The 144,179-nt window shown below is 41.5% G+C and overlaps 1 protein-coding gene and 1 long non-coding RNA gene across 6 annotated transcripts; one reads left to right on the forward strand and one right to left on the reverse strand.

Annotated features, from left to right (window-relative positions):
• The first annotated feature begins 24,874 nt into the window (after positions 1-24,874).
• zeb2b (zinc finger E-box binding homeobox 2b) lies at positions 24,875-92,992 on the forward strand. Of its 5 annotated transcripts, none has more exons than XM_058050524.1 (10): positions 24,875-25,340; positions 26,027-26,165; positions 70,917-71,171; positions 77,683-77,751; positions 78,596-78,784; positions 80,387-80,601; positions 84,466-84,574; positions 84,666-86,674; positions 89,659-89,839; positions 90,563-92,992. In XM_058050524.1, the coding sequence occupies exons 2-10, from the start codon at positions 26,093-26,095 to the stop codon at positions 91,132-91,134; spliced, it is 3,672 nt and encodes a 1,223-aa protein (XP_057906507.1). In that variant the 5' UTR covers positions 24,875-25,340; positions 26,027-26,092; the 3' UTR covers positions 91,135-92,992. The 5 variants fall into 5 exon arrangements, with proteins under 5 accessions (XP_057906507.1, XP_057906506.1, XP_057906509.1 ...); XM_058050523.1 differs by having other exon boundaries at positions 24,876-25,340; positions 26,022-26,165; XM_058050526.1 differs by having other exon boundaries at positions 24,876-25,340; positions 26,022-26,165; positions 89,659-89,761; positions 90,563-92,991.
• On the reverse strand, positions 59,951-92,948 carry LOC131103953 (uncharacterized). The gene is made up of 4 exons (XR_009119717.1): positions 92,851-92,948; positions 83,009-83,145; positions 60,533-60,582; positions 59,951-60,403 (listed from the first exon to the last, which is right to left on the reverse strand). It is a non-coding gene; the product is annotated as an uncharacterized LOC131103953 (long non-coding RNA).
• Positions 92,993-144,179: the final 51,187 nt, after the last annotated feature.

Below are 144,179 nucleotides of genomic sequence, written 5' to 3' on the forward strand. Positions count from 1 at the left end.
AGATCCCGGGTGGATTACATGGGAATGTTCGGGGCTGATCCGCCGGTCTGGCATCAAACTGCCGGCGGTAGGACAAGGTGGTAGAGCAGGTGTTCAACATGTGCAGATGTTAGCTCCGTCTGGGGAATAAAAAGACGGGGAAAAAAAAAAAAAAACGTGATGCTAAAACACTATTGGAATTTCCGACATCTCCCCCAACGCTTGTCACGACGACAACGCCATTACTGTCGGACACAGACCTCGGCCATATTTGTCACATGCTTGACATAATGGCTCCGGATCCTGTCTTGCATAAATCCAAACCTTGGCGCTGTTAACCCTTCAAGAAAGCGGCAAAAGCGTGTGAGCGCGGCGCTCCTAATTAGCTGGAAGTGGATCTCTTTGAAGCGATGGTGTCGCGGCAAAACGTGAAACATTTTCGGCCTCATTATAAGTTATCTAAAAGGCGAGCGCTCGTGATAATGAGGGCCATCCAGCGGGATGCAATGCGGTGGGAAGAGTGCGTCTAATTGTGTCAAATGGCTGCGAGTATTTCACATTGAATTATAAGGGAGGGGGAGGGGCATAAGGCAGAGACAGACGACATACGCCGCGTGCTACAATAGTGTCAGATAAATGAGCTTCCGTGGCAAGTAACGTTCAAGTGTCTAATTTAGTGAGTTTTCCCACGTCACAACCAAATCATAGTAATTGTCGCCAGACCGGTGGTGCATTTCTAGCTTAGCTTTGCGGTTACTGAATGTTGTTTTGTGGTATGGTTTTTCAGGAACCGTGGGTTGGAGAAAACAACATTTCAGAAATTAATTTAATACAAATCCCCACAGAGACTTTGTCCGGTTCTTATAATGCGTATTTGAACACATTCGCAACCCATGACAATTTGGGTATAAAGTCTAAAAACTGAATCATACGATTCAAAGACAACCTGTTTATATTTTATATTAAAAAGGGAGATTTACATCCATTGTCCCACCTCCCTGACCGAAATCATAATGGAGAACGGGACAAGGGTTTGTCTTCAGAGACTGATTGAACGTCACTAAAGCTTTGTTGGTCGGTAATCGCTCTCTCCAGCTCTGGAATTACAATTGCTTAGCTACTCCCGTTTGACTTCAATTGTAAACCGTCCTTGAGACTTGAGGCTCATTTCACAGGTGTTCAAATAAATAAAGGGACTTAGACCGGGTCCCAACACGACACACCAGTTGAGAATACGTCCAACGAAATCACACCTTGCGTTTTTCAGAAGACCGTTTTGGTCCTTCCAACAACAACGTCAGGTCGAGCACGAGGAAAACGGACACAGTACCGGAAGAACCAGCCCACAAGGTCACACAAGACCTCGGAAATGCAAATTTTGATTAATGTCCAGTCCTTTTCCAGGTACGAACATGTTGGACGGTAATCGCTCTCTCCAGCTCTGGAATTACAATTGCTTAGCTACTCCCGTTTGACTTCAATTGTAAACCGTCCTTGAGACTTCTAGGCTCATTTCACAGGTGTTCAAATAAATAAAGGGACTTTTGCCGGTCCCAACATGACACACCAGTTGGTGAGGGCCATGTTTTCATCCGCCTTTCGTTTTTCAGAAGACCGTTTTGGTCCATCCAACAACAACGTCAGGTCAAGCACGAAAAAAAACGGACACTGTAGCAAAAGAAAGAGCCCACAAGCTAACACAAGACCTCGGAAATGCAAATTTTGATTTATGTCCAGCCCTCTTCCAGGTACGAACATTTTGGTCGGTAATCGCTCTCTCCAGCTCTGGAATTACAATTGCTTTGCTACTCCCGTTTGACTTCAATTGTAAACCGTCCTTGAGACTTCTAGGCTCATTTCACAGGTGTTCAAATAAATAAAGGGACTTTCGCCGGGTCCCAACACGACGCACCAGTTGAGAATGACTGGTCTGCACTTCCAGTATGATGGCCAAGAGATTGCCATGTTTGCGTCCAACGAAAGCTGAATAAAGTGGAATATAGCAACCTACATTGAATCCGTTATTAAATACTGGTTCAAATCTCTTTTGAAACAGTTTGGATGCCAGTGGTTTTACGTCTAATTGTGACAAATATCGATATTTATTTGGAAAAGAAATTCCCTCAAAGCGAATGAATGAATAATTCCGAATGAATAACATATGCTACCCTGTGGGTTTCGGGTGACCACATTTTCAGTACCAGTACCTTTGTACGGATCGAAGGACAGCCAGGACTGGGGGCAAAAAACCTTGGTCACCCAAGTGGTCTTTTTGCTTGAAAAAATATGTTCAATTATGTTGTGTGAAAGGCTGCACGGCGGTCTAGTGGTTAGCACAGACCTCACAGCTAGGAGACGCGAGTTCAATTCCACCCTCAGCCATCTCTGTGTGGAGTTTGCATGTTCTCCCCGTGCATGCGTGGGTTTTCTCCGGGTACTCCGGTTTCCTCCCACATTCCAAAAACATGCTAGGTTAATTAGCCACTCCAAATTGTCCATAGGTATGAATGTGAGTGTGAATGGTTGTTTGTCTATATGTGCCCTGTGATTGGCTGGCCACCAGTCCAGGGTGTACCTTACCTTACCTTTTGCCCGAAGACAGCTGGGATAGGCTCCAGCATAACGTTGAATGAATGAATGTTGTGTAAAAATCTTGTATTGCATGTGATGCATACATTTTTGATTTGTTTGAAAAATAATTTTCCACATTTTTTTTTAGTTTTGAGAGTCAGTAGAAAGCGAGGCACAAGGTGATTTATGTTTTCGAGGGAGGCGCTCCCTGTCCCATACTTACAAAACCACTGGCATGTTGAATATCACTTTTGGTAGTTGCATGACAACAAGTGTTTTTTTTTTTTCTCCCGTTCAATTCCACCGAAGGAGGTATTTATTTGCATGTTCCGTCGCATGAAAAACTAAAATAAAACATCCCTATTGCTAGTCTCACCACGGGAATGTTAGCTAAGCTCGCATTCAGCGTCCTGATGTCTTGCACCTCGCCATCAAGTCGTCCTCCGTTTCTGCTTTAATCACCGCCGTTTGAGCGTTTGGCTGCCGGAACGCTTGACTTGTTCAAATAAATCATCACAATGCGGTTACTTCACCTTCGCACGGCACCGTAGTGAGTGATCTCTGTCCCGCCTCCTTGAAGTTTGACATGTGCGCAGCTTTTGTGTAAATATTCATTAAGTTAACCACTTTTTTTTGTGCCGCTGGAATTCATTTATTTTGGAGCCGGCTATCAGCCCTCGTAACCTGCGTTAAATCTCACCAAGCCCTTCGGGCCAAGCCAAACACATTTGGTCATGGCTCTGAAAAACATTACCTCTCGTAGATATATAATACGGGACGCCAGCGGGGAATATGGGTCAACATTGTAGCGCTGACAAGAGATTGGTGGGCGAGCGATGTTCTGCCGTGTTGCCGTCGTGCAAAGCGGCTCCTCGAGCTGAGCCGCTCGACCGGGCGTGTGGCGCCGTGAAGTCAAGCGGCGCATCATTTTGGTATGTTTTGTGGTTGCCGTTAGCGACATCACAATGTTCAACGACTGGGTTTCGTCTTTGCGGCGCCCGTTTGATCGACAACGGCGGGGCTGGCTGAGACCTGACGAGTGATGAGACCTGGCGCTTCAGTTGGTCCTCGCTCTGCGGCGTGGTGGTGATGTCACAAGTCCTTACGACGGAAAAAAAAACACATATTCCGACATCACAAATCGAGAAATTTGGTTTTGGTTGTCCACTTGCCATAAAACCAACAGTTTTTGTGAGCTAATATATCCTTTCTTCACCAATCGACCTGAAATAAATCAGAAACTTCCAGAAACCTCACGTTTTGGCAGTGGTTGCGGTGATGAGGAAAGTCCGAGAAAACGCCCAGGGACTTCGCTCATGTTGCAAACCTGACAGCAATTTTGAAAAAATTCTTTAGAGGAGCCAGAATTCAGCATTTGGATGGAGAGTGGACTCATGGGTCCTTTGTCCATTTTCCACCTGCAACGTGACGCCAACACACACGTTTTTTATGGTTGAACCCGAAGGTCATTCAGGACTTTTTTACTGTTGTTGATACGACTGTTGTTGTACCCATTGTTCTCTTTCTGGTCACCCCAAAGAACTGAGATGTTCTTACATCTTCTTCAAAGTATGAGGACGGAGGTTCTAAGCAAACTCCCTGGAGATAACTTCTGTTGTGAATTGGAATTGGACAATTGACATTCCGAGCATCAGTGAGAAGAACTCCCAGCGAATCAAATGAATTTCCCTATGTGTTTAAAATAGGCAAAGAATATATTTTGAATACAGGAAGTGTACAAATGTAATGCAATTGATGTTGCTTCTTTCTATTCCTTTTTTTGGACATGTGATGCATTCTAATATAACTTGTATATGCATGTTCACAATAAATACTACCAAAATACTACCGTTACCCCCCAACCCCTGGAATCTGCCAGTCAGGAATCAGAATCAGAAATGGTTTTATTGCCAGGTATGATCAAACACATACTAGGAATTAGTTTTGGTGAAGTAGGTGCAGACACATGTATTAAAAAATGAAAATACAAAATATACAGAATACAGTATAAATATACTACATATGTACACAGTCTGACACAACCCAGAACCCACCGCCAGATCCGCCTTGTATCTGCGACTGATTCACATCAGCGCATGAAAATGAGACCAGGTGACTTTTGCCAGAGCGGCGTTCCAGTGGGAAGGGTCGGGATAATGCGGGCACGGCTTACTGGCAGCAGCTGGAATGTCAGAGCGAGTTAAAGCCTAACAAACGCTTCATAAGTGACCGTACACTCCAGTGGCATTAGAGGAGCCCCCAGGACATTCCGGCAACCGTCCCATTTTCTCACCTTGGTGGTACCCTGGAAATTGATGACATGGAGGAGGACACCGGTGGAAGTGTAATCTACCTGACATGACTTTTGAGGGGCTCTTAATCCCAACTCTCTGGACCGGATTGCGGTGTGTTATTCCACAATATTCCACATTATTGTTTGTTTTGCAAATTTAGTCCGCACATTGATGGCATCATGAAATCTTAATACAACGCGGTCAAATCGTGGAAATGTAATCCCAGTCAGCGGTCTTCTGGGATTCAAAGGAAAACACCAAACTGATTGAAACTTGGCAGGTTTACACGTTCCAGTTGAGACACCGCAGAGCATCCTTATCGCTTCCTCGTTGTGATTAGGCAGTTTCCTGATGGCGGCGTCACACGTTGAAGTGCATCCACAGCAGTGCACGGTTCTTCCGCCTGCTTGTTTCCGAGGAGAAAACCCGCTGCCTTCGACTCTGCAGCTGTTTTCCTTGTCTTTCTCCGCGTTCCCAAATGTGTGCAGCATTTATCTACAGGCTGCAGGTTTGGGCTTTGCTGCCAAAACCACGTTTTGCTGAGTTCATCAACGGTGATGCAAGTTAGCAGTTAGCCCATTTAGATTGATTAGTGTCGCCCATTTTTTTTTTGTGCAGGAAATACGCTAGCACAGTTTTTTTTTGTGCATGTCTGAGGATCTGTGACAACACCCCCCCACCCCCCAATGATGAGCGCCTATCAGGCTACAGCAGGTCAGGACCAGGCGCCCATGCACGCCCCCGTCAGTCGTCACAACTGCCATTTTTCCTCCGCCCGTTTATCATAAAATGTGCTCTTCTGACAAAGCTGCCATATACAGTAAACCTCGGATATATCGGATTCAATTGTTCCCACTGGTTTTGTCCGATATAAGCGAAATCCGTTATATGCGTATACCGGAAAATGTCCGTTTTACACATATATCGGATTTATATGCGGTATATGCGTAAATCGGATTTTATCCGTTATAAAAAGGCACTTCCTTGACTATGTTTCCAATGTACCTGGACGCGCAGACAACGCTGCAAATGACGTCGTATAGCGGCCTGTCACGATTCGGATTCGAATCGGAGCGCCACGATGCGGCCATCCGATATATGCGAGGGAAATTTCATGGAAATGCATTGGAACGGGACTGGAGATTTTGTCCGAAATTGGCGAAATCCGTTATAAAAAATCCGATATATGCAATGAATTTTTATTGGAAATGCATTACGGAAAAATCGCTTCTTTTTTATCTGTCCGAATTTCCGATATATCCGAGTCCGATATATCCGAGGTTTACTGTATTGTGAATAACTTTTATTTATTATAAATTTTCATTTTCACATAAGTTGATTTTTAAGATTCTAATTTCTTACAGTTCAAATCTAATTTTTCACATTTTCCCCCACTTTTTATTTTATTTTCACTCCCACACCTATGGCCCATATTTTGCCATATGGAACAGGAGGGGTGGGGGGATGGGGGGGGGGGGGGTGTAGCCTTCACGGAAGAAACAATTCAACTCTAAAACAATTCAACTCCACATTTTATGTAGACTACATGTTGTTAAAATGATTAGTTTTAACTTGTGATTGTGCATGGTGTGTTGACTAACCACATGAAATAGCCTGAAAGTGAAAAAAAAATTTGGAACTGTAAAAAAAACTTCCAAACGATGTGTGCATCAGCCAGCGAGTGAAGTAAGAAGTAAATTGAATATAATATTTTTTTTGCTCTCTATATGACGTAGACTACATGATGTTGAAATGATTAGTTTTAACTTGTGATTGTGCATGGTGTGTTGACTAACCACATGAAATAGCCTGAAAGTGAAAAAAAAAAAATTGGAACTGTAAAAAAAACTTTCAAACAATATGTGCATCTGCCAGCGAGTGAAGTAAAAAGTAAATTGAATAAAATATTTTTTTGCTCTCTATATGACGTAGACTACATGATGTTGAAATGATTAGTTTTAACTTGTGATTGTGCATGGTGTGTTGACTAACCACATGAAATAGCCTTAAAGTGAAAAAAAAAATTGGAACTGTAAAAAAAACTTTCAAACGATATGTGCATCAGCCAGCGAGTGAAGTAAAATGTAAATTGAATATAATATTTTTTTGCACTCTATATGACATACTCTATATTGTCCATAGGTATGAATGTGAGTGTGAATGGTTGTTTGCCTATATGTGCCCTGTGATTGTCTGGGTCTCGGCTGCAGCACACATAAAAAACATAAACATACAGTCCAGTTTTAGTGTCGGAAAGTCGGAAAGTCGGAGGAAGTTCCGGCTGTGCCAAACTTTTCACCAACAGGTGCAACAACCATTTTTTTTCCCCTTCTGCAATCCTCCAAACCACGCCCCCCTGCTTCCTGCTTCTCAAATGAATACCAGCGTGAGCGGCTTTAGTGGCGGCGTTTCTGACGTGTGTGTGTGTGTGTGTAGGGGGGTCTGAGCCCGGGATGGGGATGGGGGTGGGATTCACTAATAACCAGGCAAGGTACACTAATCTCCCCTGGCAACATTTGGTTTACCTTAAGCTGGAGGGACAGCTGTATTAAAAGCAGGAATTATCATAATCAGTCGCAACTGCCTCCTCCCCGCTTCACCTCTCTGCATATAAAACTTCCACATTAGGCTTAAGAGTACAACGGCTTAGCGGCTGCTCGCCCTACATCTGTCTTCCCGCCGCCACCACCAATCAGGAAGGTGCACTGAGGGGGGGCGGGGGGGGGGGGGGGGGGGTCCGACATGATGGAGGATGGCTGAGAATTACATAGAAGAATGGAGAACATGGTGCAAGTGAATGAGAGAGAGGGACATACATAAATATGATGATGCGGCGCCCGTGGTGCTTACACGCCGTTCCATATAAGGTCGACTTCTGCAGACATCTTTTATTATTATGAATGATGATCCGCTTCTTTAGATAATAATGCATATTTTGAGTAAACTTGAATATCTGGCTGAATATTGTGCTTTTTTTTTAGTAGCATCATTTTAGCATCTGTCCTCTTTCTGACTTTAAATTTATTTGTCATTTCACTGTACTTTTTACTTTCACTTTCATTTTCTTTGATGCTGAGCCTGGGAGACATAATGAAATAACATCACATTTTTAGAGTTTATCGAATGGATGCTTCTAATCATGCAGCCAATGTTGATCAACATTTCGCCACTTTTTTAATTTTTCACTTTCACTTTCCTTTTTTGACGTAGTATCTGGGAGACATACTGAAAAAAGGAATTTTGAATGTTTGAATGTCCCTTCTTTCGGCTGCCACCCATTTTATCACATTGTACTTCGGTACGAGGTAACTTATTTAAAAAAAAAACCCAAAAAAACCCTTAAACTGTATTTTGGAAAGCAGGAAGTGAACAAATGTAACAGTTACTGATTGTAAAAGTTCCAGATGGACATGTGGAACTGGGAACTGATTATGGGATGCACTCAATTGTAATCTGATGCATGTTCAAATGAAATAAAACCATTACCGTTACCATTTCATGGGGGCTGCAGGGCTGGCCACCAGACACTCAGCCCCATCTCCAGGCCTGGCTCAAGAGGGGGCTCAGGTGACCCGCGTCTGGGCAAGAGAAACTTGGGAAAGTTGAGCGGCTTGGACTGGGAATGTAGACAATGTTTACAGACATTTCTCCACTCTAAATTTTCTTTTCACTTTCACTTTGCTTTTTCTTGAAACAGAGCCTGGGAGACATAATGAAATAACATTAAATTTTACAAAATAACATTAAATCATGCAGCCAATGTTGATCTACATATCGCCACTTTTCACAAAACTTTTCACTTTCACTTTCCTTTTTTGACGTAGTATCTGGGAGACATACTGAAAAAAGTAATTTTGAATGTCCCTTCTTTCGGCTGCCACCCATTTCATCGGGGGGCTGCCGGGCTGGCCACCAGACGCTCATCTCCAGGCCTGACTCAAGAGGGGGCTCGGGTGACCCGCATCCGGGCAAAGAAACTTGGGAAAGTTGAGCGGCTTGCACTGGGAATGTAGACAATGTTCACTTTCACTTTGCTTTTTCTTGAAACAGAGTCTGGGAGACATCATGAAGAGAAAAAAATTGCAGTTGTTTACATCCGGGATTCTCAACAGGTGGGTAGCAACCCACTTTTGGGTCATGGAACCAATTTCCGGGGAAAAATAAAAACATTATGTAATGTCCCGATGTCCATCAAATGTTATTCTGACACACAGCTGTAGATATCTGCTGGACAAGAGACAGCATCTCACCAATGCAGCTACCATAATTATGCTAATAGTCCCTTTAGATGAAATATTTGAGAAGTTTGAGTTGAAACATTTTGGTAATTTGGGTCACCGTTTGTCAATGAGAACCACTGCTTTACGGAGTTTGCGCAATTGTGTAATTACTCACACGGGGCGGACCCCGTTCTTGGTGGATGTTCACCAACGTACCTGGTGGCAACAGAACATGACTTCCACTAGAACCAGCACTAGAACATAGGAGACCTGAAAGCGTATTCTAGCTGCATTGCATGCACACAGCTTCTATCCAGCTTTTTTTTTTTTTGCCTCCCTCCGAGGCCCTCGGCACCATAAATCCGACTGATTACTCCGCAGCCCTTTTGCTTGACTGCACCTTCACAATCAGCCGTGGCCGCCAACAATGAGGCCCTGATGAATCAAACATCCATGGCATTAGTTTCACCTTGCTGCCCCTTTCCCATGCGCCACCGCCTCTTTGTCAGGCCCGGTTTGATGGCAAGGACTACTGACACTGGCTGCACCTATTGACAGACGGCTCTGTAAAGACACTGCCTGAAAGTCCAGGCTCCTCCCTGTTTTTTCCATCACTTGGCGCACAAAAGTAGGCAACAAAACCTGTTTGGACCGCTACAGTGGGACGCCCTGCTGCTGGATGCTTTAGTCCAGTTTAGGTGAGTTAGATTGTGCTGATATGCCACGGAGATTTCTTCAACAAACATATTCAGAGAAGAATGAACATTGAAAAAGTTAGCATACCACAATATGAAGGTGGACTGAAAGGTTCAAGACCATGATCCGATGGTTGAATTTATAGAGCGGCGTTTGGATTCTTGTCCTTACTCGTCCTTGACATGACCTCCTTACCAGTCTTACAATATACAGACAAGTGTTTTTTTTTTTTGGGTGGTGCCAAGTCCGGAGTAAATCTCAAGTCACCAACCACTTCAAAAAGCCAGAGCGTTGTGTGCAAGAACATTGGTGGAACACAGAAGCACCCACAGAGAAGAAACCTGACAGTTTGTTCAGAATCTTCTCTACCTGGAAGATGCCAGTCAAATGTCGGTGATTCATCACCATCCGGTGAACGCGGTCGATGTCATCGTGAAGGTTCTCTACCTCACTTCTGCACGGTTCATAACGCTAAAGTTGGTTGCTAACTCCTTATTCTGCACATTTTTGATAAGCATATGACTGTGAAAATATGTTTATATAACATGTATAATGCTTTGCAGCCTTGTCGCTATCATGGAATAGTGTTTATTTTATTACGTAGAGGTCTTTTTTCCATGTATACTGGAGGATAGCATCTTTTTCTAAATGCGTTTCTTTCAAGCTAAGTGCTTCTTTTGAAGGTGTTCCTTTGAAGTCATCATCGGGAAAATTTTCGCTACAAAGAACAAAACTTGAGGTAGAAATCGTTTATCTGTCATTCTCTGCACTTAGTTTGTCGATTGTTGTCTTAAATCTTCCTCTTTTGGAAAACATGCTGCGAACATCCAGCAGCAACACGACATTTTAGCATGACTACTATTTTGATGAAAAATATAATAAACCAAGTCGACGATATATCTGTGGAAGCGTTTGTTTACTTTTATTTTCGCTGAGAAGCATCACCCCGATAACGTAATTTGGTTCGGAAATGCATGCTAGTTTATTAATTTTATCATCAACTAACTATAAATGTCATTTTTGGGTTCCTTTCAAAATTCCAACCATGTAAAATAATAATAATAATAATACATTTTATTTGTATATCGCTTTTCAAAATACTCAAAAACACTTTACAGAAGAAAGGAGTTGAATAAAAGCAAGTACACAGAGTAAAAAATACATTAAAATACAACATTCATTGGTTAATACACAGTTTAAACATGAGTAAAAGCGGGGCGAGGTATAAAAAGTTAGCAGTGCAATTACAAGCAATATACAACATATTTAATTAAAGTCGGTCAGTCACGTCAGGGACCCTTTAATGTATACATTTCCATTGCTGTGGCCTACCTCCTTCTTAGTCATCCTATTAACTTTCCAGCCCACACTCGCAGGTTAGACTTTTGCTGACTAGTTTGGCTGCCACTGCAAAGTCTTTGAAAACTTTCACCTAATTGGGTCCGGTTGAATGTGACATGTCCGCCGGGGTCAAAATAGTATGGAATATGGACAGCAGATTGCCTTCCCGCGGCACTCTGAGTGGCGTTGCGTCGTCCTCCGCTCAGACAGCATGGGGTGGTGGCGAGCAGTTGGGCCGCACGGCGCCATTATACCTCTAACTGGAGATCAAACTGTGAAAGTGTCGGGAGGCACTAATAGCCTGTATGGCACCCTGTGTGCATGAAGGACAATGTTGCGGTGACGTCGGAGGCTGCTCGTAATGAGAGCGAATAGAGAGCGAAGTGCAAAAAATACAATGGACAAACAGTTTTGGCTCAAATAGAGATCTTTGTTTTGTTTCTTTCTTTGCTTCTTTGCTGCCAAAGAAGCCGCAAAAAACAAAAACAAAGCACAACACACAGGGCTAATCCTTTGTTGCTCAAAGTTATAGAATTCAAAACAGCAGTTTAAACTGGTTGTTTTTGTGTGTGTTTCATGACCATTGCGGTCCAATTGGTGTTTCAAGAGTGATCAATTTCAGAAGTTCAGAGGTAGATCTAGCACAGGGGTGGGCAAACTTTTTGACTCGCGGGCCGCATTGATATGACAAAATTTACGGGGGGGCAGACTATATATTTTACACGTAACAGTCCACCTGGTATTATTGTATCTGTAAAATTGTCATGCAATCTGCTATTATTATTTATTATTTTATATTTATATTTAAATATTTTAAAAATAATAAAATATTATAATAATTACAATAAAATTAAAATAATAATTATTATATTATTATTGTGTAAAATATGCAAATATAACAATAATATTATATATAATTAATATAATAATTAGCATTAATATAATAATTATAATAATCATAATAGTTCTAATAATAATTATAATAATCTAACAATAATAATAATAATAATTATTATTATTATTATGTGCTTGTGTCCCTTTTTTCAGGAGCACTTTGTAAACAACAGACCATATCAACAAACGAAATACTTTGGAAAGATTGGGCGGGCCGTATTCAAACACTTGGCGGGCCGGATGTGGCCCCCGGGCCGTAGTTTGCCCACCCCTGATCTAGCAGATGAGCATCACCACGACCTTCATCATATCTGTTGCTTCTGTGTTTTGTTTATTTAACTACTTAGAACAGGTGCTGTAGGTGTTAGGGCCCCAGTCCCCAATCCATGGGGCCCCCATTCAGAGTAATGAGGATGCACCTCCACTGTTTTGAAGCAAAGAGCACCAAGTCAGCTCGCGGGCAGGAGAGAGAAAGAGATGTGGTGTAAAGGTACAGCTGCTGCCTTGTAAGGCAAAGGGGTGAGCTCTGTTTTTTTTGTGTGTGTGGTTTTTTTTTTTTGGGCTGAAGAAAAACAAAATGAAAACTTTGGAGTCGCCTCCTGACCTGAAGTCCCATGGAGATGCTGTAGCATGACCTTAAAAAGGCGCTTCATATCGGAAAAGCCTCCAATGTAGCTGAATGACAACAATTCTGCAAACATGAGTGGTCCAAAATTCCACATCTACTGTTTTGGAGCAAAGAGCACCAAGTCAGCTTGCGGGCAGGAGAGAGAAAGAGATGTGGTGTAAAGGTACAGCTGCTGCCTTGTAAGGCAAAGGGGTGAGCTCTGTTTTTTGTGTGTGTTTTTTTTTTGGCTGAAGAAAAACAAAATGAAGACTTTGGAGTGGCCTCTTGACCTGAAGTCCCATGGAGATGCTGTAGCATGACCTTAAAAAGGCGCTTCATATCAGAAAAACCTCCAATGTAGCCGAATGACAACAATTCTGCAAAGATGAGTGTTTTAAAATTCCACCTCTACTGTTTTGAAGCAAAGAGCACCAAGTCAGCTTGCGGGCAGGGGAGAGAAAGAGATGTGGTGTAATGGTACAGCTGCTGCCTTGTAAGGCAACGGGGTGAGCTCATTTCAGGCCTTCTGTAGTCATATTACAATGGGTAATCCAGGTTGAACTGGTATTAAAATAGCTTTTAATGTGGTGTGAACAACCATCCTTTTTTCCCAGGACTGTTTTCATCCCGGACATTTTTTTTTTGTGGGTTTTTTTTTTGGCTGAAGAAAAACAAAATGAAGACTTTGGAGTGGCCTCCTGACCTGAAGTCCCATGGAGATGCTGTGGCATGACCTTAAAAAGGCGCTTCATATCGGAAAAGCCTCCAATGTAGCTGAATGACAACAATTCTGCAAAGATGAGTGGTAGAAAAAGGTGTGGTGTAATGGTACAGCTGCTGCCTTGTAAGTCAAAGGAGTGAGCTAATTTCTGTCGTCATATTACACCAGGTAATATCCAGTTAATCCAGGTTGAACTGGTATTAAAATAGCTTTTAATTCGGTGTGAACAACCATCCTGTTTTCATCCTGGCCATTCTGGTTTTTTGAGTGTTTTTTTGTTGTTGTTTTTTTTGGGCTGAAGAAAAACAAAATTAAGACTTTGGAGTGGCCTTGTCAAAGTCCTTACCTGAATCCTATGGAGATGCTGTGTCATGACCTTAAAAAGGCGCTTCATATTGGAAAATCCTCCAATGTAGCTGAATGACAACAATTCTGCAAAGATGAGTGGTCGAAAAAGGTGTGGTGTAATGGTACAGCTGCTGCCTTGTAAGTCAAAGGAGTGAGCTCATTTCTGTCGTCATATTACACCAGGTAATATCCAGTTAATCCTGGTTGAACTGGTATTAAAGTAGCTTTTAATGCGGTGTGAACAACCATGCTCTTTTCATCCCGGCTATTCTGTTTTTTTGAGTGTTTTTTTTTGGGCCGAAGAAAAACAAAATGAAGACTTTGGAGTGGCCTCGTCAAAGTCCTTAAAAATGCGCTTCATATTGGAAAAGCGTCCAAATTTAGCTGAATGACAACAATTCTGCAAAGATGAGTGGTAGAAAAAGGTGTGATGTAATGGTACAGCTGCTGCCTTGTAAGTCAAAGGAGCGAGCTAATATCTGTCGTCATATTACACCAGGTAATATCCAGTTAATCCAGGTTGAACTGGCATTAAAATAGCTTTTAATTCAGTGTGAACAACCATCCTGTTTTCATCCTGGCCATTCTGGTTTTTTTGAGTTTTTTTTTTTGGCTGAAGAAAAACAAAATGAAGACTTTGGAGTGGCCTTGTCAAAGTCCTTACCTGAATCCTATGGAGATGCTGTGTCATGACCTTAAAAAGGCGCTTCATATTGGAAAATCCTCCAATGTAGCTGAATGACAACAATTCTGCAAAGATGAGTGGTCGAAAAAGGTGTGGTGTAATGGTACAGCTGCTGCCTTGTACGTCAAAGGAGTGAGCTCATTTCTGTCGTCATATTACACCAGGTAATATCCAGTTAATCCAGGTTGAACTGGTATTAAAATAGCTTTTAATGCGGTGTGAACAACCATGCTCTTTTCATCCCGGCTATTCTGGTTTTTTGAGTGTTTTTTTTGGGCCGAAGAAAAACAAAATGAAGACTTTGGAGTGGCCTCGTCAAAGTCCTTAAAAGTCCTTCATATCGGAAAAGCCATCATTGCAGCTGAATGACAACAATTCTGCAAAGACGAGTGGTCCAAAATTCCTCAAAATCAGGAACTGAGAAAACACTTTTTCACACAACTTTATTTATCTGTTGGATTTGTACACAACCTCGAGTTAATTTCCGTCACCAGACGGCGGCGTGTAATCTTTTTCCTGAAAAATGAAGTCCAGGATCTTAATGGTGGATCTTACATCACTGCAATGGACACACATTCTAGTTTTCAACCTGTTGCTAGTCTTGGGATCCCTCTCTGGAATCTAAATCTAAGGATTTATGGTTTATGGATTCTTATCGATCCAGGAGGCTTCTACCGGTGCAGCCGTACCTTTTACTTGTCAAATATCCAGTCGCATCGGTTTATCGTTAATCAATAATGGCGGCGTGCTCGCCATGGCTCGTGTTAGCGGGACTTTGTGTGACGTTTCAAGACGAGTGCAACCAACAGAGGTGACGTGAAAGGAAAAAAAACACGGTTTTAGTTTCAACGCAGCCTCGCCATATTAACAGAAATATGATGAACCGATTCTTCATGGACCATTGAAATTTTTATTGTGGGAACACGCACACACACACACACACATTTGGAGTGTATCCATGGAAAAAAGCCTCTTTGTTCGGGATGACGGCTCATAGTCCCAACATGTGTCCAAGAGGGGAGGTTTAAATCTGCCCACCTGTCCACGCGCTAATCCGGCCTGTCTCATGCTACACAATTAATTAAAAACTCTGATTAGTAACCTACATTCACACTGACGTTTGCCACACCAAAATGTTGGAAAATATGCCCGGGATATGGAAAATGCGTACAAAATGTGTGGCGCCGAGAAGGATCACAAGCAGCATTCTTAACGCTTACAGCGGAATTATCGAGATTAAGAATTATCGAGATTATATGTGTTGTATGTTTGCGGCAGAATGGAATATAATGAGCGGCAAATCTGGATTAGGTCATTCGCATCACAAGGGGTGTATTCAAATGATTATTGTGAACCTCTTTGCATGCTCGAGTAAAGCCACCTTTACACACACGCGTATTCACATGCAGGATGAGCCCAATCCGTGCAGCCAAAAGGTGTGTGTGCGTACACGCCCGTTACCAACACAGGTTACACAAACGACACAGCGCAACAGATGATGGGCATTATCCCATCAGCCTGCTGTTTCTCCATACACTCTGTGTTCCCTTTGAAAGGACAGCCGGTGTGTGTCCATGTGTGTGTGTGTAGCGTGGATGAAATAGGGAGGGGCCGGGGGGGCTCCTTTCACACACACACACACACACACACACACACACTGCACCTGTCACAAACAGCCTCTCAGAACAAGAGAAACTTGAGCCAGCTGTCGAGCTTGTTTCACACTTTTTCCTCATATTTACACAAAGCGTACGTGTGTGTTGCACACCTTCACATGAGCAATGTGTAAACATGCATGTGCATATCGCACTTTAGGTTCACCCCGCCCGATTCTTAGTAAAAAGAAAACATTCTGCTTTGTCACATACGCTGAAAACAATCAGCTGAAAGATTGCAATAATTTACATTTTGCGCTGTTGGACCTTAAGGAGGTTCCAAGTCGAACAAAAAAGGAAGCAATTTATTGCAATTAAAGGAAAACTGCACTTTGGGGGGAAGTCAAGTCAAGCCAAGTCAAGTCAAGTCAAGTCAAGTCAAGTCAAGTCAGTGTCAAGTCTGTGTCAAGTCTGTGTCAAGTCTGTGTCAAGTCTGTGTCAAGTCAAGTCTGTGTCAAGTCAAGTCTGTGTCAAGTCAGTGTCAAGTCAGTGTCAAGTCAGTGTCAAGTCAGTGTCAAGTCAGTGTCAAGTCAAATTAGTGTCAAGTCAAGTCTGTGTCAACTCAAGTCACGTCAAGTCAGTGTCAAGTCAGTGTCAAGTCAGTGTCAAGTCAGTGTCAAGTCAGTGTCAAGTCAGTGTCAAGTCAGTATCAAGTCACTGTCAAGTCAGTGTCAAGTCAGTGTCAAGTCAAGTCAGTGTCAAGTCAATGTCAAGTCAAGTCAAGTCAAGTCAAGTCAAGTCAATGTCAAGCCAAGTCAGTGTCAAGTTAACTCAAGTCAGTGTCAAGTCAACTCAAGTCAAATCAAGTGAAGGCAAGCCAAGTCAAATCAGTGTCAAGTCAGTGTCAAGTCAGTGTCAAGTCAGTGTCAAGTCAGTATCAAGTCACTGTCAAGTCAGTGTCAAGTCAGTGTCAAGTCAAGTCAGTGTCAAGTCAATGTCAAGTCAAGTCAAGTCAAGTCAAGTCAAGTCAATGTCAAGCCAAGTCAGTGTCAAGTTAACTCAAGTCAGTGTCAAGTCAACTCAAGTCAAATCAAGTGAAGGCAAGCCAAGTCAAATCAGTGTCAGTCAAATCAGTGTCAAGTCAAGTCAGTGTCAAGTCAAGTCAGTGTCATGTCAGGTCAAGCCAAGTCAGTGTCAAGTCAACTCAAGTCAAGCCAAGTCAAGTCAAGTGAAGTGAAGTCAAGTGAAGTCAAGCCAAGTCAAGCCAAATCAAGTCAAGTCAAGTTTATTTTCAAGTTTAATTACATAACCCTTGATCAGAAAATAATTTCAAAAGGCTTTTCAAGCTGGCAACAATCGACGACATCCCCTGATGTGTATTTTTGTAATGCAAATGTATTACTCTTTTGAACACATATTGTTTTCAGAAACCAAACTCATTCTTCATCACCAAAATCTCAAATGCCGTTTGACGCCCCTGCACAGCCTGATGCTCCATTGTTCCATGGAAGGCTCATCGTGGCGCCCCTCCCATTCATTGTGCTCAGGTGGGATCACCTTGTCAGAGAATGTTTGGTGCTCTACTAAGAACCGCCTTAAGACTCAACACTAACATTTTGATCAAGACTGTTGAGCTACCTGATCCCAACTCCCAAGGAAGCCGCTTTTCCACAGCTTGCCACAGTATGCTTTGGAACATCTGGCTTGTGTTTGCGCCGTGTGGCGTGTAGGCGGGATGAGAGCTGTGTCAGCGTCAGTCAAAAAAAAAAAAAAAAAAGTCGCATCATAGCAGTGCGACAACTCAACAAGAAAGTGATGAAGAAAGATTAAAAAATGGTGTCTTTCTTCGGTTATGACCACATCGATGCAGATATTTTCAAAAAAACATATTAACTGGATATCATGGCCATTTTGGCCAATCAGAAGCCTGAAAAATCATCTACAGCTGATTATGATGCATCTCTTCACCAATATAGTGACATATTATGTGTTTTTAAAATACAGTGGAAAGCCTATGCAACGATTAACGTGATTTTTGAGTTACACCCAAAAAAATACAAAAAATAAAAATCAATTGCATGCTTTTTTATTACCATTTCTTTCAAATGTTGTTCACAAATCTATCTAAAAATGTGATAGTGAGCACTTCTGAGGTAATCCATCCCACCTCACTGGTGTGCCACATCAAGATGCTGATCTGACGCCATGATTAGTGCACAGGTGTACCTTAGACTGGCCACAATAAAAGGCCAACGTGAAATGTGTATTTTTGTCTCACAGCAAAATTCCACAGATGGGAGCGTGCAATTGGCATGCTGTCAGCGGGAATGCCAACCTGATCTGTTTTGCTCGTGCATTAAATGTTCATTTCTCCACCATAAGCCAAATCTCCAAAGACATTTCAGAGAATATGGCAGTACAGTAAACCTCGGATATATCGGATTCAATTGTTCCCACTGGTTATGTCCGATATAAGCGAAATCTGTTATATGCGTATACCGGAAAATGTCCGTTTTACGCATATATCGGATTTATATCCGGTATATGCGTAAATCGGATTTTATTCGTTATAAAAAGGCACTTCCTTGACTATTTTTCCAATGTACCTGGACACGCAGGCAACGCTGCAAACGCTGCAAATGACGTTGTATAGCGGCCTGTCACGATTCGGCGAATCGGAGCGCCGCGATGCGGCCATCCGATATATGCGAGGGAAATTTAATGGAAATGCATTGGAGATTTTGTCCGAAATAGGCGAAATCCGTTATAAAAAATCCGATATATGCAACGAATTTTTATTGGAAATGCATTACAGAAAAATCGCTTCTTTTTTATCTGTCCGTTGTGAGCGAATTTCCGATATATCCGAGTCCGATATATCCGAGGTTTACTGTACATCCAACTGGCCTCACAACTGCAGACCATGTGTATCCACACCGGCCCAGGATCTCCACATCCAGCCACTCAGACAGCTGCTAAGACAATTGTTTTGCATCCGCAAAGAATTTGTCCACAAACTGTCAGAAACCGTCTTAGGGAAGCTCAACTGCATGATTGTCATCCTCAACGAAGTCTTAACCTGACTCCCGATTGTCATCGTATTTAGTTTTGTGTTAACATTTTTGGGTGTCTGGAATGATATCATTGGGTTTGAGTCGGACCTTAAAACCCAGTTTCTGCGGTGTCTGTATTTGTATGGATGTTGCCTTACTGGTGTCTGATTGTGTCTTTTTCTTGACGACACGATTTTGTTGGGGTTTCACAAAAGGGATTATTGTCTTTCTACCAGTCAGGAGACTATAGCGTATTTGTACCACCGACCCCCCACTGAGGTTTGGTACCCCAACAGTTGGGGTTTCAAAAAAGTAATTTTTTTTATCTCTTCCCAGTTTCGGACAACAGAAACAACCAAATAAACTGAACTGTACGGTGTCAACCCCGCTTAATAATGTGCTTGGCAAAAGACCAGAACATCAGAAAACAGCAGAAGACGTACGTGCCTAATGGGTGTATAACGCACCTCGCCAGAAGGTTAACTTCCCTGCCTGTAAATTGCTACGGTGCCCCCCCCTTCCGCCCCCAACTTCACCGTCAACAATAGGCTCAGCGGTGCCCTGGTGATTGCCTCTTTTCACATGGAAATGGCAGCTGCCTCTCGTCGGCCAGGTTCCCCTGAGCGGTGTACAAATGACAGTTTACAAGGAGAGCTGGGATGGATTGGAGACAGTCGCAAAGGTTGGAGGGATTGAGCAGGATATTTTTCTTGTTTTTTTGTTTTTTTTTTTACACGCAGTGACATGTAAATTAGCTTTAAGAGCGCCACTCGGGACGCTGATGGCGCCCTAATTGTTACAGTCAATGGTGGCCAACAATCTCTTCAGCCGGAGCAGCCTTTTGACAACAAGCGCCGCCATCAAAAGACGTGTCATCGGCTCACCTCTGTCAAGCGCACGGCCTTGTTTGCCGCCCCGAGAGCAATAGCTTCACTCAGCGGGAAGTGGTCAACCCGCCCCCCTATCAACATTCCCCCAAATCCTTTAAGTGTCAGGATAACAAACCAGCAACCAGTCAGTCGACCGTGACTTTCCCCGAGTCGGAAACTTTAGCTGCAGATGAGACAAGTGAAGCGCTGCAGAAAAATAGTAAGAAGAAAGAAAAAGAAATCTAACATCTGAATGCACAAAACTCTGGAGGCTCGTCAGAGAGGCCACAAGTTCAAAGTCGCAGAGTTCATGAAAAGACGTTTGTCTGCTGCTTGTTTAGTTCGTAGTTAGCGGGCTGCTCGCCACACACACACACACACACACACAAACTTGCTTGCTGACTGAACTTTGCTCTGCTACTCTCTGCTTGTGAATTAAAAACAAAATGTTAAGCATCGTTCTGCAATAAGCAATCCATCAGTAATTTCCATATTGATATACAGTCGAGGTCTCTGCTACTGCATAGTCATACACACGGCACAGCGAGTCTCTTAGAAGTGGGCTTGACTGGCGACCAGTCCAAGGTATGGTTTGCCTTTCAGCCACCGACGACTGGGATAAGCGTTCTCTGACCGGGATAATAATTATAATAATAATAATAACAGGTAGAAAAGAATGAATGAATGGATGGGTGATACGTAATCTATGCAATAATTGTCTGAGGATACCAACAATTGGTGGATTATGGGAGCTGTTATCACTCGGTCATGGGTGTTAAGGTTATGCGGTTCAAATACGAAGGGATATGGGTTTCTAACCCTGGGTTTATGGTTAAGGGTAGGGTTAAGGGCTTCGAACCCTAGTGTTTGGGTAAAGGTTGAGATTTCAAACCCTTGCGCTTAGGGTTCGAACCCTTAGGAGGTTCCAACCCTAGTGTTTGGGTTAAGGGTTGGGATTTCAAAGCCCAGGGTTAGGATGTTCTAACCCTAGTGTTTGGGTTAAGAGTTGGCATTTCAAAACCTAGTGTTTGGGTTAAGGGTTGGGATTTCGAACCCCTGGGTTAGGATCTTGTAACCATGGTGTTTGGGTTAAGGGTTGGGATTTCGAACCCCAAGGTTAGGATGTTCTAAGCCTAGTGTTTGGGTTAAGGGTTGGGATTTTGAACCCTAGGGTTGGGAGGTTCTAACCCTAGCATTTGGGTTAAGGGTTGGGGTTTCGTACCCTAGGGTTGGGATGTTCTAACCCTAGCGTGTGGTTTAAGGGTTGGGATTTCGAACCCTTGGGTTAGGATATTCTAACCCTGGTGTTTGGGTTAAGGGTTGGGATTTCGAACCCTAGGGTTAGGATCTTCTAACCCTGGTGTTTGGGTTAAGGGTTGGGATTTCGAACCATAGGGTTAGGATTTTTGAACCCTAGGGTTAGGATATTCTAACCCTAGTGTTTGGGTTAAGGGTTGGGATTTCGAACCCTAGGGTTAGTATGTTCTAACCCTAGTGTTTTGGTTAAGGGTTGGGATTTCGAACCCTAGGGTTAGTATGTTCTAACCCTAGTGTTTGGGTTAAGGGTTGGGATTTCAAAGCCTCGGGTTCGGATGTTCTAACCCTAGGGTTAGGGTTAGGGTTAGGGTTAGTGCTTGGGTTAAGGGTGGGCATTTCGAACCCTGCGGTTAGGATGTTCTAACCCTAGTGTTGGGTTAAGGGTTGGGATTTCAAACCCTGGGGTTAGGTTGTACTAACCCTAACCCTGCCTGGGCCCCCCAAAAAACTCTAACAATTTTATATCCGTGAATGCCCCTCGTGTTCTTGTCCGTGCTTACACTTGTTACATTCCGGCAGCCACATACGTAACTGATGCAGAGTCCCTTTTAAATGGAAGATGTGGGCTGAAATATTTCAGTAGTTTGGGTCTCGGCTTGTTGGCCAATCCCGCAGCCAAACCAGTCAAGAACCAGTGCTGTATACAAACAATCAGGGCTGTAACTGGGGATTATTTTTCTTGCGGTCGATGAATCTGAACCTTGTTGTTTTCATAAATGAATCGAGTCATCGGTTAGGCCCGAGATTACTCAAATCCATCCGTCCGTCTATCCATCCATCTTCTATACCGCTTATCCTCATTTTCCCTTCTTTCCTGGCATCCTCTCTTTCCTGTTTTCTTTGATTTCTGGCAGCCAGAACAGCACAGCTTCCGGTCCACTCGGCCTCGGCCACCCTCGATCTGTGACAGGCCCGGCGAACTGCAAGGGATGTTCCTTCATATTCCAGTGAAATTCCAAACGTCGACAGGTACGCCACTGAGTGATATCAAAGTCAAAAGCTACCGCTGAATATCTGAGGTCTCACTCTGTGTTATATTTGGAAGCCCGGGCCTGCTCCTTATCGTCTCATCTGCGCCAAACGTGTTTTTTGAGGCCGCCGAGTGGAAATGTGGGACAAGGTTCTCGCAAATGCACACTGGCTCTCTTCGTGGCGTCTTTGTGTCCTGAGAGGATGTGCACTCGTATTAAGAGCACGGCAATATGCTAATGAATGTTGAGATGAGAGCTACAACAATTATTCAAATGTTTGATAAATTATTCAGCGGAGACACTGTCAATTATTCATTTGGGCGAGCGATAAAGTTGTGCTTTTTTTTCTATTCTTTCTTTGCGGGTAAAAAGTTTCCTTGTGGGATTCGGGCATCCTTTTATTTGTCAGGCGTCGTCTCTTTGTGGCGTCACTAAGTGTACCTGAGCATCCACCTGAAGGCCTGCAGTGTGAACACTCCTGTTTAATTGTTTATGTGCACACATGCAGGATTTTATATATCGGTGTGTGTGTGTGTGTGTGTGTGAGAGTCAAAATCAATACTTCTCAGTGCAAACATTTGTTTGTGCCAAAGCGAGCTTGTTCTCCTTCTTGTCGGAGCAAGAGAGAGATCAAAAACAAACGCAAACTCTTTATTTTACATGTCGGAGGAGTCCTTACGTGTTACTCGCCGCCGGCGTCGCCTCACGCTCTTTAATTGTCCGTCAGCTTCTGCGGCGGTTTGATGTAAGAGATGCGGTGGGCAAGCTCAGGGAGGAGAGGAGATTGCGGGATGCCGGAGCCTCACGGCGGTGTGTTCAATTGCCTGTCACTCTGTTTTTGCTGTTAACGCGGCCTGGAGTTTCGGGTGACCATAACATCCAATCTGTTATGTGTTCCTACGATCGCTAATTCGAGATTCCCACATTTTTTTGAATTAGGCCAATAATCGGCTGAGCTGCACGCCGCGCCATCTTGAGGCTGCGGGTGCTGCAGCGTCTTTATTTAGACACAACACAACCCCGTGACTGTATGCATGTCATTTCATCGTTTTAGACGTTACTCAGTACAGTGCAGCGTTTGACAAAACAAAGCACACAGCAAGAATAATAACTTCTGTATTTATGACCTTAAATCTGGGCCTGCATATATACAGTACATGTGCATGGAAAACCCCAGCTAAATTATAAATAATTTAAAAAAATATTTAAAAAAATCATGAATATAACAATATTTTTTAAATAATATATGATTAACATAATAAAAAAAATAATTGCATGCTGCAATGTTTTATTTAAACAGCCAATAAGAGACAAACAATTCATCTTGCAATCACACTTTTATTAGCAACTTTCACATGCCGAATAATATGAACCCAGTAACGTCCTGCTCAATTAACAACATATACGCATTAAACACCCCCCCTTAAAGGTCAAATACACACTTAATCCGTTTACACGGTGAATATGCGGCCCCACGCAGGCGACGGAGAGGTACCACTTCATGCCCGCCCCGGATGAATGGATCCGCAGCCGCGGTGCGTTCAAGTGTGTTGCGTGAGAGCGCGTAAACCACACTCTTTTGGCATGCAAACAAATTACCCGTCACGGGTTCCTCGACTTCCACCGTCACTTCCAGAAAAACTTGACTGAAACGGAATCCAACTTACCATCAAGTGTTCGATTCCACCTGGCCGAGTCCATGCAGCTGCCAATTTTGGGAATAATACTAATAATACATGAAGTCAACTAACTGCCAGGGAAGCCATTTTTCCTGTAAAAAAATACACTTGGTGTTTTTTGCCTGTATCTTGTTTAGGGGGTGTAAAAACGAGCAAGGGGAGGGGGGCTGATTGATGATTTAATTAGCCATCCAGTGGCGACCTGCAGAAGGAAGGGACACCAAATAACCCTTTATTTGCATAGCCAATGGACGCGCCGAGGGGGCGGGGCTTGCTCCACCGTTTCTCTCTCTCCTTACCCCCGCCCTCTCTCTCTCTTTCTCTCTCTCTCGGTAGCACCCTGCGTGCACGCGCGCGGGAGAGAGAGGCAGTTGACGTCTTTAATAAATGTGGGATTCATCCTCTTAAGTGGCCTCCAGAAGCGAGAATCACTCCAATAAAAGCCAAGAAAATGTCCATGTTATTCCCATAATATTCCTGCAGGGACTCGTACACCTCTTGCAGTCACTTTATGTCATTTTGTGTCCTTTTTGAACAAAAATAAATATCAATGTATTTTAGTCTCGCTGTGCTCGTGGTTTCATTTGAAAAAATCTATTTCCGGTTTTACTCCAAGTAGCATAAATATACATTTCTTTAAATAAAGAATACATAATAATTGAAATTACATGAAAAATAAAAAATGAAATTAAAAAAATGACATTATTTAGCAATCAAGTTAATTTTATCACCAGTAAAACAAATACAATTGCAGAGTTAACACTTTTCGTTTTGCTTAATTTACGCAAAAATAACCACTCCACTCTGCTTTTACTCGTAAAACTACATTCTTTTGCGCACATTACTAAGCGGTTTGCGGTCAATGAAGTACTCGAACATTATGCGCATTTCTATATTAAAAAAAAAAAAAGAAAGAAAATGAAAAATAAGAAATAAGAATCCTTACGTGATTGTGATTGTGGCTGGCGTGGACGCACTACAAGACCCCCACCCCACACCCCCGCACACACACACACACACACACTCTCTCTGGTTTCGTACAAAAGAGAAGGATGGAGAAAGCGAGAGGAGCGGGAGGGGGCAGCAAGCAGCAGAGTGTTGGGATGGGAGGGAGGAATTTCAACAAAAAAAAATAAAAAAAAAATAATAAGTTGAAGCCAGAAGATGCTCACGTTTGACTCCCCTCAATTATCCCCTCCCGTGAAGATAGGTGGCGTGCGTTTCAGGGGGCTTCTCCTCCGTGCGCACGGCAAAGAAAAGGAGGTGGAAAGAAAAAAAATGTCATTAGAAGAGGCGGAACACGTCAGTCCCGACCCAGGTTTGTTTCCTGGAGTGGGTGTAAGACATCAGTTGTAAACCTGCCCGAGCAGGACGCGCGCTCCCTCCCTCCTCCCAACCACTAGCAGGCTTTATTTCTAAGGCTTTATTATCACCGCTGGACCGGGGATCCGCTCACCGCCGCTCTGCAGTGTGTCACCGGACCGTCGCCGCTGCAAGCAGGTACGTGCCTTGCACTTAAAAAAAAAACAACTAAATATTTATCCACATTCTTACTGGTATCGGAACTCACCTGCACAGGTGGATATGGCTTACGTTTAAAAAAAACAAAAAAACAAACAACAACAAGAAAACATAACGGAGTGCCTCCCCCTTGCACTGCACCCGGGGACAGGCGCTGCTTAGCCGGCGTGTGTCCCCGCGCAGCCCCGCTCTGCTCCGAGAGAACCAGGCTTGCTCCGCCTGATCCGCGCACTTTACTATACAGGGGCTCACTTTGTGCCCACTTTGCGCCACGCTTGTAAACTTATTCACAACTTATTCACAACCCACGGAGATATTTTCAACTACTTTTTTTTTTTTTTTTACACTTTACTTTTTTTTTTTTACACGCCGAATTGCATCTTGAAACCATTTGAGTGTAGCGATGCAAGTTCCGTTACTTTGGCGCACGGCTCAACACGAAAAGCGGCGAAAATGTGATTTATTCTACTCTTAATTGTTAAGTTTAAAGCTGTATGGTGATGTAAATTAACAAGTAAAAATATTTCATAACTTTCCATAATTAATTGTAAAGTTAGATACCATGTCGATGTATAAATGGTTCTCTTTCGGGTGTCGCTAACAGTCTCTTCGATGTGCGTGTGCGTGCGTGCATATGCGTGCGTGCGTGTGTGTGTCCAGTGCAGAGGACGAGCAGACATCAAGGGTTCGAGTCCATGCGAGCCGTCTGAGCCCACACACACGCTTTCCCGATGAGGCAGGAGATGATGGCGGAGGGGCCACGGTGCAAGCGGCGAAAACAGGCCAACCCGAGACGGAAAAACGGTAAGAGACTCGAATCCTCCGTGTCTGAGTCCGTGGCGTGTGTTCTCAGTCCTGGGCGAACTTTGGCGCAATGCCTCGGTGGGGTGTGTGGTGTCGCAAACTTGTCGGGGAAAGTTGTCGAACCCGCCGTGGGGTTGAAAGAGTGCGTGCGTAACGGATCCGGACATTCGTTTTTGCGTTTTTTTGTGCTTGTATTAGTATTTTAGTGAACCGTAAGAAATAAACATGATATCGGCTGAAGTCCGGACACTAATTGGCGCTCTTGGTGGTGCAACATTTGCGTTTCTTTTCTGTGACATGCAGTGCGTATTTCTCGCACTATATCCATTTTTGCGTTTTGCTTTCAATGCACCCACAAAGAGTTGTTTTCATTTCATTTTGTTTATTTATCAGGGTAGGATTTCGTGTATTGATTTGCTGGGTCGATGGCAGACAAGCAGCAACAGCTGGGCTGGGAATATATATTTATAAAAATGTTGAGAGCTTGTTTAGCAGTGGCCACCTGTTTTAGTAAAACACACACACACACATTTGGCGTTTATTCCAAATGTCCAATAATGTAAAAAAAAAAAAAAAAAATCACCTCTATGAGTATTTAAACACACAGCGAAAATAAGCTCAATTTGCGGCACTTTTATATTAAAATATGAAGCGTAAATTCCCTCCTCCTGTTATGTTTCCATACTCCCCCAACACCCCCCCACGGGAATGTGAGGCTTATTGAGGCATGGTCCGCCTCGGAGAGGACACTAACCGGACCAGGCTCCTCCCTGACCCAAACCGGACTATGATATCCGGAGCAGTATAGTCATTATTTAAAAGATACTTTTATAAGGGAGGCCTTTACTCGGTAACTTGCAATGATATTCTTGTACAGGTGACTCTTGCAGGGGGGGGGGGGGGGGGGGGGGGGGGGTATAACACTTTTATATGATTTTTCATCACATTTCATCACTTCCTGTCGTAATATTCCATGCAGTTCGGCCCACGCCAGGTGTGGCTTGTCACATCCACAAATGCGGCGGGACTCTTGTACTGATCTGATTTTAAGGCAATTTTAACGCAATTTCAACTTATAATTTCCCCCCTTCCCAAACATTCCTCATCAAGTCATCGGAATCATTCCTGACCTTTAAGTGTCAGGATGTTTCCTCGGAACTGTACTCCGATTACATAAGAGCAACCCCGTTCGTTATGTCCAAACAATGCTATCATTTTGGAGCCTTTTTAAAGTTCTGTGGGAGAGAACACTGAGAGGGGGGGGGGGTACATTGTGTGTCCCCACACATACCCCCCCCACCCCCTTTTCTCAAGGTACAGAAGAAGGGAGCAAGGGAAGGCGGTGGTTTCGCAGGGCGCTTGCGGACAATTGATTGTCAGCGGTAATGTGTTTCATTTACATGTTTATACCGTCAATAATGGCGGAGGAGGCGTAGGTGGGTGAGGGGGGCAGGGGGGTGGGCGGTTGTCCACCACGCCATTCACCCGCCACCATTCCCATACGGGTCGCCAATTGTGCGCACCCCTCCGCTCCTGATGGCTTCTTCTTCTGATTCTTCTTCTTCTTATGTGCGGAGGACTATTTCACGGCGCGTCCGCGTTGAAGGGATTATTCTGTTTGAGCAAGTGAAATAATTACGAGCGGGATGTTGAAGGGGTTGCAAAGGGGGGGGTCCGTGAAACATGGCGAGGCGCGTTCTCACACCTCAGTCTTGTGCGTGGGTGCACCAGAGTTGATGCTAAAAAAAAAATATATTGATGTATTTAAAAAGTGCACACAAGCAATGGACATTTTTTTTTTATGAATTTGTCATTTTTTTGCAATATGTCCTAGTTCAGTATATGTGTGTGTTTACACACTGATGAAGCACATAAAATCAAATAGGGATCATTTCTACTCTGGTTTAGGCCACTGTCATCCAACCCTAAAATATAGCCCCATTAAAAAAAAAAAAAAAAAAAAAAAAATTACTTCCTTTCCTCAACCGCCTCACTTGTCTGAAGATATTTCGTTTTTTTTTTTTTTTTTTTTTATATCCCCCCCGCCTAGCGGCCAGAGAACACACACTCGCAGAGGCACCGCCGGGCCGGACCCCTGACACGGCGGGTCTTTGGAATGCCTTAGGTACCATTTCACTTTGGCTCACATCAATGCTGACCTGAATGCCTTTCATATCTGATCCGCCGCGTCTCTCCTGGTAAACATCCCCCGGGGGGAGAACAAAGAAAGGAGCTCCTCTTCTGCTGCTTCTTCTTCTCCCTCTTAATCACAATTCAGCCCCTTTCGCCGCCAGCAGCAGGGCTGCACATTTGCATTCAGCATCAGAAAGGGGGCCGAGATGAAAAGGGGGGGGGAGTGAGATGAGGGAGGAAGGGGTGGCTGCTGGAGAGAAATAACTGGGCTGTTTGTGCTTGTTTGTTGCCGGTCCCCTGGTTACAAGCCTTTTATAGCCTCCCTCCTCTAACGTGGGGGGGGGGGGGGGGGGGGGGCCCTCCTGACACAGATAGTGTTGCAAGATGGCGCGCTCGCGCTATTTGCGGACGCTCCTTCTTGGTGCAAGGAGGCGTCTCGTATCGTTTCTGCGTTGAAAAGTTTTGGACCCGCAAACACAGGCAGGTGTCTCGCTGATATCTTTATTGTGCCCCTCCCAAGCGGGGATGGGTGGAAGATGGGGGGGGGGGGGGGGCGGCTGCATCATGTGATATGGATTTCTTTTTTACTCTTTCTTTTCCTTGCATACAACTTTTTCTTTTTAAGAAGAAGGATTATCGGTACACCTTCCCTCCTCCTTCTGGCTGTGGAGGATTTAGGCAGATTTACTTCAGCAAACACCTTTGGACACTGATGGGGGGGTCAATGAGGGGGGGGGTTTCAAGGAGAAAGAGTTTGTTTGCAAAAGAGGCCTTTTGTTCTGGAAGGTTCTGGATAATGCCTTACCAGGCAGCCGTGATATTAACCCCTGCTTTGGAGGGACGTGGTAGCGGCCCTGGTGTAGGGGAGTTGGGGGCTGGGGGGCTTGCGGGGGCCTCAACTTTTTGCATGAGCGGGCCTTTGCATTACACACACACACCTTTGGAGTGATGAAATTGGGGCTCGAAACGGAGACTTGCAAAGTGATGCAAAAGGCAACTAATGTAAAATTCCTTGCTTGCCCCCAAACCCCCCCCGCCGACGCCCCCTTTCCTGACGTTCCCTCAAAGCAAACACAATTGCAGACCTCAGTGGTCCGGCAAATACCCGCATATGCATTTAATGCATCGCCGTGTCAGGGACGATGCATTCGGAAACATTACGCCTCATTTGAGTCGAGTGACAACTCTTTATCACCGACCCCCCCCCCCCCCCCTCTCTCTCTCTTACCTGGGGAGTTTTCCTGCATCCCATGCACCTTCTTGTGCATTTCATATTTCATACGCTGCACAAATTATGGACAGCTTAATAATCGGATTGTTGCACGGACCAAAAACTGGTCCACCGGTTGAGAATGGAATCTTCCACTTCCTTAGCAATCTGCTTATATGAGATGATACCATTAATGTGTGTAGAGATGCCATTGTGCAAACATGTTAGGAATCTCTCCCTGCGTCTCACACACACACACACACACACATTGTTGGGTTTGATTCTCGGCAGCGGAATCTCACACACGGCAATCAATACGAGATTCTCAGATTAAAGCGTAAGGGACATGAGGAAGTCGGCACCTTTTGCCGAACGCTACCTTGAACACGCTAATAGAACATGCTATTTGAAGCAGCTTCACTTTGCTCCATTATTCACACACGTGGGGGGCAGGGGGGGGGTCCCGCTCGGGCGGAAGCACCTCTTTCGTTACCTTTCTCCATAACGAGGACTCGCCGGTGCGCGCCGTTTTGTGCCCTCACGTGAAATTCAGACTTTTCATCTCGCTTTAATTGCGAGTCGATTGCCAAGTGAGATTAAGAAAATTAGGTCGTTTTGCGACTGCACACGTTTCTCATGCTTTCATCTCATTCGCCGATCAAGGCGGCCCGCTAAGCGGAGGTTGCAGCCAAAAGAGGAAATGGTCAGAAATTACACACGGCCTCTCTGTTATTCAAACATACATTTAACCTCTGGCAAGAGTGAGTCAAGGAGAGATGAAACATGGAAAGGGGGGGTTGAGATGGTGTATGTGTGTGTGTATGGGGGGGGGGGGGGTAGCCTTTCCTTTAAATGTCAGCATCGGCACAGCACGTGGACATGTGTAGCAAAGTCAAGTGCGTTACAAAAGTCTGAGAGGTGAATTTACGTGTTAATAGGTTCTGACTGAAAAGGGAGCCCCTTCCTCGGAACGCCGCGTGTCCTGCTGCTGTCAGAGGCGGATGTCAAACAAACACCTCCTCAGGTAGCGGGGGGATAATCACGCCGACAGGCCTGTCCGCCGCCATTCTGACAGGCGGCACAAACCGACACTGCCGAAGAGACGTCTGCGGTTTCAGGTTGCACCTCGGAGGAAGCGTTTCACTTCAGCATGTTAGATGCTGTGAGCCTGGCGTTTGACAGGAGCGCGGGGGGACGGGGGACGGGGGGGGTTGACTGTGTGGCAAAAGTACTTCTCTGCTATTAGTCGGTTTGATGTCTCATGTCTCGCAAACAGGATGTAGGTAGGAAGTGCGGAGGTGCATGAGGAGAATTTCCTGGGATGGCCGAGATCGGGTCCGATATGGATGCCATCCAGACGTGGGTTTAGTTTTGAAAGTTTGGCTTCCGTGCGTCTAGCAGCTAATTGCTGCCGCCCCCTCTCCGCGCATGCCCCCCCCCACCCAGGGAAGCCACATCCTTATCGACCGGCATTCCTCAGATAAATTGTAATCTGCTATTCTCGCTACTTAGGCCTCTTGGAATTAGCATGGCCATCAAAGCGCCCCCCCCTGCCCCCGTCCCCAATGCAGAGGGAGGTGCACACACAAAGGTCCGGAGGTGCAGACGGCGTTGGGCTGCATACTGATGTATTTTTACAGCTGCGTGTTCCCCAACTTTGACAACACCTCCTGAAGCGCCAATCACTGTTTTGGCAAATGTTCTTACGGTACAGCTGCAGAAACCGTTCATGATTTCCGTCATAAAAGTCGAGAAATATTCATTTCTGATAACTTTGCTTTGATTCTGACGGCATGTTTGTGTCGTCCCCCCCCACCCCCCCGGGTCGTGTCCACTTTGGGGCGGATGCAGGTCATAACGACAACGTATTTTATACTTGGTACACAAAAACACTGGCTTGTCGTTTTCGGGTAGACATAATGACATCACCGACCACTCTGTCGGCGTGACAGAGATGACTCATCCCAGTTGACCCTAATGCTAACGCTAAAGCTAACGCTAATGCTAACCCTAACCTTAACCTCCTGATATTTTCTTGTCTTGTAATTCCACTTTGTCCTGGGTGCGCCTTGTGCATTACACTCTTTTCACCCAGTGTTTGGTTCCCGTCTGAATACAAATTATCTGGCACACCGTGTACGCAATTTTTTTCCACCTGCCAAAAAAAAAAATGCCAGGAATGTTTTTGTGTGGACAGGGCCATTCAAATACATCCAAAGTAATCATTTTTATAGTCACCATTCATGTGTTTACATTATTTTGTTATTGTTTGTTTGTTTTTTGATGATGAGGTTCCTCAGGGATCTGGTTTGGGTGCCTTTTTGGTTTTTGTGTGGACAGGGCCATTCGAATACTTCCAAGCTAATATGCACAGTCATTTTTTATAGTTTTTTATAGTCACCATTCATGTGTTTACATTAGCTTGTTATTGTTTGTTTGTTTTTTTGATGATGAGGTTCCTCAGGGATCTGGTTTGGGTGCCTATTTGGTTTTTGTGTGGATAGGGCCATTCAAATGTACATCCAAGCTAATCTGCACATTAATTTTTTATAGTCATCATTCATGTGTTTACATTACTTTGTTATTGTTTGTTTGTTTTTTTGATGATGAGGTTCCTCAGGGATCTGGTTTGGGTGCCTTTTTGTTTTTTGTGTGGACAGGGCCATTCAAATGTACATCCAAGCTAATCTGCACAGTCTTTTTTATAGTCATCATTCATGTGTTTACATTAGCTTGTTATTGTTTGTTTGTTTTTTGATGATGAGGTTCCTCAGGGATCTGGTTTGGGTGCCTTTTTGGTTTTTGTGTGGACAGGGCCATTCAAATACATTCAAGCGAATCTGCACAGTCACCATTCATGTGTTTACATTAGCTTGTTATTGTTTGTTTGTTTTTTGATGATGAGGTTCCTCAGGGATCTGGTTTGGGTGCCTTTTTGATGCCTCCCTGGAGGAATTGTTCTCTGCACCGGTTGGCGGCATTTTTGTGTGTCTGGAATGGACTGGGAACACATCCGGATTCACTGGGAGGAGTTGGACGATTTGGACCTATGTTGCCTCTTTGGGCTCTGCCTGGCCGGACCACATCACCTTTAGGCCTGACTCTAGAGTAGGGGGTCCTGGTGACATGCATCCGGAAAAGGGAAACCTGTCTTGGCCTTGGGAATGCCTCGGGATCTGTCAGGAGGATCTGGGCGAAGTAGCCGAGAAGAGCAAAGTCTGGACTTCCCTACTTAGGCTTAGGACTCGGATTTCTCGTTTTTTTAGGATCATTCGTCTTTAAGAAGTGGGAACTAGGGACAGGTGGTTGTTGGTTAAGGACGTTTCGAGGTTATAAGCGCGCTCCCGTAAATTAATTACAAACGTAATTTTGATTTGTCAACACAAAACTCCCACGAGAACTAATTACATTGGATGAATACGCGACAGTACCTTCGCCGCGTCGAAACCAAAGGCTCTATCGGGCGCACCGCGGCAAAACATCAGGAAACTGAAGTGTCCTCCCGGACCCACGCGCAGTCAGGACTCTTGTCACGTTCCCAGACAGTTGGAAGTCGCACCCACTTAGCACGGTACAGCGTGATTAAGGATCTATGAAAGCGACAGTAACGCCTAAGCAGCGTAGTGTTCTTCGGATTTAGCGCTTTTATTGATATATTTCTTGTCCTGTGTTCTGCCTTGAGTGCGAGTGACTAGGTATGACTTTCTAGTATGACTAGGATCGGAACCTACTCTTAGAGATCTGTTTGATTTAATTTCATTTACAGTGTATGACTATAAAACGCAAAAGTTAGCTGTTTGATTGGTTGGAAATGGGGGTCAGCTGGGCGTTGTACCCAGCCCCATGCAAATTGGCGACCATGAAGTGTATTTGGGGTTGCTTGCGAGCGTGTTAGCGTGGTACAGTAAACCTCGGATATATCGGATTCAATTGTTTTCCACTGGTTTTGTCCGATATAAGCGAAATCCGTTATATATGCGTATACCGGAAAATGTCCGTTTTACGCATATATCGGATTTATATCCGGTATATGCGTAAATGGGATTTTATCCGTTATAAAAAGGCACTTCCTTGACTATGTTTCCAATGTACCTGGACGATTCGGCGAATCGGAGCGCCACGATGCGGCCATCCGATATATGCGAGGGAAATTTAATGGAAATGCATTGGAACGGGACTGGAGATTTTGTCCGAAATAGGCTAAATCCGTTATAAAAAAATCCGATATATGCAATGAATTTTTATTGGAAATGCATTACAGAAAAATCGCTTCTTTTTTATCTGTCCGTTGTGAGCGAATTTCCGATATATCCGAGGTTTACTGTATAAAACGCAAAAGTTAGCTGTGTGATTGATTGGAAATGGGGGTCAGCTGGGCGTCGTACCCAGCCCCCATGCAAAATGGCGACCGTGAAGTGTATTTGAGGTTGCTTGCGAGCGTGTTAGCGTTGTATCTCACCGAGTTAAAGGAACAATACGAGGTCGGGGAGTCAATTAGTTGACTTTTCTTGTAGTTTTTTTTTTTTTTTTTTTTTACCATGTGCTTTGCAGGCCTTGTCTGTCTTTGTCTCGCTCTCTCGCTCGCTCGCTCGCTCGCTCTCTCACGCACACACACAACGCTTTCCTCCTGAACCTCGCCGTGGCCCTTGGAGGGAAGCAGATAAGGACTTTTTGATGAAACTTTTAGTGATGCTGGCTGCTCCATTTCTGTCTGCGCCACGTCACAGAGCATCCCCCCTCTGCACACACACACACTCCTCCTCACTGCTGCCATATATTCTTATTAAGGTTTGCGTGGGAGAGGCGAGGGTGATTATGTTTTGATTAATTTCCCCCCCACCCCCACTCCCTACCTCCCGCCACCTGTTTGCAAATAGTTTAACCGTTGGCGTTGCTCTCTGGAGTCTTCGTCCGCTTCATATGGTGTACCACCTTCCCCGTCTTCATCATCCTCCTCTTTCGCATCCCCCACCCCCCTTTCCTGCCCTCAGCTTTGCATGCGCTCTGACAGCTTGATGGCTGTTTCGACAGGGTCGGCATTGAGGTAAAGCGGTGTGACGGCAGAGTTTTGTTAAGCCCGGGAACAAAGGCTCGGAGATGCCGGGCCAGGCCATTGTCCTGCACACATATTGGCCTCTTTTGCAGGATTTAATGCTCTGTTTACCTCCAGCCAGTCACTGCTAATATTCAGAGAGGAGCTCTCCTGTTAGATGCACCTCAGGGTGACTGAAGGGAAAGTTGTGTGTGTGTGTAGAGTGTCCGCTGCATGCTCTCTGGACAAACTGAAAGCGGCGTTCCGAGGGATTAGAGTGTTGTTTGGGTCGTAGGACAGAGAAGTTATGGTGGGAGTGTCTTTTTTCCACAAGTGAAAGGATGCAACTTTGCCACTTTGATATTTTTTGAAGCCACTCATATAGTTAGTTATACGTATAAAAGTTATACATATATATTATTTAAACTATTTAAAGTTGTCATTTATTTCTCTGGTGATTATAACTTTTTCTAGATAATATTTTGACTTTATTCTTGTCATATAATAACTTTTTCTCCAACCCCAGTTTCCAAAAATTATATAATTATTTATTGTTTTGTTTGTTTCTCATAGTATTATGGCTTTTTTAAAAAATATGTTAATTTTTCATTATACTTAAGCATACTTATTATACTTAAAATGACATTATTTTCCCCATAATTACAAATTTATTTTTTTTTGTACTAAAATATTTTGACTTTATTTTGGGAAAATTTTTGCTGCTTAGTCAATTTTTTTCCCAATATTATGACTTTATTCTCATAAAATTTTGACTTTATTCCCCATAATTACAAAAATTTATTCTTTTTTCTACTTAAATATTTTGACTTTATTTTGGTAAAATTTCTGCTGCTCTAGTCAATTTTTTTTCCCAATATTATGATTTTATTGTCATAATATTTTGACTTTATTCCCCATAATTACAAAAATGTATTATTTTTTCTACTTAAATATTTTTACTTTATTTTGGTAAAAATTCTGCTACTCTAGTCAATTTTCTTCTTCTAATATTATGACTTTATTCTCATAATATTTTGACTTTATTCCCCATAATTACAAAAATGTATTCTTTTTTCTACTTAAATATTTAGACTTTATTTTGGTAAAAATTCTGCTACTCTAGTCAATGTTCTTCTTCTAATATTATGACTTTATTCTCATAATATTTTGACTTTATTCCCGTATTTTTTGTCCGAAAATTTTTTGCACCCCCCCCAATTTGAAATACTATGGAGAAACTGAAAATATATATTTATTTATCTGTACTGTACAGCATGAGAGTAGTGACGCATACAAGGATAAAAAAAAAAATCATGAATACTCTATGGTAGTAAATTGACATTATTTTCCCCATAATTACAAATTTATTTTTTTTCTTCTTAAATATTTTGACTTTATTTTGGTAAAAATTTCTGCTGCTCTAGTCAGTTTTTTTTTCCAATATTATGACTTTATTGTCATAATATTTTGACTTTATTCCCCATAATTACAAAAATGTATTATTTTTTCTACTTAAATATTTTGACTTTATTTTGGTAAAAATTCTGCTACTCTAGTCAATTTTCTTCTTCTAATATTATGACTTTATTCTCATAATATTTTGACTTTATTCCCCATAATTACAAAAATGTATTATTTTTTCTACTTAAATATTTTGACTTTATTTTGGTAAAAATTCTGCTACTCTAGTCAATTTTCTTCTTCTAATATTATGACTTTATTCTCATAATATTTTGACTTTATTCCCCATAATTACAAATGTATCTTTTCTTCTACTTAAATATTTTGACTTTATTTTGGTAAAATTTCTGCTGCTCTAGTCAAATTTTTATCCAATTTTTATGACTTTATTCTCATAATATTTTGACTTTATTCCCGTATTTTCTGTCCGAAAATTTTTTGCACCCCCCCCCCCCCCCAATTTGAAATACTATGGAGAAACTGAAAATATATATTTATTCATCCGTACTGTACAGACTCAACTTGAGTTAAATTGCATGCTGGGTACAACAAATTCATACATGTTGGCAGGTCCCGTCCCTTTATTTGAGAGGCACTGCCATGACACATCATTTTTTTTTTAACAATTACAGATGAATTTTTTGTTTGATTTTTTTTCTTTAAGATTATTACTTTTTTTCTGTAAAATTACTGCTGAATATTCAATTTCAGCTTTTTTTTTTTTTTTTAACGGTCTTGTTAAATTATAATTTTTCATTGCGTTTTGGCCACTCCTAAGCTAATGGATTGTGGGAGTTTTTTTTTTTTTTCTTCGGGGGAAACACCCTCGGAGCTCCAGAATGGCTGCCATTAAAACTAAAAAAAGGTGTCTGCCACACCACAGCGCCGTGTGTTTGTTTTGACATTAATTTCAAAGCAAAGTTCCAGAGCAGTAAAGGAGGGCGAAGGCGCCGTCGTGGAACCCAATGATACTTTGACAAGCATATAAAGATTGCGAGCTGATGCCAGCAAACCCATCTGTGCCGGGCTGGCTGAGGACTTCCAACTGTTTGTTTTACGGTCTGAGCTCCCCCACCCCCCCCCTCCATAACAAAACCCTCAGGATGACTGACAAGCGGGGACTCTTAATTGTTTTTGGGGAAGAAAGACAGTAAATCCTCTTGCTGTTGCTGTGGTAATTAAAGGGTTAACTGGATCAAAAGAGGCAAAGAACTTGGTGATTTTTTTTATTTTTTTTTTTCCCTCTCGTTTGGCGAAACAATTACAAAATTACAGCAGATAAAAACTGAGCGGCGTTTATGCAATCAACCTAACGAAGAAACAAAACAATTTAATGCAGCAAAATCATCATTCATCTGCATTATAATTGCCTCTCTCGCACATCTACCAACATGCTTAATTAAAATTGTGATTAAATGCGGCTGCAGTGCATTCGAAGCCCCCCCCCCCCCCCCCACACACACACATAAACCAATCACGAGCACACCTCTCCCCACCCCCAAACAGGTGCTTTGCTGTTTTAAAGTGAAGAGAAGAAGCTAATTAGCTAATGAGAACCTGTGTTGATTTCAGTCCCTGATGAGGTAATTTATTGGGGGGGGGGGCACGCAGGTGAGGCCGTTTAGCGATGTGCTACATATTTACCGTGCGATAGTACGTTGCGTAAACATCACTTAGCAGCCACGCTAGCCAATGAGTTGACAGCGGGGGGGGGGGGGTTAGCTCGTGGGTTCATGCTGCCGGACGCCGCCCCCAGTTGGCGTAAAGGTGGGGTTAAGTCTCGGCGGTTTGGGGGTTGCCTTCGGAGCTGCGCTGGAGAATGAGTTGACGGCCCGGTGCTTTTTGCTCATTGGCTAGTGCTGCTCGACTTAACTCTCAATTGGCCGCAGGGTCGAGTCCCGGCGGTATAGGGGTTGGAGTGTAACAGATGCCAGCTAACGTGACTGTGCTTGATGCCTTAGGGCGGCGCTGGGCAAGGAGTTGACAGCTTGGGACTTTCAGCTCGTCGGCTAGTGCTGCTTTTAATTAGTGGGAATGTGTGGGATTGAGTTCCAGCGGTTTAGGGGTCAGAGTGTAACAGATGCGAACTACAGTGAATGTGTCACAGTACGTTCCCGATGCCTCAAGAACTGCGTTGGACATTGAGTTGACAGCCCGGTGCTTTTTTGCTCAACGGCTAGTGCTTCTCAACTTAACTCCCCGCAGGGTCGATAGTAGGTTCTGTAAACCTCACTCCCTGATGTCTTAAGAGCTGCACTGAACAATGAGTTGACAGCTTGGTGTGTTTTGCTCGACGGCTAGTGCTGCTAAACTTAACTACCAATTATTGGGGTTATGTCGCCGAGGGTCGATAGTATGTTGTGCAAACTTCACTCCCTGATGTCTTAAGAGCTGCACTGAACAATGAGTTGACAGCTCGGTGCTGTTTGCTCATGGGTTAGTGCTGCTTGACGTCAGTCTCAATCGGTGGGCATGTGTGGAGTGTAGCGAAGTCGAGTGTAACAAATGCCAGCTAGCGTAACAGTGCTTGATGCCTTAAGAGCTGTGTTGGACAATTGTTGACAGCCCGGGGCTTTTAGCTCGTCGGCTAGCGCTACTCTAAATCAGTACGGATGTGCGGCTGCAGGGTCGAGTACCAGAGGTTTAGGGGTCGGAATGTAACTGATGCCAGCCCACTCCCTGATGCCTTAAGAGCTGTGTTGAACAATGACTTGACAGCCCGGGAATTGTAGCTCGTCGGAGTGTTCACTCTCAATCAGCGGGGACGTGCGGACGCAGGGTCGAGTCCCGGCGGTTTGGTGGGGGTTGAGTGTCGCGGATGACATCACAAATGACAGCTCGATGTTTGCAGCTTGTTGGCTAGCGCTGCTTGACTCGGTTCTCATTCGGTGACAACGTGTGGATCTGTGTTGAAGCCCCGCCGTGCGACGACGACAGTCCCACATGACCACCGTCACGCATGCTACAATGCGCGTGGCTAACACACGACCCAAATGTTGCTTCGACACATTTCAGTCGAAGTCGAGGAAAACACAACATTAAACTTGCGGCTTTGATTTTTTTTTTTTTTTTTTTTTTTTTCCAACCGAACTGTGATCGGTGCCTCGCTCGGGGATGTTGGCCGCCGTCCCCGCGCCCCGCTCAGACTTTCCAGAACCTTCACAGATACTGCTGATCTGGAACTCTCATGTTCACTACCCCTAGTAATTACGTGTCATTGTCCATCATTATAGTTGGCGCCGCTGGAATGTCGGTTCTGGAACGAGACAGCTAGTCAAACTTTTCCACTTTTCTTGAAGGAAAAAAAAAAAGAGAAAGCCGCCGGATTCCAGCGGAGCCGCGCCTCGCATGACGGGCGTTTGCGTTGCCAACATAGTTTGTGTTTGCGTGCCGTGGTTGTGTCACCACCATTTTGCGTAACGAGATTCCACGAGATTCCATAGGAAGTTTGGAGACACGGACTTTCTCTTCACCCACAGCTGACTTCCTAATGATTATTTCATGTTGTCAGCTCCTAAACACCCCCCCAAACCCCCCCATTGTACTCCCTTCTGCTTTCTCCGAGCAGGTCAGCCAGTAAGTGAAAAGGTATTTTGCCATTTTGTGAACCTTTGCCAGAATGATTGTTCACTGCAAGTGTAGTGTAACTGAGCTGCTTGTAGCTCGCCCAAGTGTGGAAAATAAGATCGAGGGATGATTTTTTTTTTTTTTTTTTCTCTCGCTCGCTCTCTCTCGCTCGCTCTCTCGCTCTCCCTCGCCGCCACGCTCTTGGTTACACAGCAGATAGTAAAACAGATAGGTTGACTGAGCGCCCCCCGTGTTCAGACCTCACTGTTGGCTCTCATACGGTTCTGTTCCACCTGACACCTCCAACATTTGATGACCCGTGACCACTCGCGGTCGCCGATAACTCCATTGCCGCCATGTGCTGAGTCACAGGTCGTAAGCATCCTTCCGCATCATTCTGACAGGATTCAGTGCAATGCAAAATGATAGTATATATTTTTTAACGTTTTCATTTGTTTTAATTATATTTCTAATAAGAATATTTTTATTTTATTTTATTATAACTTTATTATTATTTTATTATTTATTTTATTATTTTAAAAGTGAAATAAATTTTACCTCGGTTTTCATTCCTAATTGGTTCCAAGCGGACAAAAACAGCATGAAAACCCAGGCAATTTGTCTCATAGGAAATCATGTAAATCCAAAAATACTGACAAAAAATATTTTTTTAAGAGAATAATTATACTTATACATACAGAAAAAATAGTATAAAATAAATAATAGTTACAGATAAAAATTTTTTAAAATTTTTCTTTACCACTGTGGCACCATGCAATTTGTCGTTCAATTTAAATGTTGTGTGTCACAAATCACAAATATTAGTTTTTATATTATTTTTTTGTATATACGTTCATGCAAAATAAACAATTATAACATCAAATTAACTTGATTTAACTTGACTTAAAATGTAAGGTAAGAAGGATCTGATTGATTGTTATGTCATCAATATTTTCAAGGGGTCCAGCCTGGGCCAAATTACATCTGTTCGAGTCCCATTCTACTTTGGATTCCCAGGCTTCCTGCCATTTTTTGAAATTTGTGTTGAGTAGCTGCTGTGATTTTTATCCTTATTATAAGTGCTTTGGCCAACTGGATATAAGAGATAATATTATCGTAATGGCTGCAGAGCTGCCTGACTTGCGTAACAGATGCGTAGCCTCGCTTCAGCTCGCACACGGCGGCGTTTATCTTGCAGCAGATGGAGGAAGCCTCCAGTGTGTTGTATTAAAAACTGCACCTTGTTTATGGCCTGAGGCGCGGTGTGGAGACGAGCGTGGCTTTATCAAGTAAAATGGAAGCGTACGCGTTTTTGCCTGTGATGCAAACGGATTTTCGTGCCGTGTTTTGGTGAAAGCGATGGGTGTGCACGACAGCAAGCCAAGAGCTGAGAAGGGAAAAGCCTCACGGAAAGCCCAAGCGGTGACACCGAGGAGGGCGGGGGCATTGCTAAAATTAGTATTAGAGTAAGGGCGGGGAGGGGGGGGTTGTGGAATACGCTCACACACAAGAAAACAAACAGCAAAAGCTTGAGTGAATTTATGTGCATAATGCGAAAGCACCCTGTGAAGTATGCCAGGGTTCCTCAGGTAACAGGATTACGTGGGCACATAATTGATCCATTCGGAGAAAAAAAAAAGGGGGGGGGGGTGGCAGGCCTCTAAAGAGGCCGCGGCTTTGGAAATGCAGTTTATGAAACAGGCATTCGTAAATTCAAAGGAATCAATACGTCAGTTTTATTACATCTCAGACCCAGATGGGCGTTAAAGGCAGCGAGCGTCCTTCCCAACCTCTCCATCACACCTCGCCGTTTTGTCGTTTTTTTTTTTTTTTTTTTTTTTTTTTTTTGGTTTTTGCAGCGTTGGCACATTTGTGCACCTTAGCACACAAAAATGTGTCTTCTCCAGCGTGCATCCTTGCTCTGGTGTTTGATGTGACATATTTGTAGCAGTTGTGCTTTTTTAGACAGAAAATACAAACATTGCATGTTTTTTTTTTTTTTTTTTTAGGGGGGGTACTGTTGTCAGACTGAAAGGGAGATTCATGACAATAAGTTACTTTTACTTTCTAGTTGTGGCTCGACGGCAAAGATCTTTGACTTCTGATCCACTTTTGTGCGAGTCTGTAAATGTGTGACAAAGGTTGTGCCCCCCCCCCCCCCCTCTTTTCCCTCTCCTTTCCTCCCTAATTCCTCATCTCCCTCGTCTCCTGTTATCGTTCTGATAAGTGGGCGCCATCAAGGTCCAACGTTTGTCAGCGAGACCTTTGCGAGTATGAAGCGCCGTACGCTTGCCGATGTTCGTGACTGTTGACACTGTTATTCCACAGAAATGTAGCAATGCCGTGCTTAGCGACAAGGGGGGAGGGGGTGGGGGTGGCGGCGAACGGAAGCAAGTCAAATAAAGCATTCTGCATTTAAAATATGCAAGTTTCATTTAAAGACAACGGCATCCCAAGCGCGGTTTAATTAGCATCCAGAGATGTAATGCCAATGAATAATGCAGCAAAGACTGATGCAAACGGAAAGAAATATAAGTCGCCGGCGATGCAGCGAGAGACGAGGTTAAAGACGCCTCCCCGATGCTATCCTCCACTTGGCAGTGGCGGCGGCACAATTAGGAGGCCCCGCTTCCCTGACGTTTGCCAGGTTTTTCCCCTTTCCCATTCCAGTAGTTCATTTTCGGAGTCAGTAAATAATAAGAAGTTGGTGATGCTTGCGTTTTTAATTCCGCCCCCCCCCCCCCCCCCCCCAACCCCCCCGCTGCCGCACTTTCCCCTTCCTCAGTTCACTGGCTGACATCTGCTATCAATGCTAAGCAGGTGTTCCCGTGCAGGCAGACGTGGCCCCCCTGTTTGTGTTTCGCCATCATCGCCACCGTGCACCCAAATGAGCAACGTGATTAAGAATCCTGTAAATTTTTGAAAGGAAACGGATGGCTGCCCGGCTAGAACGTAATTACACCGCCGCCGACATCCGCAGCTCGCCGCCGCTGCAGCAGCCGCAGCCAAAGCAACAGCGGAATTAATAATATATAATCGCATCTTTGCTTGTAATTCATAAATGAAATAAAATGGAGGGGTAACCACCGATAACCCACCCCTCCCATTGCAAAATGGAGTCTTCCACGATGTTAACTCCATGGAGTTTTTCATCTTTTTTTTTAGTTTTTAACTAATTTATTTGCTAAATGAGGCTCTGAACGTGCACTGTGATGTCACGCCGCCTTGGACGATGAGCCGCGGCGTCTCAAGTGGCGTCCCGTATTCTTCCATTTTTTTAATTTTTTGTCGGTTAGCGCTGACGCAGTTGTTCACAAACTTTTTAGACGTTTGGACATACGTGCGGACATCTTGCTGTGAATTATGTGTCGCCATTAGGTACACTGTTACTTTAAAATAACTTAAAAATGTAAGTAATTTAATTTTATTTTATTTTTTTAAAAATTTAAATTCTTTTTAAAAAATTTTTAATTTTTTTTAAAATTTTTAAAAATTTTTAAATTTAATTTTAACTTCATTTAGTCATTTTTAACTTCATTAGTCACATGCAGATGTTCATATAACGCACACAAAAAAAATGAACAACTTTTCCTGGTTGCTGTGTTGCATTGTACTGCTCCAGTGATGATGCGTTCAAGTTCACTGCGGGATTTTCAGACAGCGATGCCAAGGCATTAAGGCGTTTTTATTCATGTACTTTGATGACTATTTGCGTACCACGAGTGTACTTGAATTTCATTTGGCGGCACCGGGACGGGGTTGGGGTTGGGGTTGGGGTTGGATTCGAGTCTTGGGTTGGGGTTGGATGCTAGCATTGTTGGAGGTTGAAGCTCTGGATAGAGTTAGGGTTGGGGGGCGAGGCTTATTGGGTGGGGTTAGCATTAGAAGTTAGCATTGGAGCACTGGGTGGAGAGAAGAAACGCCATGTTTGTGTTCTCGCCCGGGGTTTTCCTGGAAGTCTTTCCAATACGGATGCAAGGATTCTTCCAACATCGGAATCTGCCGCGCTACTTCCTGCGTCCACACAGGAAGTTCACTACAACGTTTGTGAAGAGTCGCAACGAAGCAGGTGGCTCCCCTTGGCTGCTGGGAAAAGATTCAGGTCACCGCGGCCTGCTGGGTGGCGACGGCGGCGGTGGGGTTGGGGGGTGCAAGCAGACGAATCAAGGGGGGCGATTGTGTCTAGTGCCAGTCAGTCGTAATTAAGAGTACTGCAGGGAGGGGGTGCGTGCACGCTGACGGACCTGGAGACATCACCTCACATGCACATTAACGTGCACGCTGACACATCCTTAAGCCGGGTCTTTTATACGGAGCAGCTCACCTGAAAATAATGGCGGCGGCAGGCGGGGGTAGATGCAAATGAGGCCGGAGGTTAGCGTGGGAAAAGTGGGGCGGCGAGGGGGTGCTAGGTGATCCTGCGGGCAGAAGGAGGGGTTCTTTGTTTAAAAAACACCCACCACGCACCTCCCCCCCCCGAGCCCCCTGCTCTGTGTCACCTCTGCGATCGACCAAAACTCCCCACGCCCTCCTCGGCGAGGGCCAGCAGAGCGAGGCATTGATGTATGGTTTGTTTAACAAAGAGGGAGGGGTCGGGTCCATTTATCAGCCAAACACAGGATCGTGACGACTTCATCACGTCATCCTGTCGTGTTTTTTTTTTTTTGCATGTTGAATATTTGAGTGACGTCTTGACTAATTTGACTCTCCTCTTCTTTTTTTTTGGGGTCCTCTTCTGTGTCTTCCTCGTCCACCCAAAGCAGGTAAGTCTTCTTCTCTTCTACAATCGCTCACCTCATTCGGCTCTTCTCTCTTCTTATCAATATTCAAAGAGCTGTAGAAACATGTGTTTGTTGTCCAAAACATGAAGTTCCACGGCGCCGAGGCAGTACCACTCTTGCTTTATTATTATTTATTAGCCGCTTCTCTCACCTACTCTACCCCCCCCCCCCACACACACACCATCACCGGTTTCAATAATTTCTGAAACCCGCACACACACACAAACGCATACTTGCACGGAGTCTCAGTTTTCACTCATCAAACTTTAATCGCCGTGCGTGTTTTAGTTTTTTTTTTTTTCGAATAAAGCGCACTTCAAAAATGTAGATGCGGTTGATGCTGCATTATGCATGTGCTCTGGCAGCACTTGTAGGTTTAAACATTTGCGAGGCCACCTTGATGCCAGTAATTACCTTCGCCGCGGCCGCCCCGTCATGAATAAGCTATTTCCTACAAGCAGGGTTGGGGGGCGCCTGATGAGCTTTTAAAGCGACGCGACACCCAACTTGTGTGTCGATTCGCCTGCATCAGTGACTCCGACATCGCTCTCAGGTGGGGTGGTGGCAGAGGGGGGGGCTGAGAATGACATCGGGCGTATCGGGCCTTGGAGTCACGATCTGTCGCCTTCTTTGTGTCTGAGTTGACGTCCATGATGGTCGCCTTGTCGGGCAGCAGCGTAGCCTGGGATTTTTTTTATTATTAAAAATAACCGTCAAATGCAGTCAAACCACGTTTTTGTACGCCGTGTGATGCGATTTTTTTCCGATTTTTTGGCACATAACAATATGGCACATAACAAACTAGTCTGTTTTGTCCTGTGCTGAATTGTTCTGCGCAATCATCTATCAAAAATCTACTACCAAAGCACCGTGCACATTGCCGAATGATTGCCCGTGGATATTTTATTGGGTGGGGCGAAAGAAAAACGTAGTCAAAACTATGACTCGTTTATACGATATTGCACGTAACAAATGGATCCCTTTGCCCTGTGCTGTAGCGTTCTGCAGCTACGGTTTTTATACGCCTCAAATATTCCCCAAATTGTGTAAAATAGTGAAACCAAGCTTCCATTGTAGGTCATTAGGTCACGTGGCAACCTGCTGTAATATGCACCATAAACATGCTAACCTGCACGGCGTCATGTGACCCCCCCATGGGTAAACACATTTTCCCTGCAGGAGGCCGAGCGCCGTTAGATTAATGCGGCAACAGCGGAGGGAAAACAAAGTAGTGCAAGCATGCGGCTCCATCATCTTTACGAGCCGGCAGAAGAATTAATATTTAAACATTCTAATAACGTGGCTGGCCTTGCATAGACTTTAAGCAAAGCAACAATATTTTTCACCTGGGGTAACGCCATGATTTGTCTTCCCACCGCACACAATTTCCACAGACAGCCACCCCGCCTCCAGAACCCGTTTGTGATTTCCACTTTACTTCTCACACAAAACAGAGGAAAATATTCATGGTGATGAATTTGAATATGAGCGGGTGACGGTCAAGGCGGGAAGGCACCTCGAGGTGCGAGGAAACGGTGTAGCGCCAAAGCTTTTTCGTTGAAAAGGTCAGGTTCAGGAAATATAACAACATTTGTGCGTGGAGTTGTTTCATGTGTTTTCATTGATGGATGCATTTGTGCACCATTTGTGCACTGTTTATGCACTGTTTGTGCACCATCGAGGCACTGAAGGCACCTCGAGGTGCGAGTAAGCGGTGCAGCGCCAAAGCTTTTTCGTTGAAAAGGTCAAGTCCAGGAAATATAACTACATTTGTCCGTGGAGTTGTTTCATATGTTTTCATTGATGGATGCATTTGTGCACAATTTGTGCACCGTTTGTGTACCGTTTGTGCACTGTTTGTGCACCGTTTGTGCACCACCAAGGCACCAAAGGCACCTCGAGGTGCGAGTCAGCGGTGTAGCGCCAAAGCTTTTTCGTTGAAAAGGTCAGGTTCAGGAAATATAACATTTGTGCGTGGAGTTGTTTCATATGTTTTCATTGATGGATGCATCTGTGCACCGTTTGTGCACCGTTTGTGCACTATCGAGGCACCGAAGGCACCTTGAGGTGTGAGTAAGCGGTGTAGTGCCAAAGCTTTTTCGTTGAAAAGGTCAGGTTCAGGAAATATAACTACATTTGTGCGTGGAGTTGTTTCATATGTTTTCATTGATGTATGCATTTGTGCACGATTTGTGCACAATTTGTGCACCGTTTGTGCACCACTGAGGCACCGAAGGCACCTCGAGGTGCGAGTCAGCGGTGTAGTGCCAAAGCTTTTTTGTTGAAAAGGTCAGGTTCAGGAAATATAACAACATTTGTGCGTGGAGTTGTTTCATATGTTTTCATTGATGGATGCATTTGTGCACGATTTGTGCACCGTTTGAGCACCGTTTGTGCACCACGAGGCACCGAAGGCACCTTGAGGTGCAAGTCAGCGGTGTAGCGCCAAAGCTTTTTCGTTGAAAAGGTCAGGTTCAGGAAATATAACAACATTTGTGCGTGGAGTTGTTTCATATGTTTTCATTGATGGATGCATTTGTGCACGATTTGTGCACTGTTTGTGCACCGTTTGTGCACCGTTTGTGTACCACCAAGGCACCGAAGGCACCTCGAGGTGCGAGTCAGCGGTGTAGCGCCAAAGCTTTCTTGTTTAAAAGGTCAGGTTCAGGAAATATAACAACATTTGTGCGTGGAGTTGTTTCATATGTTTTCATTGATGGATGCATTTGTGCATGATGTGTTCACCGTTTGTGCACCGTTTGTGCACCACCGAGGCACCGAAGGCACCTCGAGGTGCGAGTCAGCTGTGTAGTGCCAAAACTTTTTTGTTGAAAAGGTCAGGTTCAGGAAATATAACAGCATTTGTGCGTGGAGTTGTTTCATATGTTTTCATTGATGGATGCATTTGTGCACCGTTTGTGCAGCACCAAGGCACAATGATGTAACATGTTGGCTTTGCATCCACACTCTCACAGTCGGCTATTAGCATAAGAAGCACAGGTAACTGTTTACTCCCAAGGGGACTGTACAAACAAATGCTGGGTAAAAGCATGAAAATGATCCACTTTGAGGAATTCTCCAAGGTGGCGGGGTTGAGCCCCGAGTCGGTTGCATGCACCACGCACGCCTCTGGCTTTGTCATTGATCATGAGGAGCAGCGGCAGCTAAATTGAATGATATAAATAAGAGTTATGCACTATGCCTGGCTGCCTGTGCAGGATGTTCATATTTAATGGAACACAATGGCGTGCACATCTCACTTTGCAGCACTCTTAAAAGATCACGTCGTAAGCTCATTTCCACATCTTCTGCAAGGTGCCTCGCCGAGGGAAGAATAGTTGGTGTGCCGCCTCGGGGCGGAGATTAAAGTCGCAGTTAAGGTGTAGTAAGTAGTACCTTTGTGTTGGTAAAAGAGTCTCTTCCTTTGATACGTGGCGTAAGTGTGTGAAATCACACACCTTGCCTCCAGACGTGGAACCACCACAGGAAGTGGACGGACTTCAGCAACAGGTTTAAGATGTCAGGGGTGCTTCTCGGGACCCGTCCCCTCCCTCATAGTACCACCTACTGGGATAAATCCAGGCGCCGCGTCCAGGAATCACTGTAATTGATTCCTTTAAAACGAGGCCCGTGGTGCCACTCCGCATTAACACCCCTCACACACGGGCCTCAGATTGGCCGGCCACTCTGCATTTGCCCCGCTGCCACCGGGAACCAACATGTGGCCTGTCAAGAATTCCGTCTAGACTGGCAGTGAAGGGGATTTAGCACGAGTCAGGTTGGAGCAGATGACTTTCGCCAATTAGATTAAGTCCTCGGCTAATTTAAGGCAGCTCTGCGGCACTCCCGGTCTTCAGTTATTCCGGTGCATGCCGCCCCCGGGACCTTTAAACAATAGTTAGGGATGTGGGGCCGCCTTGTCGACTACCTGTAGGTGCAATAGCTCAGCGCTAAATAAATCCTAGTTGTAAACGCACGGCCACCATGATGGCATGGACGTCCGGTCAGAATTTTAATGCGAGCGAAACGTCAAACTGCTCACTGACCGTCACGGGCGTCTCGGTGGCAGCGCAGCGGTTGCTCTTTTTCAGCGGTGTCGGGGGAGGGGTTTTCAGTGTGGGGGGGGGTTGCACTCTGCATGACAATACCTACATCTGTCTGCCGTTTTGTTCTTTGTCATATTATGGGCTGCCTTTGTGGCAGAGCGCTGTCGTGGTAACAGGAGGTTAGAGGTACAAGCGAGGGCGGGGATGTGATGGGGGGGGTTGTCTTGTGACACAGCTTTTGTTGTGCTTCCATATTTGATCCTCTTAGCAGTTTGCTATGCCTCTGCCCCCTCACCGCTAACCTCTGCCACTATTAGTGTGGCAGCGTTCGATGCCGCAAGTTGCCCGGCAAACACCAAAATGTTCACTTTAACTAACTTAGGTCTTCATGTCTTTGCGGAAAGAGACGACTTAGCGCTCCGGAGGGTTGCCGACTGCCTGAAAAAAATAAATTGCAAGCAGAGCTAGTATATGTCCCGCCCAGCCGGGCACCCTCATTGAGTAGTGCTGCCTGGCGCTAAGCGCTTGCGAAAAAATGTCCGTCCCCTAGGGAGGCAAGACAGAAAATGATTGAGAACCGCTGACTTTGTGCATAACTTCAAACAGTAGCAACTCAGTGTCTGACTTTAATGTGTTTTTGTTAATTAAACAACTTTAATTACACACTGCCAGTTAGCTTAAATGCTTAAATGACACAAATGATGGTTAGCATGTTACCCGGAAACGTTATAGCTACTTGTTGCTTCCTGGTCGGATAAAACAAGTTTTTGATTTTAAAGTGAACAAAAGCAAATAAATAATAATGCCAATTGATCGATGCACGATCAGACATTCTTGCATCGATTGGTTTAGACTAGGGGTCGGGAACTGTTGTGAATTTCCATGAGAGCCATGTAATATTTATTATTATTATTATTTTTTTTTTACATTTTTAAATAAGACCATGAATTTTTAAATATAATAAGTGGGTTAATTTATTTTTTTAATTAATTATTTTTATTTTATTAATTTATTATTATTTTATTTTTTTTACATTTTTATACTAAAGCTAACGATTCATACGTAAAATACTTGGTACCATTAATGCCACTTCTGGTGCTGCATAGATTTGCACCTTTCTTTTTTTTCGTCATCTTCTTGGTTTGTATTTTGAACATTATTTTTAATACTATGATTTCTTAAAATATATTAAATACATTTAATCCCGTTAAAAATGTGTGAGAGTCAGCAAAAGTGCCATGTTTTTATTTGTTTTGTATTATTTATTATTATTTTGTATTATTATTTATTATTATTTTTCATTATTTTTTTATTTTTTACATTTTTAAGTAATACCATCAATTTTAGAATATAATAAGTGGATGAATTTATTTTCTTAAATAACATTTTTATACTAAAGCTACTGATTCATACATAAAATACTTGGTACCATTAATGCGACTTTTGCACCCTTCTTTCTTTTCGCCATCTTCTTGGTTTATATTTTGAATATTATTTTTAATACTATGATTTCTGAAAATATAATAAATACATTTAATCCAGTAAAAAAATGAGAGTCAGCAAAAGTCCTTAGCCTTAGGTTCCCTTCCCCTGGTTTCGCCTGTCGATGCAACGGAAGAGGATCCAGTGAAATTTGTCAGTTTTCGATTCCCACAATAACTCGGAACTAAATGCGTCCTTTTTCATTGAATTCGGGGGGCACATATTTCTGTTTCTAAATACGAGACACTCCATTTTTCAAGCGACTGTTGGCAACCCCGCTCGTCTGAGCTGGCATCTTTACGGCATCAATTTGCAGTCGGTTGAAGATGAGAAAAAGTTTATAACCCCTCCCCCCCCGGCGGGCCTCCGGAGGGGCCATTACAGGCCTTTTATTGTTTCAGAGCTGAGGTCATCCTCCTGCTCTGCGCGGGCCAAACAAAGGCCACGGGTTTATTGCAGGCTGCGCTGTGTGAAAGGAAACTCACTCCAATAGTGTTTGATTCTGGCAGATAGCAGGCAGCACGGCTGTTTCCTTGCCACGGCGTTTTGCTTTTTTAAGACGTTCCCTTAAATATTGGGATGTCGATCCCGGTTAGGACACTTAATGGTCAGCCATTGAAGATGAGGGGCAAGGTTTGGAATTTCATTGTTTATTTTCTGGATGTTTTTACGTGACTTTTTACATGTTTTTACCAGAAAATAAAAGTCTCATCAGCGAGTGCGTTTGAGGTTTTTGTTCCCCCGTAGCGCTGACCTTGGTAATTGCGACAGTAATTACAATAAGTGGCTGTTATATTTCAAGGTGCAGCAACCTTCATTATCCGAATCAATTTGAGTCACCATCAATTTGATAACTTGGAAGATACGCAGACGGCACGCCTGTCATCCGCCATATAACGGGGCGCCGTTACTGACATTGAGATACCCCGCTCTCGGCGTTGACGCCGATCAATATTAATGGATCGTACAAAATGGCCGACTTAAACAAACCCTCGCAGGAAGTAGATCAAGATGCACAGAAAGGGTTAAAAGTCCAGTAAACATTTACTTATACAATGGAATAAACCGGCAACACGTCCTGAAATTAATAGCACCTGATTCAAATATAGTGCTAAATAATAAAATAGTAAAATGCAATATCATTGTTTGATCGCGGTACGAGAATCGAGGCAAAGCATTCCCGAAAGAAATCATACAAAAAAAAAAAAAAACGTTCCGAGGTCCACTGTACTCGTTTTCCGCGCGCACACACTGGAAGCTCTATGAAGCCTGACAGAGGTCGGCATTCATATCTTAGCACCTGGATCCAGCAGACCTCGAAGCGCTTCTGCAGCGCTACACACGCTATGTGTTATGTTGTGTAGCCCTTTCATAACAAAAGTCAGTATTTTGGTACTTTTTTACTACATAGTATATGTATATTATATGTATATATATTCAGTCTCAATTATGAGACCCAATTATAAGATATGAGGTGCAACACCAGCTCAAACACCAAAGCAGCCAAAATACGTTTATGATGACTTTTTGGTAAATCCGCATGCTGCCAAGCCACCGCGTCGCCCAAACAAAAAAAAAAAAAAACAGCAATTATTTTCTGACCTCATTGCCATGGGTTGGGAAATTGTGTAATTAGAACGTGTTTGTTTGTTTGGCACACCTGCAGCTCATCCCTCGCCTTGAAGACGGCGGGCACTGCCAGCCGCCGCCGCTGTCGTCGTCGTCACTAGTTGTCACTGACACGAGCACAGAAAGAAAAGCGGCAAACAACGGTGAAGTAGCGAGCGAGTGCGGCGCTGTGTGCGCCATTCTTCCCCCGAAGCCTCTGACCCGGCTTATTGCTGTGCATGTTAAGAATCGGCCTTTTACACGAGCGTACAATGGAGACGACATTACTTCCACAGTCGCCTCATTATTTCCTCGCCGCCTACCTTCTGCCCCGCGCTGGTTTACTCACTCCTCGCGTTATTGTTGGGCCATAATGGCGCCGGGGCAGTTCTGCAATTCCCTCATTATTCAGCTTATTAAAGCTGCATCGACTCCGTAATCGTGCTGCATTTGGTGTCAAAGGGGGCGACTGTACTGATTTGCCACATTTGAAGGCGAGACGAGGCCGCGAGCTCAATCCTCCACGCACGCACGCACGCGGGATGAAATTGCTCTGCGAAAATGCGGCGCGGCGTGCAAATGCTCCTCGCCGTTTGCCGCCGCACAATGCTTACTCCATCCCGAGGCAAAGTGCACCTGACAGATAACCCCGCTGATTTTTGGACGCTGTGAACACAACACAAAACATGCTAACGGGGACAAGTTTGCGACAATGTGCCGTTTCGGGAAGTTAAATCTTTCATTCGCCGTCACGACTGAAGAACAGCGAAGAATCAGATCGCTTTGTCCGCCCATGAATAAAAACGTGGGTCACACAGAACACAGACTGTTTCTTCCTCACTTCTGTAATTACTGTGTGAGGCGTTCAAGTTCTTCTTTTTTTTTTTGAATAACATCCAGCAGATGGCCGGAATACTACGTAGAAGCCCAAGGCTAACGGAAGTGGCGTCTGTCTCGCCGTTCCGTGTTCCGTCATACATTGGAGTATCATTTGGCAATTAAGTGATGCACCTTTGCGAGGATAGGATAGCGCCAGGCAGGAAGTGGCGCGCTCGCAGGCACTCAGTAACGAAGTCCTAATGACTATTCATAAGTGATTTTTCGCTACGCCGATCCACTCGAGTGGGAAGCTTCGCCCCGGAGAGTCGGCGCTGTCACTTTCTCTCACCTCACAAAAGTGCCGCCATCGACGTTGTAGGACGTGAGCGAGAAATTACGTAGAATTCTGCTCGGGGGGGGTCTCAAGGAGGTGCTGTGCCACACATCTGGCGCGGAATAGGTGCCACCCGGGGCTTGGGGGGGTAAAGTAGTGCAGGATTGATGGTGGTGGACATCTTCTCACACGCCAGTGACTTCCGTCTTACATCGCTTTGAGGCGGCCATCTTGCAGAGTGAGACAGACCTCGACAATATGACTTGTTGTCTACGGATCCTGCTGTTTGATTCCCCATTAACTCACCGCTACGATTCCGCCCTCATGCGCCCTCCCACCCCCCGGGCCCCTTAAACACCACCTTATCTGGTTCTTATCACCAGGCACCGTTCACGTTATCTAAGGTAAATAAAATAACGGGCTAATTTACTCATGGCTACTTGGCAGGCGTGTTTACTCAGCAATATAACCGCGTCGGGTCAGCCGTGCGACCGCTAATCGAATAAAGTACCTTAACCAACGTATTCCAGTGTCGGGATCGCTTTGGTGGCATCTCGCCAGCTTTACTATCACATAATGAATCTGCATCGATTATGTGGTCATGGCGGTATCATTGAGTCAGGACGTCTTTCGGGTTGAACGCGGTTCGCCAAACAATGGTTTCACCCGTTGAACCGGAGGTGAGAAGTCAGTCCCTGGTCTCGCAAGAATCAGCGGGTTTGCTCTCTGGAGCGTCGTAAAGAGTCGACTTCTCTGCTTTAATAAAAGCGCAATGTGGAGGCCGCCTTTCCTCTCTTTATGTTCCATTGTTGGCAGCTGTCATCGCCCTCCAAAATAAAAGACTTAAATTAGAATATTTTACTGGTAGGACCGGGTCGAGAAAGGACTTAGCACTCTATGGTGGAATGTTGGACTTCCAATTAAACCTGGATGGAAGTTGAACTCCAGACAGGTGCAGACTGCATGTTGTTGAAGGTTGGGGTGTGTGTGGGGGGGTGGTCCCTTGGGGGTCCCTTGGGGGTCCCTGAATGTAGCGGCCATAGTAACTTATCGGTTAGTTTTCATTGAACTAGCAGCCCATCATTATCTGAGTAAACAAACACTCGGTATATTTTTCATCAAAATACTAGCCATGCCAAAATGTTGTGTTGCTGCCGGATGTTCATTGTATCCGAGCAATACTGTAGGTTTGTTTTCTTTACCAAAGGTTGTTGGCAGCTGTCATCGCCCTCCAAAATAAAAGACTTAAATTAGAATATTTTACTGGTAGGACCGGGTCGAGAAAGGACTTTGTTGGGGTGGGGGGTGGGGGGGTCCCTTAATGTAGCGGCTATAGTAACTTAGCGGTTAGTTTTCATTGAACTAGCAGCCCATTATTACCTGAGTAAACAAACACTCCTCGAGGTACTTGGTTCAGTATATTTTTCATCAAAATGCCAAAATGTTGTGTTGCTGCCGGATGTTCATAAATGTCATTTTTTTGTGAATTTATCGTTTGCTTTCAAATATTTCACAATATATGTAACATATTTGGCTGCCCGGCGGTCGAGTGGTTAGCGTGTAGACCTCACAGCTATGGGACCAGTGTTCAATTCCAGCCTCCGCCATCTCTGTGTGGTGTTTGCATGTTCCATTGTTGGCAGCTGTCATCGCCCTCCAAAATAAAAGACTTAAATTAGAATATTTTACTGGTAGGACCGGGTCGAGAAAGGACTTAGCACTCTATGGTGGAATGTTGGACTTCCAATTAAACCTGGATGGAAGTTGAACTCCAGACAGGTGCAGACTGCATGTTGTTGAAAGTTGGGGTGGGGGGTGGTGGGGGGTCCCTTGAGGGTCCCTTAATGTAGCGGCCATAGTAACTTAGCGGTTAGTTTTCATTGAACTAGCAGCCCATCATTACCTGAGTAAACAAACACTCAGTATATTTTTCATCAAAATACTAGCCATGCCAAAATGTTGTGTTGCTGCCGGATGTTCATTGTATCCGAGTAATACTGTAGGGTTGTTTTCTTTACCAAAGGTTGTTGACAGCTGTCATCGCCCTCCAAAATAAAAGACTTAAATTAGAATATTTTACTGGTAGGACCGGGTCGAGAAAGGACTTTGTTGGGGTGGGGGGTGTGCGGGTCCCTTAATGTTGCGGCCATAGTAACTTAGCGGTTAGTTTTCATTGAACTAGCAGCCCATCATTACCAGAGTAAGCAAACACTCCTGGAAGTACTTGGTTCAGTATAGTATTTTTCATCAAAATACTAGCCATGCCAAAATGTTGTGTTGCTGCCGGATGTTCATTGTATCCGATCAATACTGTAGGTTTGTTTTCTTTACCAAAGGATGAAGGTTTTAGACAAATAAATGACAAAGACAGATAAATGTCATTTTTTTGTAAATTTATCGTTTGGGTGGGAGGGGGGGGGGGGTCCCTTAATGTAGCGGCCATAGTAACTTAGCGGTTACTTTTCATTGAACTAGCAGCCCATCATTACCGTATGCTGTCATTATTATAAAGCGAGCGGCACAGACGATACTTCAGTCTCCATAACACCCCCCCCCCCCCCCCCCACAACTCACAGCCCCCCACCCCATCATTACACAGTGGCATCTATCTGATGGCAGCTTAATTAGGGCTGTACAGCACATTAAGCAAGGGGAGTAGCCATGCTCAAATATTTATAAGGTTGAGTATATTTATGATCTCTGTCATAATGCCTTATTGGAAGACCTCAACATGGCCCCCCCCGCTTCCTCTTTGCTCTCCTTCCCCCGATGCCCTCCAATGCAAAATGTGCAGAAGGGTTTCCAACAGACGTCCCTGAGCGCCAGATAAGATGTTCGACACCTTAGGACACAGTTGCAAAAGTTTTGGTTTTGTGGTGTCAAACTTGCGATTGTTTTGTCTCAAAGCTACACGTGCACGTACTTGTGCGTGGTACTCTCACACGCAGGCTTTTATTTTCCTAATTCCCCCCCCCTTTATGGGGAATGTGGCTATGTTCAGGGGCAAGGATGCAGCCTTAAGTGGCCAGGAATAGCACTTCACTCTTACCTTCGCCGACACAAAAGGCCCGCAAACGAGTTATCGCCGCCATCGAGGGCTCTTCGCTTTGTCCACTTCTCCTCGGTATAGACGCCGAAGAGTCGTGTTTGTTTAAAACACAAGAAGCTCTCACCCTCCTCACTCCTCTTGTCTGTGCGAGTGTGAGAGTGTGGGGGGGCGGGGGGCAGGTAGGAGTGGCGGGTTCCCCATTTTTATGCATTTTCGTCCACGCTCGGGTGAGTGCGGCGGAGACCACCAGTCACTTAGGTCGGCGAATGCATCGTGGTTTTGATGTTGTTGGAGTGGTGAGCTGCCAAATGTGGGGGGACGGCAGGGGGGTTACGGGAGGGGGCTCCGTGAGGTCGGCGGATGGCGTCACAAAATGTTGCGCTTGTTACCTTCACTTCTTGCTATATTCGCCGTGTTCGGAACAATCGTCCGCCTCAGCACCTTTCGTAGAGTTCACGGGGGTCCCGCCCACGTGTTCCAGCTCAGCTTAGCATTTACCACTGACGAGTGGCGCCCGTCTAAATGCCGTTGTGGTAATAATGTCCAAGCGTTGCCCTGCTGACTCCGGCGTGGGACGGTAAGGTGGCGTACTGGTAGCGGCGTATGTCAACACCGCGGGGCCTCTGGCCAGGTGGTCAGTGTTGGGTCGGGCCTTTATTGATTCTCCGACTTTTACAGATAAACATCCTCCCACCTTATTTGCCCGCCGAGGGGAGGCAACGCGAGTGAGTGGCACTGCAGAAAGACAGTTTCTGGAGAACCTTTGACTTCTTCTCCTGGCGGCTCCAAGTGGAGACCAAGCGCATTCTTAAAGGGTCCCTGACATGATGTATCAACTTTGCTTATATGCGATATATTATTCCTAATTATGTTCTATGTTGTTTGATTTTTGAAAGCGAATGCTAATTGGCATAAATTCCAATTATAGTTCACGGCGCCAGCCACAACAATCGAGCCCTGGCGGTTTAGGCTAATTTACGGAAGTGATGTCATCATCTAAGCTGAGTAAACAAACGCTCCTTTCATCAAAATAATAGCCATGCCAAAATGTTGTGTTGCTGCCGGATGTTCATAGTATCCGAGCGAATTTTTTGTGAATTTATCGTTTGCTTTCAAAAATTTCACAATATATGTAACATATTTGGCTGCACGGCGGTCTAGTGTTTAGCGCGCAGACCTCACAGCGAGGAGACCAGCATTCAATTCCACCCTCGGCCATCTCTGTGTGGAGTTTACATGTTCTCCTCATGCATGCGTGGGTTTTCTTCGGGTACTCCGGTTTCCTCCCACATTCCAAAAAACATGCTAGGTTAATTAGCGACTCCAAATTGTCCATAGGTATGAATGTGAGTGTGAATGGTTGTTTGTCTATATGTGCCCTGTGATTGGCTGGCAACCAGTCCAGGGTGTACCCCGCCTCTCGCCCGAAGACAGCTGGGATGAATAAATGTTCTACATTGTTTGATTTTTGAAAGCGAATGCTAATTAGCAATTGCTAATTGCTAATTGCTAATTGCTAATAGTGATGTCATCATCTAAGCTGAGTAAACAAACGCTCCTCGAGGTAGACTGTCGACTTGGTTTGGTATATTTTTCATCAAAATAATAGCCATGTCAAAATGTTGTGTTGCTGCCGGATGTTCACAGTATCCTAGCGATATTGTAGGTTTGTTTTCTTTACCAAAGGAGGAAGGTTTAAGACAAAAAGTTTGGCGAATGAGAGGCCATGGCAATTTTTTTTTTTTTATCGTTTGCTTTCAAAAATTTTGCAATATATGTAACATATTTAAGCAAAATTGATAAATTCCTTTAGATGCTGCATTGCATCAGCGTAGAATCATACCTGGGAAGTGGCAAATACAAAAACACTGGCCGCATAAAATTGTATTAGCGCACCTCCTCTTTTGAACAAGGTTCCCGTATCCCCCGGTTGTCGACTTGCTTTCTGTTCCGGCTTTTCAAGGTGTCAGACACACTCTGGTGCCGTCATATCCTCTTTTCACTCTTCCTCTGTGGCCACAAACATATTTATCTTCCTCTCGCCGCCATCAAGGGCGAGCACAACATCCAGTGCGGCGAGCTCTCCGGGGCCTGTCACTTGCCATTTACCTTTCAGCCACTCAGCAGACACGTGGATGCGCTGTGACATGCAAAGTGAAAGTCAACCTGGATGCTCACATCCGCATGCACGCATGCACACATGCAGAGGACAAAGGTGCAAGCCCATTTCGTCACGTTTCCATGTGGCGCTTCTGTCCACTATGAATCCTGCTTTATTTGAGGGAAACCAATCAGTAAACCCATGCTAGACCAGCATGTCCACCTCAACAGCATGTCCTCTAATTGTTTGGAAGAGAGCGTCTTCCTACTCTGTTTGCTGTAATGAGAGATAAGTCGTTTCACACCGACAAGCACCTTTCTTGTGTGTCGTCCACGCCAACACACACAAACACATCCGTGTACAAGCACACATCCTCCCCCACTCACACACACACCGCAATGGGCCTCGGGCCGACTGCAAGCACACCACTCTTATCTCCCGCGCACAGACTCGGCACGACACCACAGTCGAGCCACCTGATATCCTCTCAGGTCCGACTTCCTCTCCGCCATCTAAATTGTCGTTAATTGAGCATCGCTAATCGGATAGGACGCCGGCTTTTCAAGAGAAATGGCCACGTTGGTTGAGTGGTGGTCGGGGCGGTGACGATTTGTTGTGAAAATCTATGCGCTGTGCTTAATGACGTTAAGTATGGCCGATGCGGCGTGGGTGGCCCTCCCGGGGATGGCTAGCTCGCCGATTCAGCGGTGCGTTCATGTTTGTCGGAGTGTCTGCAGAGAAGATGACCGCTGTTGCTCAAGAAGCTTTCAAAACAGAGTTCAAGTTCGGCTTAGTAAGACTGAAGGGGGCGAGAATGTTGAGGTGCATGGCCAGGTCTCCTGATGTTCCTTGACAGGATGTCATCTGTGTGCTATGTCGCAACTGTTCCATAGTCCTGAACTGTGCTTCCTGATTGCATAGAAGAGTAGGCGGAGTCGCCGTGTTGCAACTGGAGGACTCCCAAAAGGAAGCAGCTGTGCGGACCGCATGCATACTTGCACTGTGTTCTGTTTCTGGAAGGCAAAGTTCAAATGTCCGAGCTTTGACTCAATAGAAAAACTGTTTCTTCTGCGGGTTTGCGATGGTACCAAACAGAAATTAGAGATTCATCCGGGTTTCAAAATCTTTCTTCTGATTGTCCAAAAATGCCTCTGCTCATCCAATAGTTAATAAAGCCACGTTAGCCGCAATTAGCCTGGTTAGCCAAGCTATAGTAGCATCGTCCCAGACACTCCCCCAGATGCAAGATTCCAGTAGATGAGAGATACAGTGGTACCTCGGTTAACATCTGCCCCAGTTAGCATGTTTTTTGGTTAAAAAAAACTAAAATATTTCCTTGGTTTGCGTTCGCATGCTTGTTTAGCGTCCAAAATACTGGCTAAATACTGTTAGCCAAGCTATAGTTGCATCGTCCCAGACACTCCCCCAGATGCAAAATTCCTGTAGATTAGCGATACATTGGTACCTCAGTTAACATCTGCCCCAGTTAGCATGTTTTTTGGTTAAAAAACTAAAATATTTCCTTGGTTTGCGTTTGCATGCTTATTTAGCGTCCAAAATACTGTTGAATCTTGCGATACTTGATACTTACGATACATTGGTACCTCGGTTAACATCTGCCCCATTTAGCATGTTTTTTGGTTGAAAAACTAAAATATTTCCTTGGTTTGCGTTCGCATGCTTGTTTAGTGTCCAAAATACTGTTAAATCTTGCGATACTTGCACATCGTCCAATACCTTGTGGGCCGCAGGAACTATTTTAGTTTGCGTATATCAGATTTGTAGAGCGATACGCAACATAGCAAACACACGGACCACCTGAAATAGAAAGGTTACCGACCACCCCAGGAAAAGGATGCAAGACTTCCAAATTTCACGGTTTAAAGACTGTTATCATTCGGAGGTATATAAATGTGACAGGAGTCGCTCCGTGATTCCTGCGTAGTCTATGAACCCGATGGTTCCAACAACAAAACGTAAACATTCAAACTTAGTGTAGCATGTTGGCGACATCCTGAATTAAAAATTTGATGCTTCATGTCAACACCAAAGATTTTTTCCAAACAAACCTCTGTAAAAGTGATGTTAAATATTCAGTTGTCCATTCATTTGTTGTTGCATCATTTTCTGGGTGTCTGGAATGGATTAATTGGATCTACATTATTTTGTATGGGAAAATTTGCTTTGGTTAGAGACTGTTTTGGTTTGAGTCAGACCTTCTGGAATGGATTAATGATGTTAACTAAGGCACTTGATATTGGCTTTTTTTACCGATATTGGGCACTTTATTACTGATACAGATACCAACCAATACCGATGTTGATGAGCAGCTCTATCTTCTAACTAGCGTCCTGTATAAAAACAAGGCTGAAATGGTAAAAAGATACAGCTTTGTCGTCAAAGTTAATTGCGAGCGGATTGTTGCACTTGTCACTTGATTCCGAGGCAGACATTGAGTCTCCGTGCCTCTAATGGCTCTTTGACACCTCACATTCCGTCGGAAGCCAATTTGTAGCGGTGGTCAGGCAGGCAGCGCGGTGGCGTGGTGGTGGGGGGGTGTGCACATTAGGAGCGCAAGTCAAGGTGTGGGCTGTTCTTGGTGGCATTGGTCACACCTGAGAGGAGGATAGTCGAGAAGATCAATTAGCGGCCGGTTACCATGGAGATAAAATCATTGTATGCAACAACGTGCCTCGATATGACCATAGTAAGAGTTAGATTTTATGAATCGTTTCAAAAATCACCTCAAGTCGACAGTACGAGAACGTTGCCGTGAGAGACCGTGGCGTATTACCTGAAACAACAAACATGAGCAGGGGAGTTAAAAGAAAGCAAAAGTGCTCCCCCGGGGCGCTATTTACTTCCTGTGCAGATGAAGTGATAGGCATGGATGGTCCAAACTGATTGGTTAACTCTGCTGGCATGGTGGATGATGCGGATTTGATTGCTAAGGTGGAGTGGACTTCTCTGATCCATCTCCTCGCTCTCCGTAATGACCCTGTAAAGTCTGTTAATCAGCTGATTGGCAGGGATGAAAGGGACGCCGTGTGTGTGTGGGGGGGGGGGGGGGGGTGGGTGTGTGGGTGGGAGTGACTCTTCTTTCATGCATTCTTCCTTATCAGGTATGTGCCTAAAAAGATCTCTCCGCTTGCAACACTAAGAGAAGAAGATGAAAGGCGCTGGTTTCCTGTCTCGCTTCCTCCCACTTTTCCACCTGGAAGCCCCCTTTTGGTAGATGAAACAGTCACATGGCGACTGGAAAAGGTGGTCCATGGGGGCAGTTCAGGCTGACGTTGGCTTCCAAGCCGGACTTACCGCCCCCTGGGGTGGGGTCAGAAATGCGTATCAAGACTCCCTTGGCGCCGAATGGAAATAGCAAAGACAAATAGGCTGTCATCTGCAAGCGGTGGCAGGTCTTAACTCCAAACTAGAAAATTCCAGCGGAAATTTTGATGGGCTTGCCACCTCGGGCCCGGTGTGCAAACGGCTACCATGCTAGCACCTAGCAAGAACGCCTCAAGTACCAAAAAGGTTGATGCAGTCCCATCGTGTCCCCACATCATGCCATGTGTCTATTTGCCTTTAGACATTAGTAAATTAGCTTAAATGCTAACATATTAACGGCTACCAAGCTAGCACCTAGCAAGACAGCCTCAGGTCACAAAAACTTTGGGGCAGTCCCATAGTGTCCCCACATCATGCCACGTGTATATTTGCCTTTAGACGTGAGTAAATGAGCTTAAATGCTAACATGCTAACAGTCATCATGCTAGCACCTAGCAAGAGGGCCTCAAGTTTAGAAAGTGCCAAGGTTGTCCTATAACTTCCCTACATCATGCCATGTGTGTATTTGCCTTTAGACATGAGTGAATTAGCTTAAATGCTAACATGCTAACATGCTAGCAATTAGCATTTAGCCACAGAGTGAAGTTGAGAAGTTTCTTGTTTTCTCTGGAATGTGGCTGTTCTAAAAATAGAACAGTTGTACCTAATCTAGTGGCCCATTTTTGAACGTTTTGGTTTATAGCATCGCCATAGTTACACAAAACGTTCCAAAACATAAATACCGCTGTAGTCCCGAGCGGTGTAACATGTGCGGGGGTCCTTCCTGCGGTTTTGGCCGCATTGCGCGCGCAAAAATGGGAAGTTTAAGATATTATAATAGCTAAACACCACAAGGAATAACAATATGGGCTTGCTCAGTAATGTAAGCCCTATAGTCTATGGGGCTTGCATTACTGAGCAAGCCCATAATAACAATATGGGCCCCATAGTCTATGGGGCTTGCATTACTGAGCAAGCCCATAATACCAATATGGGCTTGCTCAGTAATGCAAGCCCCCATAGTTTATGAAGCAAGCCCATAATGAGGCCTCGGTGAACTCGGTAATGTCTTCAACTTGTAAATAGCACCGCTGACAGATCGCAGGCCGTCCGGCAGCGGGGCGACAACCCGAAAACGCCACCATTCACCTTTCGGCGCCACATCTGTCCCGCTAATGGGCTCCACTTCTTGGGTTCTTGTTCCCAATTAGTTTACTCAGAAAGGCACGGGCAAATGTGTTTACAGAGTCGTAGCTGTTAACAAACGCAGGCGGGAGTACGGAGCTTGTTTGCATTCTTTGCTACATTAGCATCCTAAAGACAAACGCTAGAGGAAATAGCATTAAGTGTACACACTCGCACTCTTAATGGTATGCTCTTTCATTTGGTGAATAGCTTCCCCTTTGGAATTGTGTACGCTCGTTCGCCGTGCTCTCCTTCAGGGTTTGGCAAAGCATGCTTCCTTTGCGTTTTGAATCCCACACTTCGCTCTTTATTTGAACCAGGCAGGTAAATTGTTCATCGGGGTTCAGGGCACCAGGGGGGCTGAAGTCGAAGCATTTGCTCCAGCGGCGTAATCTACACATCAATTAGCCTGCCAAGGTAATTAGCACCTCATCGCCATACGTACTCGCACACACACGTCACTTTCAAGCTGCTGATCAAAAACAGCAGGACTGACAGGAACACAGGGACGCTGAACCCTGGGGTGTTTTTGTCTCTTTTGCATCATGACAATTTTTTCTCCATAAGGACGAATCACATTTTAAATGTATTGAAATGAACGCGGAATTTTTTTTTAACAATAGCATTTTTATGTAAAAAAAAATATGTAGCTTGCTAGGTTAGGTGTGTGTTTATTTTTGTGTGTTTGTGCATCCCATGACATCGGTGCAGCCGTCCCATAAAAAGAAATAAATGTGCACTTTTCAACGGGTTAAATATGTTGTTCTTACAGTTTGAACCTGTTGTAGCAAAGTGGTATATTCCGGTCTGATGTGATGTGATCAAACAGGAGCACATGTTAGGGGTCGCGACCTTAAACATGTATGCGGCGCAGGCTGTCTTATTAAGGTGGACTCAAAGAGCCCCAGGTGTCCCGCCTCCTCTGTCACACCGCCGTGTCATTAAAAGTGTAGCTTTCGCCCTCCTGCCGCTCCGAGGGAAAGACAGGTGCATCATGGGGGGAAAAAGGGAAAGGAAAAAGCATCTGACTATTTTCCTCCCACTCACTCACGGTTGCTGTGGGGGCCCCGGCCGGCCGTGGCGTTGCTTTTTCCTGCCGTTTATGGAGATGGTGAGAGAGGTTAAGTCGTGTCACATTGCCGCTGGCTTGCACCTGACGCACCTTCCCGCTAGCGTGCACGCATACGCACAGTGCAGTTATTAAAGCGCAAAAAAATGAGGAGAAATCAATCTCATTTGCATTGGTGGAAATTCCCCGCAGTGGAAATGATGTGGAGATGCATTGTTAGCCTGAGAATTCCACCTACTGTATTTCACGGACAATAAGTCGCTCCGAAGTATAAGTCAAAGGAAAGGGAAAAAAACATTTATACAAAGAACAAACATTAATCAGGGAATCGCACAATTCCGTAACAAGCAACATGGTGGGTAGGTGTCCACTATGTTAACGAAAAACATAAACAGTTACCCGTCTACAAAGTGGCATAAATAACATAAATACATAAATAACATAAATAAACATAATAAGGCTGAATAGGCACATCCAACAACAAGTTACCGGTAAGCAAGTTCACCGAGCTCCCGATCTCATTCCACAAGAGTGTCCTCTCACTTATTCATTCATTTTCTACCGGGTGCTGGAGCCTATCTCAGCTGTCATTGGGCGAGAGGCGGGGTACACATTGGACTGGTGGCCAGCCAATCACAGGGCACATATAGACAAACAACCATTCACACTCACATTCATACCTATGGACAGTTTGGAGTCGTTAATTAGCCTAGCATGTTTTTGGAATGTGGGAGGAAACCGGAGTACTCGGAGAAAACCCACGCAGCCGAGGGTGGAATTGAACCCTGGTCTCCTAGCTGTGAGGTCTGCGCGCTAACCACTCGACCGCCGTGCCACCCCAACATAAATACATAAATAACATAAATAAACATAAATAACATAAGCATAAATACCGGGAGGCTGAATAGGCAGATCCAACAACAAGTTACCGGTAAGCAAGTTCACCGAGTTCCCGATCTAATTCCACAAGAGTGTCCTCTAATGCTCACTTATTCATTCATTCATTTTCTACCGCTTTTCCTCACAAGGGTCGCGGGGGGTGCTGGAGCCTATCCCAGCTGTCTTTGGGCGAGAGGCGGGGTACACCCTGGACTGGTGGCCAGCCAATCACAGGGCACATATAGACAAACAACCATTCACACTCACATTCATACCGATGGACAATTTGGAGTCGCTAATTAGCCTAGCATGTTTTTGGAATGTGGGAGGAAACCAGAGTACCCGAAGAAAACCCACGCATGCACGGGGAGAACATGCAAACTCCACATAGAGATAGCCGAGGATGGAATTGAACCCTGGTCTGTGCGCTAACCACTCGACCGCCGTGCCGCCCCAACGTAAATACATAAATAACATAAATAAACATAAATACTGGGAGGCTGAATAGGCAGATCCAACAACAAGTTACCGGTAAGCAAGTTCACCGAGCTCCCGATCTCATTCCACAAGAGTGTCCTCTCACAGTTTTCCACGGTAATGCTCACTTATTATTATTGACATTTTATATCTATATTTTAATGGACGGTTCGGATAATACGATACAAATGTGCCTATCATCATTGAGCACTCACCACGAGCTAATGCTAAACGCTAATGCCTTGTTGCCGGGGAGCTAATTGGGAGGTTGGTAACCGAGTCAGAGAGGGTCCAGACCACCACGAGTGTGTGTGTGTGTGTGTCTTGGAGGGGGAGTAACAGATGTGATTTTACAGTCTCATTACCATGTGAATGAGGCCCCGGGCCGGCGGCTTGGCTCAGCCTAAACTAAAGGGGGGGACAGAGGATCCCTCCTTTACCCTCCTGTGGCCCCTCACCTGGAAACGTGCCCCTCATCCCACGGTCCCATCCCCCTTGCTGGTTCATTATGTCTAATATCTTTAGTCCATCTGAGGTCGCTGTGCGATATCACCCCCACGGCACACACACACACACACACACACAAACACACACACAAATACACAAACACGCACTAATCGACCTTTCAACAGCTGGTGACTCACACAGTTTTATGGCAGCCAGCGTCCGATGTTTTTTCTCATCATTGTCATCCACAATGATAGAAAATTGACTGCGGTCGCAATCCAAAAAAACGGCCTCTCTCTCTCTCGCTCGCCTCAAAGCAACCGGGGGAGTCGGGAAAGTTGTTTTTAGAGCTCAGGTACTGTTTATGTCAAGATAAGAAGCGGCTGTGGCCTTGTGGCGTCAGGCAGGAATGCACAACGGCCTTGCTCGAATCACCCGTTTTGGACCAAAAAAAAAAAAAAAAACACAATTGAACATGTGATTCCTCGTCTTTCTACCTGTGAACGCAGCGGCGTTCCTTAAATGAGCTTTTAAATTCATATCCTTCCAAACCAGCATGTGTTGGATTTCGGCCACATCCAAAAATGAACTGGAAACTGCCGTTAATTCTTCCAAAACGGATGTGTCACACATGTGAGAAGCCTCGTTTGTGTTGCCGCATCAAATGCTGGCATGAGCCCATAATTACAGCCCAGGTTCTGCTGATGAACAAAAAGTACAGTAATCTGTCCCGGCAGTGCAATATGTTACCGGGGCTTTCTAATTAATCTTACAGGGAGCCTAATACGTTGACAATATCGCATTGCTGCAAAACTATATGTAGATTTATGAAAGCTTTTAATCAGTCTTGGCAAAAATTAATTTCTCAATGATTGCTTATGTTTGAATTTGCATATACTTAGGGTAACGGGTTTATTTTTATAGATTGTGTGCAACGTCACCGGGAATAAAGAGTGGCAGTTTTTTTTTTTCTGTTCTTTTTGGTAATGGGAATGGTTTTATTTCATTTGAACATGCATCAGATTACAATTGAATGCATCACATAATCAGTTCCCAGTTCCACATGTCCAAAAGGAGTAGGAAGAAGCAAAGCTTATTAAATCCTACCTCTCCATTTGGTACTTTTATAATCAGTAACTGTTACATTTGTTCACTTCCTACCTTTCTAATATAATTTTTATTTTATTTTATTTTTTATAATTTTTTTTATTTTTATTTTTATTTTTTGTATTTTTTTTATGGTTTTATTTCATTTGAACATGCATCAGATTACAATTGAGTGCATCCCATAATCAGTTCCCAGTTCCACATGTCCAAAAGGAGTAGGAAGAAGCAAAGCTTATTAAATCCTACCCCTCCATCTGGTACTTTTACAATCAGTAACTGTTACATTTGTTCACTTCCTGCTTTCCATAATACAGTTTTTTTTTTTTTTTTTTTTTTTTTTTAATAATGCACGTCGTACCGAAGTATCATAAGCTTCTAAGGAAGTACCTTAGTGGAAGTACTTATTGCATATGCAGAGTCAATTTTTCATTTTTCTCACCTTTTTTGTCACAAAAAAGTGGCCCTATGCAATAAAAAATCCTGGTCAAACATTGTTACATGCAATAATGTACAAAAAAAGAAAAGAGAATATATAAACAAAAATTTTAGAAAACAAAATCATACCAAAAAAAAAACAAAATAATAAACATACTGTGACAGTATAATAAATATTCAATTACCTGAATGCATGTCCGCCCCAACCTTCACCCTAATTCTGACTCTATTGACATGTCAATGTAAATAAGGACGGTCACATGACTGTCTACTCAGCTACTTACTTAAACTGACACATGGCCAATTAGACAATTAGAGCATAATTAGCAAAATGAGCATAATTAGCAAAATGTAACGTCATATTTTGTTGGTGAAACCTTATGATTTTTCCCTTTGTCATTACCTCGCCGACTCCCTCCCGTGTAAATACACACATTGACACACTCCCACGTGCACACACACACACATACACACACACATACACACACGTGTGTGCAGAAAAACATGATTCATAAACGCACAGAGTCGAAGCAGATGTGTTATCTGGGTGGCTCGAGTGCTGCAAGGCTACACTCGCTCTCCTGGGGCGCACACACACACACACACACACACACACAGGTTTTATACTCGACATGATAAGAGAGGGCGGCGACCATCAATTTGGCACCCCCTCAACCTGATCCGAGGCCGCGTCAGCAGATTCCAGTGTGTGTTTTTACAAGCGTTCTCTATTTAGAAATAGTATGCCCTGCGTGTCGCCTTGTCAGGTCCTAAATGTAGGTGTGTGTTTTGTGTGTGTGTGTGTGTGTGTGTGTGTGTGGACGTCTGGCGCTTGTGGTCGCTTTGAGATAGAGCTTCCGTTGTCAGTCAGTTGATTGTTTTCATCTTCAGATCTTCAGTTCTTCAGCATCGTTAGTCCGTTACTGGTTTGTTTCTGCTAGCTCAAAGAGTCGAAGAGGCTTTTATTGTGGAAGGCGATGACTTCCTTTCAGGAAGCTTCCGTTTCCAGCTTGGTGTTTTCTCGCCATGTGTACATTTGGTTAGTTACAGTAATTATGGGCCAATAAGGCAGGCAGATGAAGGTAGACGGGGGCTGTTTTTCCTCAGCCTTGCTGGTGAACATCTGCTGAGAGATTTGCATATTAATTAACCCACATTAACTCTAATTATTCTGGGAAATTATCAAATAAATTAAATTTTCTAATTTTAACCCCTTCGTGCTGTGGTTTGGTACAGTCGGGAAACGAGGTACGGCTCACCTTAGCTGGGATAAAAGCCAGGATCGCCAACCCCGGTTTGCCCCCTCTTATTCTCCCCAGGTTGCGTTTACACTCCGCTGAGTTTGTAGCATTCACGCCCCCCCCCCCCCCCCCCCTTTCTTCACTCTCCCTGTCTCTTTTCAGGCTCTTTGTTTGCCCTCGACCTCCCTTTTTTCACTGACTGGCCCCTGTTGTGGCATCAATGCAGCCATGTTTGGTCGCGGTGTCATTCCCAGACAACACAGCGCCAAATTGTTGCGTTCACCAAAATGAAAAATATTCTCCGACTTTTAATCAGAGAAAGTTGCAGGCTTCTGCATGTGTTGGTTTCCTCGTGCCCGTCGTTGCAAGACGTAGCGGAGCAACGGTGGCAGACAAAAGGTCACGGCGAAAAATCCACTTCTGCCGGTTGTAGCCACGAGGCAGCGACCTCGCCTCCACCTTGGTGCCCTCCCCCCCCTACACACTAAAACCGACTCTACACCCGCCCCCCGCATTTCACTCTCAGCTATCCAGGTGATGCGCTTGGCTCGCATCGGCGAGACACGGCGAGCGCGAGCGGTTACGGTCCAATAGGGAGAACGTCCAGGCTCATTATCGGTGTAGGAGGCCAAGCATGTCACCCGGAGCTAAGCCTCGACACTTGGCTAAAGAGTCAGCCGGAGTTAGCGTTACAGCGTGGGTGTTAGTCATTCCTCCTCGCGGCCATCACCTCTTACCGCCGCCCCACAAGGAGGCACAGAGATGGAGATCTCTGCGTCTGGCTCCGGAGCAGGAAGTGCAGCCTCCTCGCGGCGCTTAACGCCACCCTGGGATGCTTAAATGAATGCGATTATCATTGTTAGCGCTGCAGAGTGCAGGTGCAGCACCTCTGAACTCGGCGCCTCGGAGAAAAACGGCTCACCTGACGATGAAGCTCGCTGCTCTTTTGGCCTCCAAAAGTCCGTTTCTGACTCTTTTGTCTGGTGTTGACATTCCATACGTTGTTGCCTTACTCCGGCGCCGGTCGCTCAGTCCGTTTCACGAAATGAGTTTCTGCAGAATGCAACTGTCACGTCTCGTGCTTTATTCGTCTTAATCAAAGAAATGATGAGACTTTAATAAGACTGTCACTTGCCATCCATCTCGCCGCCCTAATCAATAGAGCGGCGCCACGGAGGCGCACAAATGGCAGCCCTGTGAAAGCCAAGTCAACAGTTACACGTGTCAACTTAATTAGCGGCGCAGCGTCACAGGTAACACTTTCCGCAGCCGACATGGCGTTTTTGACAGCAAGGTAAAAAAGTAAACAATTGTCTTCCTCGCTCGCCGGCGCCACAAAAGGATGATGAAGGGGGCGACACACGACACAACACAATGACGGCGAGTGAAATGTTCGTAGGTTAGAATTACTTTGTTGCGTCGCACAATGGCGTTGCATGAGCGACTGGTTTAGCGGTGGCACCTTAACAAAGGCGTCATTCTGCAACGTTTGCGGCACCGGGCGCGCCTTGACAAGCTCCCTTGACGCCAACAGACAGCTGACGCTCGGGGAAGATGGCATCGGCGCTAGTTTCAGAAGACAGTTGGCCGCCCCCGTGCAGCCCAAGACACAAAGTGGTGACAAAAATAAATGAAAGCGCCACTTTTCTTCTCCACAGTGAAGGTTTGTTGTGTAGACGGTGGGCGGGGCCCCGCCTTCCTCACGTGGGAGTTGAAGTCAGTTGCGCAACAAAGAGATGCTCCCTCGCTCCTTTTAGCGCCGCACAATAGCCCCTTTAGGACCTGCCCGCCCTGAGATAATGTCATTCACAGACGTTGAATCCGCCCCGACGGATCGGGTCCACGGATCTGTTCCTCCTGTTCTCGGAGTTGCTTGGAGAGGTGAATTCCTAAAATATAATAGCGGTGTTGTGGAACGCCGTGCGACAAAGGCTCAGCATCAACAAACCAAAGGTAGATTTAGACCACCCAAGAGAACCCTGACCACCCCCCCCGTCACAGCCCCCGTCCCTCACGCAGGTCTCCATTGCCCTTTTTGTCATCACGAGCGGCATTACTAAGTCTGAACTTGCCTAAACCCTTGTGGTCACACCTCTTGAAAGGGTTTTGTCGATTGGTATTCGAAGCGGGTCACCGCGCTCCCAGACGCCTCGACCCCATTTTCCCCCGCCCACCCTTGCCTCAAAGCCCCGTTTTCATTTTAATTTGCACCTGTTGTGCAGTTGTTTGCTGTAGGCAAGTGCGGACCAGCCAGTCATACGTGCCGGGGAGGGGACCCGGGGGGGGGGGGTTGCAGGAGCTTTATCCTTTCATATGTAGAACGCACACAAGTGTTGTGTAGGGATGGACTCTACCGTGGGAAGCGGGGGCCTATTATAGATTTATTGATGGATCCAACTCAACAACACGGCACCCCGACATTCCTTCACTTGTGGTTTACCTGTACCGTAACTTCAATTGTAATCAGCTCCCTCGGTAGCTTTCATGTACGGCGGCCGCGGTTCTGATGCACCAATTTCCCGGGTTCGGCGTGTGACAAAAGATTCGGATTTAGTTCACAGCGCTAATTTACAGGACAACTATTTTTAGCCAAGCAAGCATGTGAGTGTCTGCGGCGCCAGGCCCTTAAGGCATGCGGCGTCTCCGTGTTTTCGACATGCTAGGAAACATTTATATTTATGTTCACGGTCGGCTGAGTATGATGAGTAATGAGTGCGATGGTAGGTAGGTGAAGCTACTTCGTAGCGGCGCGTGTGTTGCTATGTGGAGCATCTCGGCGACACGTTGTGAAAGGTGCAGCTCGCCGGCATGCGAGGCATGCGAGCAGGCGTGGAAATTAGTGGCTATTTCGGCGTGCGTTACGCCGGCAGCTGCTTTTCCCCGTCGGCGTGCTTCGCGTGTCCACGTCTTAGACTCCAAAAATTTGAGAAATTCTAAAAATTAAAAATGCCCGTTTCTATTTTACAGCTCTCAACTACGAGAACGTGGTGGAAACCGGGTCCGAAACCGAAGAGGAGGACAAGCTGCAAGTGTCGGAGGAAGACCCGCTGATTAACGGCACCGGAAGCCCGGCCAGCCTCGTTAATGTCGAGTCATCGCCACGCACAGAGAACCACAGGTTGCCCACCAAGGAGGAGGACGACGACGAGATGCGGGACAGCGGCGTGGAGCACATCTGGCCTGACAGTGACATGCTCAGTGCCTCAGTGGACGGTACCGGTGAGTGTCAGTCACTGATGCAATCTCAACCACGGGGGGCGGGGGGGCGACTCTAGAAGGCACCGAGCTCTTTAACAGCCTTTGCTTATTTTTGTTAAAAAAAAAAAAAATGACACCCGACAGCAGTTTAAGGTTTATTCCAAACATCCGAGGCTCAAGGAGACTTTGATATGCCACATGTGCACCGTTCAGGTGAGCTGTCAATCACCCAGCTCCCCTTATCTGACTGGCACATTCTTTATGTGCACATGCTGCCGCTCGTGCTATCATCTTATACTGTAAACCCCTCCCATCTGGTGCCCGAGTAAACCTAAACAAACGCAGCCAAGCGGAGAACAAACATCGCTCGAGCCAGGTCTGTCAACGAGGCCGCAATAGCCCCCCCGCCCCCTTTTTTTTTTGGCTGGCAGGGGGTAATATTGAATTGTCATTTTGGTGGTTCTGCTCCAAACGTATTTATCTGCCACATAGTAGATCCCGTATTTATTTCCCTGTGCTTTTTACATGAAAGCTGAATATTGCATCAGATAATACTTCAATCAGAGATAATATCGGTCGTAAAAATGGCATATCAGGTCATATCGGTATGTACGTTTACAATTATGTCCATAATTTCACATTGTAAATGCGATGATTAACAATCATCAAATTTCATAACCAGTAAAAGAAGCATATTGTGTTCATTCTGGCGCTGCCAAAAGAGTAAAAAGTTAGACAAATTAATTAATGCTGATCTCTAATAATTGATCTAATTCATATTTTTAACTGCTGAGAAAATGATAATTAACAATCTAACGTCGCATCACGGAAATAATCACTAAAATACCGATTTTCCTGATTGTATTAGTCCAAAATTTGATACTTTGCACGATACTTTGTTTTTATTTGGATGTTTGTGCCACACGAGCAGCTTTCCAAATTGCATATTTGTGAATTTATTTGTCTTACAGGTTGAAAGGAAGTTATTTTAGTTGACTGTTGGTCACAATTTTTGGAGAGAAAATGTTACAAATGAATACAATAATTTCTCCATAACTTCATAACGAGTAAAAGAAGCATATTGTGTTCATTCTGGCGCTGCCAAAAGAGCAAAGTATGACAAATTAATTCATTCTGATCTCTAATAATTTATTTTATATATATATATTTCATTTAAATTCATGACATTATTATAGCAGAGCAAAATATTGACATATAACCCAAAAAGTGTCTTTATAAAGTCATTTATTGTCTTTAACTGACAATTATTGCTGTGTTCTTTTGTCAGTCTCCGAGTTGAATAAAAACACTTTTCGTTGATGTGGTAGGCTAAACTTAAGCCGCTTCGTTAGTAAACAAATTCTTTCTTATCACTCCAACTTCCTTAACGGCGCTTTTGGGGCATTTTTGGAAACGTAAATTTCCCATTCGTTGGAACAACTCTCCGCTACTCGCCGTGCCCTCCTCCATCAGCTGATGTTTAATAAGCCCAGACCAACCACTGACTGCTGTTTTCCACCCAACAACTGAAGCACGAGATTCCCAAGGCATAAAAAGGAAGCTCACTTAGCGAAACAGCTTAAAATTAGATTAATGCAAAAAATAATAATAAGAATGTAATTTATTGTCTTTAATTCATCACATTTGATAGCCCGAGTTAACGACACAAAATGAGACTTGACATTAGTTTGAGTGACGAGCAGCTGCTGATGTTGTTATGGCTCGTTAGTGATATCAGAAACAGCCGATATGAAGTATTCGACCCTCGTTGGGAAAAGTTTGGACATTCTGGTTCAATGCTAAGCGGACAAGAAATGCACTGTTGCCGCCGTTCAGAACGCGATTCAACACGGAAACCTGTTTTATCGCCGCGTATCGTATCGCCACTCCCCCTCCCGAACTTGACTTGCTCTTTTGTTGAGCGGTGCTGATTGCCGGGGTGCCAGTCACGGATGCTTGAAAGATAAATACTTTTAATTAGGGGGCAGGGGCAGAACCATTAAAGGAAGCCAGACTGCTGCAAAAAGTCATTAACAATCTTAAATTAAATTTTTATTTTTATGATAGCCATTTACATGTATAATAAGAGTCAATGATTCTTGGAAGGGAATGACAGGAACAGAGTGCTGCGAGTAGTCATGTAAGACAGCCCCCCCCTTGCCACCCCTCCTTTTAAATGAGCTGGGCTTTGCTATTCATTTCTGCTAATGAAGTAGTCGTGCACCAACCAGGACCAAGAACCCGGCAACGATCAGCAGGCTCACATTTTATACTGGGGGTGGTGCGGTATTACATTTATTAGGGGAGGGGGTAAAACGCCTAAATAACACTTCATATCCTTCAGGGATGGAGGAAACAGGACAGTTGGATAAATAAATCAAGATAAAGGATAAACAAGCTGTCGTTGCATACGGTAATTGTTTATTTGATCAAGACCCGCGGTGCCATAATGTCTGTAAATCAGCCATGTTGCAATTCCCGCATAATCTGCTTCTGCTGTGATAAAGTGTCTGACATATTTGGGAGAGCAAGTCAAGTTCATTAGAGTCTCTTTCCCAATCTTGCGGCTGTTTCCCAGCCTGCTCTTACTTTGGCGGTGCCTGAGTGTCTGCGCAGATACCTCAACATAAATGAGTCCTGAGATAAGCTAACAGCTCGGCGCCCTATCGGGAGTTTCATACCGGACCTGCAAAGTGACCTCCATGTGTCTTAGAAGTCACTTTTTATAAAGTTTTTTCAATGTTTTTTTTTATAAATGTGACTTCAAGCAAGACAGGAAGTGCCAGTAATTCCGGGAGACAATCAGACCCTTACGTTTGGCATTGTCCTTGACATTCTTCCATCCCACAATGCGGCTGGATGTGGCCTTCTGGAAAGCATGACATCATCACCGCCGACAGACGTTTGTACATAAATCACCTGCACGCGCTCCAGTTGGCAGCGCAGCTTTTTTAACAACGCAGTTCAGTGGAACCTTGGTTAGCGAACACCTTGGTTAGCGAACACCTTGGTTATCGAACACCTTGGTTAGCGAACACCTTGGTTAGCGAACACCTTGGTTAGCGAACACCTTGGTTAGCGAACACTTTGGTTAGCGAACACCTTGGTTAGCGAACACCTTGGTTAGCGAACACCTTGGTTAGCGAACACCTCGGTTAGCGAACACCTTGGTTAGCGAACACCTTGGTTAGCAAACACCTTGGTTAGCGAACACCTTGGTTAGCGAACACTTTGGTTAGCGAACACCTTGGTTAGCGAAAAACCTCGGTTAGCGTATTTTCCGGTTTACATTAAAAAACGACAAACAAACTTTTAGAGTTAGGGTTGTGGCGGGACTCTTACAGTAGTTAGTAGACAACTCGAGAATCATGTTCAGATGCCTCCCGGATGGCTCCAAAGTGGGGTAGTACCGAATCGCCCCCCGGCTCTGTCAACCGGTATCTACGGTTGATTCCGTAGCTCTTTGCTAAGACACACATTTATGCCACAAGTCTCTGCTGCAAACAATCCGCAACGGTGCCAAAAGTGTTAAATGTTCATTTAGCACTTTCATGCCTCGGAATTAGAATTGTTCTGCTTGCAAACTGGAGAACTATTTAAAAAAAAGTATTTGGTTTTAGCATTCCTGGCCGTCTAGAATGGATTCATTGTATTTATATTAGTTGTTAAGGGAAAGGCTGCACGGTGGTCGAGTGGTTAGCGCGCAGACCTCACAGCTAGGAGACCCGGATTCAATTCCAACCCCGGTCATCTCTGTGTGGAGTTTGCATGTGTGGGTTTTCTCCGGTTTCCTCCCACATTCCAAAAACATGCTAGCTTAATTAGCGACTCCAAATTGTCCATAGGTATGAATGTGAGTGTGAATGGTTGTTTGTCTATATGTGCCCTGTGATTGGCTGGCGACCACTCCAGGGTGCACGCCGCCTCTCGCCCAAAGTCAGCTGGGATAGGCTCCAGCACCCCCGTGGTAGAAAATGAATGAATGAATGAATGTTATGGGAAAAATCCATCCAGTTAGCTTAGTTCTAGGCTGCTTTGGCTGCAAGACCCACCATCACCCCTCAACGACAAGGCAACGCAAATCGCCGGGTGTCAAACTCTCAAATACCTTGTATTTTAGGGGACTGTTTGCAACGGTTAAGCGAAGACCCACCAGTTGAGAATCTGACTTTCTCGAACAGATTAGTGACAGCTAATAGTGTCCCCATTATAGTTGGGAGGGCAAGGTGAGTAGCGGAGAGGAGACGTGAAAATGGAGGCGCATGTACTAAGAGTTGTCGATCCAATGACTGGGAAATTTACATTTCAAAACCAGTAAAATTGATAAACGCCTTCTCTGTTTACCACCGAATGAGCTAAAGTTGAGCTAACAACATCAACGCAAAAGTGTTTGATTTCCAAACTACGTTGAGACTTACGACAGAATACAACGAAAATAATGATGCTTTGTATTATTTTGCTACCAAAGTATTACTTGTACAAGTTTCCAGTGTTGTCATCTCATCGGACCGTCCCTTGACTGTCATATCCCGAAGTACATTATTAAAAAAAAAAAAAAAAAAAACTTAAACTGTATTATGGAAAGCAGGAAGTGAACAAATGCAACTGATCTAACTGATGCAACTGTTACTGATCATAAAAGTACTAGATGGAGGGGTAGGATTTAATAAGCTTTGCTTCTTCCTACTCCTTTCGGACATGTGGAACTGGGAACTGATTATGTGATGCATTCAATTGTAATCTGTTGCATGTTCAAATGAAATGAAACCATTAAAAAAAATTACAAAAATTTTTAAAAATTAAAAAAAAAATGTTAATTAAAAAAAAAAAAAATTATATTAGAAAGCAGGAAGTGAACAAATATAACAGTTAGTGATTGTAAAAGTACCAGATGGAGGGGTAGGATTTAATAAGCTTTGCTTCTTCCTACTCCTTTCGGACATGTGGAACTGGGAACTGATTATGTGATGCATTCAATTGTAATCTGATGCATGTTCAAATGAAATTAAACCATTACCATTACCATTACCGTGTGATTTTCTAGCGTGAAAAGACACACATAAAGTTACGTGCATTCAAAATAAATATCCCAGAGGCAGAAGTACGAGCGTCCGTTAAAATAGGAATGTTTTCAAAACAAGCAGCTCCAGCGCCGCAATGAAAATAGTCAGGATGACGGTGCGCCGAAGTCTTCTGCACAGTCTGCTGCACAGGAGGAGGCGCGGACCTTTTGTGATTTAACGCTGACACAACACACCTCTGGCTGCCCCGGCGGTCCGCAGCGGCACATATTTGTGGCCGACACGCACCCCTTATGACCGCTTTTATGCCAACGCGAACGTGTCGGCTGCCATGTCAAGACATAAACACTCACTTCCAAGCAGAACCGGACTCGGTCCTCGCTCGCCGCAACGCGCCGCCTGCTGGAGGCGTATAGTACCGCAGATAACACGCGTTTTCCAAGGTAAACAGGGCAGAGTGGAGGACCAGTAAATCCCAGTGGTCATCCCCTTGCGTCAGGGCAAAAGCATGCAGCCAAATTTGATTAGCCAAAGCAAACATGGCCTGTGAGGACAAGCAAGTGTGCTGAAATCGGAGCTGTGTGGGTACATTTCAATCTGTTGCTTATGATTTATGCTACTAAAAAGACATTTTATTCTCAAGCTGCGGTTCTGATGCCGCTTGGCAAAAAAAAAAAAAAAAAAAAAAAAAAAAAAAACAAGCCCTCCAGAAGCCAGCCAGCCAGCCAGCAAGGGGGAGGAGGGTGTTGATCGCCCCAGCCGGAATCGCAGCCTGCACAGCCATCATCTCCATTGTCAGCTAAAAATAAAAATTTTGCCTTTGGCTTTTGTGCGGGAAAACATTAGCGTTAACACGACAAGCATCACCTTGTCCCGTGACACATGAGTGACATCAAACGCTCCCACCTCTCAACGTTCTCGGAACCGATTTAATTGCGTCCAGAAACCAACGTTGTCCTTTCGACCATTGGAGACACTTTGTTTACGAGCTTGTCTCACAGTTTACTACCGCCTCACCTGTGCCAGCGCCACACCAGCTTGTCTGTGGTGCCATTATCCTGATTGGCTGTAAAAAATCTGCCTCTTTGAAAATTTGCTCCGAGGCACAAAAACCATCTGACCGGACAATGTTTTTAAACAGCAAAGCCTTCATTTGCTATTTTTAGCACATTCGGGTGCGGACCCTCGCTGTGCGGATGAAAATGTCCGCATGTGATAAAGGAGGCATAATGTTGCACGTCGGGGGGGAGGGTGGTGGCGTCACAGCCGGGGAGTAATGAGTTGAGGCCCGCATGTCGACGGAAGCGCTTTGATTGCTCAGGTGGATATTGTGTTTAATCGCCGCTTGTCATGCTAACGGTAAATACTAAGTCGCTGTCTTGTCCGCGTGAGAGTATTCATGAAACGTGCGGCACGCTGCGCCGAAACAGTCGTTTTTATACTTTGTTGCTTTGTGCTCACGACGCCCACTTTGTCCGCCCCCAAACCCCCAATCCCCTTTTTGTGTGCAGATGAAATGAAAGATGATTTCGATACTTTGGGGCCCGACACCGCTTTGCAGGCAATTGGAAATGGTACAGGTGAGTACGCTTTCTTTGGCCCAATAAAAGTATTGGAACTAATGAGTAGTTTCTTCCTAATTAAGTACTGTAATTTGTTACTGTTCAGTTATTTGTCAGGCTTCCTACTCCTGAGTATTTGGGAATGCCAAATACCCAAATTTTTGGACAAAAACCAAATGATACGAAACCGTGACCGTACGAAACCCGAGGTTCGGCTGCAATTGACTGATCGTTTTCACTCATAACGAGCTGATTTAATCAAGAGTCTCCTAAATATTTGCTTCCCCCGACCTTTCACAAATTGGCTGCTGAAGTCTTCACAAACGACTCTTAACGCTCACCTTGACTCTGCATCCAAACGGCTCGTTAGCCGCAATCGATCCTCAATGAGACGTCACTCGTACGAGGACTAATGAAGGTCAGCGACTCTGTCTTAGTTTGTTAGCGAACCGTTGTCACAGTTGGCGCTCAATTTTCCTAATCTGGTTTGGTTCGGAAAGCCGAAATCCGTACACTGACCCTAAATACGCACATCAATGCTCTGATGCCGATGAATCCAGGAGCGTGCACGTGCACGTGCATGTTCTCTGAATTACGCAGGTCAAGTTTTTCTGTGTGATTTGTGGTTGGATTCGGTTACAATTCTTATTTTAGAGGCGCAGCGTGACACGCAGAGCCCATAATTTAGACATATTCCCTCCATAGCGGCGCTACAATGTTGTCGTGTCGCCACCCTGCTTGTGTTTTTCCAGCGAGATACTCCCTAATATGTAGGACATTTCTCTGGGGGAAAAAAAAAAATAAAAAATGAATCAAATTTATTTCTTGCCGTGTCTTTTTCCTCTCCCCGACTCCCCTTCAGTCAAGAGCGTGGATTGCACTTCAGAGTTTGAGGACTTCTTCGCCAAGCGGAAGCTGGATGACAGCGACAGCCATGTAGTGAGCATTGCCGAGTATCTCCAGCGAGGGGATACCGCTATCATCTACCCAGAAGCCCCGGAAGAGCTGTCGCGCCTCGGGACCCCCGAGGCAGCGGGGCCAGAGGAGAACGGTATGTGTCTTTTACATTTGTTTTAATGGTAATGGTTTTATTTCATTTGAACATTTGTTCACTTCCTGCCTTTCTAATATAATTTTTATTTTATTTTATTTTATTTTTTTAATTAATTTTTTTAAATTTTTTTAAATTTTTGTAATTTTTTTAATTTTTTTTTTTTTTTTCATTTGAACATGCATCAGATTACAATTGAATGCATCCCATAATCAGTTCCCAGTTCCACATGTCCAAAAGGAGTAGGAAGAAGCAAAGCTTATTAAATCCTACCCCTCCATCTGGTACTTTTACAATCAGTAACTGTTACATTTGTTCACCTCCTGCCTTTCTAAAATAATTTTTATTTCATTTGTTTTTAATTAAAATTATTAATTATTTGTTTTTTTTAATTTTTGTAATTTTTTTTATTGGTTTTATTTAATTTGAACATGCATCAGATTACAATTGAGTTCACCCCATAATCAGTTCCCAGTTCCACATGTCCGAAAGGAGTAGGAAGAAGCAAAGCTGTTACATTTGTTCACTTCCTGCTTTCCATAATACAGTTTAAGATTTTTTTTGTTGTTGTTGTTTTTAATAATGCACCTCGTACCGAAGTATCATAAGCTTCTAAGGAATTAGAACCCCTCCATTTGGTACTTTTACAATCAGTAACTGTTACATTTGTTCACCTCCTGCCTTTCTAAAATAATTTTTATTTTATTTTTTTAATAAAAAAAAATGTTTTTAATTTTTTAAAATTTTTGTAATTTTTTAATTGGTTTTATTTAATTTGAACATGCATCAGATTACAATTGAGTTCATCCCATAATCAGTTCCCAGTTCCACATGTCCGAAAGGAGTAGGAAGAAGCAAAGCTGTTACATTTGTTCACTTCCTGCTTTCCATAATACAGTTTAAGATTTTTTTGTTTTGTTTTGTTGTTTTTAATAATGCACCTCGTACCGAAGTACCATAAGCTTCTAAGGAATTAGAACCCCTCCACAATCAGTAACTGTTACATTTGTTCACTTCCTGCTTTCTATAATACAGTTTAAGGTTTTTTTTGTTTGTTTGTTTTTTTATGTAAAAAAAAAAAAAAGATGGCATCTGGGCACCCTGCCTCCCATCACGTGTTGCGTCGAAAAAAAAACAGCAGCATGAGAGTCTGGCCGCCCTCTCGCCTGACGTGAGCGGGCAGCTGTTGGTCTCACAGATTCGCCGGATGCCACAGTATTTACCTAGCGTCTTAAGCAACAGCTGGGCAGAAACCAGATAGCGCACCTCTGAAGGTCCCAGCAGGCGGAGACACGGAGGGGTTAGGGAGTGGGGGGGGGATCATGCTGCAGACATGGCAAACATATCATTGGCAAAGGTTTGAAAAAGTGACGGCAGTGAGGAAGTTCCCATCATGCTGTGTGTGTGTATACAGCATGTGTGTGTGTGTGTGTGTGTGTGTGTGTGTGTGTGTGTGTGTGTGTGCAGCAGATTGCACAGATATCTCCCATACCAATCTGGGCAGGCCGCCCATTAGCTGCCATTGATTTGCTGACCTTTTGGCCCGCTTTTCCCTTCCCTTTCAAACCCTCGCCCCCCTCTTCCCCGCCGTCACCCATACAGACCTGCCACCTGGAACGCCAGATGCCTTCGCCCAACTGTTGACCTGCCCCTATTGCGACCGGGGCTACAAGCGCTTGACATCGCTGAAGGAGCACATCAAGTACCGCCATGAGAAGAACGAGGAGAACTTCGCCTGCCCCTTGTGCAACTACACGTTCGCGTACCGCACTCAGCTCGAGCGACATATGGCCACGCACAAGCCTGCAAGGGATCAGGTGATCTATTTCCTCTTCTTCTTCTCCCGCCTCCATCCACACACACGTCTCATCTCTAAGACAAATCTTTTTTTTTTTGATTAGCAATCATTATTAATTTTTCATAGCATTTTGAAGATGCAGCTCTTTTAATAGTAATAACTTTAATTGAGGCCTTAAATGGTTTTTTGATGGCCCCTTCCTTGATATCATTTTGCAGGCTCGTTTCCACGATCCACTGATTGTGTTAATTTCCAATTTGGACATTTTTTTTTTTTCAGATGCTTAACTTCACTTCTAGTCTTTAATGTTTTTCTCGTCGGGTTGCTCCGGCTTACACACACACACACACACACACATCCCAAAGAGGTGAAATACATGGACATTTAATATCAAGATGTGTCGTTTGTTTCGGCACATTTGAGTCATGATTGTAGCTTGAATCGTTCTGGAATCAAACGCTGCAATGCAGGATGTAAATAGCTAAAAGCGTATAAAGTAGCATGCATTTTTGGATGCAATGTAAATTTAACAAATTACTGCCTGACCTGATGAGAAGAAATTATTTTCTGAGTTTGTCAAGTGCAGGTGGAACTTAATTTGACAACAAATTAGTTTGAATCATATTTTTTCCCAAAATGTGAAAAATATTTACATATTTCCCTACATATCAGATGAGTTTTAAATCCGACATATATATATATATACGTATATATTATAATATTATATATTTACAAGATATATATTTATTTATTTCAATTAAAAATTATTTTTTTATCAAGTGCAGGTGGAAGTTAGTTTGACAACAAATTAGTTTGAATCATATTTTGTTCCAAAATGTGAAAAATATTTACGTATTTCCCCACATATCAGATGAGTTTTAAATCCGACATATATATACACGTATATATTATAATATTATATATTTACAAGATATATATTTATTTATTTCAATTAAATATTATTTGTTTATGAAGTGCAGGTGGAAGTTAGTTTGACAACAAATTAGTTTAAATCATATTTTGTCCCAAAATGTGAAAAATATTTACATATTTCCCTACATATCAGATGAGTTTTAAATCCGACATATATATATATATATACATATATATTATAATATTATATATTTACAAGATATATATTTATTTATTTCAATTAAATATTATTTTTTTTATCAAGTCTTAGTTTGACAACAAATTAGTTTGAATCATATTTTGTCCCAAAACGTGAAAAATATTTACAAGATATATATTTATTTATTTCAATTTAATATTATTTTTGTGTATGTTTATGCAATCTCAGTTCCACCTGGATTTGACAAATGGGAAATCTTTAACACTTAACAAATATACTTCAATTTTGATTTTTTTTGTATGTATGTATCACCCAAAATCACTGTTGACTTATTAAAATAAATGCAATAATACTAAAAACGTGACCTCCTTGTTGCAGGTAAAAAGAGGAAAAAATAATATCGTAAAAATAATAATAAATCCGCGTCATGTCGTGTGTCCAATTGTCTCGTGAGACCGGACGAAAGCCCCGGGCTGGATTCGATGTCGTCAACGAGCACTCTCACCTGATCTACCAGCTGGGTGTAAACGGGAGCAGATGGGCTCGACGAGTGCGCCACCGTCCCAATCCCCATATTACGATGCTACCTCCGCTCCCTCGCTTAATGGCCGGCGAGTCCCGTTCAAGCATCGCGGCTCCTTCTGCTCCGCTACTTATGTTAACTTGTAAATCAGCTGTAGCGCGGCCGCAGTCGCCTTCCTTGGCGGTCTGTTCTCCGTTATCAGCACGCTCGCGAGGCGAGGCGGGACGGCGGCCATTAGCATAAAGAATAATGTACCCATTGGTAAACATGTGCTCTCGTATGTTTACAAGCCTTAATGCTCCTCCTCCTTTTAAGCAATTAGCTGGAATATGACTAATTAGAGCTTATACATATGCAAACATCCTGCCGGGTCCCGCCCATAAGGCGGCGGCATTCATGCCGTCAGTGCATGAAGGTGAGATGAAGCATTTTGCTGCTGCCATTCACAATTAAGGGCCTAGAGTGTCTTATTAGCAGTGAGGCTAAACTTTAGCGGGCAGAGGTCCTCAGGGGGAGAAGAGGGGAGGAGGAAGTGCGGGGGGTGGGGGGGGGGGGGGCGGAGGCACAGAAGCAGCTGTTGCTGTTTGTTTATGCAACTCAGCAACATACGAGTGGCGGGGTCCCTCTCCGGCGCTTGGTGGGGGCCCCCGACTCTCCCCGCTTGATCTTTGAAGGTTGGGGCTGTTTGAACAATTCCTCGTAGTGTGCTGTGCGCCACCATCTGTCTCCCCAGGAATGCACACACCCCGGCATTTGTCAGAGCCGCGCCGGTCAAGGGGGGGGGGGGATTTTCTCTTGACTGAGCCGGGGGGGGAAAAAAATGTTACTCACCTCCCACTCAGAGTGAATGTTTTCACCAGTGATGAGCGGGTTTACACAGCCTCGTTGCTGGGTGCCGAGGATTGTTAGAATTGCTAATTAGACGCTCATATGCTGGCTGTCCCACAAGACAATTCGGCGTTGCAAAACTGAAAAAAAAAAAAAAAAACACAAGTATTAAGCATAACACAAGCTGACACGACACTTATTACAGTCAAATGAATGAAAATGACATCCGGTCAGTTCTTTCATGAATGGAAATGCGCTACACAAAGATTAGATATTCCGGGATGGCCAACTCCAAAGACTATTTTAGTCCATTCATTCATTCATTCATTTTCTACCGCTTTTTCCTCACGAGGGTCGCAGGGGTGCTGGAGCCTATCCCAGCTGTCTTCGGGCGTAAGGCGGGGTACACCCTGGACTGGTCGCCAGCCAATCACAGGGCACATATAGACAAACAACCATTCACACTCACATTCATACCTATGGAGTCGCCAATTAACCTAGCATGTGTTTGGAATGTGGGAGGAAACCGGAGTACCCGGAGAAAACCCACGCATGCACGGGGAGAACATGCAAACTCCACACAGAGATGGGGGTGGGATTGAACCCTGGTCTCCCAGCTGTGAGGTCTGCGTGCTAACCCCTAGACCATCGTGCCGCCCCTATTTTAGTCCATATAATATAGAAATATATATTTTTTGGCACGTTGAAATAAAGTCACGTCCACACTGTGCTGGATTAGTAAATAGTTGCATCCAGACGGGAACGCATCACTGGGTGAAAACACAAGGAAAACCGATGTGTGGCAGTGTAAACAAACATGAACGAACGTTAGTCCGTGGTCGTCCGGTTTCCAAGCTCATCCAAACTTATGATTCATTCATTTATTTTCGACCGCTTTTCCTCACGAGGGTCACAGGGGTGCTGGAGCCTATACCTGTCTTTGGGCGAGAGGCGGGGTACACCCTGGACTGGTCGCCAACCAATCACAGAGCACATATAGACAAACAACCATTCACACTCACATTCATACCTATGGACAATTTGGAGTCGCTAATTAACCTAGCATTTTTTGGAATGTGGGAAGAAACCGGAGTACCCGGAGAAAACATGCAAACTCCACACAGAGATGGCCGTGGGTGGAATTGAACCCTGGTCTCCTAGCTGTGAGGTCTGCGCGCTAACCACACAACCGCCGTGCAGCCCTCCAGATTTATGATGAATTGAATAATTACGACTATGATTCATTTTGGAGAGTATCAGAAGAATGTCAAATGTGGTGAGTCATGTCCGTCCAAATATTCAGATATATTCAGTGGTTCGGTCATTGAGTTTTCAAATCTTTCCAATCTGTTTTGACGTGAAAAAGTTTCCGTGTTGCTCGCCCCTCAGTGGAGCGGTTTGCGCTAAACGTGAAGTGTCCGCAACTTTTAACAGAGAACGTCTCCTTCTTCATTCCGCAGCACCAACTGCTGAACCAAGCGGCCGGCAACCGCAAGTTCAAGTGCACTGAGTGCGGTAAGGCCTTCAAGTACAAGCACCACCTTAAGGAACACCTCCGCATCCACAGTGGTGAGTAGCGACTGGCACGCATGTAAGATACCGTTCAATCGTGTAGCCGTTAGCCGTACCTAATGTTTTTTGTATCGGTTTTCCATTCAAGGTGAAAAACCCTACGAATGCCCCAACTGCAAAAAGCGTTTCTCGCACTCCGGATCCTACAGTTCGCATATCAGCAGCAAGAAGTGCATCGGCCTCATCGCCGTCAACGGCAGGATGCGCGGCAACATGAAGACAGGCTCCTCCCCCACCTCCGCCTCCTCCTCCCCCACAAACACTGCCATCACTCAGCTGCGACAAAAGCTGGAAAACGGCAAACCACTCGGTCTCTCCGACCACAACAACCACTTGAGCATCAAGACCGAGCCGGTGGACTTCAACGACTACAAGCTGATGATGGCCTCACACGGATTTGGTGCTCCCGGGCCTTTCATGAACGGTGTCGTGAGGGGGGACAGTCCCCTCGGGGGTCACCACAACTCCACAGCCCAGAGCCCACTGCAGCACTTAGGAATGCCCGGGCTGGAGTCGCAGCTCCTCGGCTACCCGGGCTCACTGGTAAACAACCTGAGCGAGGTTCAGAAGGTCCTGCAGATTGTGGACAACACTGTATGTCGGCAGAAAATGGACTGCAAGCCAGAGGAGCTGTCCAGGCTCACAGCCTACATGAAGGAACTGGGCTCGCAAGTGGAGGAGCAAAAACAGGGCCTGACGTCGCCAGGTGGGCCTCAGGTCAGTCTTCCGCTCGTCAATCACAACGGCGCCACCAAAAGCATTATCGACTACACGCTAGAGAAGGTCAACGAAGCCAAAGCCTGTCTCCAGAGCTTGACCACAGACTCGAAGAGACAGATTAGCAATATCAAACGGGAAAAATCCAATCACATGCTGGATGGCATCGTGGAGGACAAGGCTACAGAAAACAACATGTTCACGCCGTACGCATGTCAGTACTGCAAAGAAACCTTCCCGGGTCCGATCCCGCTCCATCAGCACGAGCGCTATTTGTGCAAAATGAACGAGGAGATCAAAGCTGTGCTCCAGCCCACTGAAAACCTGATGCCCAACAAACCGGGAATATTCATGGAAAAGAACGCCCTTCTGGCTTCTTCCATGTTGACTGAGAAGGGACTGACGGGACCCCTTCACCCCTACAGGGACCACATGTCTGTGTTGAAGGCGTATTTCGCCATGAATATGGAGCCCAACTCGGAGGAACTGCTCAAGATCTCCATCGCAGTTGGCCTTCCTCAGGAATTTGTGAAAGAATGGTTTGATCAGCGTAAGATGTTCCAATACGGCAGCGACAGAACTCCGCCCCTGGAGCACAAGAACGGCACTGAAATGGTTGTCGGAACAAGTAACCACCACAGTCCCCGCAAAGATCAACTGGTGTCCCGATCGCCCGTGTCTCTAATCAAACCGAGCGACTGCACGGCGTCCCCGGCGGCGGCCGAACTCCAACTCAACAACAACTGTGACAATTCCCTCAGACATTTCAAAAACCACCAGTTTGGCTCCGCCAAAGCCGTGGGTGACAAGTTGGACCATTCCCGGAGCAACACGCCATCGCCGCTGAACCTGTCGTCCACATCGTCCAAACATTCGCACAGTAGTTCGTACACCCCCAACAGCCTGGCGTCCGAGGACCTGCAGGCCGAGCCGCTGGATCTTTCTCTTCCGCGACTCATCAAGGAACCCAAACACGCACTGACCGTGAAGAGCCGACCCAAAGTAAACAGCGTTACTATCGAGCCCAGCAGCGTCCCGTCACCACGCGAGCACTTCGAAGAGCCCCTTAACCTCGCCTATCTCAAGAAGGAGTTTTCCGCCTCCGCCAACAACGGCAACATGGAGAAAAGCACTAGCCCCCTCTTTGGCATCAACCCCTTTGCCGCTAAACCGTTGTACACGTCACTTCCCCCTCAGAGCGCTTTCCCACCAGCCACGTTCATGCCGCCGATGCAGGCCAGCATTCCAGGACTCAGGCCCTATCCCGGCATGGATCAGATGAGTTTCCTACCACACATGGCCTACACGTACGCGGCTGGCGCCGCTACCTTTGCTGAGATGCAGCAGCGGAGAAAATACCAGCGGAAACCGGGTTTCCAGGTAAATACGCTACTTGCGATATGGACTACTTTCTCTGCTCTGACCATGCAGGTGATGCATGTGAACGGTCCAGGTTGGTTTAAGCTACAATTCCTCAAGCCTGGCTTGATGTTCACCTAGAATTTTGAAATAAAGACACATTGATTAGTTCTAGCTCCAATAACACACTCCATGACTTTAGTCTCCAAGTTAAACTAGTCGACTAGTGCCATGTCGCAAACAGGATTTTCTGAGCAAAACCCCGACGCAGAACTTTGAAATGTTCACCATCATAAACCAGCCATAAACATTTGACCGTACTAAAAGGATTTTCCTGTTTTTTTACGCCAACGTAATGATATTTTATTGGAGCCGGACTAAAATTCACAACAGTTTTTAAGCAGTTTAATGAATGATTGTGAAAAACATATACCGTATTTCACATTTTTTTTCATAGGTTGGCGGTTCCTGCCACTTATACTCCAGAGCGACTTATACATGATAAAACCTTTTTTGTTCATGTTTATTTTTTAGCATATCTTACACCTATTCAGCATGTTCTCTATTCTTTTATTGTTAGAACTTGCCTTCCAAGAGGACGTAATGTCTGTTTTGGTCAAGTAGTTTGCAAAATAAATTACCCGCCAAAAAATGCGACTTATACTCCAGTGCGACTTATGTATGTTTTTTTCTACCTAATTCACGACAATTTTTAAGCAGTTTAATTACTAATTGTGAAAAACATATACCGTGTTTTCCGGACTATAAGTCACACTTTTTTTCATCGGTTGGCGGTTCCTGCGACTTATACTCCAGAGCGACTTATATATGATAAAACTGTTGATGTTCTCTATTCTTTTATTGTTAGAACTTGCCTTCCAAAAGGACGTCTGTGACTTATACTTATAATTATGCATTTTTGGCCTGGTGTGACTTATAGTCCAGAAAATACGGTACTTTTTGTTTTTTTGGTAGCATATGCCAGCTAGTGATTTTTGGGAGGTTTAACAAACAAATCATTTTGAGTTGTATGGAATCTCTTCCCTGCTTATATTCTACCTCCGTACGCAATGTTAACTCATCAACTTTATTAAATTACAATAATCTACGTGATAAACAAACCAGATATCAAACAGCAGATGTTCCAGAATGTTTGCCTATGTAAAAATGACAAAGGCCTACCCTAGAGCTCCCCACGCTATCCCAGCACTCCTCGGTGGCGTTTTACAGCCAGATAATCTTCCAAGTGCAGTTTAATAATGCACCAGCCCCATGTTCATTACCACTGAATGCTGAGGGCTGTTTAACATAGAGTGAACCATTTTGATGAAAAAAAGTATTAATAATGTTCCTATTCTAAGTTATTAAATTAGATTTTAAAAATACAGCTACAGGCGTTTAATTGAAATTGATTGCATAGTGATAGCGGTGGTCCCGTCTAAAAACGTCCTGGCATTGTCGCGTTCATTAAAGAAACACGTCACACACCGTGATTGCGATCGCTGTGGCAGAATGTTCCACACACGCCGCAACATTGTTCTCCATCAATTCACACACTGCACTTGTCTTCATCGTAAAAGAGACTTTTAAAGGCACGCCACTGCTACTGACGCGACGGAGACGGGTAACAATACGCCACGCCGCATAACTTACAGCGTCAGGCCACATAAATGTTTTTATTTGGAAGGAGATAATCATGTTTGGATTCTTATTCACCAGAATATTACCGCCTTTATTCCGAACAAATTGCACGTATTACTTTCAACTCGTACTTTAATTATATATATTATCAATTCAAGAAAAACAAGGTCAAGATTCCAGTGAGTAGAACATGGTATGTTTCAGTCAACTGCTGATGACATCATAGACAAGTACAAGACTGACTTACGATTCCGGTTTCTATGTATTAGCATGCTAACTGGCCGCTAACAAGGACGTTATGTAACGGAAAACACTGACGACCAGCAGCGGAAAAACGGAATAATCATTAGATACCAAAAGAGACAAGGTCGGGTAACTAAACGACCAGAATAACGTTGGCCAAAATAACGGATGCTAAGAAGCTCTAAACGTCGGTTTTGGTTATTTTTCAATGAATCACGCGGCCCTACTAAAGACAGAAGCGTCTTGACCAAGGACTCAACACCAGAGGCAGGATTTGAACCCTAAAGTTACCGGACAACAGCCCTACCGCTCGCATCTCCGACACCACTTCGCATAGCCAAGTTCTCACATAAGTACAGTCTATGAACTACGTCTCGGCCTTAACTGAGGTTTCAGTCTTCAAACTGAATCCCGGTCGAATGCGTTTGGATGCACATTTCGGATTTGTATTCATCCCGAATCCCTCCCAAATTCATGGTGGTTGTTTTTTTGTCCCCTGTATCTGCTTTGTTGTTTCTCATTGATAAGGGCGACCTACTCAACTACACATCAGTACAGTCTACGGACTACGTCTCGGCTTTAACCGAGGTCTCAGTCTTCAAACTGAATCCCGGTCGAATGCGTTTGTTGCACATTTCGGATTTGTATTCATTCCGAATCCCTCCCAAACTCATCGTGGTTTTTTTTGTCCCCTTTGTCTTCTTTGTTGTTTCTCGTTGATAAGAGCAACCTACTCAACCACATATCAGTACAGTCTAAGGACTACATCTCGGCTTTAACCGAGGTCTCAGTCTTCAAACTGAATCCCGGTTGAATGTGTTTGGATGCACATTTTGGATTTGTATTCATCCCGAATCCCTCCCAAAATCATCGTGGTTGTTTTTTTGTCCGCTTTGTCTTCTTTTTTGTTTCTCGTTGATAAGGGCGACCTACTCGACCACACATCAGTACAGACTACGGACTATGTCTCGACCTTAACCGAGGTCTCAGTCTTCAAACTGAATCCCGGTCGAATGCGTCAGGCTGCACATTTTGGATTTGAATTTGTCCCGAATCCCTCCCAAACTCATTGTGTTTTTTTTTTGTCCCCTTTGTCTTCTCTGTTGTTTCTCGTTGATAAGGGTGACCTACTCGACGCCACAGCCGATTACATGTCAGGGCTGGACGACATGACAGACCCCGACTCCTGTCTGTCGCGGAAGAAGATTAAGAAGACTGAAAGTGGTATGTACGCGTGTGACTTGTGCGACAAAACATTCCAGAAGAGCAGTTCCCTTCTCAGACACAAATATGAACACACAGGTATATACTGTTCTAGACCCTTATTTCCAACCCCATTATATTTCCTTTTGTCAATGTTTGTATTGAAAATCCTCAGTGAATCTTTGAACGTGTCCCCTCCTCTTCCTCCTTTCTGTTGTACCTCTTGTAACTTGCTTCTTCATCAACAGGGTGGACAAAGTTGTGTCGTTATCTCGAAAGACACACCCAATGAGTACAGGCAGATCTAAGCGCCGATACCTCTAATGATAACGATTCTTTCTGATTATTGCGACAATGCAAAGATCCTCTTTGATGAGGTTCATTTGAGACGATATCGCGAGCCAGTGGGGCGGGGGGGCGACTCGCTCAGGACACTTTCATGCTGTGTTCAGAAGGGAAGTGGTCGAACTGGAGATAAGGAGCCAGTTTCTCCTCACGTGGCGAATACGTTGGCGAAGTTTAAGAAACGAAACCGCGGAACATGAACTTGAATCATATTTGGAGATAAGCCGGCCCCCATTCCTGCTGAGCTGACATTTGTTTACTCCTTTGTGCGACGCACCGATGAGTTCCTTTGTTTGGTCCGCAGGAGGGAGCTTCCGGTACTTTCTCCTCGCAATTGGAATAATGTCGGATTTGATGTCATTTTGCTCCACGCCATCCAATCCATTGCATCATTTCTTTGCCTGTGTGATTTGTTACGGCGCCCCAGCCATGACGGACCACTCACGTTCCCCGCTCTTCGTTTTTGTGTGTCCACAGGCAAACGGCCGCACCAGTGCCAGATCTGCAAGAAGGCCTTCAAACACAAGCACCATCTCATCGAGCACTCGCGCCTTCACTCGGGCGAGAAACCCTACCAGTGCGATAAGTGCGGCAAAAGGTTCTCGCACTCGGGTTCCTACTCGCAGCACATGAACCACCGCTACTCGTACTGCAAGCGCGAGGCGGAGGAGCGCGAGGCGGCCGAGAGGGAGGCCCGCGAGAAGGGCCACATGGAGCCCACGGAGCTACTAATGAGCCGGGCGTACTTGCAGGGCATCACACCTCAGGGTTATCCCGAGTTAGCCGAGCGCGAGGCTATATTGCGGCATGACGGCGTCAACGGAGGCATCATAGAGGGACGTAAGGAAGTGGATGAAACGTACGCCAAGATGGGACGCAGGGAGGACGAGTTTGAGGAGGAGGAGGAGGAAAGCAAGAGCATGGACACGGACCCGGACACGTTGAGGGACGAAGAGGACAACGGAGAGCACTCGATGGACGATAGCTCGCTGGATGGCAAAATGGAAACCAAATCGGATCACGAGGACGCCATGGAGGACGCGATGTAGTCAGCTTCCCACGTTTGACGTTTTTCGTCCACTTCAGTATTCTTACCTGCTCGGTTTAAGACGTGACATTTTAAACCGTGTGCGTGCACGTGCCTGAAGCTTCCGGGAAGCTTTGACCGCTAAATCAATGAAGCGGCGGTGACGGTGGAGGGGGGGAAGGGGGGAGAGGTTTGTGACAGGAGCTGCATTATGCAAACCCAACAAAGAATTAATACATTTGGAAAAATGTACAGTCCTATGGCCTAAACATGCGTGTGGTGCTAACCTCCCCCCCCCCCGACCGTGTTCCATAGTATTTATAGCACAAACGGTGACTTGTACAAATTGCACTCCGCTTCTATAATCATGAAGGAAAAAAAAAAAGAAAAAGTATTGCCTATGTATATATTTATATGGTGTCGGAACAAGAGCAGTGGCGCCCGCGCCCCCTTCAAGTCGTCGGTGTTTGTCGTCACCCACCTTTGGTTCCGCCACCCGCAGCCACACTGTGTCAGGCCTCCAATCATTAAGACTGTGAAGGATGTGGGTCAGAGCAAGAGGACCAGCTCGTGGCACCTCCTTAAGGGAAAATTTGGGTTCTGGACTTTATGGATGCTTTACGGGAGGGGGGGTGGGAGGTGGGGCGTAAATGAAGGATGAAGCCTTTGTGAGGTGTTTTTTTTTGTTTTTTTTTTGTTTTTTTTTTTCAAAAAAAGAAGCCTTATATGCAAACCTTTTAACCTGTGTGTTCTCTGCAAGTGCCACCCTCGTATTGTGTCAAGGAAGGTTACTTTTTTTTTTTTTTTTTTTTTCACCAGCTTCAGTATTATGGGATGGTTTACCGTTGTTCTCTGCAGCACCCGTGTCAGTATTAAGACCTTAGGCAGCAGTTACTTAGTTTACATTATGTTGTGCAATGTTTATTTGTCAGTGTTACACCAAACCTCTTCTTTTCTTTTTTTTTTTTTTTTTTGGAATACAACAAATTGCATTCATCTTATTTGTAGGTTGGAAAAAAAGATTATTTATGTGGCCCATTTTATATTTCCTAATTTTATTTATTTCATACTGTTGTGTACAGTACTATAGGTCTTCAATATATAGATATATTTTAGTAAAAAGGAACATGTGTCGATCATAGGGCAAATTTTACGTAAGAGAGCATTTATTGTGTTTTGAAACATTGTGAAATGCGAAGTTTAATTTTATTTTATTTCCTCAATTTTCCACATAATGGAAAATTTCAAATTTGGGAACTTTTATACAATTGTGAAAACACTGTATTTTCGACTGAAAAAAAATTCCACTTTCTTCATCTTTCTTTCCTTTTTTTTAAGCTAAAAAATGAAGAGGGACTGTTAAATACTATGTATGATATCATGACTGAAGAAGAATCTTTCCTGAAATGTCTTTGTAAAAGTATTATTGAATTCTTGATTTGTAATTTCTCTTGAAAATGACCCTGCTCGAATAAAAGTAGCCAAATTACAAAATACCAAACCCTTGCCGCGTCCTCTTTGTTTTGTGGCATGACACTCCATCCATCCATCATCCATTGCTGGCATTACGTTACATTTTTGTTTGCATCATGAACGCATCATGACAAGCCACGCCTCTCCGTTATGACGTCAAACGGACTCCCAGTATAAAGCACCCCCCTCACAGCCACACACAGTCTGACACTATTAAATAATTTTACTCTTCTATCACTTTACAATTTTATGATTTAATTCTTACCGGAACATAAACATAAACACGTCTTTAGTCCGCTCGTCCTGACAGCAACACTTCCTGGTTCTGAGGCGCATTCAGGGACACTCCGTGCCTTTTACCAGGCGTGTATGTGTGGTCCAAATAGACAAAAAAACAAAGAAGAACAATACGTGAATATTCTTAACAGCGTGTAAGTGTGCTCTAAACGTGAATTTAAGTTACATCACGCTTCTTGATCACTTAAAACACTGTTAAATTATGATTTTGCTGCTATTAAAGAACTTTTTTTAACGTTATAATCCGATATATACCTGTGTGTGCCACCAGCTCTCAAACAATCCGCTCGCCCTGGGGCTCGAGCTGGTTCTCCAAGTGCGTTCAGGGACACTCGGAGCTTCGAATAACAAAACATTGCAAGTCATTACTATGTGCACTGGTATGGTCTAAATAAACAGAACGAGAAATAAGAACAACAGTGTGCTGGGAAATCCCAGAAAATACACTAAAAACGTGAACGCCTCTTAAATGACGTAGTATCTGTGAACGCAACCCTGATTACTCATAATAACTGGGTTAGTTTTGCTACCTTCAGACCTGTGCTATCTTTAAGCTTGATTTTAATTTTTTGTTTAGTTTGAGCTGTTAATATATACCAATAAATATATTTGTGTTTAATTAATTTTTTAAAAAATTAATCTGTTACTGTAATAATTTGACCGTTGTTATTACATATAATTTATAGAATGCCAACATTCGTGTCGGAAAAAATATCCTAAAACTTGTTTGGGCTCAAAAATATTTAGTGTAATGCCTTCCTTAAATAAAAATTAAGATACAAAAAAAAATCATATTTGAGTCATGCATTTTCTTGGACATTATCTATTCATAAAGCGCTTTTGATGCTAAATGTACAAAGATTTGTTCCACCAGCAGGAAGAAATGATGGTTCCATATTTGCAAATAGAGGATCTTTGTTCCTCGACGTCTCTTTAACAGTTGAGCGACGCCCAACACGGAGCGAGCTTTGCATTTTCCCATCGATCGCCCCTCCACTCGATCATTTTACTGACCATTTCGCAGATGAAAGGTGGGCGGGGTCCTGAATGATTAGCTGTTGAATTTGATCATATTAGCGGAAAGGAGGGACGCTCGCACGTAAAGTCGTAGGTGGCCGTAAGTGTGAGGCGCGCTGACTTCCTGCGAGAAAGACAGAAATTCATAAGCAGATTCCGAAGCGTCACTGTCAAGTGGTTCTGTCGTTCTGCAATATCGGCTGAAAGACCCACTGATCGATACCGTCCGGCCCTGTTTGCGGAGACCCGCTTCTAATTGCACCTCGGCTCAATGAACGTGAACAGGATTGATTTTTGGGCGCATTTCATTTATTACAGAATCAGCTTTTGAGTGACATATTGCCGCAAGACACCGAGAAGTGATCCCGTTTTGGGTTTTAACACGTTCAAGTGCGGTAAAAAACGCTTGTAAAAAAGATGCATTTTTCAGCCGCGTCGTCGTGCTCGGAGAGCATTTAACACGTGCGTGCCGCCGTCGTCGGCGGGCAGCGCGCGGCGGCCATATGCCTGTGCCCAGATTGGCAGCGCGTTTTGGACAGCTGAGCTGCGATGAGTCACTTCAGGGACTCGTGGAGACCAAAGCTAAGTGTACGTTTAGCCCGAGGCCACAACGCTGCCTGAACACACCACACACACACACACTCAGCACCTCCATTGACTCCTTTTCATCGACAACACTTGTTCTAATCCGGATCATCTCCTCTTTTGGGGTGACGTCGTTGCACGTGTTATGATGCACAGTCACACGCGTTATTTGGGGAACACATAAAAATGTATTTTAAAATAATCATTACCGTACTCAGCATGGATTCGACCGCTACGCTGTGGCTAGCATTCATTTGAAGTCTTGAACACTCGGTTTATCAACAATTCTCAAACTACTAGAGTTAGCATAACAATGCATTTTTGTATACAATTTGGATTATCATTAAAAATATCTAAGAATAAATAGTTGGAATAGATAGTAAACACATCAGGACACTAAATGAAAAACAATAATTATATGTATATATATATATTAATAATGATGTTTGCTAAATACAAGGATGAAGAGTCTTGAACCGGTCATGATGTGCTATATATATCACTATATTGACACTTACTATGGTACCCATTATGTCATTGGATGCTCATATCACCTTGTACTTCGGTACGAGGTAAATTATTAAAAAAAAAAAATTAGAAAGCAGGAAGTGAACAAATGTAACAGTTACTGATTGTAAAAGAGTCCCTTTCTGACAACAACTCACTTTTTTTTCTCCAAAAAGTGGTTGTTTTTTTTCTTCTAATAGAAATTCATTTTTTTCTAATTTTTCCTTACTTTCCAGAACATTCCTCTTATTTTCTAATGCAGTCTGTGGATAAAAAAGGTTGATTAAGCTTTGTTTTTTTGCTTTTTTTTTTTTTACTAAAAAATAATTTTTTTATATAGAAAAACTTAAACTATATTTGGAAAGCAGGAGGTGAACAAATGTAACAGTTACTGATTGGAAAAGTACCAGATGGAGTGGTACCCATTATGGCATTGGACGCTCATATCACCTCGTATTTCGGTACGAGGTACATTATTTAAAAAAAAAAGTATTTTGGAAAGCAGGAAGTGAACAAATGTAACAGTTACTGATTGTAAAAGAGTCCCTTTCTGACAACAACTCACTGGAAACTGAAATAAAGGTACACTTTTTTCAAATAATGAAGTAGATCTCCATACAGATTTTTTTTTCTCCAAAAAGTGGTTGAAATTAATTTTTTTCAAATTTTTCCTTACTTTCCAGAACATTCCTCTTATTTTATAATGCAGTCTGTGGATAAAAAAAGGTTGATTAAGCTTTGTTTTTTTGCTGATTTTTTTTTTTTAATTTAATTAAAATTTATTATTATTTTTTTTTACTAAAAAATAAAATTTTTATATAAAAAAAACCTTAAACTATATTTGGAAAGCAGGAAGTGAACAAATGTAACAGTTACTGATTGTAAAAGAGTCCCTTTCTGACAACAACTCACTGGAAACTGAAATAAAGTTACACTTTTTTTCAAATAATGAAGTAGATTTATTTTCTCCAAAAAGTGGTTGAAATTAATTTTTTTCTAATTTTTCCTTACTTTCCAGAACATTCCTTTTATTTTATAATGCAGTCTGTGGATAAAAAAAGGTTGATTAAGCTTTGGTTTTTTGCTGAAAAAACAGGCTATTTAATCAAAATGTATGTTTTTTTTTTTTTTACAAAAAAATAAAATTTTTATATAAAAAAAAACCTTAAACTATATTTGGAAAGCAGGAAGTGAACGAATGTAGCAGTTACTGATTGTAAAAGTACCAGATGCAGGGGTAGGATTTAATAAGCTTTGCTTCTTCCTACTCCTTTTGGACATGTGGAACTGGGAACTGATTATGGGATGCACTCAATTGTAATTGATGCATGTTCAAATGAAATAAAACCATTACCATTACCATTACCATTACCATTACCATTACCATTACCATTACCATTACCATTGAGAAACCAATAGTGAACTAATGAGAAAATAATGATTAGAGTAGTTACTGAGGAACTAAGGTACATACATTTAGAGTAGTTACTTAGAAACTAATGGTGCGCTAATGAGGAAATAATGAGTAGAGTAGATACTGAGGAACTAAGATGCATACATTTAGAGTAGTTACTGAGGAACTAAGGTACATACATTTAGAGTAGTTACTGAGGAACTTATGAGGAACTTTTCAGACATGTTGAATTGTGCAAATGTAAACGTGATGTTCCAAAATGTAACCTGTTAACCAAAACTCCAACATGGGTTGTGCTCATCTCGCCACTGATAAAGTAAAAGTGCGTGAGAGCAGCACACTTTTGACCTACTCATTAAATAATATACACGCCCCATATGGCACCCCGGCGGCGCGCGGGCAGTATGAAGGACGGGCGCGTCCAAAGACGCGAGGAGGGCCTGGCGTTGAGCGAGAGAAAGTTCAATGACAAGCAGGGAGGAGACGGCCCAAGTGTCCAGCAGGGATTAACCAATCAGAGTGTCAGAAGAGCGGCCAGCTGTTCATTCTGGCCCGGGCGGAGCCAGGCCCGGAGCAGGTGGTGCAGCCCGGTGCCAGCGGTGCTGAAGAGGAGGGGAGCCCAGGAGGAAGATGGTGATGAAAGACACTCGCCTAATGTTTCTGCATCACTCTTGGACTCCCCGTACGTATTATCATGAATAAATATTCAACAAACGCGAGCATATCTGAAAAATAAGCCAAGCTCTGCCTTTATTTAGGTGCCATTTTTTTCCCCAAAATAAAAGCAGCCATGAAAAGACGTGAACAGACGGCAGAAGAAAGTCTTAAAACGTAAAAAGTATTAAAAAAAACAACGTCAGTACAATCCATCCATGCATTTACTATTTAGTTTATCCTCACTAGGGTCACGGGTATGCTGGAGCCTATCCCAGCATACTTTCATGACCCGAGTACAATTAGCATAGTAATAAATGAATGGATGATGGGCAAAATTCTAATAAAAAAGTGCATTTTTCCTTTAATATTTTCACATTTTTCAGTTTTTGATTTCAATTTAAAAATTTCTATTTGTACTTGTTTTTCCGGAATTTTTTTTACTTTATTCTCATTATATTATAACTTTATCACATAATTGTCAACTTTATTCCTTGTTTTGTGGTTTCTCGTAATATTATAACTTTTGACACCTTTGACATTGTTTTATGTCAGATTGCAACTTTTTTCTTAATATATAGACTTTTTGGGGAAAATTATTATAATTTCAACTTTTGTTGTTTTTTCCTTATTGAATTCTATTTTTAGAATGTACACCGGCATCCAATGGCCCCAGGGCGCATGTTGAACACACCTTGGTGTTCAATGTGCCTAGCCTTGGTGTAACTGAAATAAAGTTACACTTTTTTCAAATAATGCAGTAGATCTCCAAACACCGTTTTTTTTTTCCTCCAAAAATTGGTTGTTTTTTTTCTCTAATGGAAATTATTATTTTTTCTAATTTTTCCTTACTTTTTCCAAAACATTCCTCCTATTTTATAATGCAGTCTGTGGATAAAAAAGGGTCAATAAGCTTTGTTTTTTGCCAAAAAAAAAACTATTTAATAAAAATATATGGTTTTTTTTTACTAAAAAATAAAATTTTTATATAAAAAAAACTTAAACTATATTAGGAAAGCAGGAAGTGAACAAATGTAACAGTTACTGATTGTAAAAGTACCAGATGGAGGGGTAGGATTTAATAAGCTTTGCTTCTTCCTACTCTTTTTGGACATGTGGAACTGGGAACTGATTATGGGATGCACTCAATTGTAATCTGATGCATGTTCAAAATGAAATAAAACCATTAGCCTTAGCATTAGCATTAGCATTACCATTACCATTACCATTGTATCCATTGTAATAATTTTAGGGTTCAACTTTTTTTTTCGAATTAGATGTGTTATCTGCGGATTAAAACAGACTGTTGATGAATAATTATTTTAAACCAAAAAAATTTAAATTTATGAGCTAGCAATTTTATGAATCGCAATCTTGATTAACTTGCGTAAAACTTCAGGTTGAACTCTGTAAACGATGTATGATGTATTCTGCAAAAAAAAGTATATTTTCTGAGAAAAAAAAATAATGATCATCATTTTTTGACAAAGTAATTTGTAGTTGTGTGAAAGCCGGATCGCGGATAAGCGAGGATCCTTTCAAGTCTTTGTGGTTTTGTACGTGTTTGAAAAAAACGATGTCTTTCACCGCAAGTTTGCAAGTTAATCCCGAAATCGCTGGCGTTATTTATTTATTTCCCCCCCAAAGTCTGTTGATGTCATTCATCAGATCCGCAAGCACTCGAGCAACGTCTTCGTTTGCCGGCTTCTCAACCAAAGGTTCGGTCTTCCAAATCAAACGTACCGCTGGTCACGTGACTACACCGGCTTCCTGCGATATTCAAAGGAAAGCGTCTCGCCGCGACTCCGGCTCCCCTTCCATCTCACTGAGGGGTCAGTGATTATGTGTTTTGCCAATGTGGAAATCTTTTGATATGCACAAACACAGATTCCTATTTTTTTAGGCTGACAGCTGATTAGGATGCCGGATCATGGCCGCGTCCGACAGGCCCCAGCTGGGTGCAGGGTACATCGCTCATTACACATTTTCTAGAGGAGGGAGGCTAATTCGCAACGCAGCGCAGCATGCCGGTGTAGGTGTAATCATATCATGCAAAAATCAGCGGTCAGTTTGTCGACGGTTCGCCGCCGGCACGGCTGGAGCCTGATTAAAGGCCGCCGAAGACAAAGTGACACGTCCTCAACCTCATCAGAGGAGACGTTAAGCAAAGCATCACTTAGCCGTCAAGGTGCGAGGCCGGCTTCTTTGGTGAATTAACGCTTTCTTCTCGGGGAGCGCTATGCATTTTTTATGACGGCGCGGCCTGGGCGTTCCCGTCGCGGGCACGTAACTTGATTTAATTAGAAGTCAGCATTTTGACGTAAAATATCTGCTGTAGTTAAGCGGCATTCTTCAGCCGAGCGAGATCTGACAGTGCGAATGAACGCAGGGTTAATGTGGTCGGGAAAAAATCATCAGCGATTTCTTCCCGTTGCCCGCCCTCTTTTGGCTCTTTCTGCCGCGGTGACAAGAAAATTTATTTCAATGTGCTTCCGCTCGTCGTTTTTGTCTTTGCCTCCCATTTTGTGTTGCTGTGTGATTATTCCCGACTCCTGCAGCTGTTAATGGACTTACCCGTGTGTTGTGCTCCCTACCATGGAAAGAGATAATTATTTCATTGAGGACTTCCTGGTCCAACCTTCCTGCTGGAGAAGGATGAATGTGGCCTTGCATGTATGTAATGTCTTTAAGGAAGCCTGCGGGGATTAGGCCTAATGACAGAAGTTAATTATATTAAGAGTCATTTTCAAAAACAGTTCATGAACCACAAATTATACTTAAAGTTGCTCCTTAATGTTCTTAACTGTAATTAAATTGGCTAACGTGTAAAGAAAACGACTGCGACGGGCAGTAGGGACATCAAACGGGAACATTTACAGGTTGATCCGTGAGGAAATTCGCCAACCACGTCGTTTTTCTTCCCTTGTCCGACACAGATAGGACACTTAAATGTTGAAATGTTTTCCTTGTGACCTGTTCCCTCAAACTGCTGGCTAAAAAGTGTACTCTAAACTATCTATATCATGAAAAAAAAATACTTTCTGTGAATTGAAAATTACCTTTGGTGTCCCTTGCCATCACACGTGTTATCTGAACGCCTTCCATGTTGAATCTGTAAACTAGATTCTTCATTTGTAGATGGCGTACGTTAGAAGCAAAACAAAATATTTTGATATGTAAAAATCATGTGGTGTCTAATCATCATGACTGTTATTGCTGACTTAAATGTTTTGTCAAGGCAAGCACACATTTGGTGTTAAACAGATCAAATTGACCAAATCCAGGAGCTTTGGAAATCAAATAACCGTATCTTAACTTTGGTGTCCCTTGCCATCACACGTGTTATCTGAACGCCTTCCATGTTGCTTCACACGCCAGCTGCAAAGCAAGAAGCTGGACTATATTTATGGAGCCGAATTAGTCGTGAATAAAACATGACCCGAATTATGTTTCGATATGTAAAAACAAATTTGGTGTCAAATCATCATGACTGTTATATCCATACGTAATGAACTTAATAAGGTTTTTTTTCACATTTAATCTGTAAACTAGATTCTTCATTTGTAGCTGCCGTACGTTAGAAGCAAAACAAAATTTTTGATATGTAAAAATCATGTGGTGTCTAATCATCATGACTGTTATTGCTGACTTAAATGTTTTGTCAAGGCAAGCGCACATTTGGTGTTAAACAGATGATATTGACCAAATCCAGGAGCTTTGGAAATCAAATAACCGTATCTTAACTTTGGTGTCCCTTGCCATCACACGTGTTATCTGAACGCCTTCCATGTTGCTTCACACACCAGCTGCAAAGCAAGAAGCTGGACTATATTTATGGAGCCGAATTACTTGTAAATAAAACATGACCCAAATTATGTTTTGATATGTAAAAATCATGTGGTGTCTAATCATCATGACTGTTATTGCTGACTTTAATGTTTTGTCGAGGCAAGGTGTTATTTTCCTCAGTTTTTCATGAACTTAACATAGCACTTATTTTGGCAGTTTTTTTTAATAATGTCTATATGACAGTTATGCTAGTGATAACAATCGTGATGACTGGACACTATGATTTTTCAGATATCCATACATAATGAACTTAATAAGGTTTTTGTTCACATTGAATCTGTAAAGTAGATTCTTGATTTGTAGCTGGCGTACGCTAGAAGCAAAACAGAAGGCGTTTATTTAACTCACGTGATGTCAGAGGACACAAAATGTAACTATCGTTATTGACTTGCCAAAGGTCCTGTACCTATCTGTATGGCAGAAATTTTTCACATTAATAATGTAATATATATATATTTTATATATTATGTTTTGATATGTAAAAATCATGTGGTGTCTAATCATCATGACTGTTATTGCTGACTTCAATGTTTTGTCAAGGCAAGCACACATTTGGTGTTAAACAGATGATATTGACCAAATCCAGGAGCTTTGGAAATCAAATAACCGTATCTTACCTTTGGTGTCCTTTACCATCACACGTGTTATCTGAACGCCTTCCATGTAATGTAAACAATGTAAACAATCAATCAATAATAAGCAATATGACCTGCCGCTGGAAGAATTCATAGCTCCATTGTCATAATAAAAGCTTGTGAGATTAGAAGGCATTATTAGAATGAATTAGACTCTCTACATGGTGACTTGACACATTTATTGCTCACAATAATGGAATGGGGAAGAAATAGCTCATTTACTCTTCATTAAGTCACGTTGTTTATTTCGAACAATGAATGCCTCAATTGCAGAGTTTCGTTTTACACTTTCTTACGGGTCACCATGTAGTGGCTTTGAAAGTATTTGGTTCAAGGCCAAACTTAATTGCTATACTCTATGATTCAATACTGAGTAGCGTATAATTCACCCCTTTTGGGGGTCCTTCAACCCCCAAAACGATTAATTGATGACATAGATACCAGTGCAACTTGGTCATTTTTTTGGAAAGCGACTTCTGGTAATCATAAAAAAAAAAAAATGTATGTTAGTGCATAAGTATGAATGATTAATAATGAAATTGCCACTACATAGGTTACATGGAAACACAAAACCTAATATCTTTATGGCACGTTTCAATCCGATCTTGCGAATCTTGTGATATTGCAAATTAAATAATTATAAAAAAGAACATGAAAAATGTAATTCAAAAAAATTCAAAAAAATTCAAAAAAATTCAAAAAAATTCAAAAAATTCAAAAAAATTCAAAAAAAATTCAAATTCAAGGAATTAATAATAATAGTATGTAATAGTAATAATAGTTATAAATAATAGCTCTCCCAATCCAATCTAACACGCTTTCAAAAGTGCTGCACAAATGTTTTTTCAATAATAATAATAATAATATGCAAATTTGTGAGGTCACAAATTCTGAATCGTGAATATTTCGGGATCCACTCGTTTGACTTGTGTTCACGTTAGGGTTCGACTTTGGGTGAATGAGATGTGTTTTCTGCAGGAAAAAAAAATTCAGAAAAAAAACTTTTTTTGATCACATAATTTTTTTTACCAGGAATACACAAACTTGCACGGTTGCAAACACTGAATCGTGAACGGGCATGGATCCATTTTATGAACTTGTGTTCACCTGAGGGTGAATGAGCTTCATTATTAAAAAAATAATAATAATCAAAAATTTGCGAGGTTGGGAAAGCTGAACTGCGACTTTTACTTGTTTGTGCTTTACTTGTGTTAACCTTCGCGTTCAAGTTGGTGAATGAGGTGTGTTTTCTGCAGAAAAAAACGGTTATTTTCAGAATTATTTTTTTTGATAACATAATTTTTGACCAGGAATACGCAAATTTGCGTGGTTTGCGAACAATGAGCTTCATTATTATAAAAAAAATCATAAAAAAATACAAAAATTTGCTAAGTTGGGAATGCTGAACTTGCTTGTGTTCACCTTCGGGTTCAACCTGGTGAATGAGGTGTGTTTTCTGCAGAAAAAAAACGGTTATTTTCAGAAAAAAAAAATTTTTTTTGATAACATCATTTTTTCCAGGAATACGCAAATTTGCGCGGTTTGCAAACACTGAATCGTGAACGGGCATGGATCCATTTTATGAACTTGTGTTCACCTCAGGGTGAAATTTAGGGTCCAACTCGGTGAATGAGCTTCATTATTAAAAAAAAAAAATCATAAAAAATACAAAAATTTGCGAGGTTGGGAATGCTGAACTTGCTTGTTTTCACCTTTGGGTTCAACCTGGTGAATGAGATGTGTTTTCTGCAGAAAACACATCTCAAAAAAAAAAAAAAATTTTTTTTGATAACATAATTTTTGACCAGGAATACGCAAATTTGCATGGTTTGGGAACACTGAAATAATAATCAAAAATGCAAAAAATTGCAAAGTTGGGAATGCTGAACTGGGTTTTCTGTGTTGGGCTAATCTCGGAAAAAACATTAAAAATGAAAAAAACATGAGACCAAAAATTAATAAAATAGATTAAAAAAATGTATGAAAAAAAAGAGCTAATCATATGAAGCAGGGTTTGTCCGTGGAACGCTCGTGTCATGAGCTACTCTCGGAAACGGTAAAGATTCCCAAGTGTCTTGGTGGGAATTAACGTTCCTCTTACAGCCGGTGAAACCTTGACACGTCAAGTGAAAAGCACTCAAGCTGTTGCACGCTTTAATCCCTCCAACGGTTGACGACATTTCCTTCGGAGCGCCGGCCAGAGGAGTGAAAAAAAAAAAAAAATGTACGAATTACACGCATTTGTCCGCTGGTAATTAGGTGAGTTTCCACTCGATGATTGGCTTTTCCAGTGAGGACTTTTGAAGTGTAATGACTTCAAATGCAGAAACCGTTGTCGGTCGGAGCCTTTGAACGACCCTTAATCTGGCAAAACTTAGGTCGGTCGGGGTCTTTTGCACACTTAAAGTCTTAAGTAAAAGAATAATATTCGATTCTGTAGCCCGCAGAGCGCTATTGTTCAAGCGCTTCCTGGAGACTTTCGCCTCCGGAGAGGTTTGGAGACTTTCCGAGTCATGCCATTTGTGCAACTGTGCATATTAAGTCGACTTGCTGGGCCTGCATGTTCTTGTGGCTCAAGTGTACTATGTGTGTGTGTGCGATAGTAGTATCTGCCATTGCCGCCGTGAAGCCAGACCCCCCTCTGCTTTTCTCACTTGTAATCATGTCCAAATTTGCACAGGAGGGTGGGGAGTGGGACAGCCATGTCAACTTGTGTGGGTGTTTTCTGTATTTATTTTTCAGGTTCCAAAGCAACTTCTGAGGCTCAAAGCTCAAAAATATTTTGCTCTCCACCGCATTCGAACTAAAAAGTGCAGATTGGCTCGCTAGAGCACGGCCACATGCCGAGTAACAAGTAACGGAATATGAATGGAAGCCAGCCACGAGATGTCTGGGCTGGCAGCGAGCCTCAAAGGTAATTAGCAAACAACAACTTGAGCGGTTTTCGTTGGGGAACGGGGAACGGGGAACGGGAACACGGCGACGACGCCTCGTCGTGCGCTCCGATGGCTGCAACACCGGCGGTCATGCTTGTAACGGCGTCTTAGCCTCTGTTGGATTTTTAAAAGAACATTTCTCCAAGGGCAGACGTGTACTTGGCGTAGTCGTGCGCTTTCGGGAAGCGTTATGGCGCCCTCCGAGTGTGTGTACGCACCTTGGCAGGGCCATCGGAGGCCCAGGCGGCGTGCGATTGTGCGAGCATTTCTGACAAAGACTTCAGATTCTGTAGCGCTTTCCAGGAAACAGGCGGTGGAGAAACCGACACCGGGACAGCAGGCCAACCTGGACTTGATGACCGAATTTGGACTTTTTGTCGTCTTTATTTGATTTGTCAAAGTTGGTGAGCGACCGTTCACAAAAGTTTCGTCTTCTCCCGGCGCTCATTTGTGTGATGCGCTGGAGCGTCAATCTGCTGACGGCGATGATGCCGCATGAAGGCTTTAATTAGCCGCGTGGCGTGTCAGAGTCTATCCGATGATATAGCGGGTGCGGTCGGACTGGGCGAAGTGGGTCAGGTCCGAAAGTGAGTGGACATGGAAGTGACGCCGGCTTGTGATGTGACCCGTTAGCGGCAAGGCGAAGGGACTCGGGTCAGTTCCTGTCCTCTCTTGCGGGGACGCCGCTTGCCACGGGGCAAACAAATCACAGGAAGTCACGCTGTCGACTCGCGACGACTCGGACTTTTAAGTCTCTTCGACTTTTGTGTCCTCGTTTCACATCTTCCCTGTTTCTTCTCCGACCTCCGTTAGCATCCTAGTAGCATCCCCCCTTTTTTTTCTAAGCTACTTTTACCAAACTTTTTCGAGTGATTTGATATTTTGCTAGGAAGTTATACATATTTCAAGAAAAACTTGTTTGCTGTGGTGGCCACGGCCACCCTCGGTCACGCTCCGGCCACCCTGCTGGCCAGATTGATACATTTCAGGTATCAATGTATTGCCCCCCATGTGTGAGTAATGGTCTCACCTTGGTGACCCCAATGAAAAATGTCTGGCTTCACTCATGTTTGTTTTTTATTATATCACGACAATAAAAAAATAATAAAAATAATGAGAAAAAATATAATTTTTTTAAAATACATATATAATTTTTTTTCTATATATTTAAACTTTATGCTACAAAAACGCTCATGATATTACAAAGTTTTTCTCATAAAATTAGGTAGATAAGCATGTCTTTATAGTTGGAAAATATGCCATTCCTAAAATATGACTCAAACAAAATATGTTTTTCATTTGAGATTTGAACTTTATGCCACTGAAATGACTGTAATATTAGGATGTTATGCTTGTAAAAAAATAATAAAAAAAGAAAAAAAATATATAATTTTTTAACATATATTTCAACTTTATGCTACAAAAACACTACTTTTATTACAAAATTTTTCTCATAAAATTAGGTACATAAGCACAACATGTCTCCATACTTGGAAAATATGCCATTCCTAACATATGATTCAAACAAAATATGTATGTTTTTCATTTGAGATTTGAACTTTATGCCACTGAAATGACTGTAATATTAGGATGTTATGCTTGTAAAAAAATAATAAAAAAGAAAAATATATATAGTAATTTTTTAAAATTCATATATAATTTGTTTTACATATATTTCAACTTTATGCAACAAAAACACTCATGATATTACAAAGTTTTCTCATAAAATTAGGTACATAAGCGCAACATGTCTCCATACTTAGAAAATATGCCATTCCTAACATATGATTCAAACAAAATATGTTTTTCATTTGAGATTTGAACTTTATACCACTAAAATGACTGTAATATTAGGATGTTATGCTTGTAAAAAATAATAAAAATAATAACAAAGAAAAAAATATATTTTTTTAAATTCATATATAATTTGTTTACATATATTTCAAATTTATGCTCCAAAAACGCTCATGATATTACAAAGTTTTTCTCATAAAAATAGGTAGATTGTCACGCCCTGTGTGGGTTCCCAAGTGACAGTTTGGGTTTGAGTTTCCGGTCTGGGCTTTGGTTTCCTTTTTGCACGCTCTTATTTTGTCTTTGACTTCCTGTTTTGCCTCGCCTGCCTCCGTTGTCATAGTCACCCACACCTGTCCCTAATTTGAGTGTCTATTTAGTTCAGGTGTGTGTGTCTCCCTGTGTGGGATCATTGTCATTTGTTTGTCTGTTCCCTGAGTTGCTTTATTCTGCTGCTGCAATTATTGTTAAAATAAATATTATTTACCTGCTATTGGTCCTGCTCTCTGCATCCTGCACAAACATGTCTCCATACTTGGAAAATATGCCATTCCTAACATATGATTCAAACAAAATATGTTGTTCATTTGAGATTTGAACTTTATGCCACTAAAATGACTGTAATATTAGGAAGTCATGCTTGTAAAAAATAATAAAAAAATATATAATTTAAAAAAAATCATATATAATTTTTTTACATATATTTCAACTTCATGCTACAAAAACGCTCAAGATATTACAAAGTTTTTCTCATAAAATTAGGTAGATAAGCACAAACATGTCTCCATACTTGGAAAATATGCCATTCCTAACATATGATTCAAACAAAATATGTTTTTCATTTGAGATTTGAACTTTATGCCACTAAAATTACTGTAATATTAGGATGTTATTCTTGTAAAAAAAATAATAACAATATATATATATTTTTTTTAAATTCATATATAATTGTTTTTACATATATTTCAACTTTATGCTACAAAAACACTCATGATATTAGAAAGTTTTTCTCATAAAATTAGGTAAATAAGCACAAACATGTCTCCATATTTGGAAAATATGCCATTCCTAACATATGATTCAAACAAAATGTGTTTTTTATTTGAGATTTTAACTTTATGCCACTAAAATGACTGTAATATTAGGATGTTATGCTTGTAAAAAAAAAAAAAAAAAAAAATATATATATATATATATATATATATATATATATATATATATATATATATATATATATATATATATATATATAATATATTTTAATTCATATATAATTTTTTTACATATATTTCAACTTTATGCTCCAAAAACACTCATGATATTACAAAGTTTTTTTTAATAAAATTAGGTAGATAAGCACAAACATGTCTCCATATTTGGAAAATATGCCATTCCTAACATATGATTCAAATAAAATATATTTTTCGTTTTAAGATTTAAACTTTATGCCACTAAAATAGCTGTAATATTAAGATGCTATGCTTGTAAAATTGCATCTTTTTCTTGAAAGATTAGAATTTTTTTCTTCAAATATTTTGATTTTATTCTTGTAAAATTATCATGTAATTATTTGCTGTTTGTTTTTGCAGTTTTCTATATTTTTTTAGAATTTGCCGTGAGTTAATAAGCAATGTCAATAAACAAATGTCCCGCGGTCTATACTTTGGACACCCGTGTTGTAATTCATCTTTCCTATTTTTTTCCCTATTCCTCAATTTACTCACATCCATTTCATTCTTCTTTGTTTCCTCCTTTCCTATCGATCCATTTACTTTCCTCATTTCCTTTGCAAGCCCGTTTAGATTCCTTGCCCCGTTTCCATCCTTTTAGTGTCTTCGGTCCCCCCCTCCCCCAAGCTCACTAATGTCCTTTTTCCTCTTATTTATCCTTTTGAGTCATTTTTTTGGCTTGTGTTTGTTTGCAATCTTTGCGGCTCGTGGCGTTTCCCTGCACTGCGGAGTGGATTTGCCTCAAAGTCACGGCGCTGGAAGTCTTTGACTATGATACAAGCGGGTGTCTTCTTGTCTCTGCCTAAACAGGGCATGGGTAGCCATGGGGCAGCGGGCTATCAGAGGTGATCAGCGTGATGCAGATGCACACACACACACACACACACACACACACACACACATACACACAGTCAGTTTCTGTTGGGATTGTTTGTCCTTTGTGCTTTGGTGTAAAATTTAAAACAACTGTATCCCCCACAAAACAAAATATGGACAAAACATGGACAAGATATTAAATAGTAAGTCCGAGAAATGGTCTTTTTTTTTGAACGATTCATTGGAACATCGGTTCTCACGGGTCATGATGATCACATAAAATAATAATAACAATCGTTACCCTCGCGTCCTTTGCCGTCACCCATCTGACCTGCTAACATATGATTCAAACAAAATATGTTTTTCATTTGAGATTTGAACTTTATGCCACTAAAATGAGTGTAATATAACAATGTTATACTTGTAAAAAAATAATAATGAAAAAATTAACTTCATATATAATTTGTTTACATATATTTCAACTTTATGCTACAAAAACGCTCATGATATTACAAAGTTTTCTCATAAAATTAGGTAGATAAGCACAAACATGTCTCCATACAAATATGCCATTCCTAACATATGATTAAAAAATATGTTTTTCATTTGAGATTTGAACTTTATGCCACTAAAATGACTGTATTATTAGGATGTTATGCTTCTAAAATAATAATAATAATAATAATAAAGAAAAAAATAGATATTTTTTAAAATTCATACATATTTTTTTATATATTTCAATTTTATGCGACAAAAACGCTCGTGATTTTTTCTCACAAAAAGCAAAATTTTAAATTCATATATATTTTTTTACATATATTTCAACTTTATACAACAAAAACGCTCACGATATTACAAAGTGTTTCTCATAAAATTAGGTAGATAAGCACAAACATGTCTCCATACTTGGAAAATATGCCATTCCTAACATATGATTCAAACTAAATATGTTTTTCATTTGAGATTTGAACTTTGTACCACTAAAAAGACTTTAATATTAAGATGTTATGCTTGTAAAAAAATAATAAAAATAATAAAAATGTGTATTTAAAAAAAAAATTCATATATAATTTTTTTACATATTTCAATTTTATGCTACAAAAACGCTCATGATATTACAGAGTTTTTCTCATAAAATTAGGTAGATAAGCACAAACATGTCTCCATACTTGGAAAATATGCCATTCCTAACATATGATTCAAACAAAATGTGTTTTTCATTTGAGATTTGAACTTTATACCACTAAAATGACTGTAATATTAGGATGTTATGCTTGTAAAAAAATAAATAAAAATAATAAAAAAATATATAATTTTTTTTAATTCATATATAATTTTTTTTACATATTTTTCAAATTTATGCTCCAAAAACGCTGAAGATATGACAAAGTTTTTCTCATACAATTAGGTAGATAAGCACAAACATGTCTCCATACTTGGAAAATATGCCATTCCTAACATATGATTCAAACTAAATATGTTTTTCAATTGAGATTTGAACTTTATGCCACTAAAATGAATGTAATATTAGGATGTTATGCTTAAAAAAATATATATATTTTTTTAAATTCATATATAATTTTTTTTTACATATTTTTCAACTTTATGCTACAAAAACGCTCACGATATTACAGAGTAAGAAATAATAAAAAAAATATATAATTTTTTTAAAAATTCATATATAATTTTTTTACATGATCACATGAAATAATAATAACAATCGTTACCCTCGCGTCCTTTGCCGTCACCATTCTGACCTGCTAGAAGCTACATTATGGTTATCGGGCAATACTAAATATGAATAAAACATGACCTTAATTATGTATTGACATGTGAAGCTCATGTAGTGTCCAATCATCACTACTGTTATCACTGCATGAATCATACACATAGTACTTAATACTAATATATAATACTTTTTACTGGCTTTTTTTTACGAGTTATGACATCATAATGACTGGACAGCACAGAGTTTTTAGATATAAGAAGAAAGTCTTCACTGGAAAAGGTTTGGACGCCCCCCTGAACTAGGAGAAACGGGTTTAAGAACCAGAACCAACGCAAGGAAAATCACGAACTCTAACGGCTGTGTCCCTTCCAGCTCAAAAAGAGTTCAAGATTCCAAAACGGCGCCGTGATTAGATTGCTTTAGCCAATTTTTTCCGCCGCCTTTAATATGCAAATGATAGGTACGCAAAGCTCTGATGCTTTTATTTAAAAGACATGTCCTCGGGCGATAACGGTGGGCTTCCAGGAGGAGCGTCGTTTCCAGCATGAAATAAATAGTTGTTAGAGGGATCACACAAGTTCTGATCTCGCAGGATGAAACACTAATTGATGTGAATAATTTATTTACGTTGCGCCTCTTGAAGATATCACACGGACAAGGATAAATAAAAGTTGAGCTCAAACATGATGGCCGACGTCCTATAGGAGCCGGCCAATTTTCAGGGGGAATTACATCCTTTAGATGAGTTGTCATCCTTTCCACTCATAATGGCGTTTGTCCTGAGGTCACGCCACTGCAATTATCCAACATTACCGGAATGCTCCGAGGGATTAAGAATAATGATCCCGATATGAATTAGTATGTTACGCATGAGGGTGGGGGGAGGGAAGACTCATTTGATTTAAAGTGGGTGGGAGAGGTGAAATGTCATTGTGAAAAGCAGAGGGTACGGAGAAATACGTTTTTATTCTTAATTTTGGCACTTTCTTCATGGAAAATTTCTTGTGGTTACAACTTTTTCCACAAACTAATTTTCCCCAAATTTACAGCTGTATTTGTTTTTTTTTTCTTTTCTTAAAACGATATTGGTATCGGATTTTTTCCCGATCATGAAAACCGCTATTGCTCTATACAAGAAAAATGTCATCAGCTATCAACTGGTATCGGAAAACACCAAAAAAGCCAATATCAGACATCCCTCATTTCAACATTTCCAATAAAAAAATATTTTTAAATAACTTTTTTATATTGAGAATTTTTTCATTAAATTACTATTTTTTTGTCTCAATATTTTGACTTTATTCTTGTAAGATTATAGCTACTCTGTTCCATTTCAGCTGTTTTCCTCCATCTATTTATTTTTTTTTCATGTAAATTTTCTTGTGGCAATTAGGACTTTCCCCCTATATTACAATTTTTTCTGCAAACAAATTTTCCCCAAATTTACAGCTATATTTGTTGTTTTTTTTTTCTTGGTATCATATTTTTTCCCGATCATGAAAACCGCTATTTAAAAAATGTTCTATACAAGAAATATGTGTTCATTCCACCATAGGAAAAATGTCATCAGCTATCAACTGGTATCGGAAAACACCAAAAAAGCCAATATCAGACATCCCTCATTTCAACATTTCCAATAAAAAAATCATTTTTAAAGAATTTTTTTATATTGATAATTTTTTCATTAAATGACTATTTTTTGTCTCAATATTTTGACTTTATTCTTGTAAAATGATAGCTACTTCAGCTGTTTTCCCCCAACTATTTCAATTTTTTTCATGTAAATTTTCTTGTGGACTTTCCCCCCCATAGTACAACTTTTTCTACAAACTAATTTTCCCCAAATTTACAGCTGTATTTTATTTTTTTTTTCTTAAAACGATATTGGTATCGGATTTTTTCCCGATCATGAAAACCGCTATTTAAAAATGTTCTATACAAGAAATATGTGTTCATTCCACCACAAGAAAAATGTCATCAGCTATCAACTGGTATCGGAAAACACCAAAAAAGCCAATATCAGACATCCCTCATTTCAACATTTCCAATAAAAATGATATTTTTAAAGAATTTTTTTAAATTGAGAATTTTATCATTAAATTACTACTTTTTTGTCTTAATATTTTGACTTTATTCTTGTAAAATTATAGCTACTCTGTTCCATTTCAGCTGTTTTCCCCCAACTATTTATTTTTTTTTTCATGTAAATTTTCTTGTGGCAATTAGGACTTTCCCCCTATATTACAATTTTTTCTGCAAACAAATTTTCCCCAAATTTACAGCTGTATTTGTTGTTTTTTTCCAGAAAACAATATTGGTATCGGATTTTTTCCGGATCATGAAAAACGCTATTTTAAAAATGTTCTATACAAGAAATATGTGTTCATTCCATCACAAGAAAAATGTCATCAGCTATCAGCTGGTATCGGAAAACAAAAATCGGCATATCAGTTTTCACCAAAAAAGCCAATATTCGACATCCCTCATTTCAACATTTCCAATAAAAATGATATTTTTAAAGCATTTTTTTAAATTGAGAATTTTGTCATTAAATTACAACTTTTTTGTTTTAATATTTTGACTTTATTCTTGTAAAATTACAGCTACTCTGTTCCATTTCAGCTGTTTTCCCCCAAGTATTTCAACTTTTTTAAAATAAATTTTCTTGTGGTAATTAAGACTTTTCCCCTCATATTACAACTTTTTCTACAAACTAATTTTCCCCAAATTTACAACTGTATTTGTTGTTGTTTTTTTTCAGAATATTACAACTTATTACAACGATATTGGTATCAGATTTTTTCCCGATCATGAAAACCGCTATTTTAAAAATGTTCTATACAAGAAATATGTGTTCATTCCACCACAGTAGAAATGTCATCAGCTATCAGTTGATATCGGTATTGAAATTTAGACAATATCGGCATATCGATTTTCAGCAAAAAAGCCAATATCAGACATCCCTCATTTCAACATTTCCAATAAAAATGAATTTTTTTAAAGAACTTTTTTTAAATTGATTTAATTTTTTAAATTGAGAATTTTCTCATTAAATTACAACTTTTTTTTTGTCTTAATATTTTGACTTTATTCTTGTAAAATTTTTGTAGCTACTTTCTTAAATTTCAGCTGTTTTGCCCCAACTATTTCAACTTTTTTTTTGTAAATTTTCTTGTGGTAATTAGGACTCCCCCCCCCCCCCCCATGTTACAAGTTTTTTTTTTACAAACAAATTTTCCCCAGATTTACAGCTGTATTTGTTGGGTTTTTTTTCCAGAATATTACAATTTATTGTTTCGGTTTCACCAAATAAGCCAAGATCAGACATCCTTCATTGCAACATTTCCAATAAAAATAAAAAAAAATAAAATTTTAAATTGAAAAAAAAAAAATTGAGAATTTTCTCATTAAATTACAACTTTTTTGTCTTAATATTTTGACTTTATTCTTCTAAAATTCTTGTTTGGCAACCTAATTTTTCTCAAATTACAACTTTGAATCTTGTTTTTTTTTATTAAAACTTAAAAAAAACATTCATTCATTCATTTTCTTCCGCTTTTTCCTCATTTTGTTTTTTAATATTTCAACATTTACTACTAAAATTAAATTTTTCCTCATATTATTATGATGTTAATGTAAAATTAATCTGTCTTTTGACTTAATTCTTATAAAATTACTGCCAATTTATCCATTTTAAAGTGAGTGAAAGAGGTGAAAAATGATGATCCTGCAGGTTTACTGCATGGAACGTGATGATGGTCTTCAGCCACCACCCACTCCTCACCACTGCTGGCATAGCTGAAATTCAAATAACCTGACGTCAAAAAAAGGAGGAATAGAAGACCCACAATGCTCTCCCTTGTGGCGGCGACCTTTGGGCCGCGTGGGGGGGCTTCTACAGTCTGCAGTGGGCTGAAATGTTTGACATTTTTTCCGCCATGACGGCCTTGTTACTACTCGTGTATTCCGCTGTAGGCATCTGCGTATGCTTGCGATGGTCTCCCGAGGAAACGCACGACCTGACGTGGATGACAAACACAGACGCCCCGCCCGCTTTGTTCCGAGCTGTTTGACATACGCTGAATTTATTCTGTGTGGACAAAGACTTTAACCCTGCATATCCTGCATGCATACAAACTCTTGTGGGGGTGTCATCAGACGAGATGAGATTTTAACATGAATTTTAAGAAACGAAAAATATGAAAAAATATGACTGGACAAACACATTTTTTTTTATCGAACTAAGTTACAAAAATGTTTATTGTGCCCCAAATTGATGCTGAAAAAGATTTTTAGAGACCAAATAAACCAGTGTTATGATACTATACTATACTACTACTACTACTACTACTACTAATTATAATAATAATAATAATAGCTCACTGTTCTCTTATCTAGTTGTCTTTGCCTGTTTATATCAGGGCTGTCCAGCTGTTTTAATATATTTTTAAATAAAAAAAAGGAAAAAATAAATGCAATTTTTACAAAAATAAAGTCAAAATATTAAAATAAATAATATTTTCTAAAAAGAAAAAAAAAATTTTTTTTACAAGAATAAACTTAATTATGTTATTTTAGTTGCATCGACTTTAAATATCGGTTATTTTTTATGAGAAACATTCAAAACAACAAATAAGGTTGTAATTTTTGGAAATTGTGGTTGCAGAAAAAGTTATTATTATATTACAAGTAAAAAAAGTCATATTCTAATGAAAAAAAAAGTATTTTTTTTGCACATTTCTTTATCAAACTGAGTTGCAAAACAATGCAGGTGCCTTTTCAAATGTTTATTGTACCCCAAATTGATGCTGAAAGAGGTAGACAACATTTTTTGAGAGCAAATAAACCAGTGTTATGATAATATACTGTACTATACTACTACTACTACTACTACTACTGATAATAATAATAATAATAATAATAATAATAATAATAATAGCTCACTGTTGTTCTCTTATCTAGTTGTCTTTGCCTGTTTACGTCAGGACTGTCCAGCTGTTTTAATATATTTTTAAATAAAAAAAAGGAAAAAAATAAATGCAATTTTTACAAAAATAAAGTCAAAATATTAAGATAAATAATATTTTCTAAAAAGAAAAAAAAACAAAATTTTACAAGAATAAATTTAATTATTTTATTTTAGTTGCATCAACTTTAAATATTGGTTATTTTTTATGAGAAACATTCAAAACAACAAATAAGGTTGTAATGTTTCTAGGATTCGGTATTTTTTCCTGCAAAATTTGTACTATTTGTTCTTTGTGTGTGTAAAATTTAGTTGTTGTTTTTTTTGGCATAATACGTTCATTTTTCCCTGCAAAATGTAGACGTTCTTTTGTAAAATTCAGTATTTTTATTACAGAAATTCAGGTTTTTTCTGGTACAGTCCATTCATTTTTTCATGTAGAATTCAGTCTTTTTTTCTGCAAAATTTGTACTATTTGTTCTTTGTGTGTGTAAATTATTTTTTTTTTGGCATAATCCGTTAATTTTCCCTGCAAAATGTAGACTTTCTTTTGTAAAATTAATTTTTTTTTAAATTACAGAAATTCAGGTTTTTTTGGTACAGTCCATTGTTTTTTTCATGTAGAATTCGGTCTTTTTTCCTGCTAAATTTAGACTCTTGTTTTGTAAAATTCAGTCTTTTTTATTGCAAAATTTGGCCTCTCGCCCAAAAACAGCTGGGATTGGCTCCAGCATAACCACGACCCTAGTGAGGATAAGCGGTATAAAAAACGGACGGATGTTTCTAGGATTCTGTTTTTTTTTCCTGCAAAATTTGTACTATTTGTTCTTTGTGTGTGTAAAATGTAGTTTTTTTTTGGTGTAATCTGTTCATTTTTCCCTGCAAAATGTAGACTTTCTTTTGTAAAATTCAGTTTTTTTTATTACAGAAATTCAGGGTTTTTTTTGGTACAGTCCATTCGTTTTTTTCATGTAAAATTCAGTCTTTTTTCCTGCTAAATTTAGACTCTTGTTTTGTAAAATTCCGTCTTTTTATTACAGAAATTCTGGGTTTTATTTCTGGTACAGTCCATTTATTTTTTCATGTAGAATTCAGTCTTTTTTCCTGCTAAATTTAGACTCTTGTTTTGTAAAATTTAGTGTTTTTATTGCAAAATTCAGTTTTTTTTTTCTGGTAGAGTCCATTTATTTTTTCATGTAAAATTCAGTCTTTTTTCTTGCTAAATTTAGACTCCTGTTTTGTAAAATTCAGTCTTTTTTATTGCAAAATTCGGCCTCTCGCTCGAAAACAGCCGTGATAGGCTCCAGCACCATGTGACCCTAGTGAGAATAGAACAGATGAACGGAAAACCGAACCGAAGTGCGTACAGGAAGCAACATTTCCCCAAAAGTCGGCTTTCCTTTCCCGATGTGGAATCTGCGCGGTGTCTCTTCAGAGTAACGTGAGCGATACGTAATGATCCGTTTGTCAAAGCCCCTCGCTAGCTTTTTCCTTCAAAACAACTTCAGTCCCAGCGCTTTACGACACTGCCAGGATAGATTAGCCCCATTTTGCGCACAAATGAAATCCACGGTAGTAATATGAAAGACGATATGTAACCTCACAGCCCCTCCGGTCGGAATAGCAAGCGTTAAATGAGAGCGAGCCGAGTGTTTGAATAAGAAGCACATTCTTAGCGGGGAGGTGAGCGGCTGACAATGAAGCGCCGAGTTCAGCCTGTGAGAGGCCGACTTGTTCATCCCTTGTTATGCGGCTAATGTGTATGATTTAAGGGGGAATTATGCACATCTCAATGTGCCTATAAATGACATTATTCATGCACAGGTGCTGCACTAAGCAGCTCCTGAATGATAATTAAGATAATCTTTCTCTTTTTTCCTCCTTCACGCTCACTCGCCGGCTCCCTTTTCTCACGGATCCACTTTGTTCAGGCAATATCTCCTGTGTCAATACCTCGCTAGACCGCCGCCCTGCTCAACTCCGCCATTGTCTGATCCTTATTCAGCACTAACAAGTGCGACCACGTCTGTGTATGTCTCCCTCGAGCCTGACGGTATTTCTGAGAAATAATGTGCCAAGTTGAATTAAAGCGAGAGAATTAAAAAAAAAAAAAACTTTGGCGAGGCAGAAACTTGGTGTTCCCGAGGGAGTTTTTCTCAGCGCAATGAATTTCTCAAACGGGAATATGAAGATGTTGATGTGGAGAACTTTGCATATGATAAGCTCTTACTCCATAAAGAGCAATGATTCGTTTTGGAAATGGAATTGTTGCAGTGCTCTCGTATTTTCGCTTTGCGTTAAAAGAAAAGTGCACTTTTGGGGGGAATTTTGCCCTTCATCCATAATCCTTATGTGAGACAATCGTTTTTCTCAGCTACGATTACGGTACTCACCTTTTCTGATGACAAAACCTCCAAAAAGAGCCATCATAACGGCATTTACAGAACATGACCTGCATATTAACCAAGTTACAGCAACATTGTTATTAATAGTATTATGATTATTCATCATTCATTGGAATTATGTTCTGCATTGTTGGATTTTTTTAAATAATCGTAGTCTGGCATCAAAATGTCGTGTCGCTGCTGGATGTTCATCGTGACCAAGTGATACTGTAAGCCTCGATTTCCGAGTAATAGTATTATGATTATTCATCATTCATTGGAATTATGTTCTGCATTGTTGGATTTTTTTAAATAATCGTAGTCTGGCATCAAAATGTCGTGTCGCTGCTGGATGTTCAGCGAACATCCAGATGAACCATTGACATGGTTCAATATATTTTTCATCAAAATCGTAAACTGGCATGAAAATGTCGTGTTGCTGCTGGATGTTCATCGTGACCAAGTGATACTGTAAGCCTTGATTTCCGAGTAATAGTATTATGATTATTCATCATTCATTGGAATTATGTTCTGCATTGTTGGATTTTTTAAAGTGAACGGTAAAGTTGCAAAAATGACACTGATAGATGATGGTGCTAGCTGTGATAAGCTAGCTTTTGCGGCTCAACCTTATTTCCAGAAAGGCAGTCATCGGGGTGACGCCTCGATGCTAAAGCAATTGTAGTTTGTCGACGTGGTTCAATATATTTTTTATCAAAATCGTAAACTGGCATGAAAATGTCGTGTCGCTGCTGGATGTTCATCATGACCAAGTGATACTGTAAGCCTCGATTTCCGAGGAATAGTATTATGATTATTCATCATTCATTGAAATTATGTTCTGCATTGTTGGATTTTTTTAAAGTGAACGGTAAAGTCGCAAAAATGACACTGATATATGATGGTGCTAGCTGTGATGAGCTAGCTTTTGCGGCTCAACCTTATTTCCAGAAAGGCAGTCATCGGGGTGACGCCTCGATGCTAAAGCAATCGTAGTTTGTCGACATAGTTCAGTATATTTTTCATCAAAATCCTATTTTGGCATCAAAATGTCGTGTCGCTGCTGGATGTTCATCATGACCAAGTGATACTGTAAGCCTCGATTTCCGAGTAATAGTATTATGATTATTCATCATTCATTGGAATTATGTTCTGCATTGTTGGATTTTTTAAAGTGAACGGTAAAGTTGCAAAAATGACACTGATAGATGATGGTGCTAGCTGTGATGAGCTAGCTTTTGCGGCTCAACCTTATTTCCAGAAAGGCAGTCATCGGGGTGACGCCTCGATGCTAAAGCAATCGTAGTTTGTCGACATAGTTCAGTATATTTTTCATCAAAATCGTAAACTGGCATGAAAATGTCGTGTTGCTGCTGGATGTTCATCGTGACCAAGTGATACTGTAAGCCTCGATTTCCGAGTAATAGTATTATGATTATTCATCATTCATTGGAATTATGTTCTGCATTGTTGGATTTTTTAAAGTGAACGGTAAAGTCGCAAAAATGATGGTGCTAGCTGTGATGAGCTAGCTTTTGCGGCTCAACCTTATTTCCAGAAAGGCTGTCATCGGGGTGACGCCTCGATGCTAAAGCAATTGTAGTTTGTCGACGTGATTCAGTATATTTTTCATCAAAATCATAGTCTGGCATCAAAATGTCGTGTCGCTGCTGGATGTTCATCGTGACCAAGTGATAATGTAAGCCTCAATTTCCGAGTAATTGTATTATGATTATTCATCATTCATTGGAATTATGTTCTGCATTGTTGGATTTTTTAAAGTGAACGGTAAAGTTGCAAAAATGACACTGATAGATGATGGTGCTAGCTGTGATAAGCTAGCTTTTGCGGCTCAACCTTATTTCCAGAAAGGCAGTCATCGGGGTGACGCCTCGATGCTAAAGCAATTGTAGTTTGTCGACGTGGTTCAATATATTTTTTATCAAAATCGTAAACTGGCATGAAAATGTCGTGTCGCTGCTGGATGTTCATCATGACCAAGTGATACTGTAAGCCTCGATTTCCGAGGAATAGTATTATGATTATTCATCATTCATTGAAATTATGTTCTGCATTGTTGGATTTTTTTAAAGTGAACGGTAAAGTCGCAAAAATGACACTGATATATGATGGTGCTAGCTGTGATGAGCTAGCTTTTGCGGCTCAACCTTATTTCCAGAAAGGCAGTCATCGGGGTGACGCCTCGATGCTAAAGCAATTGTAGTTTGTTGACGTGGTTCAATATATTTTTCATAAAAATCGTAGTCTGGCATCAAAATGTCGTGTCGCTGCTGGATGTTCATCGTGACCGAATGATACTGTAAGCCTTGAGTTCCCCGTCCACCAGCCCATGCAATCAATTATGACCTAGTTAAAAGCCAAAATGATGGCGTCCGATCAAAAAGACGCAACGTATCTGGACCCCGTCCGAGCCAGACCTGTGCTCTTCGGGCCGCGTGGAGCCAAATGAATCACTGAATGATGACTATCAGCGCTCACCGAGAAGAGATCCAGCTGTATTGTTCCAGCGCGGCCGCTTGTTTACAGGATCATCTCTGTGGCGTATGCTTCGCTTGTCTTCTTGTGTGCAAATCACTTATGTTTGTATATTGTTGCCGTGGCTCAGAGTTGGCCTGCTCTGCTGTTCATACCGTCCCTTTGCAGCCTGCAGCTGGCTCTCGTTTACGGGCGCTTCACCACACCCTCGCACCTCACATGCATCCACCGGGATAGCCATTCCTTCACTTTTTAATATTTAATTTTCTACACAAAATAAGATGGAAAAAAAATTAAGCTGTACGGTGGTTGAGTGGTTAGCGCGCAGACCTCACAGCTAGGAGACCAGGGTTCAATTCCACCCATCTCTGTGTGGAGTTTGCATCTTCTCCCCGTGCATGCGTGGATTTTCTCCGGGTACTCCGGTTTCCTCCCACATTCCAAAAACATGCTAGGCTAATTAGCATCTCCAAATTGTCCATAGGTATGAATGTGAGTGTGAATGGTTGTTTGTCTATATGTGCCCTGTGATTGGCTGGCCGGCCACCAGCACAGGGTGTACCCCGCCTCTCGCCCCAAGACAGCTGGGATAGGCTCCAGCATAACCACGACCCTAGTGAGAATAAGCGGTATAAAAAACGGATGGATGTTTCTAGGATTCGATATTTTTTCCTGCAAAATTTGTACTATTTGTTCTTTGTGTGTGTAAAATTTTGTTGTTTTTTTCGGGGGGGGCATAATCCGTTCATTTTCTTTTGTAAAATTCAGTCTTTTTATTAAAGAAATTCCGTTTTTTTTTCTGGTACAGTCCATAAATTTTTTCATGTAGAATTCAGTCTTTTTTTCCTGCTAAATTTTCTTTTGTCTTTTTTATTGCAAAATTCGACCTCTCGCCCAAAAACAGCTGGGATAGGCTCCAGCATAACCACGACCCTCGTGAGGATAAGCGGTAGAAAAGGAATTAATGAATGAATTAACCTTCTAAATTTGCTTTTTAACATGATCAGAGCCCTCAAGACATGATATAGCACCCCTATAGTCACCTTTACACTCCTAGTACCCAATATGGTAAAAGCGGTAGAAAATGAATGAATGAATGAATCAAGGCGAGGGCCTCAAACTAGCATCCTGCGGGCCACATTTGGCCCGCGGGCCGCAAGTTTGAGACCTCTGCTTTAAAAGCAGTGTCAAGGCAGTATTAAAGGATATACATCGGATATATGTACATGAACGCTTTATATGCAAGTTTTTGGACCCACAATCAAACCCTGCAAAGACAGCATTATTGTTCCCTCAGCATTCCAGCGAAGTAAAAAGGACGTGCCTGATGTTTCTTTGGCAGAAGAAAAGGTAAAAATACAGAAGATTCATCTGGTTTGAGTTCCGTGAGCGCCACATCTCTTTGGGGATGGGTGCTTTTTCTCCGTGCTCCTTCTTGTGAGGCAATCCTGGACCATTATTTGCAGGAATTGCAAATAATCCCAGTTCTGAAGACGTTTACTGATGTGATTGTCGGGAAGGTTTAAGGAGGCCAGCCTGCCCCCGCCACATGAAAGGACACAACAAGCAGAATGGGTTAAGTGAGAGGGGGGACTTCAAAGACTGGAGGTTGGCCGGCCACACTGTCAGTGACACGAGCTGTTTTTCATTAATGCCGTTTGCTCCATTGTTTCATGCAATGTATGCTTGCACAACTGTTTTTTTTTTTTTTTTATTGAATGCCTTTATTGGTGGGGGTGAGCTGGAGCCTATCCCAGCCGGCCTTGCTCCAGAGGAAATATTTTACAATTGACTGTAGAGTCACTAGAAATAAACATAGACATGTTTGCTGCCGCCATCGGGTTCAATAACGCTGAAGAAAACAAGTTATGATTGTAGATGACTGACGCAATGTCCCGCAAATGTCGGAATCTTGCAAGGATTCCCAAAGATTAATTGATAACAAACTGAGAAATAAATTCAGACGACTCAAAGTAAGAAAACTGGAATGAATTCAAGGCCCAACTGTAAAATCTAGAACAGGAGGATCTGGAATTCAACACAGTTTTACAGTAGATCTATGGTTATTTAGAGTTGGGACACTATAGACAGATTCCATACAAATAAATTGTTTAATCCCCTTCATTATGTGGCGGTGTGAGTTTTTTTTTTTGTCAAACAAACTTGACGGGCGCTTACGTTTTTCCAGGAGCATTGTCCGTATCATTTTTTTTTACAGTAGATTTGTGTTTTTTACAGTTGGGACACTATAGACAGATTCCATACAGATAAATCGTTTAATTACCGTCATTATGTGTCGGTGTGAGGTTTATTTCTTCATAGAAAGCAAACAGAAAGATTAATTCAGCTCACATCGGTAGTAAGCTTATTAAATCCCCTTTCACAATCAGTAACTGTTACATTTGTTCACTTCCTGCTTTCCTAATATAGTTTATCTTTTTTTAAATTAAAATTAAAATTAAAATTAAAATTAAAATTAAAATTAAAATTAAAATTAAAATTAAAATTAAAATTAAAATTAAAATTAAAATTAAAATTAAAATTAAAATTAAAATTAAATTTTTTTTATTGAATTTATTGAAATTTTAATTTTAATTTTAATTTTAATTTAAGAAAAGATAATAAGATAATTTAAATTTAAATTTAAATTTAAATTAAAAAAACTTAAAAAAATTGCATGATAATTAAATTTAAATTTAAATTTAAATTTAAATTTAAATTTCCTAATATAGTTTATCTTTTCTTAAATTAAAATTAAAATTAGTAGTAGTAGTAAGCTTATTAAATCCCCTTTCACAATCAGTAACTGTTACATTTGTTCACTTCCTGCTTTCCTAATATAGTTTATCTTTTTTTAAATTAAAATTAAAATTAAAATTAAAATTAAAATTAAAATTAAAATTAAAATTAAAATTAAAATTAAAATTAAAATTAAAATTAAAATTAAAATTAAAATTAAAATTAAAATTAAAATTTCAATAAATTCAATAAAAAAAATTTAATTTTAATTTTGATTTAAAAAACGTTTTTTTAAAAAAAAAATTTTGCATGATGATTTTTGCGCATTGGCGATAGATAAACAAAGAATAATGTTCAACAAAAAACACAGATGTCAGGTAAATGTGCAATGCACTCTGGGAAAAAAAGAAAACTTTTTTTTCCATTTAAGCAGCAACTTATCCATAAAAAAGAAATGCCATGATATATGTGCATATCTATTCCAGTGTTTGGTTATTCTTTCCTATAAAGTCAGTAATTATCCCAATAACTGAGCAGCAGTAGTTTTCACTCGCATCAGAATTTTTTTTTTTTTTTTTTTTTTACGAAATGGCTGATTTGCATTTTACGGCGCCAGGACTGACCGTCGTTGCCTCTCCTCATTAAACACCCCCATATCTCGGGGTCCATTTTTAGAAAGACAACAAAAAAATCTTCCAATTGCTTGTAATTGGTGTTTATGCAATTGCCCATAAATCCTTGTCAATCTCGGCCCAGCGTGTTATCAAGGAGCGATACAGTAAACATTCCATAATTGACTGTTCACAATCATCACTTTGAGTTTGATTTGAGGACGTAATCTGCTTTCTTTGACGCGCATGCCCGCCTATTCACACCGCACGCTAACGGACGTGAGGCTAAGCGGCGCGCTAACCTCTTAGCTGTTTACGCCGACCGAGTGTACTCGTAATGATGAAGTTTGAAAGCGCCGCGCTTTATCGTAGGCGAGCACAAGAGCCGACGATGCTAAGACCTTAAACGAGAAATAATTAGTATCTATTTGAAAGCTGAGTGTGGCGCCGCGCCGAAAGTTAAGCGCGTTAACGACTTGTGCAGGCAATTAAAAAGCCGCACCCCTTTCCCTATTGTTGATGTGTTCTATCACCTGAAAATTGATTATCGTTGCCGGCGCCGACTGAGCATCAAATCTGTATCAAATCTCAACCACGCAGTTGCGGGAATTGTTTTTTCTAAAAAACGGAGCCTGCGCCTGAAACCTGGTTTAGGAAGAACGTGCGCACCCACCCCCACTCCTCTTTCCCTTTTTAATTCAATCCACATAGTTTAGCATTAAAAATCAGGTCAACCTTTAAGATCTACGAGCAGAGACGAGGAAAAAAAAAAGAATTAATGGCATGCTATTTTTACACAGTCACTCATCTGTTAATTTGGTATGACCTTAGTCAAAGGCGGCGCAATAACAAACTTCTTCTTAAGACCGAACCCCTGGTCTGCCATGTTACTTTGTTGTGTTTTGGAGAAGAGAAGCGCCTTCAAGTCTTATCTGCAAAACTCAACGTGCCGGATTTTCAATTGCGCCGAGAAACGAATCCCCTTTCATCTGGTTTCATAGCGTATTGTTTCACATTTGGAGCTGCTTGAAGATGTTTTTTGAAACGGCCGACAAAACCACTCCTGACAGCCAAATGATGCCGATGATGTTAAAAGACGCACAAGCGTCCACGGCGTCGCCTCCAAGCGTCTTTGTGCGCGCACCAAAGCAGAGGTGCTTCGCCGCTTTTGTTTTGCACCGTCCTCTCCGGCTGAAGAGTTCCTAGTGTGACTTCACACGTGACAGCATCCAAACTTTACGGCTGCGGAGTCTCAAGTGCTCGCCACCTCCATTGAAGCATCCCTGCAGGGGTTTTCTTCACAGAGAGCCTCCAGGGGGAGGGGGGGGGGCCCATGTGAAAGTTTGGCAGCGGGTGACAGGCCTCCCGACAGTGGCCGCCTTTGTTGCCAGGTTGCTCACGTGGACCGGCCAGGTGGCCTCTGACCTGACCTTCTCGCTGGAATTAAAAGGAAGCAGCAAACTTGCGTTGAAAGAAAAGAAATGGACGTGGAGGAAGGGGGCGTCTGTACGAGGGGGCATGGAAACAAAGTGCTCGGAAATAGGTCAACCACTATCTCATCTTTCTTGTAAAGCTTGTAATAAGCCCTGACAGGAAGACTGTGGAGCTCTGTGCTACCACCTATTCAACTCCAATCGTTAGGCTAGGTAGCAGAAACATCATGGAGAAGATGGGCCTTTCTTCTTTGCTGGTATTGTTACCTGCGTGTCTTTTTTTTATCTACTCTCGCAGAAAGACAACCCAGAGTTCCCAAAAGCACGCCGTTATTTGTTCAATTTAAGTTTTCGATTCAAGATGGATCTGTTGATGGACAGTTGATCGCCAATGGTCATGAGCTTCAGGTCTTGACCGGAAGACCGAGATCACAGAAATAAGCGTCCGAAATGAGTGTCTTCTGTCGGAATGAATTCTAGAGATTTCTCTTGAGTGTCGTAGGGCTGCATGTTGGCCACGCACTCAGGGGATCTGTAAGATCTGCGTTCCTATTTCCGTTTGTACAGGAAATCAAAGGAAAGCTTTGTAATTATTTGTTCAATTAAAATGTTCAATTCAAGAAGGAGCTGAGACAGTCGATCATCAATGGTCATGAGCTTCGGGTCTTGACCGGAAGACTGAGATCACAAAAATAAGCTTCCGAAATGAGTTTCTTCTGTCTGAGTTCGGATTGAGTTCGGTCAATAATTCTAGACATTTCTCTTGAGTGTCATTGGGGTGCATGTTGGCCACACAATCAAGGGATCTGTAAGATCTGCGTTCTTATTTCCGTTTGGACAGGAACACAAAGGAAAGTTCTCAAAAGCTCGTAATTATTTGTTCAATTAAAATGTCCAATTCAAGAAAGAGCTGAGACAGTCGATCACCAATGGTCATGAGCTTCTGGTCTTGATCGGAAGACTGAGATCACAAAAATAAGCGTCCGAAATGAGTTTCTTCTGTTTGAGTTCGGAATGAGTTCGGTCATAAATTCTGTCATAAATTCTGTCATAAATTCTGTCATAAATTCTGTCATAAATTCCAATAAATGTTGGCCACACATTCAGGGGATCAGTAAGATCTGCGTTCTTATTTCCGTTTGGACAGGGAAAAAAAGCATGCCGTTATTTGTTCAATTTAAGTTTTCGATTCAAGATGGAGCTGAGACAGTTGATCGCCAATGGTCATGAGCTTCTGGTCTTGACCGGAAGACCAAGATCACAAAAATAAACGTCCGAAATGAGTTTCTTCTGTCGGATTGAGTTCGGTCAATAATTCTAGAGATTTCTCTTGAGTGTCGTAGGGCTGCATGTTGGCCACGCATCAGGGGATCTGTAAGATCTGCGTTCTTATTTCCGTTTAGACAGGAAACCAAAGGAAAGTTCTCAAAAGCTCGTCATTATTTGTTCAATTAAAATGTTCAATTCAAGAAAGAGCTGAGACAGTCGATCACCAAAGGTCATGAGCTTCAGGTCTTGACTGGAAGGCCCAGATTGTGAACACGAGCAACCAAATCGTGTTACCTCTGTTTTCTAACCCTTGGAGAACTTGAGAGAAGTTCCTTTGCTCCTTTGCAATTTGAGGAGGCTCAAACTCTTCCGGATGCATCTTGGTGTTCTCAGCATGCCCCAGCCAGGAAAAGGCACCGGGGTATACGTAGAACCTAGAATCCTGGAGGGATTATGTCTCACAGCTGGCCTTTGAAGGCAGAGGTAGCTGGAGACCATAAAGTCTGGGCTGAACCACAAAGTCTGAAACTGAGGGATGTATGGATGGAGTTTTTCTTCTTCACCCAAGAAAATGCCCTAGCATGACTCATGATTCTCATGAACAGTGATATTGTCTTGATTCGTTCATGTCAATGATTCATAGTTCTTGATTCTTTTGTTGTCCAGAAGAAGCGCACACACGAACCCTGAACTCCACCAAGGCAAATCGGCGAACGGATTGCTTTTCCGTAAACCCAGTCATCCAATTCAAGTATCATGAACGTCTAAATCAGAGACGTTATTCACAGCAACGTTACTTGGAACCTTTGTGGCGGACAATATTCCATCCACAGGACAAATTAGAATCACTGTGGGCCAGTGACGCATCAGCCTTCCATCCTGAGATTTGAAATGCGATCTTGTTAAACCACCGATTCTTTCTCTCACGGGTAGACGAGTGATTTAGTTGTTAATGAGGTGTGCACAGGCCCTCTGGCAGATCGGGATCGTCGTGGGACTGCCAAGACAAAGGTTTTTGACACCTCCGGGCAGTTGTGCAGTCGGTCTCAGTCTTGGGACACTGAAACAATAAAATTGCAAATCTTTGATGCCTTGTACTTCAGTCATTGTCGTCTGTAGATTCAATTACCGATCAATGATTGGGGAACCAAACCACAAAAACCGGACACTATATAATACCGCTGAACTTCCCAGTCACTTTAACGTTTTTCTGTTGATCGGGTTGCATGGGTTGTCTATGGGTTGTCTATGGGCTGTCTATGGGCTGTCTATGGGCTGTCTATGGGTTGTCTATGGGTTGTCTATGGGCTGTCTATGGGTTGTCTATGGGTTGTCTATGGGTTGTCTATGGGTTGTCTATGGGCTGTCTATGGGTTGTCTATGGGTTGTCTATGGGTTGTCTATGGGTTGTCTATGGGTTGTCTATGGGTTGTCTATGGGTGCTCCAGCTTCAGTTATGCTAGTTGAAGACTCTTAATTTAAGGTATGAATATGAGCGTCAATGGTTTTGCTTCATAAGAGAATTTCCACAAAGTAGGATTCAGTATTAGTAAAGTACTTAAAAGTCCGTTTCTGACTTTTAACTGACTAAATGTAGTATTATGGTAACGTTATTTCATGTCATGTCTCATCAATGTTCTGTCCTTACTGACACCTTTTGACCAGAATATCACATTTGACTTATCTTTCAATATTTTTGACTACTTATGAGCCATAGTCAACCGGGAAACAGTCATTGTTAATTAATTAACAACTGACTGTTGTCGTACTAGCTCTCAAAAATTATAATAATAATGAATAAAGTAGTGATGAAACATGCATCAACAGGGAAATGTTGTAAAAACAATACGTGACAATGACATGCATAAAAATGGACATAAATCAATACACTGAAAATAACCATAAAAACATAATTTAAACATGATATTAGTATGTATGAAAGGACCTTTATAACCTTGATGTATTGTTTATTCTTGGTTTTTGTTGAGATTCTGTCTCTCTGGAAACAATATCAGCAGGAGATACAATAATTATTTGCCCTACTATAGAACTACAGACGCCATGACAGTGTCCCTTCTGGAATTAAATGAAAGGGAAAAAAATGTGCTGAACCAATTCCGATTAATGCACACACACACACACACACACACACACATCTAAAGTGACTTGGGAAAGGAACCCGACAAGAAAATTGCCTTTTTTTAAGATTTATGTTTCAAATATGATTATAGTTCCACACCTGACCGTGACAAGTGGAGTATTTGAGCAGGGAAAACCGGTTCACAGCCCTCTGAATGGGGTTTTTAGCATTATTAGAGCCCTCTACACATGAAATAACACCCCTATAGTCAAGTGTTTTGGAAAATGCTATGTGCTTATTAATATATGCCTATTAAATATACTTTTTTGCTCCTATATCTACTGGACAATTGGTTCACAGCCCTCTGAATGGGGTTTTTAGCATTATTGGAGCCCTCTAGACATGAAATAACACGCCTATAGTCAAGTGTTTTGGAAAATGCTATGTGCCTATTAATATATGCCTATTAAATATACTTTTTTGCTCCTATATCTACCGGAAAATTGGTTCACAGCCCTCTGAATGGTTTTTTTTTAGCATTATTAGAGCCCTGTAGACATGAAATAACACCCCTATAGTCAAGTGTTTTGGAAAATGTTATGTGCCTATTAATATATGCCAATTAAATATACTTTTTTGCTACTATATCTACCGGAAAATTGGTTCACAGCCCTCTGAATGGGGTTTTTAGCATTATTAGAGCCCTCTACACATGAAATAACACCCCTATAGTCAAGTGTTTTGGAAAATGTTATGTGCCTAATAATATATGCCTATTAAATATGTTTATTTGCTCCTATATCTACTACATTTGGGGTCACAGGAGTGTAAAGGCACCTATGAGGCATAATTGCACGTTTCAGACCCGACGGTTCAATTCCACAAAGTAGCATTCCTTATTTATAAATGGAGTATTTTTGTACCTAGAGCATGGAAAACCTGTTCAAAGCCCTCTGAATAGAGTCTTTGACATTATTAGAGACCTCTACACATGAAATAACACCGTTTTTAACCCATGTAGACTCTGTGGGAGAGTTTCTTGTTGCGCCGATGGCTATTGCATCACCGATGTAAGATTACTGACATCTGAACTGACCTTGAATGTGTTTTTTTCCAAATGCATTGTATTTGTATTTTTGTTTAGTTAGCGATTTTTCGGTTTAAAAATGCTTTTGCTAAATATTATATATTATTCAACCACAAAAAGCACAATTTAGAGTGAAACTGGGAAATTCAAATACATTTTTTTTTATCTTTGTCAGTATGCTTTAAGATTTCAGATAAATGGATATCACATATCAAAAATGCAATTTTTTGTTTTTCTCAACAACAACAAAAAAAGCAGCGCTCCTATGACGCAGGGTGACAATATTTCCAAAAGAGAGCGGCGAAGCGCATGCAGCTCAGGATCAGAAACCCCTGCTGCTTGTGTGTGCAGCATTTAATCAAACTGGCATTAGTTTGGTACTGTAGCTTAAACTTTGCTTACCTCCCAATCCCGACTGGGATCCTCATATTGTTGCTGAATTCAGCCATGGACTCAGCAACTCAATGGATAAGATGAGCTTAAAGTTGAAGCTTTTTCTCCCCCCCCCCCAAAAAAAAAACCTGGCTATTCACTCTAATACCCTCCGAATGATTCATCACCTCAGCACCCGAGAAGCTTCCATCTTTAATGAATGCTCATTTATTTACTTCGCATTAACATCACAGTTGATGAAACATAATTCTTCATTCTTAACTTCTCTTCATATAAAATATTGTAATATTCATTGAAAGTTCACCTCTTTTCAGAGAACTCAATCTTTGGCCTCAAAAACGGCTCCTTTTTGGTGCTTAAATTGAGTTCTTATCTAAATACAATAATCCCTCATTTATCGTGATTATTTAGTAGAGCTCTGTAGACAGGAAACAACACCCCTATAGTCACCTTTACACTCCCATTACCCGGTATAGTAGACATACGGGAAAATAAGACAAAGCAGATCTGTTTACCATCTTCTAAATACAGCCTTTAAAATAAATTGGAGCCCTCTGCACATGAAATAACACCCCTATAGTAAATTTTAGATGCTTTTAAACATTATCTATAGTCATCTTCCCACTCCTATTAGCCTAGAGCAGACATAATAAGAGAAAAATAAGACATATGTTACGTCCCAAAAGGTTTATAGGGTAAGATGGGACGTAATAAAAATGTATAAAGAAAATACCGGTCAGGGGAAGTAGCAGAGTGGTAGGTTAAAGAAAATCAAGTACTAAATCCCACAATAACAAATATATAATAGTGGACATAATAAGAGAAAATATAACATAAACTTTTATCACCACCTTCGCAATACAATTTTTAACATTATTAGAGCCCTCTAGACATGAAATAACACCCCTATAGTCAGTCAAGTTTGATCCTACACTTGGGCATCTCTGTCCATAGCTATGAATGTGAGTGTGAATGGTTGTTTGTCTATATGTGCCCTCTGATTTGCTGGCCACCAGTCCCAAGACAGCTGGGATAGGCTCCAGCACCCCCGAGACACTGTGAGGATAAGCTGTAGAAAATGAATGAATTAATGAATTAACCTTCTAAATACGCTTTTTAACATTATCAGAGCCCTCAAGACATGATATAGCACCCCTATAGTCACCTTTACACTCCTAGTACCCAATATGGTCGAAGTAATCAGAGAAAATAAGACACTTAAGACATAAATAAAACGAGATATTCCCATCACTATATCATTATTATTAATGTAATAATTGATAAACATAATTGAATTGTTAATGTTTGTAATGTATGGAAAATTAGATGGGGGGGGGGGGAATAAGGTCAAAATACTATGGGAAAAAATCATTCATTCATTTACCACTTGTCCTCACAAGGGTCAAAGGGGTATGCTGGAGCCTATCCCAGCTGTTTTTGGGCGAGAGGCCGAAATTTTGCAATAAAAAAGACTAAATTTTACAAAACAAGAGGCTAAATTTAGCAGGAAAAAATGAATGGACTGTACCAGAAAAAAACCTGAATTTCTGTAATAAAAATACTGAATATTTAAAAAGAAAATCTATATTTTGCAGGGAAAAAAAAACGGATTATGCCAAAAAAAACTACTGAAATTTACACACACAAAGAACAAATAGTACAAATTTTGCAGGAAAAAATATCGAATCCTAGAAATCCATGTTTTCTATACCGCTTAACCTCACTATGGTCGTGGTTATGCTGGAGCCTACCCCAGCTGTCTTGAAGGCGATAGGCGGGATCCACCTCGGACTGGTGGCCAGCCAATCCCAGGGCACATATAGACAAACAACCATTCACACTCACATTCATACCTATGGACAATTTGGAGTCGCTAATTAACCTAGCATGTTTTTGGAATGTGGGAAGGAATCGGAGTACCCGGAGAAAACCCACGCATGCACGGAGAGAACATGCAAACTCCGAAACAAAAATGGGTGGAATTGAACTCGGGTCTCCAAACTGTGTGACCTGCACGCTAACCACTCTTGTGCTGTGCAGCCGAAAAAAAATTTACGAAAAAAATATTGTGTTCATTAATATGGTATTCTTATGGTTATGGTGTATTAGAGTATTGGAGCCAATTAGCTACAATAAACGAGGGATGACTGTACTGTATGTCCTTTGTGGAATTCTGAAAGAGTTTTTTTTAATTCCTTGAATTGTTGGTCGGACTGTGTCTGTTTGACTCCTTCAATGCGTCATCATCACTATCAGCCTCGCCCAGTCGCCGCCACCGCCGCCGCCATTCATCCTGCCGCTTTTAGTGTCGCTTAAACGCTTTCCAACTATTGGCATTCAGGGAAGAAAAGTTGTGTGATTGGCCGGGACCCAATTTGAACCGAACGCAGCAATAAGACAGCAAATCAGATCGGAGAGAAGCGCGCCACGTCCCTGCAGCCAAGTTGAGAGGCAGCGGGCGAGGGACGGGGGACGGGGGGGCTGCTTTGCATGTTTGCCTGCGTCAGTGTGTGCATGTGCGAGCGGTTACGTATCCTTGATAATATTACCGCGAATCATGATGCAAGCTTTTCGCCCAGAGTGTTTTTGAGCTCATTTTCAAATGGTAATTTGCCTTATCCGAAGCAAACTCACTGAGTGTAAGTAAGTGATTATTTGCATGGCTGACAATCACTCGGCGAGCCTGCGGTCTTTTTCCAAACTGCTCTAGTTTGTCCGGTCTTTGAGCGAGGAAAGTGTTGAGAGAGGCCGCCTCCCTTTGAAATATCCTTTCATTTACCTTATCGCCGGGCGCAAACGGAGCGCAGTTAACAGCCGGTTTCTCGGTAAATCCAAATAAACGAACTTAACGTTTGTTTTCAGAGGACCCTGAACTAGTTGGACTTAGTTGATACCTCATTAGACGTTGTGTTCCGGTGACAGCTGGAACAATGCGGTGATTTACTGTCAAATGTCATCTACCGACTCATCAATGACCCGTCCGCCCAAAACCCAAAGCACCGCCGTGAGACGTGCATGCGTATGAGTGTACGACCTATCACTTGGAACGGGCGAGACAGGAACTTTTTAAATGGTGGAGCCAAACTTTACTGACTGACTGATCCTCGGCCATCAAACTGGACTTATTTTAACGATAATGAAAAGAGTTCAAAACAAAGAAAGCAAACTCAAGACGACCACCGGCAGCCATTGTTGCCATTGCAAGACTTCAAACACCAGACTTTGAAAAATGCTTACTTTGAATTACGCGCCGGAAGGCTTTACTTGAATTTTGACCGTCTTACTTTTTACTCATATTATCTTAAAAACGCATATTTTTTATGGAAAACTTGCATTATTCGTCAAATTAACAAGTACAGTCAAACCTCGACTTTTAAACGCCCCGATTGCCGTATGTTACTTTTATTTACTTGAATTTTGAATTTCGTACTTTTCAGAAAACATGTAAAATTAACAAGAAAAGTCAAACCTCAGTTTTCAAATTTCCCATTTTTTTTCTCTTAATGTGTTACTTATACATTTACTTAAAAATGTAGCAAATTTATTAGAATTTCGTGTGATTAGAGTTCGAAAAATTTACCAACTTACTTTTACGTACTTGCCATAAGGCTTTACTTTAATTTTTACATTTTACTCATATGTTAAAAAAAAATTATTTTGCTTTGAATACTTATATTTTTTGGAAAATTTTTATGTCCTTTTTTCAACTGCGTCAGTTTTTTCTACAATCCGAGTTCAGGAAAATAAAAAAAAATTAAAAAACTGGCTAAATTAGGGCTGGCCGATATGGACCAAAATCTCATATCCCGATATATTTACGTTGGATATCGATATAGAGACAAAATTAAAGCCAAATGTGATATTAAAATAAATAATTAATGATTGATGAGGATTTTTTTTATGTTTTTAAGCTTCATACAAAATGCACATTAAAAAAATAGCATCTAAAAATAGCCACTACAATAAAGTGGGACATTCTTTTCTAAATAAATATAATATATATATAATATTATATATTATATTATAAATATATATATTATATACATAATATTATATATTATATTATATATAATATAATATTTTTTATAATAGCGTTTTGTTGCTCTGGATTGGAAATGCCTCCTCATTAGCGAGTTACTGATTATTCTTTACCGAGTTCTTCCACCAGCCTCCGGACTCCTGCTCCGTCCCCCTTTTGGCAGGCATGATGGAGATACTGCTTAAATCCAGTCTATATCGATATCAACAATATGGTTGGTTTTGACATTGTGCTTAAAGCAAATATCGATATTTTTTTTAAAAAATTCCCATCCCTAATATATATTGTAAATATGTATATAATAAATCGGTGGATAACATCAACCGTCAAAGGTCACTTTGGCGACAATGAGAAGAACTCAAACGGTGGAGAACACAGCACGCAAGCCGGCGAGAAGCCCAGCCACCAGCCGCCGTCGGTTCAATACACGTCGATAACAATGTGATGGAGGCCTGAACCTCAATCGGGGAAAACGGCGGCGTAGACGGGAGCAAAAGTCCGAGGATCTCCGGGTTTGCCATGCTCATCCATCAATCAGTATTTAGGACATTGACAAGTGGTAATTTAATAAGCAGTGACCTGCGCTGGCAGGAAGCCGGCCTGACAGACAATACAAACTCATTTATCAAGAGGGGGGGGGGGGGGGGGGCGTCCATCCTCTTCGTCTGATCCGCTGATTGCTGCCGCAGGAGTTACCCTTTCGCGACGCTGAGGGCTGAGCGCGCTCCGAGCGCATAATTGAATTAGGTTGCAGCCGCACATATACTGTAGATGCTGGGGGGACGGACCCGTGTTCCCCTTTAACCCGCAAGAAGTTCTGATTCTGAAGTTCTTGATTCTGATGTCCAGCCAAGTGATTTTGCGAGCTGTGTCGTGTCATCCAACGGAAACATTCTTGGACGGTCTTGAGCATCTTTTCTCCACGCATTTACGCCAAAGTGAGACTGACATGTTTGGTGTCTATGGTAATGCCGGTTTCCTGTGTTTTGCAGCGTCTTACTTTATGACGCTTACTACTTGCCAGTGGCTGCCCCCCCCCCCCCCCCCTTGGACTTTTTTGTTTTTATGAAGCATTGCCGAGGAACTATTCCTTAGGGACGATGACTCTCTGCCACATGACAAATCAAATATCTAAACAGAGCTTCAGAACATTGTGGGGGGGACTTTTCATCCCTCCATCGCAACCCTGCAGACTGGTAGTAGATTGGAATCTCTGTTTTTGTAGGCCAGTTTTGTACTTACTGACTTAGTCTATTTGCTTGACAGAAGGCTTTACTCAAATGTTAACTTTTTTATTCATAATATATCAAAAACACACACTTTTTACATAGAAAACAGACATTTATATAAAAGGAACAACCTCGGATTTCAAAAGCCAAATTTTTTTCTATGATTCAGATTCCAAAAATGTGCTGACTTAGATTTTTTACATGTTTGCCATAAGGCTTTACTTAAATTTTTACTTTTTACTTATTAAAAACACATATTTTTACTTAGAAAACATACATTTTGTGTCAAATCAACACAACAGTTTTTCTGATTCAGGTTCAAAAAATTTGCTTACCTACATTTTTTAAATGTTTGCCATAAGGCTTTAATTAAATTTGTACTTTTTACTCATTAAAATCACTTAATTTTACTTAGAAAACGTACATTTTGTGTCAAATCAACAAATACAGTCAAACTTTGGTTTTCAAACACAACAGTTTTTCTGATTCAGGCTCAAAAAATTTGCTTACTTACATTTTTTAAATGTTTGCCATAAGGCTTTAATTAAATTTGTACTTTTTACTCATTAAAATCATTTAATTTTACTTAGAAAACATACATTTTGTGTCAAATCAACAAATACAGTCAAACCTCGGTTTTCAAACACAACAGTTTTTCTGATTCAGGTTAAAAAAATTTGCTTACCTACATTTTTAAAATGTTTGCCATAGGGCTTTGATTAAATTTGTACTTTTTACTCATTAAAATCACTTAATTTTACTTAGAAAACATACATTTTGTGTCAAATCAACAAATACAGTCAAACTTCGGTTTTCAAACACAATAGTTTTTCTGATTCAGGCTAAAAAAATGTGCTTACTTACATTTTTTAAATGTTTGCCATAGGGCTTTAATTACATTTTTACTTTTTACTCATTAAAAACACTTATTTTTACTTAGAAAACATGCATTTTGTGTCAAATCAACAAACACAGTCAAACTTCGGTTTTCAAACACAATAGTTTTTCAGATTCAGGTTCAAAAAATTTGCTTACCTACATTTTTTAAATGTTTGCCATAAGGCTTTAATTACATTTTTACTTTTTACTCATTAAAAACACTTATTTTTACGTAGCAAACATACATTTTGTGTCAAATCAACAAATACAGTCAAACCTCGGTTTTCAAACATAACAGTTTTCTATGATTTGAGTTCGAAAAATGTGCTTACTTACATTTTTTTACTTGATTGCCGTAAGGCTTTAGTTGAACTGCAACTTTATTACTTGGTACTTTTTACTCATGATATATTCAAAACACATACATTTACTTAGAAAATATATATTTTATATGAAATGAAGAAGTACAGTCAAACCTGGGTTTTCACCAGATTCGAGTTCGAAAACTGCAACGTTTTTACTTGGTACTTTTTACTCATGATATATTCAAAACGCATACCTTTACTTAGAAAATATACATTTGATATAAAATGAAGAAGTACAGTCAAACCTCAGTTTTTCTATGATTCGAGTTCGAAAAATGTGCTTATTTACATTTTTTACGTATTTTTTACGTATTTGCTGTAAGGTAATTTTTTCATGGTTTGAGTTCGAAAAACATTTTTACACATTTGTCGTAAGGATTTTAATGTTTTAATTTTTTGATGGTTTGAGTTCGAAAATTGTACTTACTTTACATTTAGTTACTTGCTGCAAGGCTTTATAGTTGTTGAGTTTTGACTTTTTGACTTTTGACTCATATTATGTTAAAAGGTATAAGGTATAGTCTAATCTTCGTTTTCAAATGCCCCATTTTTTGTAGGATAAGAGTTTGAAAACTGTACTAATGTACATGTATTATTTATTTTACACACCACGTGCGATCCGTGTCCACCGGTTATCTTATTCATAAATCAACAGCGATAACTTGATCCATTTGAAGTCACCTAAATGAAGAGCGCAGGGGGGGAAAAAAATCATCGATCCAATTCCTTTTATTGGTCATCATCATGAGTCCCCCTTTGGCCTCCCTTAATCACAATCACATCGATTTTCACCGCGCCGCGCTCGCCAGCGGAGCGCTGCAGACGCCGGGCTGCTGCTGCATAAATATTCACTTGTGATTGTTTAAAAAGGCTGAGGCATGCAAGCTATTTGCAGCTGCGTAAATACGCCTTTAAGTGAGATAAAGTGGACTGGTTTGTTCGTGGGACAAAATAAAACAATAATATCAGTTTGGTCTGGAAAGCAGAAACAAGCGGTATCTCGTCAAGTAATTCCAGTTCAAATAAGTTGGACAGGAAATAAGACATTTGACAGGAAACTGACAGCAGACCAGAGTTTATGCTGTACAAGGTTAATGGGTTATGGTTGGTGTCACTCTTACATCACTTCCTCCCATCGTCAGTATGATGTCGGTCCTCGGATTTTAAATACGCTAGTTTTCCCAAAAATGCGCTTACTTACTTTTTGTACTTTACTTCAATTTTTACTTTTTTTTACTTTTTACACTTTACTCATATTGTATTATATGTACTTTTACTTGGAAAACATTTTCAATAAAATCATCAAGTAAAGTCAAACCTCGGTTTTCGAATCCTTTTTCATTTTTTCATTTTAAAATTTTCACTTTTTTAAAAAAACGTATTTGCCAAAACCTTTACTTATATTTAATTACTTTAATTTTTACTTAAAATATGTTAAGAACAGATACTTTTCTTTATCAATCGTGCGTTTTCAATAAAATCGAAAACATTAAATGCCCCGGTTTTCTCAGAGTTCGAAAATTTCCTTACTTACTTATTTGACACTGAGCTTTACTTCAATTTTTTTCCTTTTTAATTTTTACACTCTAAAACTTTAAAACTGTGCTTTATTCTGAAAATTTCTGTAAATTAAAAACGCAAATTCAAACGCAAAATTTCAAATGCCAGCGAGCCGAGTTTGAAAAATGTGCGTTTAAAAAAAAAAAAAAAATACTTTTTACTCATAATATGTTAAGAATCGATACGTTCCTTTGAAAATCATAAATTTTCTATAAAATTTACAGCCATATTTGCTTGCTTACTATTTTACTGACTTGTCATGAATCTTTGAACTTGGTTACATTGTACTTTTAATTACGTATATGTTAAAAAACACATACTTTTACTTAGAAATTGTAAATATCCTGTAAAATTAACAAGTACTTTTCAAATGTTTTTTTGCAATCCGAATTAGAAAAATTTGCTTTTTTAAGTTACATAAGGCTTTATTTTTTAATTGTTTATTTTTACTGATAATGTTAATAAACATACCTATGAAATTGTATGACAGTAGAGTCAAACCTCGTTTTTTCAAACAAGTTTTTCTACAATTCAAATATGAAAAATGTACGTACCTTTATTTTGATTTTGAAATAAATATCCAAGCACAGTTTATGCTTGACCAGCCAGCTAAGCTAAACGTGTTATGGTTGTGCATTGACGTGTCAGTCCGCCGCATCGTCAATACCCTCATTAGCATGATGCCAATCCCAGGTGAAGCACATGACCAGAAAGAAGGCGTCCAAACGGGAGATCATTAGCGCACATTAAAATCTACATTACAGCCTTCGCCCCCCTCGTCACCACTCAAGCGGGGTGGCGGAGCCCATGACCTTGTCGCGGTGCGGCCAATGGCGGGCCATGTGTGCGCCCGGTCAGTAATGCCAATCGGGAACTCGGGAAGATACCCAAATCCGGTTCAATGTGTGCCAAAATGTTGGGTGGGTGACAATCTACATTATATATATTTGTATGTTGTATAAATATTTATTGTATAAATATTTTTTATATAATTATTGTATAATTATATACTATTAATATATGAATATTTTATTATATGGTTATTATATAATTTGAAAATAATTATATTAATATATATTAATTATATAATTCATGTAATCTAAACTACAGGTGAGTGGAAATAATTAATTATATCTTTAATATAATTATTATTATTGCATAAACATTTTATTATACAATTATTGTGTAATTATATATATTATTATATGAATATTTTATTATATAATTATTATATAACTTTAAAATCATTATATTAATATATATTAATAATATAATTTATGTAATCTAAACTAGAGGTGAGTGGAAATAATTAATTCTATTTTTAATATAATAATTATTATTGTATACACATTTTATTATATAATTATTGTATAATTATATATTATTATTATATGAATATTTTATGATATAATTATTATATAATTTTAAAATAATTATATTAATATATATTAATTATATAATTCATGTAATCTAAACAAGGGGTGAGTGGAAATAAATAATTATATTTTTAATATAATTATTATTATTGTATAAATATTTTATTATATAATTATTGTATAATTATATATTATTATTATATTAATATTTTATTATATAATTATTATATGATTTTAAAATAATTATTTTAATATATATTAATTATATAATTTATATAATCTAAACTAGAGGTGAGTGGAAATAATTAACTATATTTTTAATATATTTATTATTATTGAATAAATATTTTATTATATAATTATTGTATAATTATATATTATTATTATGTGAATATTTTATTATATAATTATTATATAATTTTAAAATAATTATATTAATATCTATTAATGATATAATTTATGTAATCAATATTTAGATTTTTTTAGGAAGGTTTTTTTTTAATATTTATTTTCCAAATCAGCAATGTCAACACCTGACAGAGACTCAATTTTGGGCATCGCTTTGCAGGTGCTAATTCTCTCCGGGAGTCACGCGATGTGACAACTCGTCGCCTCACACGTTCTTTGTCGTCAGAGTGTGTTTCGTCTTTCAGAGACGTCTTCCAGCGACACGTGCTTGAAATTCATTAGGATCAGGAAGATTACTCCGAGTGAGACATCTCAACTATCGTCCTCCTCTGCAGGAACTCTTGCTGGGGTCAATAAAGCACATTAAACAATATCTGGTCATATTGTATGTCCCACTATTGCAAGTGGCATCCTTTCCCACTCCCGCTCATCATCTCCCTCCACTCTCTAACAGCTGAGACCCCCCCCAACCCCCACTCGCCGCTGGTGTTTATGTAAGTCACCTGGAGAGTGCATGTCGCTGAGGTATCAGAGGGCCGCAGGATGCACTGCCAGCCCCCCCAGGGGGGCCGGCACAGCATGGTGCAGAACGAAAGTGATGGTCACGACACACGCCGGTGGCTCAGATGGGATTACAGGTTGCTAACATTTTGTTGACACAAGCTGTTTCTAGCATCTCGCCCACCTGGCTGCTGTCTCGCTTGCAGGTTTGACGCACCCACACGGGCCAAATCTGAGACCGCCGGATCCAACTAGGCCGACATCAACACGTCACATTTTTTAGTTTATTTTTTCCTTGACACATTATAAACACACATAAACCAACAATAGCATAAATGGAAAATTCAGCAATAATTTTATTTAATTAATTTTTTAAATTAATTTTAAGAATAAATTCAAATTGAAAAAAATATTAAAAAGAGTGTAATTTTGTGAGAATTACGTCGTAATATTATGAGGACAAATAATTAAATTTTAATTACAATGACTTGAAATTTTAAAGATATGTCAAAAAAACAAATGCAAAGTTGTAACTTAAGGAAAAAAAATCGACCGTATTTCACAAGAATAAAGCAATATTTCCAGAAAAATCCCAACAATTTTTTCCAAATTTTTCTCATATTGTGTTCTACGCCTAAATAAACATGGACGATACCAAATGAAGACTCTCGGACTTTTTCTTCAGAATTTTTTTTTTTTCGACCATTTTCTCTTCTTTAGTAATCCGTTATTGAACATAAGTTTCAGTAAAATATCAGCTCCCAACAAAAAGGCTTCAGTTCAAGCTTAACTCTCACTTTGACACAAATGTAACCATATATTTTTAACCAAAATGTCAAAAAAATTTATTTACAAATATAATGCATAAATTTCTGCATGCTACACTCCTCCATGCTTTTCCACGGATGTTATTTTTCATTTGTATGCTGTATTTATTTTTTATTTAATGTATTAATTGATTTTGTATTTATTTATTTAAAAATATTATAAATATAATAAAAATGTGTATGATAATAAAGTCAAAATATTCTAACATTCACGTTATAATATTACAAGAAGAAAATGAACAAATATTACTTATTAAATATTCTGAACATTTTTTAAAATGGGCCAAAAAAGAGAAAAGTATGTAGTTAGTATTAATAATGGAATTTATACGTTTTATATATTTTTATAATTTATATAGTAACTTATATAGTAACTTCTATAGCTTGCAAAATTTTACCTTAGGGGTATTCAAAGGGCTTGGACACTGTTACAACATTTACTAAGTGATGGCGCCGTTAGCAACTGATCACTTTGACACGGAGGATTCAACCAGCAACCTTCCGTTGGTGTGAAACTTCGGAATACGGGAATTATGTGAAATAGAGTCATTCATTCAAGTGAAAATCAGGTTCAATATGTGCAATACTACTTTTTGTTTACTGCAATTCTGCATTTAGTTTTTGATGTACATATATTTACATTTATTCTGAACATTTTTTATTTTTTATTTTTTATTTTTTATTTTTTATTTTTTATTTTTTATTTTTTTTTATTTTTTTTATTTATTCTGAACATATAACATTTATATTTATATTCTTATCCCTTATTTTATTTCAATTTTTTCCTTATTTTTTATTTTTACTTTCTACAAATTTCGTTGTATGCAATACAATGACGATAAAGGCGATTATGATTATGATTATGATTATGGAAGCCATAAATTTCCCCGAGCAACAAGGACTTGCCTGCCCTTTGTTCCCCACCGCAGGCCTCACTCACAGGTTCAACTTCCCTTTTAGCGCCATGCTGTATAATATCCACCCATTATTACCTGCTTTGCCCCACCCCCACCCCCACTCCTGCCCAACTTCACCACTTTGAAGGAGTCCAGTATCTCCCAGGCATAATTAGAAGAGAGAACCAGCTCGTTTAGAATTTCCTCTCTCACCTCCAGCATGGAAAAACTTTGCACTCTTGAGTCTAAAATACCCAAAATACTACCTGGAATTATTCTCCTTCCTGATAGTGACTTTTTTTTAATTTTATTTTAATTCCATAAACATTGCAACCTTATTCGGGTACCGGGAAGACGATTTGTTTTTACACTTAACGAAGACATGAAAAAGAGTGTCCTTAACTTAATCACCACCTTGTTTCAGCACATTTGCATACATTTACATATTAATTGGAGCCACGATTAAAATTGGTTTTGTAATTTTAATTAAGTGTCCACAAAGGTATATGATTAACACTGTTTAAAATACAGCCTGACATAACTAGAAGCAAAAAAAAAAAAAAAATGCTGATTCTTCCCCAACACCCCCCCCCCCCGCCCCCCCACCTCGCTTTCATAGAGAGGGGATTACTTACAGGGAAAGCTTGTTTCATGATAGCTATGTTTTAATCTGTGTTAGATTAGCCTGCTGAGGAGATGAAGCGAGTGGGTGCTGGTTTGGGGGGGGAGGGGCCTCTGAATCAGTTTCTCCATTTTGCTTACATACTGTAATCATGTTTCAAGATGGGGACTCAATGTATCGATTTTTGGCTGATGTTACCCAATTTTTGGGTAGTTTTTAGCAACATTGTCGAGTTCACCAAGACTTCCAAGTCTTGTAACATGAAAAAGTCTGAATATTGTTTTGAGATTAAATATTTAAGAAATTATTAAGTTTTTTCTAACATGCATGCATTCAAATTCCAAGATCACCGAACATGGGTAGTCCTACAAAAAACGTGTAATGACTACATTTCTGCACCCTGAGTCTGACAAAGTGTATCCGACAATGAGTTTTCCACATGGTGCAATGGAGGGGGTACCATCACGGTCCTTCAGTGGAACAATGGAGCTTCAGGTTGTGCAGGGGTGTCAAACGGCAGATGGCTATGTGGAGATGTTGCTGAAAGTCTTCGTCTGTGTCGTAATGACTTTGTCCACAGGACTAGGCTTTTCCAAAGGACTTCTTCCAGAGGAACAAGCTCACTCTTTTGAAGCATCCTGGGTGTTCCCCTTATCTAAATCTGATTGAGAACATTTAGGGATGGATGGCAAAGGACAATCCGCCACCTAAAAAAAATGGCTTGCCCCCCAAAATCAACATTTTAGAACTGAAAAATCAGCCAGAAGACAGCTCCACTCATCGTTCATCTCCGTGGCTGTGGTGGATGCTTCTTCATATTCCAGATCGCTACTTAGGATGGAGATAAGAAGGAGATACGGAGAATATACGATCAAAGGTTCTCCTATTTGGCGATGTAGAGCAGGAATGGTGATGGATCACAAGCAAGATGCCTGGGTTAGCCTGCTGCTATGTTTAATCAAACTGTCAGGAACACATGATTTTTCCACTTTTCTGACCTATAAACGTAGTTAGAATGTAGTATCCTCGTGTTAAAACATGCCAAAATTTCAGATACTGAGGTTTACGCATTTGGATGTGAACCCTGAAAAAAGTTTGGGATGGCTCAAAAGGTTGGATTTCAAAAGGTGTGGTAAAACTGTCCCTTTGTGATGTCACAGTGAGGCGGACTTTTTTGTATGGTTCATAGTTAGGAAGCACGTTGGATAGATGGAATTAATTAAAACAGACCATTAAAGCTGGAATAGGTGCAGATTATGCAAAATCTGAAATGTTTTCAATGTGGGTTATTGTGTGTAACTGCTCTATAGGATCATGTCAATACAAAGTGTAAAAAAATTAGCATAATAGGGACCATTTCTGTTGCGTTTTTTTTTTTTTTGGGGGGGGGGGGTAGTTTGTGTCTTTGGTTTTAGATGTTTAGTAATGTTCAATGGGCCTGCCTGTTGGTAACCTTTGCCCTGGTGTTGGTTGCGTGCATTTACAGTATGTCGCTATGGTTACACAGAATGTTACCAAATATACATAGTGTGTGTGTGGGGGGGGGGTTGCTTTTTCCCCCACATTAGTTGAATTAGACATAATGATAAATAATACGTATGGGGAACAATAGGATGGGCTGCTCCGCTGTGCTTTGCAGGCCCATAAACAATTTTCTATCCATACAGAGTAAGCATACCGTAAATGAAATTGTCAGGCTTTTTTCGTCTTCTTATGGAAAACTACGGTCACGTTACTCTTCTGGACTCTACTACTTCCTGTACTTCCGCTTTAGGTGGTCAACGACATGCCTGACGGAAACCTGGCTGCCAATTTGCAATCCGCGACTATAGCTATGGGACAAAACGACTACCGCCACTACCGCCGGATATTTAGTCATTTAGTCTCCACATGGGCGTCCGTACACGATGCTTTCTAACGAATGTGTGTTAAAAATGAATACTAATCGCTTTTAATAGGAATGAGATGCTAC

The sequence above is a fragment of the Doryrhamphus excisus genome, chromosome 16, assembly GCF_030265055.1.
Source record: "Doryrhamphus excisus isolate RoL2022-K1 chromosome 16, RoL_Dexc_1.0, whole genome shotgun sequence".
In the NCBI taxonomy this organism is placed as follows: Eukaryota; Metazoa; Chordata; class Actinopteri; order Syngnathiformes; family Syngnathidae; genus Doryrhamphus; species Doryrhamphus excisus.

Coding starts and splice junctions, on each gene's coding strand:
- zeb2b (XM_058050524.1), top strand. CDS start 26,093: ATGAGGCAGGAGATGATGGCGGAGGGGCCACGGTGCAAGCGGCGAAAA. Junction 78,785..80,386: donor AGCGGGGCCAGAGGAGAACG/GTATGTGTCTTT, acceptor TCACCCATACAG/ACCTGCCACCTGGAACGCCA. Junction 80,602..84,465: donor ACAAGCCTGCAAGGGATCAG/GTGATCTATTTC, acceptor TTCATTCCGCAG/CACCAACTGCTGAACCAAGC.